We start from the raw sequence: 144,179 nt of genomic DNA, 5'->3' as shown, positions 1-144,179 counted from the left end.
AGGCACTAGTCTATATGGTTTTCTTTTTCTTTCTTCTTCTTTTTTATATATATTGAATTTTTAAATTCTCACAGCAACTCTATGAAGTAGGTACTACTTTTATTCGCATTTTGAAAATGAGGCAAGTAAGGCACAGAGGAGATCAGTGACTCGCCCAAGTTTTCACAGCGAGTAGGGGCAGAGTCAGGAGCTGAATTCAGGCGGTCTAGCTTCAGAGGCTTAAGATACTCCAAATATTTTCACCAGAAAAAAGGGAGAACTTAAAGGCAGGCAAAGTAGCATCAGTCCTTTCTTTCCTTTGATCTAGTTGGCCATGCTTCATATTCGAGTGACAAGAACTAATCCACAATGTTCCACCCAGCATGAATACTCTCTGCCTCTGGAATCCAGTTCTCTATCCCTTTATTCTTAGCACTCCCTCCCTGGCCTGCAGGCTACTCCATGGGCCAGCTGGTATCTGCAGGCTGATTATGTTTGAAATGATGCTGGGGAACGTGGCATACGTCCACTCGTAAGAAAAGTCACCGCAGAGTGGTGCCCTCAGTCGGGGTTTGTGGGTGGGTTGGATCAAGTCACATTCCTTTCAGATCTATTATACACACGTGGCGTCTGGTTAGACAGTATGTCATTTTCCAGAACTCAGCACGTGATTGCCAAATTTCTATTCAAAGGTGACATTCTATGAAATACCAGATGTTCTTTGGTGTGTGACTAAAGTTAAGCATAAAAACAGTCATGGATCCATAAGAATAAAAAGTAATCTCCCCAGGAAAGTTTTCTGTCTCTGAGATCACTGACTAATAACTGAGTTGACCAATTCAGCTAGATCACAGTGTTGCAAAGTGAAGATAACCGGCTATAGTGGAAAGAGATGCTAGTTAGCTGAGCTCATCCAGGTTACAAAATAAATCTTTGTCATTAGTTTGTTTTATTTTGTGTTTTACTTTATGACTCTGTTTTTCCTACTGACTATTTTAGTAGTTTCTATTTTATTCATTATTTAATATTTCACATCATAGATTCATGGTGATTGCTTCCAATTCTAAAATGTCTGAGTCTAAGAGCTTGGACAAACATTACGACCACCTGGGCCAGTCATCGTCTTTTGTGAAGGAAGAGGTGGAGACTCAGTCAGGTTAAGGGACTTCTTAAGGTCCCATAGTGAATGAGATGGTGGGAGATGATGCCTCACAACTCTCTTGGTGGTTAGAACTCAGCTTCTTCCAACCAAAATTGGTGATGGGGTGGAGACAGCAGAGGGCAGGAGCTATTCAACACCAGCTTTCTCCCTTCTCCAATCCTTGTGGTAGGTTACCCTGTTATGAACACCAGGAGCTCTAATGATGGTTTGGGAAGTAGAAGGGTGAGATAGGATGGTATACAGGGCTATTCATCATAGAGTGACTGCCTCCAGATGCTGTCTGTCTCCTTGTGGGTTTCAGTCCTTAACTTCAGGTCATTTTTCAAACTAATGCTTTTAGCCTTTGGGATGCCCGCATTATGTCCCCCTCAAGGAAAGAGACAGTTTTGGGGATTACAATTATAAAGCCTTCACAGGCTTGGTCACAGGCAAAATAGATTTTTACTTTTTTCTTCATCATTTTTGTTAGGAACAGCTTTATTTTTATGCAAAAGCAGTTAAGGGGTCTAAATGGCATCTGTAATTGCTTATACTCTGTAATTATCTAGTCCTACGTAGGATACAGCCACAATGTGGGTGTATTTATTTATTTGTGTGTGTATGTGTGTGTGTATATATATATATATCTATATTTCTGAATCTAGGGTATCGGTATTTGAATCTAGGAAAGAAGTTAGGGTGGGTTTTATTTTTATATCTCAGAATTTGAACTAGAGTCAGATTGAATTAAATGGTGATTCAACAGTTGAATTTAATGATAAACAGTCCATGTGTAAATGTAGAGATCTGTTTCTTTGAAATCCTGTTCCCCTTTATGTGACTCTTTCTTATGCATAGCTTGTTACTAGCTACTAGTTCCCCTAACTTGATATTTAATATGAAGTTAAGCTTTTAAGAAAACATTTAACTTACGTTTTTTTCATTGAGTCAGGGAAATACTATGGGTCAAACGTAATCATAAGTAAGGTGTCTTTCTTCACTTGGCAGTTGCTAAAGGAACACAACAAAATAAAAATGGAATATTTTTATTTGTAGCAAATATCACAAGATCCTTAGAAGCTGGGTTTAATTTTCCTGTTTCCAAGTGATAAAAACAGAACCTCTAAGAGTTTCTTTGACCTGCATGATCATGTGGCCTGCCAAAGGAGGGACATGCAGGCTATTCTAGGGACCAATGTGTTCTCTTTACCTAGTTCACTTCCCTTCTATTTGCAGGACTTAATTTGGTCTCAACTTCACTGGCTTACATATTTCCTCAGATAAATAACCCAAAGTAGGCTCTGAATCATACTTGCCTCAGAATGTTTGAGTGCACTATTCTATGAACTCCTGTACCTAAGGTCTTCACAGAATAAGGAAAAAACACCCTGAGACATCCTAGGAGTTGGCAGAGGTCAGGAAACATGGCCCTGTTATGAGGGGGAATTTCACTGAGACTTCTGAGGGAAGGGAACATTTTATTGTTCTAATTTCAATGCAGGCAGTGAAGGGGATGTTGGCTAGATGCCAGATAAGGAAATGAAACCTGTAATGAAAAAACCCCACCATCAGAAATTCAACCACATCTATCCTAACATTCGTTTGAATTTTGTAAAACAGCTCTTGCAAAGTAACCTGATAAGTTTAAGCATTACATTCACATCAACTTAGGGCACTAATATGCCTGGGACTTGGATGCCCTTCAGTTCCACCAACCAGAGAAATAAAGGAATTCCTAATATTATCCAAGCCAAATGATCTGTGGTCCTAGCTAGGAAGAAACTCAGATGGGAAAGCTGAGCCCGGCCCTCATGGTCTACATGCTGCCTGCAGAGGCTGACTTAGCTTCAAAAGAAATTCCAAACAGCCAAAAGTACAACTTGACAAAGGCCAGAAGGTTATCTCAGCAACCTTAACTTAGACCTGGCTTGGAGGGTGTATCTAGATCAATAAATTTAAAATGATTGAAATCATACAAAATATGGAATGACAATGGAATAAAATTAGAAATCAATAACAGTAGGAAATTCGGGAAATGCATAAATATGTGGAAAGTAAACAACACACTCCTAAATAACCAATGGGCCAAAAACTACCAAAACTGACTCAAGAAGAAACAGAAAATCTGAGCAGATCTATAACAAGTAAAGAGATTGAATCAGTAATTAAAACCTCCCAACAAAGGAAAGCTCAAGACCAGATGGCTTCATTGCTGAATTATACCAAATACATAAAGAAAAAGCAATAGCAATCCTTCTCAAACTCTCCCAAAAAATAGAAGAGGAGGGAATACTTCTCAACCATTCTGTGAGGCCAGCATTATCCTCATACCAAAACCAGACAATGACATTATAACAAAAGAAAACTGTAGAATAATATCCCTCATCAATATAGATGTAAAATTTCAAAACAAAATCTTAGCAGTACGAATCCAACGATGTATAATAGGGATAGTCTATCATGACCAAGTTGTGTTTATACTACGTGTGTAGCACTGGCTTAATATTCAAAAATCAATCAATGTAGTTAACCATTTTAACAAACTAAAAAAGAAAAACAAACTATGCTGGAACAATTGGATATCTTTATGCAAAACAAAATAAAACAAAAAAAGAACTTTGATCCATATCTTGTACAATATTTTTTAAAAAATGAACTCAAGATGGATCATGGATCTAAATGTAAAATAAAAACTATAGAACTTTCAGACAAAACATACAAGAAAATCTTTGGTAGCTTGGGTTAGGCAAACATTTAATTTATGCAACACCAAAACCACTATCCATAAAAGATCAACTGGACTTAATGAAAATTTAAAAATTCTGCTCTTTGAAAAACAGCATTAAGAGAAGGACAAGTCAAGCCACAGACTAGGATGAAATATTTACAAAGCATATATCTGAAAGAGAACTTGTATCCAGATTATATAAAGAATTCTCAAAAGTCAATAATATGAAAGCCAACTACCCTATTCTAAAAAATAAGCAAAATACTTGGACACTTCTTTTCATCAAAGAAGATAGATGACAAGTAAGCAAATGACAAGATACTCAACATGGTTAGTCATTAAGGCAATGCAAATTAAAATCATAAGATAACACCACACACCAATTAGAATGGCTAAAATTAAAGACTGACTATATCAAGCGTTGATGCAGATGTGGAGGAACTGCTGGTGGGAATGTAAAAGTGATACAACTACCTTGGAAAACAGTTTGGCAGTGTCTTAAAAATATATCTACTCTGTGATATAGCCATTTCTCTCTTAGGTATTTACATAAGAAAAACAAAAACCTACATCTACACAAAGGCTTGTATACAAATACTCATAGCAGCTGTATTTATAGTAGCCCAAACCTAGAAAGAACCCAAATATCTACCAACAGGTACATAAATAAATTGTGGTATATCCATCTAATGGAATACTACTTACTCAGCAATAAAAAAGAATGAACTATTGATACATACAACAACATGGATGGATATTAAAATAATCATTCTGAGTGAAAGAAGACAGACAAAAAAGAGCACGTATTGTATGATTGTATTTATATAAAATTCTAGAAAAGGCAAACTAATCTGTAGTGACAGAAAGTAGATCAGTAGTTTGCTGGTAACAGGGAGTGGAGGGGAGTGTGACGGACTAGGAAGGAGGGATTACTAAGGATCACAAGGAAGCTTTTTGTTCATTCTCTTGATTTTGATGATGGCTCTGCGTGTGTGTATGTATACATATTTTTTCCTTAAAATTTATCAAATTGCATACTTTAAATATGTGCAGTTTACTGTATGTCGATTATACCTTGAACACAAAATTTTTTTAAATAGAGAATTATGACTATAGAGTGAAATTTAAAAAAATAAATTCAGTGATCAAAAAAATGAAAGTTTTGTAGCTAAATGCTCTTATTTTCCCTCTTATTAAGTAATAATAAACAGGTATACTTAGTGAAAGCGTACCAGGTACTAGGCATAATTTTAAGTACTTGACTTGTATTAGCTTGTTTAAAACTCACAACATCCCTGTGAGACAGAGAACCCCATTACACCATTTTATAGTTGGGGAAACTGAGGCACAGACACAGATTTAACCAAGGACTCACCACTAAAACTAGCAGAGCCAGGATTTAAATTCAGACTGCTTGGCTCTTTAGTGTTCACTCTTGACCACTGTGCTACACTGCCTCTCAGATAAAGCTCTCAAACGGTTGCTGAATGAGCTTACTGCTCGAAGGCGAAATATTAGGACTAGGAGGGAGACCTTCAGGGAGCCAGGAAGGAGAGCTGAATGAGGTCCAGAAAGAGTCACCCAGACCTGAGCTCTAGGTGTTAAGTGGTCCAGATCGGACTGCACACCTGTCCTGCAAGGGCCACCTGGTTCTGTGCATGACCGTCACCGTCTGTGTCACCGTCTGAGTCAAATGGTGTAGCCTAGACCTCGACTCTCCCTCATTTGTGCGGGTCGACTGTTCCTGCCCCAGACCCACCTTGATGCTCGAGGCCCTTCATCAGCTTGCACGAGAAATTCAACCACACTAACCAAAATTCAAATCCAGAATTTTCTTTGTAGTTTTCATGAAGATCTGGGGATTTGTGGGAAAGGCTTACACCTCCCAATGCATGGCATTTACTCAATTTCTCCACCTCACACAATTATCTACTTCTCTAAGCCTCTCCTTCCTTCTCTTCCCCAGCCAGTCTCCTGTCACTCCTCATCTTTGTCCAGCAGTGCTTGGTCTCAGTCTTCCTTGTATGTTCCTTCTCCACTTACAACCTAGGCCATGGATTTTACCCTCCTCACAAGCCTCTCAAAGCCATTTCTTCCTTAGGAAATTCTCACGTCAGCTGCTAAGAAGATAAAGTTGTCTCCATATCCTGATAGAAGCTCTTGGCGGACTTCCCAAGGCTGCCCTGACTATGTGTTGCTGTTCTGAGCATATCTAAAAGAAACGCCTAGAGAAGGGGCAAGGACCTTCCTCCCAGACAGAACCTCAGCCCTTGAGTATTGAAGCAAAGGCCAATGCTCAATGTGTTCCTCAGGAATCCGGCCAAGGGTTTCTCAGACTGATACTGGATATCCCCTGGTGGCTGGTGGGCTTGCCTGCTTCAGAGTGTATGGCTCTGTCAGGGAGGAGATAAAATGGCTTGTGCACTTCTCCCCTCCCCACAAGCTTTGTACAGCTGCCTCACTTGGGCTTGCAAAACGTAGCTTCAAGTGTGAAGGTGGCTTTGACAGAGGGGCATTTACAACTCAGGGTCTCAGGTCTCCAAGGGCGGGAAAAACAGAATGAGGATGACCTCAGCCACCGATCTGGATTGCCCCAGCCACCGATCTGGATTGCCCCGGCCACCCCCTCTCTGTGATTGCGTGTGGGAGAGTAAGCAGTGGAAAGGCAGTGAGAGAAAGCAGAGGGGGCCTGTCTCCAACTGTGTGCAGTGTGAGGTGTGGGAGCAGAATAAACACTGCTCTAGGAAGTGAAATCCCCCCGAGGGCAGTCTTTGCTACTCCTCTTCTTTGCTGGGTCGCCCCCTCACTCTGGCGATGACTAAGCTGATTCATTCGGGGCACATCCATTTTCAAGTGAAGAGAAATAGTGAAGGCTTGAGAGAGAAAGGGGAAGGTACGGGCCACAGTGTCTCCTCCTACGAGAGCAGAGATGTGTGTATTAGTCAGAAGGACCTGTAGACAAGTTTTTGATTAGCAATCAGTGTTTTACAAAGGCCTGAATTCGTTGCCAATATAGTTTTTTTTAAACTGGATTATTTTACATAAAAAATCAGAATTCATGAATATCAGCTGATCTGGCAGCCTCACCTGTATTACTTTAATAGCTTCCCAGCAGGTGTCCCTGCTTACAGTCTGTTTCAAACCCAACAACCAGAGAGATACTTTTACAACCTAAATCAAATCATGCCAGTCCATTGATCAAAATCTTCCCATGACGTCTCATCTCACTGAGAGTAAAAACCAGAGTAGCAGAAATACTCCGCAAGACCCTGCATAGGGGGCCACCCTGTTACCTTCAAGGGCCTCCTTTGCCTCTTCCTCCTCCTCTTCATCCGGTAGATTACACAGATTGAAATCCGGGCCCTATTTTCTGCGTCTTTGGGTAAATAACAAACTGGTCAGTGTCTCACTTCCTCATCTGTAAAATGAAGCTAATAATCATATCTTGCTCATAGAGTCATTATGAGGACAAAACAAGTTAATATTTTAAAAAGGCATTAAAACAGCCCGACACATAGTAAGAAGAATCCTGTGGTTCCCTGCTCCTCTCACGCTGCTTCCTTGATGTCCCTCAGGTAAGGCAGGTCTGTAGCTGCCTGATGGCCTTTGCAAATGCCGCGCTCTGCCCCACCCTGACTTCCACAGACACCTGCGAGATCTGCCCTCTCACCTCCTTCAAGCTTTGCTTACCAGTATTTGGCATGAATCGAAAATTCAAAATTCAAAGCAAAATGGACCAGAAAAAAAAAAAAAAGAAGAAATGAAATGAGTATTGACTGAATTCAAGAAAGAAATGGAAGAAAAAGACAAAATTATCTCAAAATGAAGACTCAGTTACAAGGTGGCTAAAGGAAAAGAGACTCAAATAAAAATTTAACAAGGAAAGAGGCCGGCCTGATGGAGCAAGCGGTTAAGTGCGCACTCTCCGCTGCGGCGGCCCGGGGTTTGCCGGTTCGGATCCCGGGCGCGCACCGACGCACCGCTTGGCAAGCCATGCTGTGGCGGCGTCCTATATAAAGTGGAGGAGGATGGGCATGGATGTTAGCCCAAGGCCAGTCTTCCTCAGCAAAAAAAGAGGAGGATTGGCAGATGTTAGCACAGGGCTGATCTTCCTCACACACACAAAAAAATGTTAGCAGAGGGCTGATCATCCTCACAAATAAAAAAGAAAAAATTTAACAAGGAGCGTTGAATAGAGACTAGAAAATAACTAAGAAAATTAAAATGTGTGATAATGTTTTTCTAGAAAATGATGAAGACACTTAGAAGTTATCAACTAGATATAGATCAGTACCATCTAGTTTAGGATTTACCAAATTATTGTTCCAGATATTTCTGTCTGAGCATCCAAGACAAGCTTGTCACCATCCTTGGCTATCAGAAAACCTTTTTGCCAATAATTCCCTCTGCTTCTTCCCCTGGTCCAGGCTGAACTGTCTTGTCTGGTGCTGTTGGCCACCCAGGAAGCAGGGGCTCTCGCTCCCTGTCCTTGTGTCTAGGCCAGGCTGAGATGTACCCATCCCCCGGCTTCCCACTGTCCAAGCAGCAACTCATGCCACAAGCCCAGCTCCCCTACTTCATCTCCGTCCTTCTCCTTCCCCTCCAATCCCTGGGTCTCCTGAGAATCACGCTGCCTCTATTTCTATTCGGCATGCCAGCAGTTATTACTTTCATTCACTCATCAATAAGATTTACTTTAAGCAATAAGTACCTAGTATTTTTTTCCAGAGAATTCTGAAAAATTTTATGGATTTTTTCTTGTTTCCAGAGAACTCTAAACAATTATAAACGGAGAATTCAGTACGAGTACTTTAAATGATTACCACCTATTCAGAGACAAGAGAGGATGGAGAGGGCCACTCTCTACTTCCCGCTTTGCTCCTGGGGGAGATGAGGCTACTTGAAAGAGTCTCTTTTAGGCAGTTTGGAAGACTGTAACTGCTGACACCTCCTGCCCTTGGCCATGCCTGTTTTCGGCTCTATGGCACTGTGGGGCTATGTAGGGAAGCCTGGTCCAAACTGTAAGAGAAGAGGAGACATCTGCCCTTCTCACTTCATCCTGAAGAAGTGAGGCTTAAGTCTGGGAGACCCAAGCTCACTAAAGTGGACTCAGAAATATACAAGCTGTCAAAGGTGGTGCAAATGAAGGTTATGTGATTGAAAAGGTTCCAAAATACTAAAAACCTCAGGGTGGGAAAGGGGAACAAAAATATGAGGAAAACAAAATCTCAAAACGTATGCGAAGGTTCTGTTTGAAGTCCTTTGAATTAGAGCTGGAGGGAGCGTGGAGAGGAGAGAGTTGTTGACCTTTCCCCCGGAGCCTTTTTTCAGGGAAGGGAGGGGGACTTATGGGCCTCAGATGTTGACTAATTTTTCTTTTCTTTTCAGGAAGCTTGTCTGCTGGAATCTTCATCTCACCGCTCTCTGCCCTTCATATGAGATCATTGTTTTGCTAACAAGTTTTGGGGTGGAAAAGCGTTCTGTGAATTTGTTCCAGAATAGATAGGGTCAGTTTAGCTGCGGCTCAATGTTTGCTTGTGGAGTTTTCCCTCAACCTGAAACAAAACCAACTTCCCCATTCTACCACATCCCTCTTCTCACCTCTCCCTTAAGCAGAAGCAGGTTTCTGTGATCAGAGTTGGGGGGGAAGTGAGCTGGCTCAGTGTTCCCACCGAAATAGAACCCTAAATGAGCATGGAATGACCCTGATCAGGATGGTCATTGTCACCTCCCTGGTCTCTGACTTGTGGCAGAAGGAAAAAGGAACAAGAAACATGGTGCCAGGGAGAGGGATAAATAAAGATGCCAAACATCAAGAACATTCATGAATATTTTTTAATTAAAATTGGAGTTGACACACACATCGAGTCTGTAAATACAAATTCTAGGGGAATTCTAAATTTGTACAGTTGCACAACTGAAGGCCACATTAGTATTCATTTTTGTAGTTATGCAACATACCACTTCCCCCAGTTTCTGATCAACCCTGATACTACTACAGCCTGAGATTAAAAGATTTTACTACTTGAGTTTTGACTTTTGAAATTAGCTATGTTTGTAAATATAAAGTAGACTGACTTTTAAATTCCAGAAGTGAATGGCTTTCAGTCTGTCACTCACATTGACAATACCAGGGTTTCTGGGGCCATTCTGTATATGCTCCCACTCCCTTCAGATTTCACCCTCTGACCCATGGACACACTTGCCCACCTCTACTCTCGCCTGCTGCTCCTGGATGAAGCCTGGCTACTGTTGACACATTCTATGGTGTGTAGTGGAATAGTGGTTAAGAGCACATTCTGAAGGCTGACTGCCTGAGATCACATGGTGGCTTTGCCTCTTCTTGGCTGTGTGATTTTGGGAAAGTCATTTAATCTCTCTGTGCTGTATTTGCCTCATCTTTAATACTATAGGGGATAATTTAGTACCTATAAGGATATTGTAACGAATAAAATAAATTTTTATGTATGAAATGTCTAGAACAGCACCTGGCAATGTTATCTGAATGTTAAATATTGGTACTTTCCAATCCTAGAGATCACATTATTCCTCTATGAGCACCTCCTGGGTTGCTCCTCTCTCTGGTAACCTAAACCCTCCCTGTTCCTTTTAAGAGATACATCTCCTCTTTCCTATGGAACCATTGTCTGTACCATGTACTTAATACATAGCATTTCCTACTTTATGTGTTATTTATTTTTTCTTATGTACCTTTTATCTGCTTCAACTAGACCAAAGTCCTCAAGGACTGTAACGCTGTTTTATACATTTTTGTATTTCCTGTGTCCTGTGCAGTGTTTTGCACATGATAGGTCCTCAAGTAATTTTTGTTATTGGGACTAGTGGAAACAGTGACCATGCAGAATTTGGAAAGAAGAGCATGGCAGTAAAATAGAGAAACAATGTGGATATGTTGGCTCCTGTTCTAACACTGAAGAATTCAAACAATCTACGCAAGCAAGAAGGCAGAATTTTCATCCTTTCTGGGTCGGAGAGCTGGGCTGATCACAGTTTCCTTTGTTGATATTATGTGGGTTTTATTGAAACGATGCCTCTGCGAACCGCATGGAGATTTTCACTTATCCTCAAATTTGTCTGATAAGGGAAAGATGCTGAATGCTTTAGCCAATGCAATTCCAGCTTAGTATTTTGCCCACAATAGTCTGCAAATCCTTCTGCAGAAAAATCTGCAGGGCTTTGGCATGAGGGTTGCTCAGCACTTTGTTGCCACACATGATTGTCTGGAAGGCAGGGACTCTGCACAGACCAGTGTGACTGGTGTTCCTGTGGGGATTCTGGTAGTGAGACAGATGCACAAAGGTAAGCACAGAGGGAAGATGGAGAGAGATATGCATGAAGGTGGCCTCATACTCTCTCCCGCTCAGAAGGAAGAGCTTGTCTAGTCTGGCTTAGCTTAACGGATGTGGGTTTGTCCTGGGGTGAACTTGATGGGAAGAGTTTGCTCTAGTTCTGAGCTCAGTTCTTGGAAACTCATGCCAAATTAATGTCTGTTGAATGAAGAAATGAGTCAGTGAGTGAGTGAGTGGCCTTAAAAAATCCAGGTTTGGTTCTGGGCCCTCAACTCAAAAATGTGAAGAAGACTACGTCGGTCTGCGTGTCCCTCCAGGTAGCTCAGGCCACGCCTGCGGTGTCTCCTGAGTTGTAGAACAAAATGGCGTCAAAACTTATACAGTCTTTCTCTCCAGCACTCTAAACCTTATTACAATCCTCTAATCAATTTTTAGAGTTACCTAAGGCACAAAAATGATCATGTCACACTCACTCTTTCCATGGCTTTTTGCTGAACGCAGATAAAGTCCAGTCCCTTAGCATGTCATGCAAAGTGCTCCATGCTCTCCCCTCTGCTTTTCTTCCTATCTCGTTTCGTATTGCTCCTCCATTCTGTATTCAAAATTCCATTTTTTGTGCTTCAACTATGGAAAGCTATTTGCTGTCCTCCAGTGTGCCCTACTGTCTCAAACCTCTTCACCTATGCGTAAATGGTTCCTCTGCCAGGCATGTCTGTCAGCCTTTTCTCCCTGGCTAATACCTACTCCTTCTCCAAGGATTAGCTCCAGAGATTCCTGCTGTATGAAGGTTTCTCTGATCCCCTTCTAGGCAGAGTTAGGAGCTCTCTGCTCCACCTTCTCCCAGCAAACTTTGCCAATTTCTACTGTAACACACTTTCTGTCTCTCCAAACACACTGTGACCCTAATTGAGGAAAAATATTCCATCATACCACTGAGCACAATTCTGGTAGAGAGTTATTGTTGTCCATAACTATAATTATGCAATTGTAATATAGTATAATGCTTAGACTATGGATATTGAAGTTAGACTTGCCCGAGTTTGCATCATAGAACCTCCATTTTCTGAACTGTGCCAGGAACCTCTCTAAGACTCAATTTCTCCATCTGTAAAATGGAGATAATCATGTCTACCCCTTAGCCTTGTGTGAGTATTAAATGAAATGCAGACTGTGAATATCTTAGCACAGTGCCTTGAACACAGAGTGTGTTTAATATTGTAGTGCAGGTGAGATAGAATTTGTTTTTGTTTCCTCTGCTTCAACAAAGAAGAAGCTAGGAAAGCCGTTTGAAGTCACTGAGGCCAGTCTTTCTTAGAAGGAGATGAGGTTAGAAGGTTGACGGTTGAGATAAGAGATGTTCTTTAGAATCACTGTAGGTGGCTACTTTAGAAGGTGATTGCCTCGTGAACTGGGGAGAAGTGGATGGAATAAGACTCTCTGTTTTGAAGCACAAACCCGGGGCTAGAAGGGAGAAGAGGAGGAAGGGGTTCTGGGTCCCTGCATTGGCAGATTGCTGAGCCAAACCTAACTCTGTGCTGTAGGTCTGACTTGCAGCTAGAGTGCAATGTGCCGGTAAAAGGGAGAAACACTGATGTAGAAATGCTGGAATTGAAGATGGGCCCTGCAACTGAGTGCTGGGCTCCAGTCTCACAGCCAACTTCTCCTTAGCTCTCAGTGCCTTACCACCTGTAGGTAGCACAGCAAGGTGGAATAGTGCTGGGCTGGAAACCACTTCTCAGCCAAAGATACTCTTATACCGGAACAAAATAGAGTCCAGGGTCTTGGATTGGCTGGAAGGTAGAAGGATGGGCTTGTTCATCAGTTCTCTGGGTTGAGCTGGGTCATATTAGTTGCATAGGAAAACTTTTAAAATGGCTGAGGAACCCCCACATTATGATATTGCCATTAGCTGTTGAATGAGTGGATGCTGTAAGGTGGGGTTGATTTTGGCTTCCCTAGTAGTGTCCAAAATAGGAAGGATACACCACAGGGGTTCTCAAAACAGTCCACTGAAGTGTGGGAAGAAAATGTTAGAACTTCTATTTGTAGTTGTTTTTGTTTTGTTTTGTTTTGTTTTTGGTGCAGAAGATTAGCCCTGAGCTAACATCTGTTGTCAATCCTCCTCTTTTTGGTGAGGAAGATTGGCCCTGGGCTAATATCCATGCACATCTCCCTCCACTCTACATGTGGGACGCTGCCACAGCATGGCTTGACAAGTGATGCGTATATCCGCACCAGGGATCTGAAGCCATGAACCCCGGGCCGCCAAAGCAGAGTTCGCAAACTCAACCACTATGCCACCAGGCTGGCCCCTCTATTTGTAATTTTTAATATATATAAACAAGATAATAGCTCTTTCTCACTATTTAATGTACAGATTGACATGGTCTCCCTCACTGAGCCTGATTGTCAGATGGTCACATGTTGTAGACTTACATGAGATATTCAAGGGGAAGGGTGGAACCCCACACTATAGGGGAATTCACTGATTTGCTTGTTTTCAGAGAATTGTAATATTTTGTGGTTTATGTGTGCCTGGCTAAGTGTCTTTAAAATATGCAGTGTTTGGTTTAACCTAGACAAATCTTATAAGAGGGATAAGTGTCATAAAAAAGATTTCTGCAAAAAAACCCAAAATTCAAAAAACAAACACTCCACATCTTGAAGATAATACTCACATTACAAACACAAGGAAACATTAAAACATGTCAAATCTGATACCTTTCTTATTTTTAGTTGTTAAAAGATAAACTGAGGCATATTAAACATTTTGTGTTTGAGCAAAAACTGATTCAAATCAGGCAGCATCCAATCTAGCAGATAGAAAGGAGCTCTGAGCAGCTGCACAAAATGAAAGACTTTTATAGTCAGAAGGCAGTAGGAACAAGGAAGCTATACTAGGCAAAAAAGCAGGTTGGTTCTTGTAAGATTACTTTCCTGTAGGAAATGGCAGGGGTCTATAGGCAGATGACCTAATTAGTGTTGATCTGGTGATTCCTGATTGACTCTAAGATTCCATCTCTGGGAGAGCCAAAACTGTAATTAGGTTAGGTCTTGGTTTGGTGATGTGGGGCTTAGTGACTCCATTTTGGGCCTGTTATCTTGTTTTTAACATCGTATAAACTCTTTGTCAACCATGAAATGATGTAAAAATGATGATTTACGCAGATCTGACAGTATGCTACATGCAAATATTTTTTGTAGAAGTAAATTCAATATATTTTTTCAAGGTAAAGAAAGTACTTTAACAATGAGTGAGAAAATAATTGCTTTTCAAAAGAAACCCATACTCTGAAGAAGGCTTTCTGAAAATGATGCTTCCATTAATAAGTGGTTTTGTTGCTGAAAATGCTTTCACGTTATCAGGTATTATTCTTTCTCTAGTCACCTACAAAATTTGAAAATAGAATTTTCTGAACTATTTATGAAACCTTCGAAAAAGATTCAGTGTAGTTTTGACCCATTTGCTTAAAATATATTAAAGTGCAACACCTTGCAATTCATTTGTGAGAAGAATTGACCTCAGGACAGGTGGTAATTTTACTAGCTAGTTCCAATAAAAGCTCTTGCATAACTTGTGATGATTTGATTATTTACTCAAACTCTAGCAGCAAGGAAGAGTGAATGGAGGTGTCCTTCTATACCATTATCCTTTCATTGTTAAACAGCTTTCAACAAGGCAAAACAGAGTCCACCTCTCAATTAGAAAATAATTTTACTGCTACATGTAATATTTTTTTCCTTTCCTTTTCTCCAAAACCTGACATTTTTCTTCACTGTTCTCTGCCACCACAAGCTATAAGCCACATAGGAAGTATGACCACAACCGGTCATATTGTTTGCTCCCAAACAGGAAGTTTTGGCCACAACCGTATGAGCGCTTTTCTTTCTGGGACTCCAAGTTGCTGGGGAGTTTGCCTTCAGAAATAAAAAACTGGCCAGTGTTCAGTTAAAATTGAACACAGAAACAGGGACTCAGATTTTAGGAGTTTCTATGGGTTAATCGCCCAAATGAAAAATATTAAAACTGAAATTTCATTTAATCTTCATGAGAAAATCAGAGTTGTAACATACTCAAAATTACACACACATACACAGACACACCCTCTTGGAATTAGGAGAAGAAAGGAAAAATTACATTGCTATATTTTACTATGTCTTTTATTTAGTAGGGTGACAAAAGCCAGCCCAGCAGGTAATCCAGAAACTCCTTCAGTTTCTAGAAAAATTGCTCCTTGTCCACCTTTCTCTGGAGAATCATGCCTACAGGTTGCAGCTGCAATGAATGCCAAACCTTCTGACTTATGGGCTGTTCTGACTACTGCCTCACTTACCTCCAACTTTCCCCCAGGCCCAACACTACATCTAAGCAGAACACTGAAGAGGGGAGAATGAAATATCTCAGTTAGGATTAGGTTCATCTGAGAATAACATTGACCACTCCTTTCCCTCCCCCCTCCCCCCCACACAAAGTGCCTAAAAAAAATGTCATTCTCTCATATAAAATAATTTCAGAGACATTAAGTCCAGGAATGATGGCAACCTCACAGTCATCAAAGAACCAGCGTTTTTCCAAGGTTCTGCTCCAACATGCTTAGGGAGTGGTCCTTGTTCTCATGGCTTAAGGCGGTTGCTGGAGCTCCAACCATCACATCAGCAAGATGGAGGAAGGGCAAAGAAGAGCTTCTCAATCTTTAAGGAGAACTCCTGAAATGTCACACAATACTTCTACTTACAGCATATGGGCCAAAATTAATCACACACTTAGCTCTAACTGAAAGGCAGAATGAGCATATATATTTTTTGCTACATTCCAAGCTAAAATATGGGTTTCTTATTACTAAAGAAGAGGAGAATAAATATTGAAAGGCAACAATCATCTCTGTCGTACCTCTTATTCTTCTGTTTAATCCTTTCATATTTTATAAAAACAGAAAAACCCATCTCAAACATGTAAAGGGGACCCTTTTGTGCTATGGAATCTAATTCCTTTTGTTCCATTTCCTAAAGAATTTTGAGTTATTGGCCTGGAAACCAAACTGCAGAGGGCTAGACTTCCATGACAGTGGGTACTCAATGTAACTCACATCTTTACTCCAATCCAAAGGCCAATGATTCCTCCAACCATTTTGTTTACTAATGATTCCACTCCTCTATTTTGTTATTAATAGCCATAGAAACCGGATAATCTCAAATATATTCAGATTCACAACATGTACTCAGAAGGCTGGAATTCTAAGCAGTGCAACTCAAAGTTTGAATTACTATTTTTTTAAAAAAGGAATGAAATTGTAGGGCCTATTCCACCCAATATTTCCAAATTTCTAGATATTAAGGCATTGTGAAATTCCAGCTACTTGATAATTGACCAATTATCTCTTTATATAGATGTTTTAGCCTCATTTTTTAAAAAATAATACTTTCTTCTGGTCAAATTCCACATTTTGGAAAAATCATCTTCTTAGTATTCCAGGCTTTGTAAGGATTTTGAGAGCTATGTATAATGTCTATCATCTCTCATTTAATACTTATTAAATTTACTTCATTATTGTTGCTAACTTCCTAATTTATCTTCTTAGTATTTTTTAGCATTATCTTAAAATTGTGGGACTTCTTCTCAACATTTCTAGAAGAATTCCTGATAGTGGAGGGCATATATGCATGAATAAACATGTATCTCCTATTTTGATCCCTCCAAAAGATCTTTGTGCCAGGAAGAGATGGAGAGAGCGTGAAGATTTGTAGGAAATCTCAATACTAGGCTGTACTCAAGTGTTGCCCTTACTTGTAGTTTGTACACAATGTTTCTGATGTGGCCAACTGGTCAAAGAAATATGCAGTGTTCTGGGCATGGTCTTTGCAAGATGTTTTCTTAACCTACATTTTAGTTATTGAAATAGCTAGAGGAGTTAAAATTAATTTATTATATTTATATAAGATTTATTTATACCTTTCAACTGGTCCTCAGGCATTTTCTGGTTTATTCCTCATCAATTGAAGGTGTCAGTATTGTTCCAATGGTGTTGGCCTTCTGGTTTTGTTTTATCTCTTCTCTTTCACTTATTCTGATTAATACCCCCATTTCAGAAGAAGAATACAGCAAAAAAGAGAGCCAGAAGCACATAGAAAATAAGAGAGAATGACAGAGGTTATAGGGAGTAAAAGCTGTCATATGACATTAGTTAGGCAACTAATTCCTTCAAATCATTACGCACTCACTGGGTATATCTTGCCAAAACCTGAAAGGTAAACTTCCTCTGGGTAAACCAGCTAGGGTTATACGTGCTTAGAGCAGAAGGAGGCAGTACATAGCTATTATGGAGGGAAATTCCAGTGGCAGAAGGGGACTAAAGGAGTTTACAGACGGGCAGTAATGACTGGAAGTAGGCCAGAGCTCCACCAAGACCAGAACCAGACAACCAGTGGATGATGTTAAACCTGATGACCAAGAAATGATAGTTAACACCAAGGTGTGTGAAAGTTGTAAATCCTGAGAGGTCAGGACTAAGGACTATGGCAAATAAAGGAAACTGCTCATCGCAGGCAGGCAGACGTGGCAGGGAGATAGGCAGAGGTGGCAGGGAGATGGACAGAGCTTTAGAGGCATTTGCAAGGACCACTTCTCTGCTTTGTGGTTCTTGAAGGATATTAATGCGTGTGGACCTCAGAACTCTGCCAACCAACTGAAAGTGTGGATATAGGGTCCCATCAAAGAAAAGACTACTTACTTTCCTATCTTCAGAAAAGGAACTTCTGTTCTTATTTAAATTGATGCAATTATTCAGAAAACTCTATTTAGAAGGTGTGTTTTAAATTTTTTACAGTTGGCATTTCAATGTCCCAAACTCCTTTTGCAGGTGTCTCTTTTAAGGGGGCCTTTGCTGTAAAAGTGCTTGGCAACAAATTTGAAGTGAGACCTGAAGACAGTTGTAAGAAGACGTGAGATGATGTTCTTTCAATAATCAGGGTTTTTTGAAAAATTTGGATTCACATAAATATTTTGCATTGCAAGAGGAGCCACCGGAACAGAAATTTCTACAAAAGATTCTTTATGATGTCAGTTTTGGATCATATTTTGAGAGTAATGGTTCCGTCCAAGGATGATTAGATGTTGCCAATCTGCCATATTTTTAAAAGCTGTCTTTAAATCCATATCACAATGGTGGGAACATGCTATGGATACCAAGCAGGACTTGTGGGAATGGCATTAAAGCACAAAGCTTTGGCCTTAAGTTCTCTATTGATCCAATATGCTTTGTGAAAGACTGACTGCTTACCAGTAGTTTAGTAATTGATGTCTGCACAAAAAGAAAAACACATTGTGACTAAAGGCACAGTAAGCACTAAAGATGCAAATTAGATGATGGATAGTAAACGTAGATTGAGGTAGATTTGTAAAATAACGGAATAAACTGGACTCACTCTTAGAAATCATGTTGAAACACATTACCTTTCAAAGGAAGTATTTTCAGACTTTCCTTCCCAAATGGATGTTGAGAAGAATTAAAAGAAACATTTTGATCTTATGACAAAAAGAAAACAAATATATTAAATAATAATAATCAGAGACTATTCAATTCTCAGTTTTGCATGCTTGTGTTAACCAAACACAAAATTTCAAGCCCAATGCCTTGACCACCAACCATCATATGAAACACTATGAAAAAAGATTTATAAAAATCCAGAGTTAAAGTTTTCCCTTTTGACTCCAGATATGAAGAATGTGTGTTGTTAAATCAGAAGAAAATCTTTCCCCAAATTTCACAGAAAGAGAAAGAAGAAGACTTGGACAATTCAATGACAAATTTTTCGTTTGAATTTTAATAGATATAAAGTAACCTATGCTCAGAAATAAAAGCAATAATGTCTTCCTTTGTAAAATAGAGGTGACAATAATACCTACCTCATCAGGTGATTCACCTAAATAAAGTCCTGGCATGAGGAGATTGCTCGATATATGTTCATTTCTCTCTTGGAAGACAATGATCAAAATGTAACTATGAATATTCCTTTGGATGACTTAGGACAAAATAAATTGTGGTGAGAATTTAATTATTTTTCACCTTAGATCAAAAGCAGAGAACTACAGTAGAGGTAAAGAAATGTTTAGAAAATTATTTCCTCCCATCCAAGTGTGTACCCCCATCCACCCTCACACAATGATACTACTGGACTTGGCAATAGTGACTAATACACTATCCACTATTTTGTAACTCTGATGTCTGTAATTAACAGAAATAAATATTTAAGAGTTAAGATAACTCTGGAAAATTTCTTTCCTTTTATAGAATTATAAAGAAATTAAGGGTAAAAAAAACAACAAAAGGAAGACAACTTAAAGCACTTCATGGGAGGCTGATGGTGTGATGGAAAACACATGATATCTATAATCACAAGATTTGTCTTTCAAGTCCAGCTACTCATATAAGCACTGTGTGCCCTGGAGACTATATTTCCTTGCCTGTGAAATGGAGATGATACCTGCTGTGAAACTAACATAATACATTTTGAATATTCAGCCCATGGCTTGTCTCACAGTATTCACTCATTTATTCAAGGAAATATTTAAAGAGTTTTTACACTGTGTCTGGCAGTGTGTTAGGCACTGAAAATACAGTAGTGAAAAAATAGACATGGTTCCTGCTCTCCAGCTTAACAATATGGCAGAAGAGGCAGACATTAAGAATGACACAAATAATAGTTTGATAAATAAGTAAAAGTTAATTCCTACTAAAAATTAATTCCCTTTCTCTTCTCCTCATTTGTAATGAAGAGAACACCTGTTCTTTCTACTTTCACTTATGAGAATTAAATGAATTAATGAATGTGAATTCTTTTTGGAAATTCTAAAGCTCTCTACAAACGTAATGCTATATTTGTAACAAAAATGTATCAAGCACATGCTAGTTGCAAGGCCCAGGCCCTAGGGAAAGTACAAAGATTAACTGGACACAGGTCTGTCTGCCCTGCTGGGGAAAGGTCAGACAAGTGGCCGTTGTGAGCCATAATTCCAGGCACAATGTACCAAAAGGTGCTTTGAGACAGAGGGGGGAAAGCAATTGGCTATTTGGAGGAGGCAGAGATGGGCTCACCTGGGAGGGCTCAGGGAAGACTTTATGGACCAGATGCATTAGAACTGGTCTTGACAGTTAGGGGGCATATGGACTTGAGGAGATAAGGAAACAGACTAAGCAAAAACACAAAAGTGGAAGAATGGGCAACAAAGAAATAGTACGTGGTGCCTTTTGGCTAGATTGAAGGAGGCATTAATGCTAGTAGTTGGCAGTAAGAGCTTGGACAAGCAGTTTGAGATCAGATCATAAAGGACTTTGAGTGCCAGCCTAAAGAGTGTGACCTGTATTTTTAACAGCTGCAAGCTATTGAATTTGAGCAAGACAATAACACAACTGGAGTTGGGAGTCAGGAAGAGTAATCCTACAACAGTGTGTCAGATGGATCGTTATGATGCTGAAGGGCTTGGAGAGAGAGCTTTTCAAGTCTTATAGTTTGGTGCCCTTGAAATCCAGGGTCCTGAAGCCGTCTGGGTAGGAGTGGTCTAGGGAACTCGAAGTATTTTTGTATTTCATGGTACTGAGACATGTAGAAAATAAACTTCCTCCTCTGAATAATATGGAACTCATAATATAGATCCAAAGAGCATATATCTTTGGTGAAAATAAAGTACTCTTTGTAACCATCTCTCTCATTTGCCTTTGCATGGGCCACATTACCTAAAATCTCCTATCATAAACATAGGGTAGAGAGACACCAGGAGGTAAAAACAATTGTTCTAAAAACTAAGCTGCTCTGACTCACCATTCTCAAAGGTAAACACCAGACCCTCTGCCTGCTTCACACCCACTCAGGTCTGTGACTTGAGCATTCAGTAATGGCTGACCAGAGCAGCTTAGTGAAATATCCCTGCTTCTGGAACTCCCATGGGCTGTGTGCACAGAACAAGCTGACCCTGACTCCCTTCCTCCCCACCCATGAGCCACCCAGAGCCAAAACAGCTGTGGGAGATGAGTGGCAGCTGGTCAGCCAATCAACAGGCAGTTGACAGATGACAGGCTCCATTTGTGACCCTACAGAGGTGGTGGAGGAAGCCAGGTTGCCCTGTCCAGCTGGGTTCAGAAACTCTCCACTGAAAGAGAATAACAGATGTTCATTTAAAAAAAAAAACCAACTACAGACCCAAAACATAATTTTACTACACAAATACATGCCAGTGAATATTTGGAGAATAAGAACATTTTTTGCCAGCCCTCACAGGGCGTCTGGAAGACATAGACAGAGAAGGGTCTACATATTTCTGATCTCTGTCACATTTCCACAATGCACTCCAGGGAGTGTGAGACACTGTCTTGGTATGTCCCACGGAGGAGCTCTCAGCGCTTGTGCTGGGTTTGTTTAGAGCCAGGGGCAAACATGGGACTGGGCTTCCTACTCCTGAGGCAAGGAGAACTAATTAAGCAGGAGCAAGAGAGGGAGCTGAAGACTTTGTCCTATTACTTCATGTAAAATGTATCACATTAAATAAACACGTTTGGCATGAATTTGCCAACATAGAGGAAAACGACACTAAGCCATCAGATAAGCTTTTAAAGAATTCAAAGTCCAGGATTTAAAATTATCTTCATCCAAATAAGCAACCAGCAACTAGGGTTGGGCCCTCAGAGAGGAACGGATTATGTAATAAAGGGAGGCAGCCAGAGGTTAAGCCCTTTCTCCCAAGGATGAGCAAGGAAGTGAAAAACTGCCATAAAGGAGAATGTTCTACCTCAGGGCCTACTCTTCAAAAGCTTCACCTTGCTGCATTGGCCAAAAGGCCAGTGTGATTATGGCCAAGGTGGGAGGTCATGAGCTCTGTAAAGGGCAAGGAAGGTGCCAGAAAGGTCTTGAAAGGCTTTTTGGTCTGCTCTTTGGGCTCTAGTCTACATTGGTGGCTCTGTCTTATCTGAAACTGGCTCCAAAGTCTTCCTAGCTCAATTCTGAAAAGACCTAAACCTCCTCCCCAGTACCGGGATTTCCTGACCATCCAAATCTCTCCTGGGGCATTACTCTGTATTTAGGAAAGGACCAAATTGGCTTCCAGTAAACTGGACCTTGTGCCTGTCCAGGGCAGTCTTCCTTGGTAATTTACTGTTAAGGTGGAGCCTTCAGTAGAGTTAAGTTTACTTTAAGAACACTAAGTGATAACTGTAAGGATTATGGGAGTAGAAATGGACTCTAATAGGCATTCAGACTGATGTGCTGGACACTAGAGGTAGGTCAAGAGGCCACAGCAGGGTTCATAGAACAGAGGTCACAGGCAAAGCTGGGTCAGACCTAGTTCCGGAGTAAATACCTGAGTCTAGAGATCTTGAATCATTTAAAAATATGACCCATAGTCACCCATAATTGCATTCAGTGACTGACATCCCGGGGGATGCTTTCCACCTTGCATTAACTGTTTTCAATATAATTAATTAATGGAATTATTTTAGATTTCTAAAGAAGCTTCTGACACAAGAGTCTTAGACTTTTCTCTTTTAGGTTGACATACAGCTGCCACCCCTGCTGTGGATTTGTGTAGGGTGGGAAAGTTTAAATAACTTCTTAAAAATTATTAATGCAATGCATCTCGTTTTACATGTTTGTTTTCAGATTGTTTTAAGGAGCTCCCTTTGGAAGTACAAGAGGTCCTTGTTACTCAACAAAAATTTTATCCTGAGAGAAGGCCACCAAAATCAATCCTTCTTAACAGCTACCAAATGTCATAGCAAATAGTTTAAAGTTTGTTTGCAACCTTATCTTGAAATCTGAGAGAAAAATACGTACTTTATTTTATTTTAGATTTAACAAATTCAGTTGTAATTGCAAATGTGCACTAAATTCTTAGGATGATGAAACATAGATTCAGCTGTTGATTTGGGGGAAAGTAAAATTTTCCCAAGAAAATTGCATAACATGACCTAGTACCTGTCACTCACATTTGGGCTCTTACGGCACAGTCCCAATGAGGATCACATTTTTAAGCTTATTCAATGGCTTTTCAATGGCTTAATTGATTTTCTGAAAGAATTATTTTAATCTGTTGATATCCAAATAATTTTCATTTGAAGAACCAAGAATTTTTCCGTTCTTGTTGATTTTCTCTTCTGCTAGATCCATTTGTTAACATCTTTGCATGTGGTTTCAGCAGTTCTTCACCATTTCTTGTTAGATGAAAGTGCTAATTGATGGGCAAAGTTGTTACATGGAGAAGAATGTTTGGGAACTAACTTTCTAAGGGGACAGTCCATTTTTTTGTGTTATGATGACACTTGCTTCTCTGCCTTGTGCCTTTAGATGACAACTCTGATAACAGATATTTCATGCAAATTTTTTTTCCTCAAAAGGAGGCCAGGGCAATTATTACATCAATTCATACATAGTAATTATGGAAACCATAGACTCCCAGAATCTTCGAGGCTAGACACTCACCTGGGTTAGCCACTCACCTACTGTTCAAATTCTCTGCTAAGGAACCCCCATTTTAACACCTTCTTCAACAGGAAGCTTAGTGCTTCCCCAGGCATCTCTCTTCATCTTCAAACAGCTCTGATATTTATAACATTTTCCTTATAGTAACCTGAAATGTTATCTAATATTTGGGCATATGAAAGTACAGCTGTCAGGATGCTGGGAAAACACTGTGGGGAAAAGGGAGGAAAAAAATCAACTGTTTTTTTTTTTCCATTGAGGTAATTGAGTTTGAATAGTTGAGTAAACCTTTAACTGGCTCTATTGCAATTGAAAACACAGGAAAGAAATTGGTTCTTTTCGGCTTTAGTCCGATTGTCACGCTCTGAATATTTATGGAACGAATAGTTCCAAATCTCTAAGTACTTGTGTCATTTCAACAAACTGGGTGAATATTATTCATTTGACATAATAAAATATTTGTTTTCAAAAAAACTCTTAAAAATAACCTCTGTATTTAAAATATTGTTTTATGCTATATTTCTATCTATAAAAACTTACTCGTACAGAAATCTTGATTATTTAGACACACTAGCTCACCATCAGTAGGTATGCATGTGTCACGTTTTAATACCCATCTATTTGGGGACAACATTAAATGAAAAATAAAATTAAAGCCACAGTCTGTTAAAAATAAAATAAATTATTTTATTTCTAAAAATAAAATTAAAACTACAATCTTCGTCCTGCCTTTTTTCCTTTTTAAGTTTTAAGTATAGCCAGGTTAATTTAGGTCCAATATGGTAAAAACAAATTCTTTCCATCTTATTCCAAGTTTACACTCAGGCAAACTTTTTTATAACCAAGTTGTTAAAACCCTTAATTAATGGAATCACTGCTCCTCGATTTCCAAATCATGCAATTGTGCTGCTCTTTAATTGGAAGCAGAGGCTGTGGGGCTCTGCTTTCCCTTCATATGTGGGGATGTTCACTATTTGATGTACCTGTGAGATGTGTCTAGGGTGTTTCACAGTTCTGGTGCATTTTGTGTATCTCACACACACCATTAAGCGATTTTCTCCTGAAGACCATGGCCCTGAGGCCTTGCATTCCTCTTGCTCCTCCAAGGCATCCTCTACATCACACTCATCTGTTGGTTAGAGTTCAAAACCCTCTTGCAGGAGGAAATCTCAGGGTGTGAAGCTCCGCTCAGGTATTATATCGCAGGCATACAGTCTCATTACTCCTTTCAGCTTGATCCAACCTCACACCATTACCAGGTTTCCATGGTTATCACTAGGATCAGTGCCTATTTCCCAGTTGACTTCTAGGCCAGGGGAGCCTTGGGTTTTCTCTCTGAAGTTCTCTGTTCATTGTTGAGGAATTTGCAGCACAAATGAAGCGTTGATGTTTTATGAATACATAGTGATGGCCATTTGGGGGCTAGATTGGAGAGGATGAGTCTGGCGGTGAGAAGACCATTTGGAAGACTTTTGAAGACATAGAGGTGAAAGCCAACAGGAGACAAGAAGTGTAAACACTGCTGATTTCATGCCAGATTGTACAAAATACTTAATAAGTGAATCTCTTCCAATGTTTAATCATTTCTCTTTGTGTTTGGTGCTTAGCACCTCTGTCTGATCGTTTTCCTATGTTGTTTCACTAGCCTTTTGCCTTTGGCTGGAAGTCTGAGTTTATGATTACTCTTGTGCAGCCACCATTCCTCCACCATTCGCTGCATATAGCATTGTGTAGGCACATTCATACATTAAAAATAACCATTCACAGGTCAATTCATAGAGACAGAGAGTAGAAGAGTGGTTATCAGGGACTGAGGAAAGAGGTGAACAGGGAGTTGTTGTTTAATAGGTACAGAGTTTCAATTTGGAATAATGAAAGAGCTCTGGAGATTGATGGCTGCACAACATTGTGAATGCACTTAACGCCACTGAGCTATACACTTAACATTTGTTAAAATGTTAAGTGTTATGCATATTTTACCACAATAAACAAAAAAAAAAGATGGAGAACTTCTGGAGCAAACCAGTCCAGAATCTTACCCCACTTCGTAACATTTTATTTGTGTGAGCTGACAAATTCCCTATTGTTTACAGCAGTTAGCTGTGGATTTTCTGTTATTTGAACCATGAAACACTCTAATGAAAATCACTATTAGAAAAAAAATTAGCCCTATTATTTATACAAAAAAAATAATCATTCACATTTTTATAAATGAAGAAACTGAGGTTCAGGGAGGATGACAATTTTCCTAAGTTACACAATTAGTGAGCAGTAAATTAGTGAGCAAATTCGTGCTGCCTTCTCATAGGCAAAACGAATCTTATCCAATGAATGAATGAAATCTCCAAATATGGGAACAGTTCTCCAACCAGAAATTTTTTTTCAATCTAAGTTGTTTCCCTTGTTTTTCATGCAGTTACTTACTAACATTTATTTATATTGACTCTGAATTTTCCCAATAGTTAATGCTAAGGCTTCTGCCAAAATCCAGCATCACAAATTATTTGTAAAGGGACCACATGTCTTTATTTTCCATACTTAACTTTTAAATAAAAATAACATTTAAAACTTTAGAATGTTACCTGTTAACATACTCAGATGAATTCTGCTTTGAACTTTTTAACTCACTTTTGAAGACCACATTGTATTTGATCTTTATTCTGGAATTTTCGCAACAGGCTTCGGTTAAAAGCATTTAAGTTCTAACAATACAGTTTTTAAACAGCCTTTCTGAGATGTGATTACAAACTAATGTGACCATTTGTTTTTTTAAAATAGCAGAATTCAAATTAGTATTATTGACTTCAAAGCAGACATTTTGGGAAACTGTAGATAGTAATGTTTCAATTATTCATTCATTGAAACACATGTTAAGTACTTACTCTATGCAGACACTCAGAGAATTTTTGAAATTCCTTTTTCATATTTCCTCCAAAGCCAGTTAATGAACTGTACAGGAAACATTACTTTAGAGTCATCTATTATTTTGACCCCAACTAGAATTATACAATTTGATCATCTACCTCATTCAATAGACTTGGCTCCTAGAGACTTCAGACTATGACAAAAGTTCAACTCTGACTTCAAAGGTTGAAGAATCAACAAAGTTGATGATATGCCAAAGATTCCTTTACATGCAGCATATAACGAATTTGACAGGGGTAGCCCTTGGGAATGTCTGATCGCCCCATCTTAAATAGTACTTTTCTTCCTTCATTCCGGTTACCTTTCCCTGCAGTGTTTTTCTTGAGAGTGCTTATCTCTCACCAACAGAATGTGAGTTCCACGAGAGCAGACTTTTGTCTGTTGCTATATTCGCAACACAGGAATAATGTCCTACAGATAAAAGGTGCTCCATGAACGGTTTTTGAATGAATGAATAAAATAAAGATTTATATTACTTTATACAAAATATTTTGCCTCAATTTCAAAATTCCACAATTCAATGCAAGTATAAGGTTTAATTTTGATGATTTACAGTGCTACATCTTCTGCTTCTACTACTATTAGTTAACAAATAGAGATAAACAGACCCTCTGGTCCATTAGGAGTGTAGAATTTTTTCTTCCGTTCTTTTCCTTAAAATGATGTCATAGTTGGGTTACCTTCCGGAGTTTCCCCATCTCTCCTTTTAACTGTATTTGATTGGTAGAGATTTACAATTTTTGTACTTTAACTATATGCAGGGTGCTAAGAAGGATGCAAAATAAATGTAAGGCTAATCCATGTTCTCAGATTAAAGACCTGCTTGGAAGAACCAGACCCTCATTTGAAGTACAAAATGATCAGAACAGTGATGCTGTACAGAATACCTTCTCAGAGAAAGGAGCATGGTTCGTGTTGGAGCTTCTGGGAAAACCCTGTGGAAGGGACAGGACAGAGCATGGACACTGAAGAATAAGCTGAATGTGGACACATGTACTAAGGACCCGTGGAAAAAAGGTCAGAGGTAACGTGTGGTTCAAGCTGTGGGCGAATGAAAGCCACCACGTGCTCCTGCCTTTCTCCCCCTGCACCAGCTGCTCCTCCCCCATCCTGTACTCTTCTCATCTCCTAAATGTTGTACGCCAGGCCCAGGACTCTTCATCTCACCTATACTCACTTCTTAAGTGATTCCTTCCAGCCTCATGCTTTAAATAGCCTTCTAAATTTATAATTCCAGCCTCAGTCCTCCCTGAAGTCCAGACTCATGTACCAACAGCCTGTTCAACCTCTGTACCAGAGGGTTTAACAGGAATTTCAAACAAAACACTTGATTGTCTCTGGCCCAAAGTACTTCCATCAGCTCTATCTTCAAAATATATACCGCAGAGGATGGCTTCTCTGCACCTACACTGCCCCTGGCAGCCTAATCCAAGCTACCGCACCTTTCCCTTGCACTTGTACATTCCTACCTGGCTTTCCTGTTGCCATTCTTGCTCCATACTCTATTCTCCATGTAGCACCCACAGACATCCCTTTAAATCATATATCAGGTCTTGGGACATCCTTGCTTAAAATCTTTCAACATCACTCTTCTTGGACACATGTGTGAAACAATCCCCACTTCAATGCCTACGTATTTGCTGTTCCCTCTGCTTAGAATGTTCTTCCTGTCCCCCAATATTGAGTGACTTGCTCCCCTCGCTTCGCTTAGGACCAGTATCCTTGACCCCTATCTAAAATGGCCTCCTTCCCTTCATAATCTTTTACTCTCTTCCCTGTTAAAAAATCTCTTCCAAGCCCGTATCTAGGTACAGGTATATTCATTGGTTTATATTCTTATTGCCTGTTTCCTCCCACTGGAATACAAGCTCCATGAGGCCAGGGAGTGTTCATTGCCATATCCCCAGTGATTAGAACAATGCCTGGCATTGAAGAAATATTTTTTGAATGAGTGAATTGCCATCCTGTTGGTTAACCCCTCCTTACATAAGGTGATGCCCTGAGTGATGCGACGAAAACCTGGAGAAAAGGAATAATACAGAGAAACAGCAAGTGAAAGACTGGGCAATCCTAGCAGGGCAGGTGCAGGAGACAGAGCCAAGACACGGACTGGGACAATGAAGATGAAAGGACAGTCAGGCAATCCAGGACGTCCTGCCAGACAGAGGATCTTGGACTCATGCAGACACTAGTGGACTCCAGAGCCAAGAGAACATACCAAGCAAGATTTTCTAGGTGTCACACAGTGGCCGCCATGGGAAGCCTCTTTCTGGGTAGAGCCTGCTCTAGTAATCAAAGAAACAAAGTCCCCGACATACGTAGACTCTGTGCAAATTGGCTGCAGCCAAATCAGCGCTGAATTTTTACATGAAGAGAAAGTCGGCAGTATTGCTGTGGAGAGTATAATTGCCTAATATTTGTTTATCTTTTCCAGTGGACTATAAGCTTCTAAGGGGAAGAGATACTGGGTTCTCTATCGTTCTTGGTACAAAATCTGCACTCGTAGAGAACATTTGAGAAAAGAGCTGAAAGAAGGAAGAACTGGATGATCACTCTCTTCTTGGCTATACCTAAGGATGTGGAAAATCTGACTGATATAAATCTTTTGTATGCTTTAAATGGCCAATGGTTAAGACTTTGAACCCAGTACTGTCCACCTCTCCCCAGCCTAGGACTAACCTCTCAAGCAGCAAATTGATGACCACAAGTTTACAGCTCTCGCCTAGCATGGCAACAAATAAAGATCTGAACTTTAAATGCTAAAAATTTTAAATGAGCCATTAGGTCATCCACATAGCTCCTTAATCTCTGCTAGGGAAAGACCCTTAAATGTGCTCAAATTAGGATTTTGACATTTTCTTAATTAAGCAACTTTCCACCTGGAAAAAAGTAACTTCAAGGCCCCCCAATAAACTCTGATGTAATTAAAAATAAATGAAGAAAAAATAATATCAAAACTGTTCTCAATAGTTTTGGCCACTCTCTTATCAGGTAACTTTTATTTTTATTTATTTATTTTAAAAGTATACATATCTTTCAATTTTGGATTAAACATGTGACCTTGTTGACACTTGAGGGACAATTTCAGGTGTTTCTTTTGGGGATTACCCTTTCTCAGAGCCTCTCTGGGCTACAGCAGCATCCTGAGTTCACAGTCGTCCAGGGCTTTCCCCTTGACCTTGCTGTTTATTTCTTTAGTTTGACCCACACTGCAAATACTGAGAAAGAGGAGAATTCTTTTTCATTCTGAAGAACATAAATGTAGCTTAAGACTGAACATTGATTAAAGTCTGAAAATGGAAAGGAAAAGCACAGTGTAGCAGTGTCCTCAGTGTGAGTATTGTTTGTGTCTCTGCCACACAGGTGTGATAAAATGGCTCTGCTATTTTTCCTGCTGGGGGAACAGGTCATCGCAGAGCAGGAGAGGTGGTTTTCTTCTAAGACCACACTGAAGAGCTTTTATTTTTTTCCCCTTTTCTTTTTTTCTAGTTTCCTCTCAAGCAAATGATTTTTTCAGGCAATAGAACAATGTTTTGAATCCAGTTCAGTAACATCCACTAAGTGTTACTCTGTGCAAGGGAACCAACTACAGGTCACAGAAACCACGGTTTCTCTAGGGTGCCTGGGACAGCAGATTTCCCTGAGTCTTGGTCCCAGGTTGCTGAAGCCTTAGGTGAGTGTGGGTCTGGCCAGTTTGCACACCACCTTCTGGATGCCTCCTTACAGTCACTCTGATTTTCATCAAATGACTACCCCCATCCCAGCATCTCTAACGCAATTCTGATTTGCACGTTCTTTCCTTTCCTCCCTCCAAATTGCTATGTGGACCAGTGTCAGGCAGTTTCTCATTTAGAAATTAGCATTTCTAAAATCTACTTTTAAATTTTCTTCCTTTTACCTTTCTCTGACTCAACATCGATCTCTCTCTCTCTCTCAACTCTCTCTCTTCTCTGCTAATCAGTTAATGTTTCTTTCTTAGGTTACAGAAAAAATGGAAAGATCTAAGTGGGAGACTTTTTAACGCGGGGCTCTTAAATCATAGACTAGAAATTGGGAATCATTACAAACATGTATCACCATGGGCTTCTCCAGAAAGGGGTGGATGCTAACTTGCTTCCTAATTGCTCTCATCAGGCACGTGCTCCCTGAACTTCCCTGGGGGGCTTTTCTGAGGTCCTAGGGAAGGCTTCAGCCACTGAGGTTGAAATATCCTGAGCAGGCACGAGAAGACCCACTTTGCCGGTGTGTGTGTGTGTGTGTGTGTGAGCGGTGGGGGAGAGTTGGGGAGACACAGAGGTGGCAGAGTAGCATGTCCTCTCCCGCTTATGTGTTTAGCACTCCATCTAGTGGCTGAGGCTCACAGAAGGGAAGAAAGCTTGAGGCCCCCAGAAAGACACCCAGCTCAGGGTTGGGCTGGCTTCCCCTCTGGGTCAAATCTCAGTCACCAAAGTGTCTGTACTTCAACTTTCCCAGTGCACAGGTGACGAATGTTGTAGACATCGTTGGGAGGTTGGTGGAAGCCATAGATAGTCAAGAAAAAGGATAAAAGAGTCTAAGGACCTGTTAAGAAAGGCAAAAAGGTGGCCGGCCTGGTGGCGCAAGCGGTTAAGTGCATGCACTCCGCTGCGGTGGCCCGGGGTTGGCCGGTTCAGATCCCGGGCGCACACCAATGCACCTCTTGTTAAGCCATGCTGTGGCGGTGTCCCATATAAAGTAGAGGAAGATGGGCATGGATGTTAGCCCAGGGCCAGTCTTCCTCACAAAAAAAAAAAGAAGAAAAAGAAAAGCAAAAAGTATTGCTACACAATTTTTCCAGAAAGTAGGACTCTAAAAGTGGAAGGGCACTGGTTGAGCAAATAAGTCAGACTCTTCTACAAATATGGGAAACACAAAAAGGAGTTGAAGGAAGAGAAAAGAGAAAAGGCATGGGAAGCAATTGAAGGGGGGAAGCAGGATGACACAACGCTGTATAGACAGTTCTTAACTCAGGTTCAAATTGCATAGCTACCACTTACCATTCGTGTGACTGTAGGCAATTATTTAGACTCAGTAAGCCTCAGTTTGTTCATCTGTAAAATGGAGATCATCCTACCTATCTCCTAGGGATGCTGTGAGGGTTAGACAAAAGAATAGGTGAACGTGCCAAGCCTGGAGCCTCCCATGAAAATGCTCGATACATGGTAGTTGTGATTAATAGGGAGAAGACTAAAGAAAAAGAAAGAGAGGAGGAGGGCCAGTAAGAGATAGTGTGGGACACGTTATGATGTGAGAAAGGAAATGACATCAAGGACTGTCCAACTTAGCACAAGGCATTTGACCAACTTAACAGGTGAATCCCGTGAAAAGGGAAACCTTCTCTGACTCTGGTGGACCGAGTGTCTCTGTCTGAAGCCCACCTTTGTTCCTGTACCTAAAAGTGTCTGAGACGGCTCTGCAGGAGGGCCTTTCTTCTTGGCACCCCTTGGTCTGCAAACTGTGGGCTGACACCCCAACACTCAACCTCCTCAGGTCTTCAATTCAGTCCTGGGAGCTCATGTGAAGGAAAGGCAGATGACCAGTCAGAGACAGAGCTGATCAAAGGGCAGCAACTAGGGCCCAGGTTTTATCCACTGAGGGGAGCTATTAGTGTGGCCTAGCTTGCAAGGAGCTTTCTGGCAACCCTGGCTCACCACTGTCTACGGCGGTTAATACTGACTGAATTCTCTTGGAGAGGCTAGAAGAAATATCTATATAACCTGAGGCACCTTCCTTCCCCGCTAAAAGCTGAAGCCTCGTGGCAGATCCAGGAGGTGGAGGCACAGAGCTGCCTGGGTCTTTCCTTTGGAATCTGATATGGCTCCTTCTAAGGATTGCCTAAAACCCTCGACACCTGAAGCCTCTGGAGGGCAAACTATTGCAACACACACACACACACACACACTCATGCCCTCTGAGGAAGGTCTTAGCCTACAGTCTCTAGTCAGAGCCCAGAACTGGAGATTTTAATGCCCTTTCCCTGATGTAATGGCCAACCTCAATCTCAGGGGAACAGAGGACATTGCCTGCATTTCTAACCTTTTACCAGCTTCCTTTCATGCCAAAGAGAAACTAAGAACAAGAACGCAGTACTGTAATATGATCCCCAATTAGCATAAAATGAAAACAACCCACTCATGTTTTCCATGTGCTTTTCCAACCTCAAACTAAATGCATGAAGCAGGGAGAAAGAGATAAAAATATACACATGGAACTATAAATATATATGCTGTCTGTGTATGTACAGCCAAGCACCCTGATCCAAATGAGTGTCTGTCTCTAGGAAAACCAAGCAGCACAGAAATCTGAGAATTTTCCCTTTCCAAAGAACAGCATGAGTAGAGAAAGGAAGGAAAAGTATCCTGATTACTGGGTATGGAAGGGGTTAAGTCCTCAGCCATCCTATTCTAAAGTGATTTATGATGATGTGTAGTGTTTCAAAACTTTCCCCCACCCCAAAGAGCGGCCCTCCCCACCCCACCACCACCACCGAGTCCACTCTAAACGTGTTGAAATGGGAAGGAGGCGGTGTTTTGCTGATCTGTTAAATTCTTAGTGAAGTTTCCTTGATTTCCAGTGGCTGCTGTTGTTTGAGTTTGGTTTGGATCAAAACTGAGGTTGTCCTGGCATTTCTGGGACTGAATCCAGGCAAGAGGAAGAAGAAAAAGAAGGAGAAGGAAAAGAGGAGAAAAAAGGTGGGGAAAAATAAAGGGAGGAGAGAAGTGTAGGAAAAGAAAAAAAATCCTTTTTAACATCACATTCCTGTGTTTTCCCTCAGTCTGGAAAACATATTAATCCCAGTGCTTTTACGCTCGGAAACAAAGGGACTAAGCCAGACTGTGGGGGAAAGGGTGATAAGAAGGATCCTGGAACTCTAAAGAGAGAAAGAGCGAGATTCAGAACTAGCTGGGGCTCCACTTTAAGGGACGTCCTGTGTCTGTCGGCACAGGAGATTGGCACACACAGACACACGAGACCGCGCAGAGACGACAGACAAATGGAGATGCAAAGACTCAAAAGGACAGCTCCTTTCACTTCATCCTACTTGTCAAGAAGGTAAAAAGACACAGCCAAAAAGAAAAGAAGAAAGCAGCTCAGCCCTCAGGTCAGGACAGGCGGTGGGTCTGGGGTGCAACTTTGGGAGCTGGAGCGCGGCTCACCCCCTTTGTATCGCTCAGCCTCGCAAAGGAGAGAGAGGGTTGGGAGGAAAAGTGTTTCATCTGGGAAACTGTCCTGGGACCACACTTCAGATTGCTTTTTAAACCCTCCGCATTCCATCTCCATGAGCCACAATGTAAGTGTGTAATCCTTCTGTCTTTGGTGTGTTTGTTTGTTTCTTTGGGGCTTATTTGAAGAAATGAAATGGTAATGTAGTCATAATTAATATGCTCAGTGTACCTTTTCTCTGGACCATCAGACAGTCAGTTGAAACAGTGCAAGCATGCTGAATGGGGAACTGAGTCGGGTTTCCTGCTTAATGTAACTGTCTCTGCTAAGCACTGACAAATTACAGGGGTTTAAAAGCAACAAGATCTCATCCTATTTTCCATTCTCTGACCTCTTTCCTTCTGCTCTAATCACCCCATCCCCCTCCTCTTGGTCAAGAGAGAAAAAGAGAAAATGCCCAGCTCTGTTTGCAATTAAATGATTTTCTTTCTTTTTCTTTTCTCCCTCCCCCTTCTGTCTTTTGACCCTGCTGCTTCCCAAAGAGGATTGCACAATGACATGGAGAATGGGACCCAGTTTTACCATGCTGTTGGCAGTGTGGCTGGTGTGCGGATCAGAACCCCACCCCCATGCCATGAGTAGAAGGAGCCATGGAGGGCGGAAAGTGCCTCTGGTTGCCCCAGTCAACAGAAGGCCAGCTCGGTTTCTGAGGCACATGGGGAGGTCTCAGGGAATTGAGAGAACCACCCTGGAACAATCAAACCTTCAGCCTCTCCAAAGAAGGAGGAGTGTGCCGGTGTTGAGAGTAGCTCACGCAACCGCACCGCCAGCCCCCTTCGGCATCAATGGGCAGAGACCAACAGCCCGGAGTTCTCCCCGTGAGATGGTCCGAGATGAGGGGTCCTTAGCTCGGTCAAGAATGTTGCGATTCCCCTCGGGGTCCAGCTCTCCCAACATCCTTGCCAGCTTTGCAGGGAAGAATAGGGTGTGGGTCATCTCGGCCCCCCATGCCTCGGAAGGCTACTACCGCCTCATGATGAGCCTCCTGAAGGACGATGTGTATTGTGAGCTGGCGGAAAGGCACATCCAGCAGATTGTGCTGTTCCACCAGGCAGGCGAGGAAGGAGGCAAGGTGCGGAGGATCACCAGTGAGGGCCGGGTCTTGGAGCAACCCCTGGACCCCAGCCTCATCCCAAAGCTGATGAGCTTCTTGAAGCTGGAGAAGGGGAAGTTTGGCATGGTGCTGTTGAAGAAGACGCTGCAGGTAGAGGAGCGCTACCCTTATCCGGTCAGGCTGGAGGCCATATATGAGATCATCGACCAGAGCCCCATCCGCAGAATAGAGAAGATCAGGCAGAAGGGTTTTGTCCAAAAATGTAAGGCCTCTGGGGTAGAGGGCCAGGTGATGGAGGAGGGGAACAACGGTGGAGGAGCAGGGAGGCCAGGTCTGAGCAGTGAGAAGAGGAAAGAAGACCAGAGGAGAGCACACGTCCCGCCAACCAGAGAGAGTCGGATGAAGGTGATGCGAAGACCCGCCACCACTACGGGGGCTCCTCCCTCGCCTCCTCCAACCCCAAGGGCCACCACCCTGCCTCCTGCTCCAGTCACAACAGTGACTCGGGCCACCTCTCGAGTGGTAACTGTAGCTGCAAGACCTACAACCACTACGGCCTTTCCGACCACCCAGAGGCCCTGGACCCCTCGGGTGCATCCCTCATTAGACGCCCACAGGTCCCCAGCCACAGCGGAGGTGACCACTGTCAGGGGGCCGGTGGCCTCAGAGAATCTCTACCCTCCACCCAGGAAGGAGCAGCACAGGGAGAGGTCACAGACCACCAGGAGGCCCAGCAAGGCCACCAGCTTCGAGAGCTTCACGGCCGCCCCTCCCACCACCATCTCGGAGCACAGCACGAGGGCTGGCGCGGGGCGGCTCCGGGACAACCGCACGGACAGGCGGGAGCATGGCCCCCGGGACCCAAATGTAGTGCCAGGTCCTCACAAGCCAGCCAAGGGGAAGCTGCCCAAAAAGAAGGCCCAGGACAAAATTCTTAGCAATGAGTATGAGGACAAGTATGACCTCAGCAGGCCTACTGCCTCCCAGCTGGAGGAGGAGCTGCAGGTGGGGAAGATTCCCCCCAAAAAGGCAAAGGAGTCGAAAAAGCATGAAAAGCTGGAGAAACCCGAGAAGGAGAAGAAAAAAAAGATGAAGAATGAGAAAGCAGACAAGTTACTCAAGAGTGAAAAGCAAGTGAAGAAGGACAAGGCTGAGAAAAAGAGCAAGCAGGACCGGGAGAAGAGCAAGAAGAAAACAGCAGGGAGAACAGAGCAGGAAGGCTTCCCAAAACCCAGCAGCAAACACCTCACCTCCAGTCCCCGGAGGTCAGTGACTGACCTGCTGGGCTCCTTCGAAGGCAAACGAAGGCTCCTCGTAAGTAACCTTCTCCTTGGCATTGTTCTGTGGGCTGAGACAGGGTGTATTATCATTTGGTGTGTTGTTTTTCTAAAATCACGTTGCTGGATGGCAGACTGTGGCTGAACCTGTACCATGTCAAGAAGATCCGGAGGTTTGCCAAGGAAGGGCAGCCAGGCCAGCAGCTCCTTTTGGTTTAGATGCTTTGTGAACCTCTCTCCACACAGACTCACAGCCCCAAGGGACAGGCAGTGGTGGGGGGACCTTAGACATGAGCCCAGGGGAGCACCTGTAGTCAGTACCACCCCCCATCCTTCCTCCTCTCTTCTAAGGGATAGTTCTGGATACAGCTCCCTTTGACCAAGTTCAAAGAACACAAGAAGGAAGGAGTCCCTAAAATAGCGTGCATTGACTGCAGTCACAACTTAAGAAAAGGGTTTCTCTCTGCATGACCTTAGGAACTAGAAGCATATGTATGGGAAAATGGCAAGGTTTTTCTTACCCCTTAATTAGGTCCATACCAACAATCAGAAGGGGAAGGTAAGCCTGGGTGAGGCGTGGGTATGCCTGGGAAAGGAGAAGAGTCCTTGTTGGTGTGACCCTCACAAATACTTTTAAAACCAGCTGGCTAAAACCTTCTCCCCTCAAGGTTGCCCCCCCCATCATTGCCCAACTACTAGTAAGAGGCCAGAAGGATGGAGTGTGGACCACTGGGTTAATTGCTCCAATTTCCAATACCCTAGAGACACAGCTGAATTTGGAGTCAAGATGTCATGTCAGTTTGAGCCTCTATAAAATGAGCATGTGGTGTGTGTGTGTGTGTGTGCGCGTGTGTATGTATGAAAAAGGAGATGGGCAGTCTTTCCTTCTGCTTTGCCTGGTTCTGAGCGCCACGAGCGCTGAGCAAGTCACAGGTCCATCTCAGGAACTCTCTCTTTGGATTACTTGCCACCATCCAAAGTATGATAACAGAATCTGGTCAAACCCAAGGAAGGGTCTGGACAGGAATAAGCCCCATCCTAAACGTAAAGTTCTTCAGTGATGTGAGGATGCTCCTTCTCCTCTACATGTCTCCTTGCACCTTTTAGTGGCCCTCCAAGATTTTACCCCTAGCTTCTTAATGCTGTCATCTACTCCAGGCTATCTAGGAGGAAAGGGTATGATCCAGTTACTTCAGAGAAGAAGGTGAGAAATTAACATTGGGTAATGTGAGCCACGAATGATTCTCTCAGATACCCAGAGGGGAGGGAGCCATCTCATGCCACTGAGGACAACATCTATCCTACTGAAGGTACAGGGTGACTCCACGCCCTGCATGCCCCCTACCAGGAGAGACAGGCAGTCTTCTCTCAAGCCATCTCTCAGAGGGTTATTCACTTTTTCTAGTCTGGTCTAAATTTGGATTAACGATCTGAACAGAGCAACTCTGGTGTCCATTTATCCGTAGTGGTTTCAAAAAGTTTAAGTGTGCATTGGAGCAATTCTCTTAGCTCTTCCATCCATAGTGTGTCTAGGTATTAGAACAAAACCTAATGTTTTGGTTGATTCTACAGGTTTGTGTGTGTGTGCATGTCTTGTTATAGACTTTTTGTATGTTATTACTCGTTTTTAACCAGAGCCTTAAAGTAACTATATAAACTTAGGTTAGCAGAGGATAGGCTGGCTGTTAGAGTAGTTTAACAGCTGCTTGGTTATTCTCAGAGTACATAAATTTAAGTGGGAATGTTCCAGTCAGAACCAAAAGAATCACTGATTTCAAAGCAGAACTCTACCTGGTACTGGAATGTAGGGGCACACTGCCCTCTTTGGGGTGTGGGAAAGTGCTAGAGGTGTGCTCTGTTGCTCTCCTCCTGAGTACCTGGGACTTTGTCCAGCTTGCTAACACCCATCACCCAACCCTGGCCATTTAGTCAGCAGGGCAGGCAAAGTGCTCCTCATGGTTAGGTTTTAGCCAGGGGAAAAATAATCATGGGTAAAATGTCAGGATTGTAATTGTGCACCCATCTGGCAAATACTTCCATTGCCCCTAGTTTGTGAGTCAAAAGAAAGGGGTTTTCCTACTATATCCCTGATATTAGTCATGCCTTTCATTTCTCCCTCTGTCTTTCCACTCCCTTAGTCAGGGATTTGAAAGCCCAGCTGGGTCTTTTCTGCTTTTAACGGTATCCCTGATCATAAATTTCTAGCAAATGAAACTCCAACAACAGCTTCTGCTGATGTCACACGAGGCAAAACAGAAACAGCTGGGTTTGCTCATGGCAGTCTTGTTCTTTGGGGCTGGCAAGAGAACCAGGTTTGTTATTAGAGAGAAAGTACCAACAGGAGCATTTCAGTCTTGCAATCCCACTGATGATCATAGCAGAAATGTGTTTTCTGAAGAGCTAGTGATGTCCAAAATAAGCATAGATTAGAAAAGACACGATGAAATAAACATGATACAAATTCAAAAGACGGAGAGAAGCGAATCTGTTTCACTAGACAGAGAGGAGACTAGTGTTTCTGGGTGGGAGAGCTTGTTGGTGCCATTTATCTTTCTTCCACTCATTTTTGCTGTCCAGTATGGCTGCTGTTATTCAGCAAGTTCAGTGATTCCACTAGTGATCATTAAGGCTTAGGACTCTGCAAGGTGTTCAGTTACGGCTGACAACATACACCTCCAACTGGCCTCAACCTACCCAGTGCGCTCAAACTGAAATGAGATTTGCATTCCAAGAGACTGTGCAGGTGTTTTAGCTCATCTTCCCAGTTTTTCAGTAACCTAGTGCCCAACTACAATTTATCTTAAACCCCTAGCGCTTTGCATTTATTTATATCATTCCTTAGATGTGAAAACATCACATAACTGCTACTTAATCCATTCCTTAGAGAAACATGGCAGCAATAGCAGAGGTTGTGGTTGGGTGAACAGCATCCTAGAGCCTTCGCCAGAGCTGCAGGTGGAGCAAGGTGTCCTATTCTTAGGTCAGAGGTCAATCCTCCAAACCCCCTGCCTCAGCCTGACAACAGAAAGGGGCACATCCTGCGGGGTGCTTTGCCTAGACTTTGTGGTTTAATTTTCACAACAATGCTATGAAGAAGGACTTACTAACTCCTTTTACAGAGGATGAAACGGAAGCTCAGAGACATTGAGAAGTTTCCCAAGGTGTAGAGCTAGAATTAGAACTCAGATCTATTTGATTTTAAATCTCATGTTCAAGCCACTCCCCATTCTGCCTTCTGTGGGTGTGAGCTTCCCGTGGGCACATGCCATAAGGTGAAGGGGAAACTGAGAAATTATCCTAGTAGTTACTCAACACAAACATTTTAAAATTCATTTCTGGGACTGTCCTGGTGGTGCAGCAGTTAAGTTCTCGCGCTCCGCTTCGGCGGCCGGGGATTCGCTGGTTCAGATCCTGGGCGTGGACGTTCGCACCACTCATCCAGCCATGCTGAGGTGGTCTCCCACATAGAACAACTAGAAGGATGTACAACTATGACCTACAACTGTCTATTGGGGCTTTGGGGAGAAAAATAAAAGGAAAAAAGAAGGAAGATTGGCAACAGATGTTAGCTCAGGACCAATCTTCCTCAAAAAAAAAAAAAACAGCAAAAAAAAATCATTTTCATCCTTGAATTACCTAGATAAATGGTAAGACATAGCAGTTGTCAACGTTTTGTGCTAAGCACAAATGTAGAGTTTCTGCCTTTAATACCCAGCTAGCTCTCTACACCTCAACTCTCTGGCTTTCCTGGCAGTCAGTTGAGAGCAATAGATTGTATCCCAGTTAACCTAATCCCTCAGACTGGTTGGTGTCAATTTAGGGCGACAACAGTGAGAATATAGATAAGCCGTTTATCACTAAAACATTGGGCTATGTGGAGTATAGATGACAAGCCATCATTTTGTGCCCTGAGATCCACTTGTCAATTAACAGAAAGCCTCAGAGTGTTGAATTGCAGATTCAAGTTCAAGTGAAAGCATCCTTTGGAGACTGAATCTCCTGTAATTCAAGTGGGTTAGTACTTTCAACCTTAGCTCAGAAATCTGGATACTGGGACAACAATGTACCTATTTGGTTTAATTTTAGAAAAGGATATAAAGCGCTGCTTTACTGAGGCAGACAGCTAGCTTGAATGTTATTTTTTCAGAATCCTGTAAAAATCTAGTGTTTTGAGCCTAACACAGTATTTAGAATAATCTGAGACTTAAAATACCCTCCCCTAGCGTCTTCCCATTCCTGTCTGCTCCCTTTACTTATGCAAACTGGCTTCATTACACTCTCAGGCTCCTTGTGCCAACACACAGTTGGAACAAAAACATGAAAAGGAATCACAGCACGATTCTAAATTCATGATACACTCCCTGATTTATCACCACCCAACTGGAAAGAGGCCAAGTGCCAGACAATAGTGTTTACTGAGAATTTCTAGGATGCTGTTTTTAGAAGAGCGGATTGGAAATGGTTACCATTTTAAATACTGTTTGAAATACTGCCAAACTAGAAAATGAATGGGATGGAGACGTCAATACACAAGGAAAGAGTCTCTGAAATGTGTTCAGATGATCAGTTTCCTCTTCCTTCCCTGATTCAAACTTGAGGGGCAGATTCAATGTGAGGGAGAGTGTCTTTACCAACTGCATCTAGACATTCATAACCAGGGGACCATGTTTCTGAGTCCCTCCCCTCTCCTCTGGCTGGATGATCTCTGTACCCCGAGGAATGTGGGCCAACATCTGTGCTCCTCCCACCTGCAGTGGTGGGGCAGGGCTTCAGAGGCTTGAAGAACTTACATTCTAGTTGGCAAGGTGTGACATAAACATAAAATGTAATAGTAAATAAAGGAAATCCATGAATTCCAAGTGAGAAGTGCAGACAGTAAGAAGAATAGTAATTAAAAGGAGAAAGTGATCATTGTGGGCTAGAAAGACTTTAAGGAGGGTGCTATACTTGAAGAATAGCTCAAATTCAGATATGGTAGAGGGGAGGGGAGACGATCTAGGTGGGAGGAGTAATAGGGGCCAAGGCCACGAAGGAATGTGGGTGAACTATTCAGAGGCATCATACATGTATGGTGCTAGGGTGCACACAGCCTGTACATATATACATATGCTTTCTTTTCGCTTGATTCTCACTACTTTATGAGGTTGGCAAGGAAGTTGTTCCGTTGTAAAGATGAGAAAGCTAAGGTTCATAAGATTAAGTGGCTTTATTAAGGCTACAAGGTAGCCAGGGGTTGAACTAGGACTAAAATGCAGGCTCTCCAACTTTGGCTACAGTCACCCTTTCTCTGTGCCACTTTGCCAAGAGTCCTTTCATTTCATAATTTAGACCAGTCTAGCTGCGGGGTGAAGAGGTGACATAAGGGAGGAACAGGAGGAAAGGTTAGTAAGAGAGAGCCCGGGCCCAGGTTGTGGAGGGCCCGAAGCTAGGAAATGAGTCATGCAAAATGAATGTCACCTCAAGGGTGGGTTCAGGGATCCTTGGGCAAAGGTCCTGAGGTGAAAATAAACATCAGAGTTCTTTATTTATTTAAGTGCAATTCCCACTGGGTATCCATGGCCTAAGGTTACTGTGTTCAGAGAAATGTGGGAGAAGCTGACAGGCAGGAGAGGAGGAAGTTCTGTATGATTATATATTGTCTGAAATCCTCAATTATGCACAAGGGGGAGAAAAAGACCAGAGGGAGCTTTGAGGACTCTCGAAATCCTGCCATATCAAGGTCTGTGCATAGACTTTGAGGGTCCATGGCAAAGGATGAGATGAACGAAACGGAAATCTCTGTATGGATTTGAAGTTACAGAGGCAGGTAATTATCAGTCATCTACCATCCGGGCAGCTGTGCCCTAGAAAATCCTCTAAATATATTCTAAATATGGGCTTATCCTTCAGTTAGAATAAGGAGTCTCAAATCATTACCAGTAAATCTCTCTCTCACCTTTGTTTTTGACTATTTTGTGTGGTCACTTAATCATCTATTTTATTTATTTCAAAATAGTGTGTTTGGGAGCAAATAACAGCCAGAAAGAAAAACCTAAAACATACCAACTAAAAATAAAACTCCAAGATTTGGGCTACCATCAAAACCTGAAGAAATATTTTCAAATGTCATGTAGCCAATTAAAAAGTGACAAACCAAAAATACCATCACTGTATCTTTTTATAGCAACCTTAAAATTTTTTTTAAGGCTCAGTATGAAGCAATGAATAAATTTGGGGAAATTTTACTATGTTTCCTCTTGGGAAATTACATTTCTAAAACAAGCATTTCCTACCCACTCTGTCCATCTGAACACGCATATAAACACAAAATCAAAAACAAACTAAATCATGCCTACTTAAATAATGATCTGAGCAAAAAAATAACTTCATCTGAGAAAACCTTTGTTAACGTTCCACTTAAAGGCTATTGAACACGTTTTCATTTTCATGAGTGATAGTAGTTTGTCAAGCATAGAGAATTCTTAGAAGGGAAAGAAAGCTTCAGGCAGCAATAAACACGGCTCTGACAGAGAAAAATAAATAGCAGAGTCGAGCTGGGACCAGGTTTATTAACCATTTTGATAAAGTATTTGGAAGAGGTTGACAACATGGTGACTTCCCTTCTGAAAAATGCCGAGCTAATAGCCACAAACTTCAGAAATATTTTATAAGGTTAGAGGAGAAAGTAAAGAAGTGGCTGATAAATTTGAATGTGGTCAAATGCAAGAAAGTGTACAGAGACTGGCCTCTGAGCTCAATGATAGGTCAACAAAGCGTGAAAAGACAGTGTTCATTGCAGACATCGGCTTAGTGAGCTTTTTGGGGTCAAAGAGATCAACAAAGACCTGGTCATCATCAGAATAAAATTTCACATCCTCTCACCTCTCAACAGCACTGTGCCCACCCACTCGTGGAGTGTGGTACAGAGATCTGGTTTCTGCTCAGGAAAAGCCTGATAAAATTTGAGAAGTCTCAGGAAGAGGCAACAAAAATAATCAAGGGAGTAGACAGCCTTTTTTATCTGGCTAGATGAAAACATTGAGACATTCACAGAGAGACGGTTCAAGAGGAGCTTTAAAATATAGGGATATCCTCATTTGATCCAAAATAATGCGATATATGTTTTTCCAGATGGCTAGTGACTAAAGCATCTCTTTCTATTGCTCTGACTTTCCTCTTTTTCCCCCAGAAGGAAGTCAGGGGTTCAAAATGAGTGTGAAAGACATGGGCCAGGTGAAAAATACCAGGTCTGAATTGAAGAGAAGGCAGAACTGACAGTAAAATCCATCTCGTTGGAGGTCTCCAGCATCAAAGACGTCCACCACAGGCTCTGCACAGGCCCCACATGACAAGGAATATATTCTATGTGACAAAACATAGACCAAAAAGCCATGGTAAAAACTTTCTGCCAGGCTGCCTAATCAATTTTAAACCATAGAATGTTCCATAGTGCCCAAGGCCTGGCTATGAAACTCTCTCAACCCTGTGGGACTTGAAATAATTGTAGTAACCACTGAATTTGTGAATATCTGAGCAGCCAATTAGGATAATGAAGGTCAAATGAGGGAAGGAAGATAAAATTTATTTAACAATTGTTACACGCCAAATATTCATGTAATGCTCACGACAGCCTTGCAAAATAAGTATTCCTGTGCAGAGTTCGCAAATGAGAAAACCAAGATACATGGAGGTGAGTTATGAAGGTAAATAGTGGCAGTGTGGAGAAAACTCTAAGCTGTGTGGAGCCATTAAAAAAAGCCTTCCAAACGGCCTTTTTTGGCCATAATTATGCTAACTGTGCAACAGAATAGTTTAGTTTCATTTAGGTCTTGGTCACTACCAGCCCTCTATTACAAATCATCCTTTTGGGTTTTTCCTCAGTGTGAAACTATCACTATGAATTAATACTTGCTTGCCTTCGCCCCCCTCCAGCTGATCACCACTCCTAAGGCTGAGAACAACATGTATGTGCAACAGCGAGATGAATATCTGGAAAGTTTCTGCAAGATGGCCACCAGGAAAATCTCCGTGATCACCATCTTTGGGCCTGTCAGCAACAGCACCATGAAAATCGACCACTTCCAGCTAGGTTCTCTGAAACATTTTTATTATGTAATTGTTTTTCTCACGGCTAAGGTGGGACAAACTTTATGGGAGAGGTCGGTGGGGAGTCAAAAGGAAGGGCTCTTTCCATGTGGTAACAAAGGTCAATTTGCCTAACTATTTACATAACCATTCTAGATGGTTCTACTTTAAGTTTTTGGCACTTTACAATGAAAAATATGCAAGTACTCTATCGTTTGAAAGTCAGCAAGGTGGAGGAAAATGAGAGAAGTGATACAGTAGGGGGAGAACCAGAGAGGTATTCAGACACTTTCTTCTAGATCCTGAGTCTTCTTGCCTGTGAGCAATACCGTCTGATCTTCCTGCCGCCTTTATGCTGCAGGCAACTCACTCACAGATGGGGACCTGCCAAACCCTTGGAAGTACTTGATTCTGGCAAGGCTGGGGAGGGAATTAACTAGGGCTGAGAGAAGCTGTTAAGCTAAATGAAAAGTCACTGAAAATATGGACTGAACTGCGCCCAAGTCCTTTTGGAGAGCAGAAGAATTTGGCTGAATGTAGAGTTTTCACAATTTTTCATATTAATGATGTGTGTGAGACTTGTGAGGCGCACAGCTCAGCATTGGGCAGCTGAGATCCAACTCACTGCCGTTCTCATGGGGATGTTGCAAGACTTACTGTGAGTAGTTAAGCCTCATAGTCAGAAGCCCCAAATCTGCCCCACCCAGTTTCTTTTATAATTATCATATTTATAGGGCTTTATTTTTCTAAAAATCGTTTTTCTCACATGTATTCTCTACTTTTTAAAATTCTTGTTTTAACTGTAACGAAACTCCTTCATATTCCACCATTTGTATATTCTGCATATTTTTCATAAAATATATTTCGTCTGAAAGAATATAAAACATATTTTCCCTATTAGTTAACATTTAGCTTCAATACATATAACACATTATCTCACAGATTTTTCTGTCATGTGCTCTTGGTATAATTGAACACATCGCTGGTAATTGTGTCATGATAATGTCAATTTGATTTTAATATGGTCTTGCTTTCTAAATCATATATTTTTTATTGTGGTGTAAAGACTTAACATGAGATCTACCCTCTTAACTAATTTTTAAGAGCGTAGGCACAGTGTTGTACAGCAGGTCTCTAGAACGTATTCAGGTAGAAGTTTCAGTTATGCATTCTCTTTGTTAGCTCACCTTTCCCTGAGATAGCTCCAAAGGAAAATAAATAGCATTCTTTGCAGTAGCAGCCTATCATAAACCATTGTGGCTCAGTGATTGGTTCGTGGACATTTATCCCCTTGCTGTGTGTATGTTTGGGAGGGAGAACAACAGCAACAAGAAGAGTGTCCTTACTGTAACCAAAATAACAATAATCATACAAATAAAAGATACAAAAGAAGTTCTGGAGTCAAACCAACCAGTTCAAATCCACAGTCACACTTATTTGTTTGTGTGACCTTGGGCAAGTTACTTCCTAAGTCTCAGCTTAGAACATAGTTATATCTATTTCCTAGGCTATGCTGAGGATTTAGTAAGATAATATATGTAAATACATGTCACACAGTAAGTACAATTATTTTGGTCCTCATCAGCACCATTTGTTCTGGCAGTCATATGGAGATCAGTGAGCTGTCAGGGACTAGAGCAGCTATAATTGAAAAATACTTGTAATTGCTTCCTAGTAATTACAGAATGTTGACAGTGAACCGTCACAACTGCTCTTCAAGGTCAGGCTGCATTGCTACTCCTGGAGATAAAACTGAAGCCCAAGGGACTAATACTACAAAGCCACATATTCAGTGGTTAACTGGGATTCAACCATTTACTTCCTGGACTTTCAAATAGTAGCATGAGCCAGTGAGCTTAATTATAATCCAGATGTCTAGAGAGGAAGTAGGTATTCGGTCCAGTACAGAAACTGGTGCTGGCTGGTGATGAAAGCCTTCCTCCACCAGGTGTTCCCAGTGTCAAATGTGTTATCCACTAACTCTTTCACAAAGAATTCTCATCTCTTATTTCAGAGAAGTTTGGAAAAATCATTATATCTTCCACCTCACCTTCTATATGGTCCTAACTGTTATAAGAATCTGGTGCTGCCTTGGCAAATTTTTTTGCATTAATCTTGCTGTTTTGCAGACATCTGGATTGAATATGAACTGTAGAGGGACTGAGGTTTTCTTTTCTGGCTTATTGGAAATCAGGTATTGTGATTTGGGCGTTTGCCTTTCACTGAATGGCAGCTTGGACATGATTTGGGGGGCATTTTATTTTGTGCCTCATCTTATTCCTGGAAGGCCTTTCTCTCCTTGTGTCATGTCCCAGGTTACCCTTATGGAAAGGCTGTAGTATTTTCGGCCAAGACTGGGAGTCATCCATGGGAAAATATGGATTGCCAAGCACCATGGTCTCAGCGAACCAAACTCCAGCCTTGACCGATTTTCAGCTGGAAAGCTATCAGATGGCCTTACTTTTCTTAAAAATAAATCAAGCACTCTCTACTCTCCCAGACTTTTACTGGGCCTTAAAGCAGAGGCTCACATCCAACTACAGTGTGGGCTGTGCTCACCAGCTGGTCCATCTTGCTAAATGTATTTGAACTATAGATGATGGACCTACAAATGCCAGGAAACTTGCCTTAAGATTTCAATTATTAGCCTAACGGAAGTTATTTATGCTTTGGCAAATTCCATTGCAAAATAAGCCCATCTAGTTTTGCCAGCCCAGAGTATATTACGTGTGAGGGTTTAGAATTAACTAACATATAAAGGCATTCTTAATTGTTAGTGGTATTTAAAATATCAATCTAGGATAGCAATATTGGTGTATACGTTAAGAGGATGGATTACAGACAAAGTCTGTCAGATAGGAAGAATTTGCTGGCACAGGCACTTTATTGAAGAATGAAGAGAGAGAGGGAAAAATGCAACAAACGTATTTCTTTCTTAGCAAAATAAAGGGATGAAAAATATTTTGACACTGGTATTTGATTACCAAATTTTAAGGGTTAGAACACACAGGACACTTTTATGGGGCAAAAGAAGTTCTTTGATAGCTTCTTTTAAAGGAAGAAGAGTTTGAGGGTATTGACCTTAGACAAATAGCTAGTTATTTATCCAGCAAAAATGGGTTTATTTGGGATCAGCAAAGAATTGCCATTTTGGGTCTGCAACTATGGTGAGCCCCCTGCAAGTCCCCCAGCAGCAAAGGGAGGAGAAACCCTTTTATAGAAGGGAAGAGGAAGTTGGGAGGGCTATTGTAAACCAAGAGTCCATTGGAGAAATTGAGAATTCAATAGTGTAGTGGCTTTTCATTGGCTGAGTTGTGACAGTCTTTCATTGGCTGAGCTTCTTGCCAATCAAGAAGAGGCAGTCTTTATTCTTGCTGTTGGGCTCAGTTATGGACATAGGGCATGAGAGCTACCCGTTTTTTGGCCTCTTGACTCCAGTTTAGTGAGGTTTCTGTTTATTAATTTCCACAAGGGTAATGGATAAAAAGGGAGGTGGAAAAGTTGATGGAGGTGGAATGTGGCAACAAGGAGAGAAAGTGTTGATTCGTTATTCATATGAGGAAGGAATTCATAGCCAAATTTCTAAAATAACTTTTATCAGTGAGAATGATAGAACACTTTTCAACCTAAAATACTCGTTCTGTCTTTGATCCTATTGAAGAGAATTGTTCTTTATGGACAAGGCTCACAACCCTCAGTATCCACAACAATGCAAAAATGCTGCTTTTCCTAAGGATCACCTGAAAAATTCACCCTTTTCCCCAATTCTTCCTTTCATCAGTGGTGACAACTCCTGGCAGCGGCCTTCTCTAGACTGTGCGACCCTGTGCTGGGAGGCAAGGCTGGGTGACTGATCAGATTTCCAGACACTGGCTGTCCCTCTCTGTTTATTCAGACTTTGATTATCAATCACTCTGTGCCCCAGAGGCTAGAGAGTCTGTCCCCTAACTTGTTCAGTCATCGTATTCCACTGCCTTTGCTGCCTCTAACATCAAGTGTATCATGTCAAGATCAACCCCTGACAACCAAGGGGTGAAAAGCACCTGCTAAAACAAGTGTTTGAAGAATATGTTGGAGGGATAAGCTCTCTCAATTGCAGTCATCAGAGGAGATATTGTAAATATTAGAGAATTTTGAAAAGTGGGTTGATTTAATGGAGGGGCCTTGAAACTGAGTAGATTGTTCAATAGATGATGACTCTATCAAGGTACTTTTTGTTTTATCTAATTTTTTAAAGAAATGATACATTTTTTTGGATTCCAAAGTCAAAGCTACATGAAAAGGTATAGACAGACAAGTCTCCCACCCATTCCTGACCCCTTTACTCTGTTACCCCCAATAGGTATTTTTATGATTCCTTGTTTATTCATTTAGTTCTTCTTTATGCAAATACAAAAAAATATAAATACCTATATTCCCCTTCTTTTTATACAAAATGTATTATATATACTGTTCTGCACTTTGCTTTTTTCACTTAAATATATTTCATGGAGATCTTTCCTTATGAATATATAGAGATCTGCCTCATTCTTTATTAATCCATTATGAACTTCTACCATGGTTTATTTAACCAGTCCCCTAGTTGATGGACACTTGGATTGTTTTCAGCATTCTGTTATTATGAACAACTTCACCATTAATAACCTTGTACATATGTCACTCTATGTATGTGGGTATATCTTTACAATAGATTCTGAGAAGTAAGATTGTTGGGCCAAATGGAAAATGTGTCTAGTTTTGGTAGATATCACCAGATTTCTATCTATACAAGTTGTATCATATTGTATCATATTGCAATCCCATTAGCAATGTGTAAGGGTGTCTATTTCCCCAAACTTCCCCATTAAAGTGTGTGATCAAACTTGTGGATGTTTTTAGACAATGTGGCTGTGAAAAGTGGTATCTTAGTGTAGTGTAGTGCTGGGTTGCATTTCTCTTTTTATTACTATGATTTGACATCTTTTCATATGTTTAGGGAGAATTTGTATTTCGTTTGTAGTGCCCTTTGCCCATTTTTCTATCAGGTTGTTGGTCTTTTAAATCTCAATTTATAGGTACTCTTTATAAATTAGAATGAAAATTCAGACTCCCAGGTCCCCTTCCCACTCCAAGATACTGACCCAGTTTGGAGATGGAGTCCAGGAATCTTTTCTAAAAATGTTGCTCAAGTGATTCTGATTTGCAGCTAGGTTTGGTCTAGAGCAGAAGGTTGGATATAGGGTAGAAGGGAACAGAGGGCTAGAAGTGTAGATTGGCACCTGATTTTATAGGATTTCAAATACCAGGACAAAGAATTCAAACTTTATTTGGTAAACCACATGAAATCACTAAAGATTTCTGAATATATTTTTCAAATAAACTTTAAATAACTTTTTAAGTTTTGGTAGAGTAGTCTGTAGGACAGAGAAGCACCTGGCAAGACACAGTCTTCTTAGACAGGACAAGTTGCTCTTTCTAGGGACCAAATGAGAGCAGCAGCTTTGTGATCGGGAATGGCCAGGCTAGTCTTACCTATCAATTTAATCCAGCCGCTCATCCCACCATGGCGTGGTAGGTAGGCAAACAACTCACTCATAGAGTAAAATAGGAGAAAGTGGATCAACTATAAAGTCATTTAAACTTATCTGTTTCCCATCAAAAGGAAGTAAATGTCATAGCTGAAGGCCAAGATTATCCTAACTGAAATAATCTACTACAGACTGCCCAGCAATCCTGGGAATATTCTTGAGATGAAAGCAATTCAGCCTCTGCCGGAGTCTTTGCCTCCAAATTTATCCAAAGCATAACCGAGAGATTTTCGGTCTGTACTGACTTCTTGAATAGGATGGTTATATTTTAAGTGCCTTATAAATATGTTTTATTTATGTTGTACATTACTCCAGGACAGGGTTTATTAAGGTACAGGGTGAATGGTGCAGCACAGTGAATGATGCTCAAGAGACCAGAATGCCAAAGAAAATAGAATTTATTACTCATGGGTCCCAGAGAGGAAACTGCAGCGTGCCTCACAAGGCCATAGGAGGAACACCACGTTCTGGTCAGGAGGCAGAAGCAAGAGTGAGGGGAGAGCATAGACTACTGCCTTTATTGGGGTTTCAATGGGAAAGGCAAGGCAGGGCAGGGTGAACAGCTTCAGATTGGCTAGTTTGAATAATTTCAGCTGGTTTAGGGCTATAGAGGTGGTCCCTAGTTACCTGGTACCTGGCCCTGGGACTATTAAGGCAGAGGAATATTGTCCCCTGGGTGCATGGGCCAGATAGAGGAGGTAGGGCTCTGGGTTGTTTAGTTTGCGTTTCAAAGACATGCTCCTGGCTGGGCCCTTTGCTCTCCAAGAACTGGCTAGTCCAGGGAGGGGCAGTCTCTCCCCAGCCAGAAGGGTTTTTTAAGATGTCAAAACATCATAATACACAGAAAATAAAAAACCTGATTAATAAAAATTGAAAGACCTTATATATGGAAACCCAAATTTAGAAAGGAAATATATATGGTGGGTTTTCTCAAATTACTCTTAGACTGGCTGTGTTTCAGGCTCACAAGATCGAAGGAAAATGTAAGGGTTTGATGGTGGGTTTTCTACACAGACCCAAAAGTGCTTATGTTCTTTTTTTTTTTTTTTTTTTTTAAAGATTTTATTTATTTATTTTTTCCCCCCAGAGCCCCAGTAGATAGTTGTATGTCATAGCTGCACATCCTTCTAGTTGCTGTATGTGGGACTCGGCCTCAGGATGGACGGAGAAGTGGTGCCTCGGTGCGCGCCCGGGATCCGAACCCGGGCCACCAGCATCGGAGCGCATGCACTTAACCACCAAGCCACGGGGCCGGCCAGTGCTTATGTTCTTTACTCCACCCCTCCCTACTCTCTTTCTTCATTTGATATATTTCTTATGGGAGAGTTTTCATATTACCAAATCTGTACTGAGTGCCAATTGTGTGCCAGGCTATAAGAATATAGAAGATGACCAATACTCAGTCCCTACTGAGGCATGGTTCCTATTTAGTATGAAGTTAGGCATGTAAAAATTGGTTGAGATAGACATGTAAACAATTGGTTGCAATGCAAAGTGATAATTACTGTTACAGAAGAATGTAAAAATGTCATGAGTGTACAGGTGAGGTAAAGACAGGTTGCACAGGTAATTAGGAGTTCCCATGTGGACAAGGGCGAGGATAGCATTCCAGAAAGAGAAGGGGTGTTTCTAGAAACTGAAAATAGAGGGCTGGAGCATAATGTAAGGAAGAAGAGTTAAGGGAGAGTTAAGCCTAGTTAAGGTAGGTTGAGTCCAGGACGTAAATGGATTTGTACACTATGCCAAGGATTTGGATTATCCTGTGGGACAGTAGTTCTGTGCTTAGAGAGCATAACCACCACCCAGGAAACTTGTTAAAATGCAGATTCCTGGGCCTCAACACTAGTGATTCTGATCCAATTGGTCTGGATCCAAGGACTGTAATTTTAACATGTGCTCCAGTGGATCATACGTAGAAAAACTGCTAGAGGAGACAGGGAACTTCTGAAGCCATGGGAGAGGCTGAAGTGGTCCAGGGACACTGGTGGAATAGCCTCAACTTAGGGACGAGAGGGCGGGAGGAGGAGAAACCTTGGATATCACAGAGAGGAAGCAGTCACAGGTGGAAGCTTCAAACGTAATGCCTGGCACACGGTATTTAATAAGTTGTAACTGAAGCTCCATTTTTCTGCAGTGTCGTTGCTGTCTATAGTCAGACATGGAAAAGCAAGTACATGAAGAAATTTGCTACTACCTGGATTTGACCATTGACTTGTGGAGGTGGAGTTCTTAAAGGGCGGGAAACTAGGGAACTGTCCCACTTGCAGGGCCAGTCCTTATCAGTGAACAACAGAGTTCACCCTCCCTCCCGGCCCTCCTCAAAAATCTTAGGTCTAGGGGCAGGCTGTGTGGAATGACCAAATCCCACCAAATGGACTTGGATCTGTGAATCATTCTAGCTGGATCAGGACCATGTGGACAGTTTATAGGATGTGCCCTAAAGAATGTTTTCTTCTAAGCCTTGCAACCCTTGATGAGGGCTAGAGAGCTTTGGCAGAACTTGAATACACTTAACAAGAAAGTGCTGAATTTATGTTGCTTTTCCAGGCTAAAGAGAGCCTCTTGTTTCCCCAGCCCCGATTTAGACAAAATGCAGAGTGTAACAGAGACCTGTGGCCGGAGCAGGCAGCTGGAGATGGGAGCTGGCCTCACATGTGCCTTCCTCAGAATTTGGCCAGAGGTGGACTCTGTCTTGCTGTAGAATTGCCCTCATCCTAGTTGGATCCAGTGTTGATCAGTCTTTTCATTATTTTTCTTTGGCAGATTCTCCCTGAACAAACATTTGTTTGGGATGTTGATATTTCTGAAGGCTGGGAGTGCAAAATGTTTTATTTCTAATGTTCAGTCAAAACATTTCAGAAAATATTTCAGTTGAAAGGAGAAATCAGACCGTGAAATTGGTTTCTTGCCATATCCTAGTAGAACAAAGTTTGGCTTAAATCTTGGTCCTAGGTCCTCTCTATCCTTGAATGTGACGTATTTCAGTAAAGTAGAGAGTACTGGATAGGAGTGAGGTCATACTGCCTGAGTCCTAACCCTCACTCTGTTATTAACTAGCAATGTGAACTTGAGCAAGTTGCTCCCTTCCTGGGGTCTCTGATAGGTTGGTTCCCTGGGAAACAGACTCTGAGACACTGAGATTTGCATGCAGGTGGTTAATGGGGAATATTCTCAAGAATAATGCCCACGAGGGGTGAGGAATACAAGATGACAGAGGGAGAATTTGAATTGTAATGCAATTGACCCTTCGGAGTTGTTCACTTTGAGGCAAGGGGGACAGCTTTTATATCTACGCCCTCCCCCGCTGCATCAATCATTGAATGTGGGCTGTCCCCTAGTTAGGGTGTGACTTGGGGGAAAGGCAGCTCTTTTCTAAGGAGAGCAATTTTCAGAGAGGGATTCAGCTACTAACATTCACAGAAGCCTTAGTTCTGAAGGTAGGATCTGGACAGCACACTACAGTGTCCACTACAGTTCCTTAGTTTCGTCCTCAAAAAAGTGACTGGGGGGTCAGATATCAGTTATCTATTGCCACAACAAGGCCATGTAATAAAGACCCACACACCTCAGTGCCATATAACAGTAAACATTCGTTTAGTCACCGGTAGGTAGGGTTCAGCTGATCCGGGCTGGGCTGCGCTTGGCTAGGCCTGGTCATGTATTTGCAGTCAGCTGCCTGCTGTCTAGATGATTCTGCTGATCTCAACGGAGCTTGTGCACATGTTAGGGGTCAACTGGCTGTTGGTTGATCTGGGATAGTCCTGACTGGGAAGAGTCAGGGTAACTTGGCTTGGCTTATCCTCTAGAAGACTAATGTAAACATGTTCTCATGGCGATGGCAGACGCAAGAGCAATCTCAAATGTGCAGGCCGATTTCTAGCCTCTGTTTGTGTCACTTGTGCTAACATTGGCTAACCCTGGCCAAAGTGAGTTGTACACAGGAGCTCAGAATCCAGAGGCAGTACAGCTCAACCCATTCACTATAATGGGGAGCTGCAGTTACTGGCAGAGTGTAGGTATAGGGAGGGTGGAGAACTGGGACCATTTTTAAATCTACTACAATCTCCAGCTTTCTTCCATCTCAGCCATTCATTCATTTTTGTGACTTTATCTGATAGGTAGATGTTAACAGTCTAATTTTGATTCTAATTAGGAACTTGAACTCTGTCTAAGTTATTTATGTCTGAATCCAGCACCCAGCACAGAATCAATTCAGGACATTGGTGACAAATATTTTATTGAGTGAACAAAAGCAAAAATGAATGTATGTTGAGAATTAAAAATGGAAATTCCTAGGTTCAAGATAAAATCTGGTTTGTAAACCTTAGAATCAGAACATTAGTTGTTAAGGACACTTAAAAATCAATTTTTAATGATTTCTTTTATTATTATTATTAATCATAAAGTAAAATATGGCTCTTTGTTAAAATTTAAATAATATAAACAGGCATAGAGCAAACAGTGAAAATCTCCACTTCACTTCTCCCCATTCCCCAGAGGCAACCGTTGTTATCAGCTGTATGTCCTTCTGGACCTTTTCCCGTGTATATTCCCATATGGATGTATTTTCTTTTGCTTTATTTCCTTTTAATCAAGAATAAAGTCATACTATGCATTTTATTCTGCAACTTGCTATTTTTATTCAGTGAGATATACTAAACAAAAACCAACAGCATGAATCCAGCAATTCTTCTAAACTAATTTATATTCTATTAATGACGGCAAAAATGTACATTAAAAATAGTTTATATGTATGAGGCATATCATTTTTCATTTTTCGGACAGTGCTTGGTCCTCATATAGGCTGTCAGCTCTCGTGCCTTTGGCCCACCTCTATGAAGAACTGTTATGATTTGGGGGAGGAAAACAGATTCTTTCTCCCCTCACTTTGATCTGCTTGGGAGAATCAAGCTCCTTGTTTACATACTTTCAATGATCCTAATCAAATAAACCAAAGTAATAGTTAAGTTGTAACTGTCCCCTTTTTTTATCAATTAAAGAGTAGTAGTCTATGGTACTCAAGCTATATAACCTCTGTATCAGCAAAGTTGTGGTTGTTTCTACTGTAATACTATTCATTGGGTAGCAATGTTGGTAATAACTGGTAGACTCTCTTCCCTAATATATCTATTATCACATATTTGCTAACTTTAATTTTTTCGCATTTTTCTTAAATACAGGGAATAATTTTGCAGATAAAAATTTTAGTAGGGTTCAGGGAAACACTGTGACCTGAATGGGAGGAAAGAAGTAAATACAGCTGTCCTATCATTTCCAAAATGCTTTCCAGACACAGTCGTTGCCATGTTCATGCCATTAACCAAGTAAGACCTTCAGGAACCATTCTGAATTATAATAATCTATTTTTAGGGCTTGATGTTTGAAAAAAATATATAACCATTAAAACTTTCATAAATTCAGTAACACTTTGCCTGAAATTGTATTCACTTACAAAATTTGTATTATGAATAGCTTGACTTTTTTTGAAGCCAAAATGACCAGGTCTGACCATAAACTTATTTTTCTCCTTAGCAATGATGTGGTTCACTGAGTCCCAAAGTGATTCTAGAATAAAAGGGAGGATCAGACACAGATTTTAGACCTGACTAAATAAATAACTAAAACTGAAATAAATTTTAAAATGAGATAAAACTTCAGAGTCTCTGGGTCCAGTTCCCTGGTGAGTTAGGGTGATGACTCATCCCGGGTGGGTGGCAGTCTTCGCCCAGGGATGACTCGGCAGCCTTCACTCTCACTTTGCTCCTTCTGATTCACTGTGACCAGGGTGGGCAGAGATGGACTTGATCATCTTTAGAAGAGTGACTTTCAAAATGAGTTTATTTATTCATTTGTTTCTATATTTATTCACTTTGGAAACTTTTGTTCAAACAAAATGTTAGTTGAATATGTGCAACTAATAAAAGCTGTTCTAATTAACTTGGATGGAGGCCCAGAGCCTCTACCTATTCATTTTCCTCTGATTTCTGTCTCGTCACACCATATTTATTCACATTTTATTTGTCTTAAGATAATGAGAAACCCATGCGTGTGGTGGATGATGAGGACTTGGTAGACCAGCATCTCATCAGTGAGCTGAGGAAAGAGTACGGAATGACCTACAATGACTTCTTCATGGTGCTCACAGACGTGGACCTGAGAGTCAAGGTACAGGGTTCAGTTTTGGATGATGTGGTGTCATTCCTTAGAATAGTGACTGAATTTTTTGGTCAATAAGTCTATTATATGTATGAATAAGCACAAATTAATCCATAAATGGGAAGGTTTTGAAATGGTCCAAATATTCTATGTTGTCCTATAGAATTTGTGTCTAGAAATGACTGGGTTGGATGACCTCCTATGGCCCAGATACTTGAGTCTGACTAAATTCTTCTGTAACATCGATGTCATGGGTTCATCAGACACCTGTTGAATAGCTATGATGTTCCAGGACTGGAGGATAAAAGGTGAAGAACATTTGGCCTCTGCCTTCAGGAAACCCAGATTTAACAGAGATTTACTTTGGAAGGGCCTGGAAGTTTACCACCTCATCCAACATTGACAACACAGTAGGGTTTTACACCTACTTTCTTCCTAGAGAGAGATCCCTTCATTAATTCATTCCATGCTTGTGTTGCTCACCTCTAACATGAGAAGTTGGACTAGATGGTCCCTAAGTCTCTGACAGCTTTCACATTCTGTGATTCACTGAATTCCCATTGAGGGCATAGCTCCAAGCCATGTCCAGACTTCTTCTACCTTATGCTAGTTATGCTCAGCCCAAATCCATCTCAGGATGTTGTTGTAAGTCCAGACAGCTATGATCCAAGAAACTGAATTTCATTATCCTTAAGTCGGACCTCAACTTTTTTCTGAGAACACATAAGCAAACATGACCTAATTTTAAGTAATGCTAACTCACTGAAATAGTCTCTGGGAATCACAAAGAGTTTATGTAGATTCCTGATGACAGCAGAACAGTCCCTGTGGTTTCCTGTGTTCGTTACAGTGTTTCTCACTTTCTCTCCAGTTGTGGAGTGAACAGGAACCAGTTTAGACGCAAAGATAGGGAAGTTAACCTAGGATGTGTGTGGTGAGGAAGGCATGGACCCTTTCCAATAAAAAGAGTGTAGTTAAGAAGAAATCCTCATAAAAGGCAAAGGGCAGTTGTTTCATGGATTCTGAACCTCAAAACATCAGCAGAGGTACTATTGCAGGAGGGAGTTTATAAACCAATGATCCCTCCAGACTCTGATTTCTCCAGAGCTCCCCTGAATTCTCTCAGGCTCTCTATCCTCTGAAGAGAGGGAAGCAACACCCTTATACATCATATACTTTCCATTCTCTCTTAAACAGCAATACTATGAGGTGCCTATAGCAATGAAGTCTGTGTTCGATGTGATCGATACTTTCCAGTCCAGAATCAAAGACATGGAAAAGCAGAAGAAGGAGGGCATCACTTGCAAGGAAGACAAGAAGCAGTCACTGGAGAACTTCCTGTCCAGGTACCTCACCTTTCGAGTCCCTGGAGGCACACAGGAATGTGTTCTGGGTGAGCTAATGAAAACACCAAAGAAACACAGAGCAGCACGAGTGTGTGCAGAGCGGCCTTCCCCGGTGAGAGTCTGTCTGCTTCACACCACTCCGGCCACTGGGCTTAGCCTCGTCCTGTTGGAAGTGGCTCTGGTCACAAGGCTGACTGGGGTCAGCTCCAAGCTTGAATGTTGATTTGGTGGCTTTAGATAGGTCTTTTCTCTCTTTTCTATTCTTTTTTTGGCACAGAATATACAGAATTCTGACCTGTGAGGCTTAATTTATTCAATCAGTGAATTTGGAAGGCTTTGTATGCAGCATTTTTATTTTACATATTTATTTCTCAGGTCCCTTCCAGTTCCAAACAGGAAGACTGCGCTTGATTTTCTGCTTCTTTCCAACTTTGCAGAGAACAACAAAAGCCCCACTAGGACCTCAAAGGCAGAAATCCTCTTGACCTAGCTCCCTGATTCCTTGGGGAGTGTGGTTTGTTGAAAACCATCGTATGGAAACTCCAGTACTTACCAGACAAGACTGTAAAAAAAAAATCACTCCACTTCCTCTCTTCTCCATCCCTTCCCCCACGTTGGATCAAAATTCTACAGGTCCTTTGGGGCCCAAAGAAGTGCAAAGCTACAGAAATTCTGCCCACAACAAATAAACTCACAGAGACCTCAGTGTAAACCCACCGAACTGTGGCTGTAATACCCGCCAAACTGTGTGGCTGAGGGGCTCCAGAAATGGAGCGAGCATTTGCTTGGAGGCCCAGTGTTAACGGTGTATCACCAGGGGCAGAACTTCCTTCCTAAGGAGATAATCTGAATTCTTCTAGATTCAAGAGGCTTGGGCTTCTTAGGAGACAACATCATGATGTATGAAAAGCATAGAATTTGTCATTCATCCAAGTTGTGGGCCTGCAACTTATTAGTTGAGTTGACCCCACTCTTCTCAATTAACCTGCCTGAAAAATCTCTCCCCCATAAATGAGAATGATAGCAAGTAGCCCTACCTCCATCCCAGGAGTGCTGTGGTCACTTTTTGTGGGCTCACCTCTGTACCGAGCACTTCATCTTCTTCCGGAGTTTAATCTTCACAGCAGTCCCATGATCTAAATACTGTAACCATTGTCGTGCTGCAGACGAGACAACTGAGGCTAATGGAGATTCAGTAACATTCTCTCATCCCTGAACTAGTGTCAGTTCTAGGATTGAGTGGCCCCAGGATAATCTGGCTCTCAGAGTCCACATTCTTATCTAATCCTCCTTTTGAAAATATAACATGAATTATTTTTAGTCTTGGACCTAGACGCCCAGAGTTTGAAGCGAAGGAAGATACTCCTAAAACCACGGGATTTCAGAGCTGAAAGGAACCTGAGGTTCTTCCTTCATCCAAAGTTTCATTGCAGTGCAAGTATCTGGAATGGCGATGGAAGGTGCATGCCTCCGTAGGGACTTAAAGCTCAATTCGGTCTTCAGGCTTCTCTCTGGGCTGAGAAAGTGCTCTAGGACTCCACTGGGCAGATGGCTCTTTGTTTGGTCCTGGGGCACTGAAACACCACCTTCTGATCCAATGTCATCCCTCTAGATGGCAGTGACTTAGAAGATGATGATAAGAGCTTGTTGTTGCCCTTAAGGTGTTTTCCTTCCTCCCTCCCTCCCTCCCTCTCTCCCTCCCACCCTTCCTTCCTTCCTTCCTTCCTTCCTTCCTTCCTTCCTTCCTTTCTTCCTCTCTTGGAAGAAAAGATTCTTTAGAAGTTTACTTTTGATTTTAACAATTAGTATTAAATATATCCAAGTTATAAATTCAAGACCTTAGTTCTATCTCAAACTTTTTTTTTTTTTTGCTGTAGAAGATTCACCCTGAGCTAACATCTGTTGCCAATCTTTCTCTTTTTTTTTGTTTGAGGAAGATTCACCCTGAGCTAACATCAGTGCCAATCTTCCTCCACTTTATATGTGAGCCACCGCCACAGCATGCCACCAGTGAGTGGTGTAGGTTTGTGCCCGGGAACCGAACCTGGGCCACAGAAGCAGAGCACACCGAACTTAACCACTAGGTCACAGGGATGGCCCCTCTCTTAAACTTTTAAGTTAGGCTTTCAAATCTTATTATTCTATTCATAACCTAGCAAATTTTAGCTGTCACTTTTAAAGGGCTTTGAATAATGTTAGATCTTGCCTACAAACTCAGTAATTAAACAACTTCATTATTTCAAACGGCCATTTTATATTTAATATATTTCTTTCAGTTGCTTGGAATAAGCAAAACCTTTCTGAGTATTTAAATGATCCATAAGTTTAATAAATTAATCTTGTAAATACAGTGACTCTATAGTTCTCTCAGATGTTCTATTAACTGCATAGAATTACTAGGATTTCAGTTTAAAACCATACATCTAAACAAATTACTCAATTATATATTCTAATTTGGAATTTCAAGGTTGTCATTTTATTAAGCCAAATTCTCTTAAGTTTCACAAGAATATAAATTATAGAAAGAAAACCAGGATCCTTCTTAGAAATAGATATTATTACTATGATTTTGCTTCTTTGAAAACTTTCTCTTCTTAATTCTGAGACTTCCAGGACTAAAAGATGCATGCCTGCTGACCCAACTCAGGAAACTCAGTTTGCCCAACATCTAAAGCAGACAGTTATCATCCAGTTCATTGCTGTTATTTATAACCAAGGGTCTGGGCCAGCCGTGAGACCTGCAGACACAGACGTCCTGAGGGATTCTTCTCACCATCCCTCACCGGAATGTCCTTTTATAATCACTCTGGCATCAGTTTCAAAAATTGAAAAGGAAAGCTGATGTAATCTCAGTTTTGTTCACTCACAAAGCTTGAAATGCTCATCATTTTGATCACTGATTTCAATTAGTCATTTCTTTGATTCTTAAGACATGGAGACACAGGTTGCATCTAAAGTCTTCTGAACTGGATAGGGTCCTATGATACATAAATGTATTTTTCTTCTAATGTAAGAGACTTATGGGCTCTTATATTCATTACTATTTCAGGAACATACATCTCTTATGGATATTCAGAATGGTATATGATCATAATTTGGATGTCCTATGGCTGTGCATGACTTGTGGTCACAACTCATAAAATCACTGTGCTGATTATTATAATTGATCCTAAAAATTAATGTGGAATAGTGTATTACTTAAAGGCATGAGTATGACAGCCTTGAGTTTGATTCTTGGTTTCTCCACTTACTAGCTGTGTGACCTTGGGCTGATTACTTAACCTCTCTGTGCTTTAGTTTTCTCATTTGCAGAATGGGGATAATAAGTGTATCTATTCTTAATACTGTTGTGAACAGTAAATTCAATACTAAAGGTAATGATGGCCGAGAACATAGCATAAAGTAAGTAATCAATAAATGCTGGCTATTAGCAGTTTTAGGGCCAGTTATCCAGGTCCTAGTTAAAGAGCTTTGTCATCAAGGGAGAGGTAAGAGATTTAGTCAACACCTCGAAATTGAAACCCAGGCAAAGAAAACTGAAATCAAGTGTTTTTTAAGTAACAGTTCTATAAATAAACCGGTATCCAAATGGGAATTTTCCTTCGAATTTGCTGAGTTGTTGGTGGGTCTGTACAGCCTGGTTTCAGCTGACCAGGCTCTGAAGCCAGTCTGGTCTTTAGTGACACTCATCTGGTTCAGGCTATAATTACCTTTCTCTGAGACAGAAGCCCCAAATAGTGGGCAAATGCGAACTAATTTGGGAACGCCAGTTAAGAGAAGCAAACACATACATAGTTGTAGGATTTTTATTTACTGAGAAGCTAAAGTGACAGAAAAAACAATTTGTCCAAAATAAGGCTCTGGGCCACATTCACATCTCCGTGACATCCTAGGGAAAAGAGTTCCTTCAGTGTCATGAGCTGGGGCTTTGTCCCTTAATGTGCAAGTCTGTAGGAGAAAGAATCATTACTTAGGGGAAATGACCTTCTCTTGGATGTGTCTGCGACAGAGAGTCTTAGATCCCATCCCTCCCCAATCAGGACAACATTCAGTGGTGCACACAGGTAAACAAGCCAAAATATACCTCACCCAAAATAGCTCCCTCTAGGACACCCTATGGCTCTGTGTGAGGCCAGGAGGGCTGGCCTGGTCAGGATGCTGGCTCGGGGGCCCAGGGCTGGTCTGGCATGCCTCCTAAGGAAGCAGGGAAAGTGCAGGAGACCGTGTGAGATCCGACAGCAGTCACTGTTCCCTTTCCCAGGAAACCTCGGACAGCCTTAGACACTCCTCTCCCCTGTTCCGTGCCAAGCACATTCATCTCCCTATCCTCAGTGGAGATTTTAGTTTTTCTTTCCCTTTAAAGAAAAACAAGCAGAGGAAGCGAATGTAATGTCCCAGCAAGCAATTCTTGGCGAGCCTTGCTACAGGCGTCCATTCAGAGGTTGTATTTCATCAGACTATCATTTTCTCTCATTCACCCAAAGCACTATCCCCCAAGAGGCCATTTTCTTAGGGGTTGAAAATGCTCATTTTCACTCTGAGGCTAGAGGGGGCACAGGGAGAGAAGCCGTGAATAAAATCAACTGGTTTCCAGCGCAAGGAGTGCACTGACACCCTGCAGTTGCCTGCAGGAACGGCAGAAAGGAAAACCCCTTCTCCAGGGAAGGTGGAATTTGAGACGAGTCCATACAGTTGCCCTTGGATGCATACCTTCTCTCCTTCATACCCTCCTAGGGACCCTGACAGCACCAGCCAAGCATCAGTATCTCTGAGGGTGGTAAATCCACTGGCCTGAAGTCTGAGAAACCTGTATTTTGGTACCACTTCTTAGACTCGCTAGTTAGGCAAGTTACTTCACTTCTCTAAGCCTCATTTTGTCATCTATAAAATGGGGACGATAAGCCTCACTGAGCTCTAGTGAGGAACACATATTGTACAGGTGAAAGTGAGCTATAAAATGATACACAAACATAAGGATTAAATCATTTATCATATAGCATTGTGATAGTTAATGTCCAAGGTCTGTTAATGGACAAAGTTCTACATCTGGAAGCCTGCAGATTAAGACACGACAATTCATTGCTGAGTTTCAGTTTAATTCTTATAACACGTCTTTGAAGTAGATGCTATTTTTGATTCTAGAGATAGGGAAAAACTGAGACTTGGATGAATTGAGCGACATGCTCAAGGAACCCAGCAAGTAGCAGTGACAAAACGTGAACTCGAGTGTCCCAGCTTCAAGACAAGAGCTCTTTCCGCTACCCTACTGTGTTGGAACTGTAAGAGCAGAAACAAGTTTACCATATATTCTAAAGTCTAGGGTGAGCCTAATTCCACTTCATAGGGGTACTCTCTAAGTGCTGGTTCTTACTAATGATAATAGGGTACATTTTAGAACTTGCATTTGCCTCTGGAAGAACCACTGGCTGATGAGGAAGGTCCATAAGTGACCCTTGGAGCCACTTTCCCATTTTCCTTCTTCCTGTCCCTGTCATCTATTTAAATTCAGTTCTGTTTTTCTACTCTATTGCCTGTCCATATATTCATTTCTTAACCCTCTCCATACTCTAGAGGGAACTGAACTAGAACTTGAGTTTTCTTCAGTTCTCTTATTTTTGTTGCTATAGTTTAAGGTACAATTTTGGCCAGTCCTCACTGCATCTGAGAGCTTCTTCTCTTCCTAAGTGACCTCATCAGGCATGGTGACCAGACTCATGCCTGACACATCACGCAAATGCCACAGTAAGCAGACTGTGAAGTTACAACAGAAAAAGTGCAAGAAATGTGGTATCGCAGTTAACAGCTTTGAGGAGCTATGAGACATTTCTAAGGGTCAGTGTTTTTTATTCTGGGTACAGGAAAAACCCGACAGCCAAAGTTACTCTGCTTTCTTACACTAGCCTCCATTGTTTGCAGCAGTAATTGTGGCCTTCTGCTTCTTGTCCAGGTTCCGATGGAGGAGGCGGTTGCTGGTGATCTCTGCTCCTAATGATGAAGACTGGGCCTATTCACAGCAGCTCGCTGCCCTCAGTGGTCAGGCATGCAATTTTGGTGAGTGGGAAGCCGAGTCATCATGGCTTTCTCATACCACTCTCTTCCTGGTCAATTCCAAAATGGAACATAGAAACTTAGATCATCCAAATATTCCCCAGTCCAGACTGTGGATTCCCAGACAGTTACTCAATTATATTGAGTATAAAGTTGCTTTCAGACTGGAACCTTAGTCAAACTGGGGTCTATTTTTTTCCTCAATATTCTCCCCTCAGGATCTTCATTGCAGTGTTTGAAAATACCTGCTGCTTTATTTTCAGTGATCTGAATTATGTGTCTTCTTGTTTGTTTTTTTTTAAAACTTGTCTCAAGATCATGAAACTCTGGTATCACCATTTCCTTAGGTAATACTTAGGCACCAACATTGGGTACATCTTCATAAATTAAAGGTCTTTTGTGAAACAGGAATGGCTTTGGGAATTAACATCTTAAGTGAAACACACATACTATATTGCCTTTCCTTTAAAAAGGATTTGATCTATAACTGGGCACCAAGAAGACAGCCAGATGTGTTAAACAGAACCTTATTTTTCAGACAAGCAGGTCAAAGAGAAACATAGTTTATTATTTATTATTTTTTTTGTAGCAAATTGCCCAGTGTTTTGAAAACCAAGGTATGCTTTTCTTGCCAAACATTATTATCCCAGTGGCCTGAAAGAGCTAATATCATTTTGAATATGGATATATAGAAGGGAAAATGCATAGTACAAAGAATGTATTACTAAGTTCAGTGGCGAACCAGGGAGATAATGGCGATTTCAAAAGTGAAAATCACAACTGAAATCTCATTTAAGAGGTGCCTTTGCAGAGGAAGAATTTTGAGAGAGGCATTAGAGGGGAGAAAACAGTAGCAAGGGACCACAGATTTAAAAGTTCATAATTGGAACATAGATGAATCAGCATTATTTGGATACTTCTATTAGGAAGAAGAATCATTTGTTAGTTATAAAACTGTACTTGATTTATAAAAGGGAGTGAGTTTTGTAGAGAATTAACAGAGCTGCTATGACCCAGTACCTGTAAATTTTAAATACATTTCAGTTTTAAGATGTGAAATAATAACTCAAAAGAAAGCAGAAAACAAGCCTGTAACAGTAAGAACAATTAGAAAATTCATGAATTTTTATTTATACTTCTATTACCAAGGCTAACAATTTAAGACTTTATATCAACATACATAAGATTTGATTGTGCCAGTATTCTTAAGCATATTTTAAATTATTTATAGCCACCAGTGGTGCTAGGTAATACAGAAGTTCTTAGATCAATTAATGACCCTTCACAATAAGAATATAAGTAAAATCATGGCTTGTTAATTTTCTAAAGACATCTTTGCAGCAGCTGTTAGGTGGTGTTGCATTTCTAATCTCTGCACACGGAGCCACAGTAGTGTAAGCAAACCCTTCTGTAATATACAGGAAATGTGAACAAGTCATGTTTTCCAGGAATAATTAAATGCATGATCTTCCCTTTTGAAAACATGACTCAACAACGTGCAAAACAGAATGCTTCACTTCTCTGGGGGAAGAGTAAAGGCCACAAAAAATTTTTTTGGAACAGCATTTTGCCTGGATTTTAGCTCCTCCTTAAAAGAGCCCTCCCGTGGCAGCTTTCGGTTTTCTGTCCTGGACAATAAACACCATCAATATTCATATTATTAGTTCCAAGCTATTACCCAGAGTAGGCTGGGATTTTGTCTAAAACCATGAAATCTTGATAGGATGAATCGACAGCCCCCTTGTACTCCTACGCTCTTTCTCCAGAATCCCTTCACGTGCCCTTCATCTTCAAAAGAATTCCAACAAGCTACCAAGGCGTGACCTTCTCTCTTTCCTGAAACTTTAGCTTCAGGAGTCTGGGAAGCAAGCATCTTGCCGACTGCTTCTCCTTTGAATCCTCTAAATGAGTGATAAGAACCTGCCCTTTAAGCTACAAACTTTTGTGAGAAGAAGCCAGAACTATTTCTTGAGCAAGCACAATGGATGGAGTCTGCAGTCTTTTCTCGCAGAGAAAGTCGTTATCCATGTCAGCTGTGATAGCTTCAGGCGTGACTTTTTTCAGAACACTAATCAGCTTAGATCATCTCAGATATTTTAATGTTCCCATGGCTTCATTTTTGTTTTGTCATTTAACAGAGTGAGAATCATAGTTTACGAGCAAATTATTCTATTTCAATCTACAAACAAAACAAAATGAAACCACATCTGATCCTGTTGTTAATCCTAAAATCTGCAACTAGTCTTTTTCAAGGTTTTAAAAGTATTTAATTACCTTTCTATGGAAAAAATTTAAAAATGGATTACTTTACCTAATCAGGTTATGTTCTACATACTTTTTAAACTTAGAGATTTCTAATTGTTAGACATTCAGTCTTCGGAAGTAAAAGATGATTTACTAATTTTATGGCTTTTGTTTTTCTCTCAGGTCTGCGCCACATAACCATTCTGAAACTTTTAGGTGTCGGAGAGGAAGTTGGGGGTGTTTTAGAACTGTTCCCAATTAATGGTAAAGTGTTGTTATTTTAAAACAGTATGAACTGTTAAGTTCAGTTAAATTATATTAAGCTATATGCAAGCAGCGGGTGTGCCTCTAAGGTCAACAAAGTTCACTGAATCCTCCCCACCTCGTGTGTGTGAGTGGGCATGTGTGTGTGTGTACGTGTATGGGTGTGTGTGCACAGTATGTGTGTAGAGGAAGGGGAAGTAGAGCACAAGCACTAATATTGTTTTTAATATAAAAATCATTCATAAGTGACAGTGAAAATATCCAATTTCTTAACTAAAGTACTGCTTTTTGTCTGCAAAGGGCTTTATGGTTTACAAAGCATTTTCCTCTACGTTACTCATCTGTTCTCACAATAGTTTTATGAGGCACATAGGTTGTATCTCATTGATTCCCTTTCAACAGATGAAGACATATAATAAAAGGCTCAGAGATGCTGAAAGAAAATGACAAGTGACTAAAGGTGTCAGAAAGCAAACCCTTTCTTCTGAGATCAAGCTCTTAATGAGTATAAACCCTGGCACAACACTGGGCAGAGCAGACGCCCAGAAAGTGTCAGCACCGTTCCCCCGCCCCTTTCTTCTCACTAATCGTAATCATTTAAATACATTTATCCAGCTCTTCCATAATTGGTATTTTTCACCTTTGACAATGAAATAAGCTTTTTGTTATGAAGACAGCAGTATCAAAAGGAAAGCTATAATTGCAAAGAAGTAACTAAGCTAATTGGAAATAAACTTAGAAATATAAATCTTTGTGACACATTTTAAAGAAGTTGATCTTGCCAGGATTTAATTAAGGGACTGGTTTTATATTTTGTAACATTTCTATAAAGAAACATCACATACCCCAAAGTTTGACACTAATAATGTTGTAGAACAGCAGGGACATTTAATTTCTAGTAGAAAAAACTCAGCAAACTTCTTTAACTGGACTTGGAGCTGAAGAGAACAGACCCGTGGGTCCTCTCTCTCTTCTCACGGTGATTTCTTCTCTTTGATGTTTTCTTGAGCGCTGACTCTTTAATCCACTAACAACTTTTCTAATCCTATTCTAGGGAGCTCTGTGGTGGAGCGAGAAGACATACCAGCCCATTTGGTGAAAGACATCCGTAACTATTTTCAAGTGAGCCCGGAGTACTTCTCCATGCTTCTAGTTGGAAAAGACGGAAATGTAAAATCCTGGTATCCTTCCCCAATGTGGTCCATGGTGATTGTGTATGACTTAATTGATTCCATGCAACTCCGGAGACAGGAAATGGCCATTCAGCAGTCACTGGGGATGCGCTGCCCGGAAGATGAGTACGCAGGCTACGGTTACCATAGTTACCACCAAGGATACCAGGATGGTTACCAGGATGACTACCGTCATCATGAGAGTTACCACCATGGATACCCTTACTGAACAGAAATATGTAACCTTAGCCCCAGTCCGTTTCCCCTGCAGCTGTTAAAGCCACATGTGGCCAGCTACGTAAAGGAGTCCTTTCACACTGTCTACATTCCCTGCCTTTTTCTTTCAGTGTTCTTCCAAGATTAAATAAATAGCAAACTTTTGCCTACTCATGAGTTGTTATTGAAGCCTTAAATCATAAAGACATTTAAAAGAACTGTTTGTTTCTCTAACTGGAGGGGATATGGTGCTGAATAATGGTACTGAAAATGGATATTTTCCTTTTCTTACATGATGGACATGATCTGGAACACAAAATTCTATAGAATACGTATTTATACCTCTCTTCTTTTTTTAGTGTTAATTGGTAAGTAAAAACTTCGACTGTTAAAGAAAATTAAAGATCACATCACAGATGTTTTCAGGAAACATCTGAACAGACAGAATGGACAGTTCTTAACACTTTTTGAAATGTCAGTCTAAAAATGATGAAGATGCCTCTGCTTTATATTGTGAATTTCTTTCACGAAGCTTGATACCACAGGAGTCCAGTGATAATAGCTACCAAAGCCAGGGAGACATCAAACCCAGCTTTGCTCTCACAGCCACTTCCTGCCCTGTTTCTGTTATCTTGAGTGTCTTTTCAGAGACAGATCAGCGAAAATGAATCCTTACATCATCACCAGAATCTGGCACTGCAGCCAGAGGTGATGCTTCCAGAGTTCTAGCAGGCGCCATGGAATTCCTGGCATGGAAAACCTGGACCCTCACTCTTGACCCCCTGTACTAACTTGCTAATGGACCTACTACATACCATACTGGCACCTTGTAAAAGACAGTTCCAAAGAAGGAGGTTATATCCAGGGGTTCTTTTTGTTTTAAAGGCAAATGTTACTAAAAGTTACAGCAGATAACCTTGTAGCTGTAGTGCAAAATAAAATCTTTATCTTTGAAAAAGAACGTTTATTTTTTATATATGGCATATCAAACTAAATATCCTCCCTTCCTCCCTCCCTCTTCCCCTTCCTTCATTCTTTCCTACTTTTGTTTTTTTCAACAAATAATATTACCAAGTAATATTACCAACTAATATCCACGTGCTTGCCCCAAGCAGGCATTTGGCATCCTGACAGTGCCAGCATCTATCAACAATGAGGATGCTTGTTTTTTGCCACTGTTATTAATAACCAATTCTCCAAATCATCTTGGTATTGATTATTAACTCTAATGAGCACAGATACTAATAACTGCATTCAAGCCACATGTGAATATTAGCTATAGATTATCTGTGCCTATTTGTACAAATTTGTCTTTCCATCATCTGAACTTTGTTACAAATAATTATAGTAAAAGTGGAATTTGTAGCTCAATGAATTTGAGAAATCATTGTTTTGCCCCTCATTCTCCACGAAGACCATTCATTCTTACCTGTTTTATAGGCAACTGAGGTCCAGAAAGTTCAAGGTACTTGAGAACACAGTTCTCTTATTGTGTAAGCTATGCTCCCACCCCACTCCGCTCCCATGGTGGAGAGCTTTCCTCCTCTCTCCTTCTAGAACAGTCTGTACCAGCTGCTTGAGGTGTGCAGATGGGAGGCACACGTTGATGTGTATTGCTTTTGAATTTTTGCCAAGGTGAAGCACAGCTTAAATTGGCAATAAAAATGGATTTCTTTACCATTGCTTCTTAAATTACGAAGGGACGATTTCTAAGTAAGGGGCCCAAATAGTCTCAATTTCAGGAAATATAACAATGAGGGAGTTCCATCTCCCAAGGAAAGTAATTAAATAGGAATAATAGAAAATCTACTTATAGAATAACATTAACAAGGCCCTGTAACCGAAGACAGCAGACAACACTTTTTCATAACCTGACTGAGATTACCTTTTCAAGCATTCTTCTGGTTTCGCTGCCACTGAGGTAATAATTGGCACTGCGTCTGAACTTTCCTTCCTCTAATGAATGGACTGAGAAGTCACGGACCATCATTTGGAGTACTACAGAACAAGCCATAGTTCAGCAAAGGGACTGAAACTCATTCAGAGAAAGATGCTATTAATAAATGTCCTCAAATGCTATAACCTTGAAAAAGACAAAGTATACATCTCAGTAAATGGGAAGATTGGAGACTTAGGTAACCTGAATCTCTGTCTTCTGGGGCTATAGATCAGGTGGTTTGAAATCTAGGTATTGTTTTTCCATAAAAGCATTTCCTTCCAAAGGACAGCGACAAAAAAAGGTAAGAAATAAGGAAAAGATTTTTTGAGAAAGATTATGGAATTACGGTATTTAGAAAGAGAAGCACCCAGTTGAGTTAGGGAAATCTGGAAGATTCTGAGAAGGGCACAGCCTTGCCAAACTTGCTGGTTGTCACAATTCCCTTCCACGAATTAAGAAGAATTGCTTTTCACCAGAGAAAGCTCAGGGCTCTAAGGTGAATACTAATCCAGCAGAGAGACCCTTCTCCTGCTGCAAAGGCAGGTGGTCTAGACCGCAGCAGAGTCGGTAGAGCCCTGCTGTTCTCACTGTCTGGATCAGTTAATAATGAAGCTCACACCTTCTCAACTTCTAAATCCTTGAGGATAAAAACAGCTCAAGACCAGGGTGAACAATGGCCTCAGTGGGCCCTGATTGATGATCTCAGTACTCAGTAATGTATGGAGAGTCCAGAGAAAGAGAAGCATCTTGAAAAACACCTCTGTCCACTTCTCTGCCACCACTAGATCCCCTTTCCCTGCCAGAGAGTTTTCCTTCTTTCGTCCTTTCTTCCTTGGCTGCTCTGTACTTAATGGTTTGGGGTGTGCAGATAGTGGGGTGTGGTTGGTGAGCACTCTTGACTCCATGACAAAGTGAGGCACAGTTAAAATTCCAACTACTTCTCCTCAGTTCTCTCAGAGTTGGCACAAAGCCTCCAATGCCAGACTTGCTCTTAGTTTTGTAAAAAGGGGCTCTAGACTTGGAAGAATGGCTGGTCCTTGCTTTGCCATGTACTTACCTGTGTTACCCAAGGTGAGTTACTTTAACTCAGTTTCTCATGTACAAAATGAGAGAGCAGGACTAGATATCTCAGTTCCTGTCTAACTCCGCGACACTTAACGAATCTTTCTTGGCCTTTAGGGAATAGAATGCTAAGCTCAGGGGTTTCGTATGACTGAATTGATGTTCATTTTCAGAGAACCCACACTTCATAGTTCAGAATCCAATTCCAGATTTTTATGGGAATGGGGAAAGGTATTGAATAACTTCCTTGAATTCTTTCCAGCATATTGCACTGCTGTGGCTGAGACCTAGTGAGGCCATCACCTCTAACACACAGAAACCCTCATCATCTCCTTATAGCCAGACCAGAGCTTCCAAAGACATTCAGGTTGGCAAGGAGTTTGCATCCCGAACATTTAAAGAGTCCCTCCTTAAATAACAAGGCATATGCTTGTTCTTCAACACAATTTCTTAATTTGGTGACCACATGTGTCACCTCTCTGATATCCTAAGCTTGGACAAACTGGGTAGTCCCTTGGCAGACCTCAGTGACATTAAACATTAATACTGTCCTTCTAGAAAGCAAAAGAATGGTCCTCCATCCTCCAATCTATGTCATGATTACATGTGCCAAGGGGGCTGGGTGAGGGGTGGGGTGATTTCAAATAACTAAAACTGACCCTGGGTAAAATTTTCTTTGGCTTTCCTCCTCCTCTGTAAGCACCCTTTTCCTCTCTAATGGCCATTTCCCCTTTCCCAGCCCCTCTCCCATGATCCATTCTGGCTCACAGATGGCTACAAGTGATTAGGTGTAACTGATAGGCTGAAGGTGCCACCCTTTCCAAGGATATCCACAATGCAAAAGGAGATCCTTTAAGAAGGGTGGTAGGGAATAGCTTGGCAGACCATTTCTGTAAGATCAGCAATCCTTGGAAGCAAGCCTCACTTTCCTTTCCAAAAATGTCAGAGAAAGAGTAAATTCCTCCTGCAGACTTCACCATCATTCCATTTGGCTTCTTTAGTCCTCTTTTCTATCTTTGGCTTGCTTCTTGTCATGAACACTCTCTAGGGAGCCAAATTAGAACAGGGTAGGCAGAGGCAGGAATATGCCCAAATTTGGCAAGACCTGATCAGGAACAGCTGAAAGCCTTGATGTGTGCAAAGAACCATCTTGTCATTCCAGTTTTTAATCCAAGATACTAACTTGCAGGTTAGAGTCAAGTTACATGATGATTCAAACATTTATTGTATTTATGCTATCCTCTACGTAGTCTGCTAGAAAACAAGAATACAAAACTGAAAAATACATTTCCTTGTACAGAAGCTCACAGACTAGTAGAGAAGAGTCATGTACACAGTTAATTATAAGATAGTAAGTATTATCAATAATGAGTCCTTATGGGGGTGGGGGTAAGGTGGGAGGAAGGGACCAGGGAGAGATGAATGATGACAGCTTTTTAGCCTTTTGGAGAGAAGAATCATTACATTGCTCTTCCCGTCAGGCTCCACATGATTTGAGCAAGTGCCTCATACTGACTCCATTAGCACCACGGTCAATGGCTTTTGGATGCTCACAGTGTAGGCACTGCTTCTCCTGAGAACTTCTTACCTCTCCCAGATTTAGGAAGTTGTCTGGATGCCCATGAAAGATGGTGGCACTAGTATTAATTCATTCATCAACACCAGCCCCTCCTTGAAATAAACCAAAATGAACAAAAAGTAATGAATTCATAGAAGAAAACGTTATCAAGATTGAAACCAGGAAATAGCTTTAATCTTAAAGCATAAACTTTGAGACGTGTGCCTATTCACCATCCCCAACTTGGGCAAACTGGGCACCAGGAAACATAAGCAATACACTTAAGTCTATTGCCCACGCAAGGATCAGCTGTGGCTGAGAGGCCAAAGATAGGTGACACGGCCATGCCCTGTCTTTTTTTTTCCCCCTTCTGACCCCCCCTGCTTCCTAACTGGAGAAAGGAGGTTCAGAGGTGAGGGTATATGGAGGACGAGTTGGTTTACAGCTAGACTGGAAAAGCTCTATCTTTATCTCCGGGGACATGAAGATGTCTGGTGTTTGACTCTCAGCCAAGATAAGGGCAGTGGGATTTATGGTGTGCTGTGTAAAGTCTGAAACTACCCCGGCGATCCCCGGGGTCAGTTTCTTTAAAGATAGTTTCCAACTGGCCTAATAGATTAAGTAAACCTGGCTGATTACATGGCCAGAGAGACATAAATATCCTGGGAAATGCTACTTTGAGCTCTCCCAAAGTCAAGATTCCTCACACAGATCTTGGTGTTTTAAGCTGGAGACAGTGGTCTGTGAGTAAAATAAGGACCCTGGGAGCCCAGGCATGGGATCCCTCTTGGACCCCCAAGGTCTGCAGTCTTCTTTCCTTGCTGTACTGTGTCCGTCCGCGAGCGTGCCCTGCAGCGGCTGGTGAGTCCTTTCAAATATATGAACTTGGGAAATCTTTGCAGGGTGGTGTATGTGTGTGTGTATATATATACACGTAATTTTACACATAAAAATTGACAAAATATGAAATATTATTTTATATAGCATATTATATGTATATAGCATATTAAATATAAAAATATATAAAATATCATCTAAGTATATGTAAGTATACAATATAAGAATTCTAGTAGCAAGTTTCACAGCTGTAGAGAAAGCTTGGGCGCTGCTTTCAAGGCGCTTCACTGAACCTGACTTCTTACCAGAGTAGGGGCTCAACCTAAAACAGAGGAACAAACTAAAACTCAAGGGATACCCCTCCTCACAAACAGGAGACAGTATTACCCCCATCTTTAGGGAACTGGCCCTCAGGCAGGAGTTTCAACCAATATAGAGGAAAAGGACACACCCGGGAAGTTCCCTGACTGCAGTTTTCTATGGTCCCTGCTTCCCTTCAACCTCCTTGAAGCAGCTTCCAGCCTTTTAGCAGAACTTCAAAGACGGCATTCAGGGTGCAGGAAAAGAGTGATTAGGTAAGGGGGAGTCTACTTACAACTTTGCCATTTTGTGGCAAGCATTGGGCCTGATTAAAATGTTAAACTTTGTTTAAAGATCTGTACACAAAAATCTTAAAGAAAGGACCTATACAAAAGCACTCATGCACCTAGGCTTCAAATAAGCTCACCTGCAAAGGGGGAAAAATGTATATATATATATATATATATATATATATATATGCACACACATACATACATACATAATATAGCAGGGAAACATTTAACTTCTTGGCAACACTAAATGATAAAAAAGAGATTTCTGATGGAAGAAAAGGGTGATGAGAATCATTTCCCATACAAACTGTCATTAAGCACCTATGGAAAGTAATCAAAACCTCTTTGAGCAATAATATGACTAGAAATAACTTGCAGTTAGTACTTATTAAATGCTAAAGAGAAATACAAAAACTCAGGAAGTGTATCAGCCAAAAACCCTTTCAGAAGAGAAAAAATCTATTTTAAGACAGCTCCCAGCTGAGAGATGAATTAGCATTAAAAAGTTAGGAATGAGGAAGTTATGTCATGAACAAATTAAGTTTAATTAGCTGTGATAATTGGGATTACAAAGACAAACCATTAACTCTTGAAAGAAAAGGTGCATAATAAAAATTTAAAAATAAACTTCCAAATTTCCTATTTATGATAGCATCAATTCTAAGGGGCACCACTATTTTATGTCCCGCTAAGAAAGCACACTGTCAATTAAACATATTACTTTTTTATCACTTAGAATTTTTATTTTATATTTGTTTAAAGAGCTTTTAAAGATTTTTTATTTATCATGTAGCATTCTGTGATTACATAAAATGGAAACTATAAGTTAAATTAATCAAGCTATGTCTAAAACTCTTCCCATTTTGAGCCAAATCTTTTAAACCATTTTTTTTTTTTTTTTTTTTTGGTGAGGAAGAGTGGCTATGAGCTAACATCTGTGCCTAGCTTCCTCTATTTTGTATGTGGGATGCTGCCACAGCATGGCTTGATGAATAGTGTAAATCTGCACCCGGGATCCAAACCCGTGAACCCCAGGCCGCCAAAGCGGAGTGTGCCAAACTTAACTACTGTAGCACCAGGCTGGCCCCTCTTTTTGAGGCAGAGCCATAATGTCTGAGGTTTTCCTGCACAGAACAGTTCTCTGTGCCACTGAGAGAACTGACGATGCTGCAGCTTTTCTCTCTTTCTTTTTTTCTTTCCTCCCCAAAGCCCCAGTGCATGGTTGTATATCCTAGCTGTAAGTCCTTCTGGTTCTTCTATGTGAGCCACCACCACAGCATGGCAACTGGGAGATCAAGATTTGGCCATCCTGAAATACATCTTTTTACTTTGATTGTTTTCTCTGATGGACATTTGACCTCCCCCACTAACTGCCTAAAGAATTGGACATAGAAGACCTGTTCCAGGAAGGAGTTACTATCTGATGGCTGTAATATAATGTAAAATAGATGTTACAATAGGAAAGGCACCAAGCAGCCCATCTTGTCAAAAACTCTGTCTCTCTGGCCACAGTCTCTAGATGGCCCTGCAAGGAGTTGCCAGACAAACATTTACATTTAAAAGGGAAATCTCCATTTGTAAAGGTATCTCCCTCTCTGTATTGGGAAGAGGGGGGATGACCTCATTTCTAGAAACTTATCAATGTGGAAGGTGAGGCCTTAAATCTGCATAATAACCTTACTATTGTTTACTGTGCTTTAGTGGTAATCTCCTGTAACTGACTCCCCCCACCCCCAACATCCTCCTTTGCCTTTAGCTGAAGATGGTATTTAAGACGAGAATCTCTGCTCTTGTGTTGAGAAACGCAGTGTCCCTGGTTTCTCCCATGTATGTATGTTATTAAACTTGGTATTATTTTCTCCTGCTAACCTGTCTTGTTAATTATTTGGCCAGCTGTAAGAACCTTAAGGGAAAGGGCAAAGGGGTATTCTCCCTCTTCCCCCACACAATTGACAGATGGGTGGTATGGTTCCTCGACCAGAAAATGAACTCAGGCCACTGAGGTGGTGCGAGTGCCGAACTTGAACCACTAGGCCACCAGGGTTGGCTCTGCAGCTTTTCCTGACAGTTTCTCTGCTGTTTCCAGGGTTTTCTTCCAAGCTATTGACACTCATTCTGTAAAATTGATGCTGCATGTTCTTGATCTTATCAGGAGGTATCAATGAAAGATTTTCAGACACCAACCAGGACTCTTATCTTCTCCTCAAATGGTCCATAAGTGGTTTCCTTACTGAAATGTCAAGAAGTTGTAGTTATCCAGTCACGCCAAATGCCTGCCTGCGCAAAGACAAATTCATCGTTCCTGCCACAAGGCAGCCACTATCTTAACATGCCATTGCTTACAACATTCCAATTTCAGAGACGGTAATACGAAAACATATAAGTCTTAGAATAGATGAAATACAGAACAGCAGACCTGGATGAAATTCTCAGAGCTTATTAAGTAAAACTGATAGTCGGAAGGAAACATAATATCCTGAGTTCCCCATCTTTCAGTGAAAGGAGTCACTGACTACTATTTTAATTTTTGACCTTGACACATTTATAAAAAAGTTTCTAAGTTTGTTTGTTTTTTTTTTTTGTGAGGAGATCAGCCCTGTGCTAACATCCGCCAATCCTCCTCTTTTTTTTGCCGAGGAAGACGGCCCTGGGCTAACATCCGTGCCCATCCTCCTCCAATTTATATGGGACGCCGCTACAGCATGGCTTGCCAAAGCAGTGCGTCGGTGCGCGCCCGGGATCCGAACCAGCGAACCCCGCGCCGCCGCAGCGGAGCGTGCGCACCCAACCGCTTGCGCCACCGGGCCGGCCCCTCTAAGTTTGTTTTTAAAAATGTAAAAGTAATTACTAGTAAGGAAACAGACTAGAAATATAAGCAGAATAAATCTCAAATATTACAAGAAACTTGTTAGACTGGTTCAAAATATCAAATACCAATTTCCTCAAAAGTTATTGCATACGAAAGGATGAGACTTTCGTTTATTAGGTTTATTAGGTTATTATTACACCTAATAATTCAATAAAAATATGAAAATAACAATAGAAAGAGTGCAGATCTCATTTTCTAACCAAGTGTATGAAAACGAGAAACTAACAAAAGTAAGAATAAAAACCTCAATCACATTACCCTTGACTCAAAATGGCATAATTAGAAAGTAATGATATGATACAGCTATATTTTAAAGTCTTTGGGGAATGGCCTAAGGTGTACTTACTCCAAGGAATTTTTCTACCACTTATAAACATGTTCATTAACAAACAAGAAAGAAAATAAATGCATTAGAAGTAGGTAAGATGGAAAAAGAACAAAACAAACTTTACAAAAACAGAACATAATAAACTTTAATGAAGTAAACAGTAATTAGAAACTACTCATTAACCTATTTAAAAAACCAGTAGGGAAATAACTCATACACAAAATCAAAAATGAGAAAAACAGAACTATAGTAGAAAAGGAAATTAAAAATTATGAAAATGATTCATAAATTTCTATGCAAATAATATGAAAATCTGGATGGTTAAATTTTTTAGCAAAATAGAAATGATCAAGAGGGAACCAAGAAGAGGATGAGGGAGAAACAGAGAATGTTGTGGGTGAGAAAAGTACTCCTCAAAAAAGTGTCAAGCACAGGCAATTTTATTGGCGAGTTCTTTCAAACCTTCAGAGAACACGTAAAGCTGACGTTTTAAAAACCCTTCCAGGGCACCGAGGCTGATGGGAGTTGGCAGCTTGACCCACACCACATCCGTATGGGATTGTTAGGGGCAGGGGCTGATAAATCCCAGCAGGATTAAATGCGTTACTAGCAATGTCAGCAGGTTTCACTTATCTTGGCAGAGACAGGATGGAGGCTGGAGCAAGTAAATTAGCAAGTGAGGACAGAGGTTCTGCAGGTCTGTTGGGGGATTTATCGTGACTCTATTTGAGCAAAACATCACCTGCTCACTGAATTCATATTTGAATTGAAAACTTATTGGTTTTCTAGCTTTGTTTGTGTTTTATTTGTAAATTTGTTTTGGTTTTCAAAAACTATAAGAAAAACGTTTACACTTCATATTATGTTTGTATGTATTTACATAACAGTAAAGTAGAAAAAAGGTCAACACTGCGATCTACGAGAAATTTTTCTTTTCCTTTAAAGGAGGATACACATTACTCAATTTCAGAAAGTCTGCTCCAGGCTTTAAAGAAGGAGAACAACTTCCTTTCCTGTGAGTTTGACTTTCTCTGCCTCTTCTCCACCCTAGGACAGTAAGAGTTCACGGGAAAAATCAGGACATAAGTCACAGGGTAAGTTCCCAAGGAGGCCCTGGGCTGTTTGGTCCAGCCTGTTGGGCCTGCACAAGAGTGGACGGACTCCCTGCAGCTCCACAGAGTCCAGTCCAGCTCACAAGCTTCCTCGCGGTGATTCAGAGGCAAAAAGCCTTCGAGTTACAAAGTAATTTTGAGCATCTCCTCTGCACATGGACCTTGAAAATCTATGGCAGCAGGATGCAGCTGGCCCAAGGATTACGGATCCTGGGTCAAAGCCATCTCTCCCTCTATAACCAACAGCCACAACCTGCTGCCTCTCAGGATCAGGCACACTGCTGGATAGAAGTTTGGTTCTCGGACCAATGACAGAGCTGGAACCAGGTCACTGCAGGTCATACTTGTGGTCCAACCAAAGGCTTTTCCGAAAGTATGAAGGGAGCAGATTCAGTGCACTAGTTGTAGGTCATAACCGCTTAGAAGAGAATCTAAAAACAGGAAGGGACTTTATAAATCATTTAGTTCAACTTCTATACCAATGAAGGAATCTATTCTAAAACATCCTGATGATACAATCTCTCTGAAAACTTCCATGATAGAGAACTTACCACTATTCTCTATTAGTCTTCACGAAGGCCTTTTCTACCGTTGAAAAGTATCACACTAGGCAAGTCTTCCTTATAAAGAAAGAATAACCATCACCCTACAACATTCACTGTAGTTTGGTTCTCTAGAATAGGAAAGAAGTCTACTTTCCACTCATAACTGTTCTTCTCCCCAGGTTACACACTTGACACCAAGAGCACCTAAGATGATAGGATACGGTTTCTAGACTTCTAATCTTCCAGGTATTCTCCTTTTAAAACAGAAGTGCCCACAAAGTACTCCAGAGGATCCATATCAGAACTTCACGTTTTAGTTCCAGCTCTTTCTCTCTCATTAATTGGTAAGTTAACACAAGGAATCCCTACTTTGGGCAACAAATGCTTTCCAAAAAGGAAGATGAAAAAAAGTAATCATAAATAAGAAAATCAATCTCCATGAACTAGCAGAATCTGCTGTTTCATATATTCTGTAGGCACTATCTTTACAAATAATATTGTTGTAATTTTATCTGTTCTGTAAGATAAATGTTTTGTATGCTGTATTTCCTAAAAGTGAGGTCCTCCTATACATGATCTTCCTTACTTTTGAAATGAACTGCCATAATAATATAGTCCTCCTGTTTCACAGAACTCTGATGGAAAAGCCTACGATAAGGTGAACAGTTCTGCTATTCTCAGAAGTCAAAATCTACTGAAAGTTTTAAAAGTTGTTTGGGTTTTTGCTTCGTTCTATTTTTTGAAATTAAAAGTACTCTGCATTCCACCACACACGACAGAGTGGTGACACAAGATATAGGTTTAATAATTATTTTATTCATAAATTTCCACCAACTCTTACCAGTCACATTATTCTGGATATCACAGATGGATTATATAATAGTATTATGTTCATCTGTATGAAAATTAGGGGAAAGAAGAGAAGAAATGAATAGATGGCATGAGAACGACACCTTAAAGTGTAGCATACACGCTGACAGTGTGGTGCTCTGTAAACATACACGCCGATTAGCGAAAGCTGACTCTTTTGTCCAATCACCATCCAGCTGTGTGACCTTGGGCAAGTCGATTCTGTTTTCTCCTTTTAAAATTATCTATCATCTGGGGCCGGCCCGGTGGCGCAAGCGGTTGGGTGTGCGCGCTCCGCTGCGGCGGCCCGGGGTTTGCTGGTTCGGATCCCGGGCGCGCACCGACGCACTGCTTGGCAAGCCATGCTGTGGCGGCGTCCCATATAAAGTGGAGGAAGATGGGCACAGATGTTAGCCCAGGGCCGTCTTCCTCAGCAAAAAAAGAGGAGGATTGGCGGATGTTAGCTCAGGGCTGATCTCCTCACAAAAAAAAAAAAAAAAATTATCTATCATCTGACTTCTCTACGTCATAGAGTCAATTGGCTGCATGCAAAAATATCTGGAAAAATACCGTGCACTTGAAGTGTGAAATATCATCACAGTAAGGGGCTTTATTTATTATTGGTCTTCCTCTTTGTAGAGTAATACTATTTGTATCTCAGTAAAAGTCACTTATTTGCAAAGTGATCCTTGTAAAAGGAACTCTTAGGAATCAATCTTACTGACAATCTGGCATGATTCTGAAGCCAGTGTCTCAACTCCTAGGAACAGAAGATGATATAAAGACATATAACAGTCCTAAGTTCTAATTAATAACTAATAAAATGAAATGGCTTCTTATTAGTTCTTTAAAATATAATAATCCAAGAGTAATGAGGTCAAACTGAGAAGAAAAAACCCCGCCACGGCTTGTTTAAGTCATTTAAAATACAAGTGATAACCGCGGTGACTGGGAACCAGCCTTCACCTATACTGAAGCTTACTTGTGTAGAAAAACATCAAAAGAGATCACTAAAAATCAAATTTCTTACAATTTCCTAGAAATTAAAATTCTGAGATTTTGTTTCTGAAAAATTGCTTCTTCAGCAAAACATTTAGCACAAGACTAGGTTACCCTCAAATCAGTGTTTTGGCTAGACAGTAAGGTCCTTCAACCAAATTTTTTAGAAAGAGTCATGTCATTTTTTAATTGCAAAATGTCTCTCTCCAATGCCTCAAAATTCACAGACAACCTAGGTAATATTTATAATAATAAAAAAGGGAAGACTTAGGCATGCAGAGTAGAACTACAGGATTATGATGATCTGGCAAACTGACCTCTATTGGTATGTTTATAGGGTACACTTGACGTGATTATTACAAGTTTTTTGGAACCTTGGAGGACAAGGAAAATAATCTGTGAATATATCTTCCTGACTTATCAAGTACAGGGCCATTAATGCAGTCTCCATACTATCACTCCTCTGTCAGTTCCTTAGAACTTTTTAGCCTTTGGGTCCTCTAAGTCTTGGATGGAACCGTTTAGGGAGTGGTTAGATATATGCAAACAGTATTATGCTTTAGAAATGTTCTTGGTTTATCAAAGTGAAAAGACAAGTATTACACATGCTGAAAATGTGAAAATAAGGTTTGTGAGAGATGCCAAGTATTTGGGTACTGATTAGAAAGTATCTTCATCTGACTCAATATCACTCTTGGGTTTGGTAAGTCTTTCCAGTTCCTCTCCATCCTAAAAGGAAACATGGAATCAGTAATTAAAACAAAACTAGAAATGTAGCATTTTTAATGATTACTAAGGAGAAATCTTACTAACAAATTATGGATTTTATTTCATTACACTATAAATACAACCTGGTCACATGAAATTAAATAAATACTTAAGTCCTTGGAAAGTGAATTTCAGGTATAACGAGATCAAGAAAACTGAAACGCATCTCAGCACTTCAATTTCAAAGTTAACAACATGAGCCCAGTAAGCAGCACCCTCTGCTGGTCTTGAGAGGAAACGACTAAAGAGTGGAGAAATAGGTATGAACCGGGCCTTGTCACCGAAATTAATTTTGTTTTACCTAAAAAGTAGGGCACGCAGTGTTATCAGATCATTGAAACAGAACACAAGACTCTTGGGTCTATACTCCAGCTGAGATCAGGGCATTTGGGACTCAAGCCTCTAATTTTTTCATCTGAAGAGTCTGTTGCATCACCACTTCAGTGGCATTACTGAGGGAAGCTCTGCCATGAACTCAAATAAGCAAGAGATTAACTTTCCCAAAGCGTGAAACATTCATTGTGTGAAATATTCCCTATTTTGTATGTTCATGAAAATTGTAAATTTAAAGCTAGATAGAGGAGTCTATTTCATCTTTTATTTATAACATATATCTTACTCCTTGCTTGAATCTCCAAAAGATCATTATTAATTTGCTAATAACATGACTGATGGACCCTCCTGAAACAATTATAAGCAACTGGCATAATAATACTTATTCACAATAACTACATAAGTATTTTTCTAGAAAACATTTTTCTCTTACACGTAGAGATCCTTTTGAAAACCACCTTCTCACTGGGACAAACAAAGCCTGCCCTTCTGGCACACTGTGCTTTATGAATAACTACGGGAAAATTAAGGAGCCAGGCCTTCCACTTATGTTTAACAAGACTTCCTAATGTTGAAGATCAACTTTTCTTCCCAATGAGGTTTATCTCCCCAACTGTGGTAGGCTGGAACGAGTAAAGGACTAGGAGGCAGACCTCATGGGTTTAGTACCAGTTCTTTCACTTACTATCTGTAAACCATTTAGCCTCTCTGCATCTGTGCCTTCACTTGTAAAACTCAGAAGACTGGACCAGATAACCTGAGGCATCCTCCAGCTCTGTGACTCTATACTACTCTATGATACAACTAATGCATAAGGTCCTTGAGACTGTGATTTATACCTTTTCTCGACCCCTGGCAGCATTATCATGAGCCCTTGCACACATAAGGAGTCCAATGAATGTTTGTTGAATGATTTTTAAAAGTCACAGAGATCCAATACATTCTTTGATAAATCAGCACTAATCTATTTCTTTTCCTGTATAACCAGGCTCTGAATTTGGGAAGAACAGGCAAAAAGTAGCATCCTCACAAACTTACCCCACAGGAGCGCTCCCAAAGACTGCCACTTAGATCTCGGATCCTTTCTTGCCTAGGTGCATATTCCAGATCTTGTGACTTACTGGCTTTATAAATAAATATGGAGAGGAGAACTGATGGGGCTTCTAAGAAAAACTCCAGGGAGGGCCTGAAGTCAAAGACCAGGACGGACACTGTTGTGATGATGACAGTGGTGACCTGGGCCATCAAGACATGGAACATGTTATCCAAGAACTTCAGAATAAAAGCCACCGAGAGGCCCTGGAATGCAGTTACAAAAATAAGGGCTACTGAAAACGCATTGTGGCCATAAAAAAACCCACAGCTCTTAATCTGATCACGGTTACTGCTCTGAAGGCCCAGGGTCAGTCCATTAAAAAGAACGCCAAAGAAATAGAGTTTGCTGTTCTGTATGAAGATGCTTTCAGTGAGCTGGTTCCCTTCCTTCAATATCTTTTCATTATAGATATTGGCCATTGAAGAAATAAAACACTGGACTATAATAAGCACATGGCCCAAGCCGAGACGGACGTGACTGAAAATCCTGGCTGTGGTGTTCCACTTGGCTTCAGAGAAAGTCCACTTCTTTGCTGTGCAATTGTCTTTTCTGGGACACTCACTTCTGAAAAGAAGGCAGGAATTGGAAGGGCTGAAGAAGGCATCGTGATGAAATCCATGTCCTGCCAGGTTATGCTGTGAAGTTTTAGTCCCAGCGGTCAGGGCCACGATAGACAAAAATAGAATCAGGAGGGAAGCCCACTGTATCCAGTTTAGATGCCTCCTGTCCAAAGATGAAGAACAAGATTTTACTACTGTTTCCTTTCCCTCCTCCATGTCAACTGTTTCTACTGAAAACTCAGACAGACACTTGAGTACTTGGCTGAATAACCCATACCCAGTATTTGCTAGCATTTCCAATTCAAGCTCAAAGGAAATCTGTTGGTTTTTCTCCTTCTTAAACTTGATATTTTTATTTAATTTTATAATAACTATCCCTTAAGGCCATTCAGTCATTTCTCCTCAGAGTTAAGTTTCCTTCTAACCTGTAGGTTTAACCAAGCATCTTTTCTACCTCCAGAGCTAATCCTGGACATTGGGAAGAGTACTTTTTATCTCGCTATAAAGTAAGTTACAGCAGGGATTCTCAACCCGGTCTCCATGAGCCAGAACGTGACGAGCTTCAGAAATCTGTGAATCCTTGCAGCGTGTGCCAAATCTTCTATAGAGGTGAATTCCTGGCCCTCCCCCCACCTCCAGGAGTCCCTTCAAAGCTCTGTCAAATTTTGAAGGTATTCATGACGCAAAAATGATTTAAGGAGGAAGCTAGCTCCCAGATCCATGGCCTAATCATAAAGCATTTTACAGCAAACTACTGTTTTATAAGGCAAGGAAAAAAGTATTTTTAGTGTTTCAGTTTACAAAGTCCTAACAATGCTTTATTTACTTATTTTGTCAAACAACGCACTTGTGAGATACAGAAGACATGTTATTATTATTCCATTTTGTGGATTCATTCAGTTCAACAGATATTTAATAAGCAGCTAGTATGTGCCAGGCACTCTGGGGAGATAAAGAAGACCCGATCTCCATCCTCAAGGAATTTACACTTAACAGGGAGAGCGCCATGACACTAAACGACGACAATGTCATGTGTGACAAGTGACACATGGAACAACTGGGGACACTGAGGAAGAAGCACTGGAGTCTGTAAACAGTCAGGTGTTGCTTCAAAGAAGAAACGACTCTTGGGCTGAAAGATGAAAAATAACCAGAAGTTGGCCATGTGAAAAGGGAGCTGATGACAAACAGGCAGAAGGGAGAGTCTCTGCAAGGGCAATGAGAATGTATACTGTTAGCCAAGGAAAAAGGAGCTGCTGATTCAGGCTGAGGTGGACAGAGAGGCCTCTGAGGGGAAAAGGAGCTTCAAGTCTGAAGACCAATTAGTCAGGTGAAGAAGAGGGACACCAAGAGTAGGATAACATAATGAAAGGCAGAAGTGTAAAGCAACAGGCGAGAACTCAAAGTTATGAGAATTTCAGAGCATTTATTGAGCACCTGCTATGGGTCAGGCAATTCCTGTTCTAATAGAGACAGTGTTCTGAAAGGTGAACTGACTTCCCTAAGGTCACGTATTTATGAAAGAGCAAGGAAGGGATCTGAGCCATGATTTTATATGTCTTCCTTCTGGACCAACGCACCTCAAGTTTAATTCTGAGCTCCCATGATGCATATATAGAAAGACGTGTCTGATTTCACCAATGTTTCCAGAGAGCTCCAAGCTATGAAACTGCTACATGCAAAGACCAGCCTAGATAGCAGCACACCTGTGTACATCATATGTCTTCTCGTGTAGACACTTTCAAATAACCAGATCTAGCACTGAGTGACGGGGCTAGCATAGCCCTGTGCCATGCGGTCAGGAACTGTGAACTAGTCCATAAATTTCTGAAGGTGCAGCTGGTACAGAGTGGTAGAGAGCAAATCAAATGGAAATAGAAAAAAGACAGGGATGAAGAATGGGTGCCCAACTTATAAAGATCATTATATAGCCAATTACTGCATAACAACACAAATGAAGCAATGACATAATCTATAGTCCCTTAGAAGTTTTCAATTCTCATAGCTTTAGATTTTCCACTAATAGTGACATTGAGAAAAAAAGATCTAAGGAGACAAAGCCTTAAACAAGCTAAATAGTACCTACTGTAAATAATTACTTTCAAGGTGATGTTCTAGGGAAGGTAAAAATTATTAAGGATTAGGCTGAAAATAGTAGATTTTCAGCAAAAAAAAAAATAAAGCTTAATAAATTGTCCTGTAAAGTCAGCTGTGCTCTTACAAATGATGACTGCTTGTACCTAGAAGAGTTTGCTCCTCAGTTTAGTGGATTCAACAGTAGAAATTCACTTAACTCATCTCCACTTACCCAGGACAACACTCATATTGATGCTGACAGCTGAACACTTGCGGCTAGAAGGCTGTGCTACCCGAGGGCCTCCGCTCTCAAGTGAATTGCTCACAAAGAGTCTATGTTTCTAAACGTGTTTTTGCCAGGTAACCTTATTACTGTAGTTATATATTTTAAAAATTACATAAATGATAAATTATGAGTGAAAGAAAAGGATTGCTATTTTTATGAAAACTAAGTTGAATGCTTTAGGAAGACTAGTTAAAGGCAACTCACTCACAAGATAAAAAACTGCCTCTGAATTATGTATAGGTGAGCTAATTTTAAGATTAGGGAATGAATAACAAAAATCTAGAAGAATCTACTCCAAAAGTATTTTTTAAGGACTTACTCTACTTTAAAGAAACTGAACCCAGAAATCACAGATGATGTATAACAAATGCAGCTTCAAGCATGAAAGAAGCCAAAGAACTCCAATCAGCAAACCCTACACCTACTCAAAGGAAAGGCCTTAGCTCTTCATCAAAAGAACGACGAACAGAGGTGACGTCAGCATCATGGCGGAGAGAGTCATTCCCTGTGTCTCTCCCCTTTAAGTTACAACCAATCGGACATCCATTGACCAACAAAGGACTCTGCACAGCACACCAGAGCACCTGAGAGATCCATGCATCTACACATCTGAAGGCGGGTAGGCTGGACCTCCTGGAGGCAGTGGAACTAGAGAGCAGGGGCAGCAGCTCCCAAGAGCAGACGTTCCAGGACCTGTGGTCGCACCTATGACCAGATGCCCCAGGAACTGAGCTAACACCCACAAAGGAGGCCCCAGGAACCCAGGCAGCCCATGCTCCCAGAGATGCCAGGAATCACTGTGGCCCATGACCAGAGATTCCAGAACTGTGAGATGCCTGTGACCCAGGGTCCCGGTCCCCTGGTGGCGGAGCCTCCAACACCAGTCTTCCTAGTAGTGGTGCTGCATCCAAGAGGCAGATACCACTGGCAGTGGTAGTGGTGCCTGCGCCCTGAGGTTTCAAAAAGGGCACCAGTACCAGAGACCAGAGGCTACAGGAGCAGCAATAGCACTCACGGCTCAGCCCCCACTCTGTCCCAAGCAGTGGTGGATGGCACCCACAACCTGAGGCTTTAGGAGCCACAGCACTACCTGTGACCTGCCCCCAGTGACAGCACCCCCGACACAGGCCCTACCAGCAGTGGGGGCTGCATACAAGACCCAGGGCCCCAGGCAGTGGCAGTGACACCTGTGAACCCAGTGCCCCTGGCAGCGGTGCTGCCAACACCCTCAGATAACCCAGGAGCAGCAGTGCAGGTGGTGCATGCAGCAGCACTGCGCCCCTGAAGGGGCTGCAGAGAGCCAGTGGGGAAACATGAGACCAAGTGACCCTGGAAGCAGCAGAGGTGCCTACAGCCTGGTGATCCTGGCTGTGACACTCGTGAATGCAGTGACATCGAAAGCAGCAAGGCACAGGCAAACTTTGAGGATAAAGAAGGCACTGACGATGCCTCTGGCAGAGGTGTGGAAGGTGGAAAGTGCAGGCTCTCAAATATAACCAAATGCAGTTCAGAATCAAAGTAACCAAAGCCGTTTTCAAATATGGAAGGTGTTTGCTACCACAAATGCACCAGCAGAGGATCAACTCCTCAAGCAACATGAAGAACTACAGTAACACTACAGAACAGAAAGAGAATGACAACTCTCCATAAACCAAACATGAAGTCACAAAGGATTGCGATCCAACTGAAATAGAATTCAAAATAGCTGTCATGAAGAAACTCAACAAGTTACAAGAAACCTCAGAAAGACAGTTCAATGAGCTCAGGAATAAAATAAATAATCAGAAAGAGTATTTCACCAAAGAGACTGAAACTCTAAAAAAAACCAAACAGAAATTCTGGCACTGAAGAATACAATTACAAGATGATAAAAAAAGTAGAAAGCATTGGAAATAGAGCAGATCATATAGAAGAGAGAATTAGCAAGCTTGAAGATAGAAATCTAGAAATGATTCAGGCAGAAGAGGAGAGAGAACTAAGATTTTTAAAAAATGGAGAAATTCTACAAGAAATATCCGACTCAACTAGGAAAAGCAACTTAAGGATAATGGGTATCCCAGGAGGAGAAGAGAAGGAGAAAGGAGCAGAGAGTTTATTTAAAGAAGTAATAGCTGAGAAATTCCCAAACCTGAGGAAGGAACTGGATATACAAGTATATGAAGCTAATAGAACATCTAATTATCTCAGCACAAAAAGATCTTCTCCAAGACACATTATATTAAAACTGCCAAAAGTAAATGACAAAGAAAGAATATTAAAGGCAGCCAGAGAGAAGAAAATAACTTACGAAGGAACCTCCATTAGGCTATCAGGGAATTTCTAAGCAGACACTCTATAGGCTAGGAGAGAGTAGAATGATATATTCAAAATATTGAAATATAAAAACTATCAGCCAAGAATATTCTATCCAGAACACTTATCCTTCAGATATGAAAGAGAAATAAAGGCTTTCCTGGACAAATAAAAGCTGAGGGAGTTCATTGCCACTAGACCTGCCTTACAAGAAATGTTGAAAGTAGCCCCCTCCCACCTGAAACAAAAAGGCAATGGCATACAAATCTTTGAGCAGGGTGATAGACAGAATCAGAAAATTGCAACTCTATATCAGAATAGGTTAATAAACACTTAATTGTAACATAAAGGCTAAAGGGAAAGAAAACATCAAAAATAACTATAATTGGGGCCGGCCCTGTGGCTTAGCGGTTAAGTGTGTGCGCTCCACTAGTGGCGGCCTGGGTTTGGATCCGAGTGCGCACCGATGCACCGCTTGTCTGGCCATGCTGAGGCAGCGTCCCACATACAGCAACTAGAAGGATGTGCAACTGTGATGTACAACTATCTACTGGGGATTTGGGGAGAAAAGGGGGAAAAAAATAACTATAACCACTTCAATTTGCTAACAAACTCATAATACAAAAAGGGATAATTTGTGACAACAAAAACATAGACAGGGAGCAGGAAAAGGATGGAACATGCATAGGCTAACAGATAAGATGCTATCAGCAGAAAAAGGACCATCTCATCTATGAGATCTTTTACACAACCTCATGGTAACCACAAACAAAAAATCAGAGCAGAGTCACAAAACAAAAAAAGAGGAAACTGAGAAACACATCACAGAAAACCACCAAACTGAAATGGTAGAGAGAAACACAAGGGAAAAGAAACTATGGAAATATAGAACAACCAGAACACAAAAGATAAAATGGCAGTATTAAGCCCTCAAATTCAATAATCACTCTAAATGTAAATAGACTGAATTCACCAATCAAAAGACAGAGAGTGGCTGGATGGATTAAAAAACAAGACCCAACAACATGCTGCCTCCAGGAAACCCATCTCAGCTCCAAAGACAAACAAAGGCTCAGAATGAAGGGATGAAAGATGACACTGCAAGCAAATGGCAACAAAAAGAAAGTGAATGCAGCTATACATATTTCAGATAAAAAAGACTTCAAGCCAAAAAAGATAACAAGAGACAAAGATGGATATTATATAATGATAAAAGGGACATTCTAACAAGAAGACATAACATTTATTAATATATATGCACCTAACACAGGAGTACTAAAGTATATAAAGCAACGATTAATAAACCTAAACGGAGAAATTGACAGCAACACAATAATAGTAGGAGACTTTAATACGCCACTAACATCAATGGATAGATCATCCAGACACAGAGTAAACAAGGAAACACTGGCCTTAAACGAAACACAAGACCAGATGGACTTAATAGATATATATAAAGAACATTTCATCCAAAAGCAGCAGAATACACATTCTTCTCAAGTGCACATGGAACATTCTTAAAGATAGAACATATGTTGGGAAATAAGACAAGTCTCAATACGTTTAAGAAGACTGAAATTGTATCAAGCATCTTTTCTAACCAAAAGGGTATGAAACTAGAAATCAACTACAAGAAGAAAGCTAGGAAAGTAACAAATATGTGGAGACTAAACAACATGCTAGTGAACAACTACTGGATCAATGAAGAAATCAAAGGAGAAATAAAAAAATACCTGGAGACAAATGAAAATGAAAACACAATCTACCAAAACCTATGGGATGTAACAAAAGTGGTACTAAGTGGGGGAAGTATATATCAATAAAGGCCTAACTCAAGAAACAAGAAAAATCTCAAACAAACAATCTAATATTACACCTAAAAGAACTAGAAAAAGAAGAAAAATGAAGCCCAAAGTCAGTAGAAGGAAGGAAACAATAAAAACCAAAAAGGAAATAAATGAAATAGAGACTAAAAAGACAATAGAAAGGATCAATGAAACTAAGTATTGGTTCTTTGAAAAGATAAACAAAATTGACAAACCCTTAGCTACACTCACTCAGAAAAAAAAAGGGAAGGCTCAAATAAATAAAATTGGAAACAAAAGAGGAGAAATTACAACAGATACTACAAAAATATAAGGGAATATTATGAAAAACTATACACCAACAAATTGGATAACCTAGAAGAAATGGCTAAATTCTTAGAATCATATAACCTCCCAAAACTGAATCAAAAAAAAAAAAAAATAGAGAATCTGCATAGATGAATCACAAGTAAAGAGACTGAAACAGTAATCAAAAACCTCCCAGAAAACAAAAGCCCAGGACGAGATGGCTTCTCTGGTGACTTCTACCAAACACTCAAAGAAGATTTAACACTTATCCTTCTCAAACTCTTCCGAAAAACTGAAGAGGAGGGGATGCTGCCTAACCCTTTTTATGAGGTCAAAAGTACCCTGATACCAAAACCAGACAAGGACAATACAAAAAAGGAACATTACAGGCCAATATCACTGATGAATATAGGTGTAAAAATCATTAAGAAAATACTAGCAAATAGAATCCAACAACACATTAAAAAGATCATACACCACGATCAAGTGGGATTTATTCCAGGGATGCAGGGATGATTCAACATCTGCAAATCAATGTGATATACCACATGAACAAAATGAAGAATAAAAATCACATAATAATCTCAATAGATGCAGAGAAAGCATTTGACATGATTCAATATCCATTTATGATAAAAACTCTCAATAAAATGGGTATAGAAGGAAAGTACCTAAACATAATAAAGGCCATATATGGCAAACTCACAGCCAACATCATACTTCACGGTGAAAAACTGAAAGACATCCCTCTGAGAACAGGAACAAGACAAGGGTGCCCACTCTCACTACTGCTATTCAACATAGTACTGGAGGTGTTGGCCATAGAAATTAGGCAAGAAAAAGAATTAAAAGGTACCCAAATTGGAAAGGAAGAAGTAAAACTATCACTGTTTGCGGAGGACATGATTCTATATATAGAAAATCCTAAAATATCCACCAGAAAATTATTAGAAATAATCAACAACTACAGCAAAGTTGCAGGATACAAAATCAACTGACAAAAATCAGTTGCATTTCTATACACTAATAACAAACTAGCAGAAAGAGAAGTCAAGAATAAAATCCCATTTACAAGTGCAACAAACAGAATAAAATATCTAGGAATAAACTTAACCAAGGAGGTGAAAGACCTATATATTGAAAACTATAAGACATTATTGAAAGAAACTGAACAAGACATAAAGAAATGGAAAGATATTCCACGTTCATGGATTGGAAGAATAAACATAGTTAAAATGTCCATATTACCTAACAGTATCTACAGATTCAATGCAATACCAATCAGAATCTTAATGACATTTTTCATGGAAACAGAACAAAGAATCCTAAAATTTATATGGAACAACAAAAGACCCCAAATAGCCAAAGCAATTCTGAGAAAAGAACAACAACGCTGAAGGTATCACACTCTCTGATTTCAAAATACACTACAAAGCTATAGTAATCAAAACAGCATGGTACTGGCAGAAAAACAGACACACAGATCAATGAAACAGAATTGAGAGCCCAGAAATACACCCACACATTTATGCATAGCTAATTTTTGACAAAGGGGCCAAGAACATACAATGGTGAAAAGAAAGTCTCTTCAATAAATGGTGTTGGGAAAACTGGACAGCCACATGCAAAAGAATGAGAGTAGACCATTATCTTATACACAAAAATTAACTCAAAATGGATTAAAGACTTGAATCTAAGACCTGAAACCATAAAACTCCTAGAAGAAAACGTAAGTACTATGCTCTTTGACATCAGTCTTAGCAGTATGTTTTGGAATATCATGTCTCCTCAAGTAAGGGAACAAAAGAAAAAATAAACAAATGAGACTACATCAGACTAAAAAGCTTCTGCATGGCAAAGGAAACCATCAACAAAAGGAAAAGACAACCCACCAACTGGGAGAAAATATTGGCGAACCATATACCCATTAAGAGGTTAATATTCAAAATATATAAAGAAGTCATTCAACTCAACAACTACAAAAAAAAAAAAAACCCAATAAAAAATGGGCAGAGGATATGAAAAGACATTTTTCCAAAGAAGATATACAGATGGCAAACAGGGACATGAAAAGATGTTCAGCATCACTAATTATTAGGGAAATCCAAATCAAAACTACAATGAGATATCACCTCACAACTGTCAGAATTGCTATTAATTAAAAAGACAAGAAATAACAAGTATTGGGGAGGATGTGGAAAAAAGGAACCCTTGTACACTGCTGCTGGGAATATAAATTGCTGCAGCCACTACGGAAAACAATATGGAGATTTCTCAGAAAATTAAAAATAGAAATACCATATGATCCAGCTATTCCACTTCTGGGTTTTAGCCAAAGAACACAGAAACACTAATTTGAAAAGATATATGCACCCCTATCTTCACTGCAGCATTATCCACAATAGCCAAGACTTGGAAGTAACCTAAGCGTCTATCAATGCATGAATGGATAAAGAAGATGTGGTATGTGTGTATATATATATATATACATGTATATATACACACACACAATGGAATACTAGTCAGCCATAAAAAAGATGAAATCCTGCCATTTGCAACAACATGGATGGACTTGCAGGATAGTATGCTAAGTGGAATAAATCATATGGAGAAAGACAATTTACCATATAACTTCATTTGTGGAAGATAAACAAACACATAGATAAGGAGAACAGATTGGTGTTTACTAGAGGGGAAGGGGCTGGGGGGGGAAGGGAGAAAGGGCTAAAGAAGCATGCATATGACACATGCATATGATGATGGATGGCGACTTGACTTCTGGTGGTGAACTTCTGCAGTCTATTCAGAAGTCGAAACATAATGATGTACACCTGAAATTTACATAATGTTATAAACCAATGTGAGCTCAATAAAAAAAAACTTTTTTTAAATGAGGAGGGGGCTGGCCCCGTGGCATAGCGGTTAAGTCCAGCCTTTCTGCTTTGGCGGCCCAGGGTTTGCAGGTTCAGATGCCGGGCATGAACCTACACCACTCATCAGCCATGCTGTGGCAGCAACCCACATACAAAACATAAGACTGGCAAAGATGTTAGCTCAGGGCTAATCTTCCTCAAGCAAAATAAAGAGGAAGATGGGCAACAGATGTTAGCTTAGGGCTCATCTTCCTCAGGCAAAAAAAGAGGGAAATGGGCAACAGATGTTAGCTCAGGGCTAATCTTCCTCGAGAAAAAAACAAGAGGAAGATTGGTGGCAGATGTTAGCTCAGGGCAAATCCTTCTCAGCACAAAAAAAAAAAGATGAATGAACATTTACATATCTTAAGCTAAATTGTTTAAAGTACGTATTTTTTTAAATGATTCCCCACTTTGAGTCTTCCTAGTAACTCAACAATTAGGCCTAAATTGTGTCAGGTAAGAGTTTCTCTACCATATTTGGTGGTAGCAAACCAAGGCAGAGCAGGAAAATAATTAAGCAGAAAGACTCACACGACTGTTTTTTTAAAGAAGTGTACATAACACGTCTTAGTAGCTCGGAGAGAGTGACCAGGGGCATATTTATAACGAGAAGGTATAAAAAAGAATCATCAAGTGAATGAACGACTTTGGAGGAACGCTTTTACTACTGAGAGATACTTTTCTTTTTCTGCTGGTTTGGAGAGTAACTAAATTTTACCATAACTTCTAAGACACCCATCATGTTTCCAAATGTTTTTTTTTTGTTTGTTTGTTTTTTGTGAGGAAGATCAGCGCTGAGCTAACATCCGTGCTAACGCTCCTCTTTTTGCTGAGGAAGACTGGCTCTGAGCTAATATCTATTGCCAATCCTCCTCCTTTTTTTTTTTTCCCCCCAAAGCCCCAGTAGATAGTTGTATGTCATAGTTGCACATCCTTCTAGTTGCTGCATGTGGGACGCAGCCTCAGCATGGCCGGAGAAGCGGTGCATCAGTGAGTGCCTGGGATCCGAACCTGGGCCGCCAGTAGCGGAGCGCACGCACTTAACCGCTAAGCCACAGGGGCTGGCCCTCCAAATGTGTTTTTTAATAATTTTTTTCCCCATAGCTTCTCTTTGAAGATATCAGAGAAACTTACATACATTTTTTAGGTAAAAGTAAGTGCTGGTTTAATTATCTCTTGCCCCCAAATCTCAACGTTGAGGTTGATACCGTTATTTCCTAAAGCCTAAGCAAACAAGATTACACGATGGTGTCAAGACTTAGGAGCAGACCAGTAAGGCTCTGAGGCACAATGTCTGCCACCAGTTTCCACTTTGAACCAATGGCTATCCTTCAAAGGACAAATCTATACATTCGCAAGTGGTTTCTCTAGAAAAGACAAGACGACATCTGGATGGTGATACTTTCCTTTTTCCCACTTTCAAATTCCTGCATTAGTCACTGGACCTTTTTTCCTAACTCTATAGCCTTATATTTTTCATCTGTAAGGGAAAGGTATTTGATAGCTCTGCTAGAGTCAAATATAAGACAAGAGCTTTAATATTCTAAATGAAAAATAAGTTATTTATGGCAAACAAATTAAATATATGTGATAGAACTCAAGCTGCGACTCCTAGGTCAACATTTTATTGCCAAGGGCAAAAGATCATCAAACGATTCACAAACAGTAGATTATTTAAGCAGGGAAAAGCAAATAGAGAAACAACATACACTACCAACAACAAAACGATCAAAGTGGAACAAAATTAAGTTGACTTTAAAATATAATCGATAACTCTTAAAAGATTCTCATAAAAGACAGCATTAGATTTACTATCATATTATCTTAGCTCTATTAAGAGAAGCTTCAGTGCTGATTTGTGAATCAAATTAAGACTCGCTTTGGGAGCTAAGTTAGTGCTTGTGGAAACAACAGAAATAAAGTGATTTTATTATCTCTTTAATATCAATAACTTCCAAGGATTCAAAACAGGGAGATATTAACAAAGCAAACATATGTGTAAGAATCAATATTACTGCTCTGAATATTAAGAGGTAAAATATGTGAAAAGTTTTGAACTTTAGCTCATAACAATGTTAATTATTATTAAAACTAGCAATAATACAATTAATATTATTGTAATTAATAGTATTAAAAGTAAATAAAGTTATCAATATAAATAGGTTTGGATTTGGTTACACTAAGAATTAACTTTCTTAATACAAACAGTTAAATGCTTAAAAATTTAACAGGGCCACCTTTGCCCGTGGTGTTGGGATGCTCAGCCGGACAGCGGCAGCTCATTTTGAGTTGGTCGCTCTGCCCCTGGCGCTGCCCACCCCAGACATCCCTGCTCTACAGTCAACGGAGCCGCACCTCCTGGGGTCACTGGGGGGTTAAGTCCAAAGAGGGGGAAAGGCCCTCAGCTCAGCGCTTGGCCCTGAGGAGGCCTTAGTGTTTTCCTGTCACTGTCCAGTGAAGACCCTCCCCACCCTGTTGCCTAGAAGCAGTGGGCCCAGCTCTGGGTAGGGCCTTCCTGAGTGCCCCTCACATCGGCCTCACAGGCATGGCTCGGCTCTGAAGTTAAAAACCAAAATAAAAAAACAACTGTGGGCACAACTAAAGCTACTGGCCAATTTTAAGTCAGGCAATACATACTTTACATCTTCCCTTTGGTAAACTCAGTTTTAAATTGATGTAATTTGACATAATAATTATGTATTATATAATAACTTAAGTATAATACCACATGTACTCAAAACTGTCATTTCACAGGGAAAAAAACTTACTTTAAAAAAACATGTTTTTGAAACCCCTTTCTGAAACTCTCTTATTAAAGAGCCTTTCATTACGTGTCAGAGAAAATTTTTTTCCTTCATGGGAGTACATATCTACTTTTATTACAAAAATCAATATAAAGATATTATTGCTTACATGTATTTTCTCAGAGGCCAACTTTTTATCCTACAAAGTGACTTTCATGTTGATTCTAAAGACTAAAATGTTTGTGGAATAGCATTCTTTAACTTGCTAGTTGAATTACTTTCACAATTCATAAATAAAATGAAGAATATGATGCAAAAGCAAATTTCAGTGTACTCTAACATTTAAACTGGATGAGATATAATGTTTATTTTTTCGCATCTCTCACATCAGCCATTAAATTAATGCTTCCTCACGGTAAAAGAAAATCTTTCAAGAATTCCATATAATTTATGGACTGAAAGCATCATGGATTCAACAAATATTTTCTGAGTACCTATGTACCAAGCCACTCACCCTTCTGTACACAGAACCTACCAAAGTACAACTATGACAAAGCACATTGAGAAATAAGAAACTAAAAAGAGAAAATGAATGTAAAATTAAAAAAAAAAACAATCACAACAAATATAACAAGAAGTCAATTTTATTTTGTCATCATCATCATCATCGTCATCATCAAGTAACAAATTAATCTGCGGTTAAGTACCCACATCACCTTAGGACATTCTGGCCTTTGCTTTCCAGCAGAGCCTACTTACTTAAAAATGTTTATTTTATTCAAAGGTCGTCCTGGAGACAGGAAAGACTGGTGATAGCTTTTGAAAAGTTTAAAAATCTATCATTCTTATTAATCGTAATTTAACTAGATTCCTCATACAAATCCTCTGCCAGTTAGAGCTTAAATTATGTACTCATGTCAAGTAGTTTAATAAAGAATTTGCCACTCTACCATCTCCAAACTCCAAATAACAAATATATTAATCTTAGAAACTTCTTGGTTCCCTGTTAGTGTACAGAGATTATGCAAAAAAAAACTCATGAATTCTTTGCTGAAAATCTGGCACTAAAAATTAAAATAATAATAACCCAAATTATCTTTTTCTGAGATGCTAAGAAAAAACATTTCTAACATTGAATTGCAGAGGATTTAGACAGGCTAGCACTGGAGCTGCTTTCCAGATGGGTTAGAAAATTTGCCCAACACACAAAGCCAATTAGGAATAAAATCCTGGCCTTGGGATTCGGAGACTGCAGTGCTCTGGGTATATCATCTGAAACAAGGCTGTGCCGTTCTAAAGTACGATATACACTTTCACAACAAGTTACTTACTTCAGCACTATCCTGAATAGAAGGGCTGTTGTTATAATGCTAAAATTTGAGAAGATAACAGCCATGGCCTAGAAAGACAAAGAAGATAGAGTTACAATCCAAACAAAGCACCGACCTCAGAAATCTCCCAGCTTGGCGGTTTATCTGACAAAAAAGGCTTTTTGGTCAAAAACCAGAGGGGTTATTAGGGCAGGTATTTCACTAGAGGATTAAATTCCATTTTTATTGCTTGTCAAATTTATGCAGATATGATCAAATCATTGTACAGGCTTTGAAAATGTGTTGAAATTCAGCAAATGCCTGTGTAAATAATCTATATGTGCAGATCTGCAAATATTTATAAACTCTAAAGGTTTAGGCTTAGAAATAATGGTTATTATGCTCATAAGACATACCTTTTGAAGCTCTCAAAGTGCTTTATAACCTTTTAATACTGCTTCTACGGGGAGAGAGAGAAGGCAGGTACTGCTAGGCCCACTTATATATGTAAGAAAATTGAGGTGTAGGCTTTTAAGCATCTTTACTGTTCTAGGAATCGAATTAACTTGCCTGGTTGAACTGTAGTGATTCAATAATGGTGATGCACTACTAAACTCTTATCTGACAGTTCTTTGGACTTAGTCACATTGTTCTAAACACTTAGAAATGTGTTAGCCAGATTTTATAAAGATTTGTTTTTGTGAATTCAGTCATATTTCACATGAGAGTATTAATACGAACATGTATATGTATGTTTTGGCCCAGAAAGTATGAAATTTTATCATCGTTCCTCATAATTGGATATGACATTAATAATTTTTAAAAACAAATCCTACTGATTTAGTTCCCCTGCCTTCCTCCTTGCTGTCACTTTAGGATGATTAAACCCTAAAGATCATCACCAGTCTTATATAACCAGCTAACATGGCTAATATGCAGCTGCACTAAAGAAATAAAGAGTAAATCCAATAAAAACTAGCAAAAATTCCAAGAACACAACATTGTTGTTTTTCTACTGCATTTTTATGGGAACCACTATTTTAAGGTTTTCTCAGTGTCTTCTCTGTAGACAAATGGTTGCGAACTCCTCGTCAGGAGAAGAGTAAGAGATGAGGAAAGTAAGTGGCCAGTAAGAGCGGGGAAGTGGTGGGTCTGATCAATCACAATAAGGGCAGTGCAAATACACCTAGCCAAGCGGCCTGGCTGGCCTGATGGAGTCTGAAAACTCTTTCCATGAAGAGTATAGAGTAAACAAAACATCAGAGCTCTCTGCCCCAAAACCTCCATGCATCTCTATTTAATTCTTTCCAACTAGACTTGGGCACAGCAATACACAGAAAACGCCATGTGATTTATTTTTTAATATCTGTGGTTGTACACAATCAGGAAAGAAGCGCAGAGCAATAAGCTGGAAGAAGAACAGGCAATTGCAGTCTTGCTTTGGTAGTGGGGAGGTAGAAAAGGGATACAAATTTAGAGATAATCTGTTGGATACAAACAAAATACAACAAATATATACTTAATGAATGTGAACAATTATGTCATTGGGTACAAGAATTCTCAGATCTGAAAAACAAAGTGGAAGCAAGAATTTAGGAGAGAACATATTTTCTTTTTTAATTGTTATTTTTTCTGGTGAGGAAGACTTGCCATGAGCTAACACCCATTGCCAATCTTCCTCTTTTTGCTGAGGAAGACTGGCCCTGAGCTAACATCTGTGCCCATCTTCCTCTATTTTGTTTATGGGATGCCACCACAGCATGGCTTGATGAGCGGTGTGTAGGTCCGTACCCGGGATCAAACCTGCAAACCCCCGGCTGCTGAAGCAGACAGAGCGAACTTAACCACTACACCACCGGGCTGGCCCCAAGAGAGAACACATTTTAGATGGAATGAACACTTACTAATAACACGGATCATACAGCTGAAAGGAACTTCAGGTGATCACCTGGCTCAGGTCTCCACTTCCAGGATGGTATGGTAACACTATTCTATCTTACAGATGGGCAATTGACACCTCAAGCAGTTGGGGCTTGCCTAGTTACACAGCTTCTAAACTATACAAAAGATCAAACTCCTGTTTTCTACCATACTACTTTCCTGATCCTTCCTTTTCGTTCCATTCTCAAACTGATTTGGCTATATTTAAGCAGCTTCACATAGACTAGTACCAATAAAATACTATTTATAATCAAATGCCTGAATTTACTCTTTAAAGAAACTTAAAACACATTTTGGCAACAATGGCAATAGAAATCTTCATTTTATAAAATAATAGGGTGAAACATACACATGATCCAAACTAAGTAATAGGTAAAAGCAGAAGACCAAATTTTAATTCTGATTATTAATGGCTCTCTAAATTGGTAAGGAGGATGCCAAGAGAGATGAGAAATATTCTTAGTATTATCAGTTACAGATAATATTTATAGAGTTGAGAGGATATAATCTCTATCATTAAATAACTTGCTGGTTAAATGACAGGACTAACATAAAAAAAAGTCATACAAATAGAATACATATAAACTACACTAAAGTGGGTGTAAGAAAGAGTGGTGCACTGAGCTGTATAATTTTCTGAGTTAATCAGGGCAGTCTGCTTGGAGGTCCTGGATGTTGAGATTAATATTAGAGGTTGGTGACCATAGGATGGCTTAGAAAACAGGCAGACTGATCAAGGTTACACAAAGAGAGATGGCTCCAAATGCAGTGGCCAGGGAGTAACTCCTGCCAAACAGTCAGCATGGTTTAATAGAGTCATCTTTAAGTGAGAGAATCTGGCAAGCAGACTGGTAAGTCAGTATGCAGATGATCTGGTCAAACATCAGGAAGGCATGGGAGGGCAATGAGAAACTAATGATGCCAAGGAAAATGATTAAAAAAAAAAGAAAAGTTAGTTCTGAGATTCATTTCTCTGTGTTTTTCCAATGCTATTTTCTTTGTCATATTTACTTACAGGCTGAAGATAGGAAAGAACATAGAAGACAATCAAATTATCCAGGAAATAAAGAAAGGCAGGAACGGACCACTTCATGAAATTAGAGAACTCCTTCCAGGAAGCACATCTCAAGTTTCTACTTTGATGATCCTCTAAGGAAAGAAATATACCAATAAACAAATGATCTTGATGAGAATGGCCACATTTTTAGAGAAAGTAAATTGTATTTGATTTCTGACACAATTCTTTAAACAAGGCTTTATGAACTTGCTTCCATAAGTGATTATTAGCCTTAAGAAATCAAAGACGATACAGGATTTCATTACTGTCTTTCTTCAACCCACCACCATGCCTCATCCCTGACAATCAGCAAACACCTTAGGAATAGTGATTCTCCTAGTTCCCGTCAACTTGAGATAGAAGTGTCACTTAATTAAGGCAACTTAGGATACATTTAGTGTTTTTCTTACTACTTTGAGAACATAAAGCCAAGAGAGAGATCAACAAGCTAAAATAAGCAGGAAAAAAATCAAGCGTTCATGCTGGGATTTTTTTCCCCCACGAAAGGGAGATACTAGGTGAAAATTTATATATATGCTAGAGTAGAGAAAATGAACTTTTACTAATCCTAGTAAGAGTTAATACCCCATCTCTAGACTTCCAAAAACTTGGGAGGTACCATAACAGAGAGAATATAAAATAAAAGTGAAAAGATAGAAAACAATTTAAGTTTAAGCCCTATAAATAATGCATGAATCTCATGAGATTAAGAAATATATTCCACTTAACTAGAAACTTTGCATGGATTGAAACTCTTGAGTATGAAAAGACATCTTCTCGGGCAAACCCTTTAATACTCTAAATTCTATGTTTACCGCATGTGGGGAGGCAAGTCAAAGGAGTAGAGAAAGCTAAGGCTCAATAAACAGGAAACCAAGGTGGAGAATTAATACATACGAAGAGCCATGAAAGGCTAGATACCCCAGATGTGAGGAAGGATTAGTATCCCTATTTGATACCTGATGAAACTGGAGCTCAGAAAAGTTAAAATAATCTGCCCCAGAATTCAGTCTCTCCGTATTACAGTCTCCAATGTGTTATGCTGCCTCCCCTGAAGGAAATGGGGACTGTTCTGCAATATGCTACATATCAAGTCAGACAATAGTGGTTTAGAAAATCCCTGAATGTGAATAAAAACTAACTTGCTGTGTGACCCATCGCAGGAACAAGTCATGGGGTAGAGCAATGGACGAGATGCTAACAAACATGGGCTGGAGTCCCGGCTCTGTCCCCTCCCACCCAGCTCTGCAGAGCACTTTTTCTCTGAGCCTGTTTCTCCACCTACAGAACATGGGTAAACACTTTTGTTTGCATCTTAGCATCCTCACCTATAAAATTAATGGGCTAGACTAAATGATATAAAATGTTCCTTCCAGTTCTAACATTTTTTGATTCTGTGACTTTTAACAAGCACCATTCAACTTTTACATAGTACCATTTCAAGACTCACCTTTCTTTATAACCCAGAATGACACAAGCGCACAGAAAACTAGCTTCACCAGCTCTGAACACACATTGACGGTAGTTGGAAGATAATCATATTTGTTCTCTGAAATGTAACAGAAATGTTTACTATAAATTTTGTTCCATATAATGCTTATATACAGCCAGCCCTGGTGGTCTAGTGGTTAAGATCTGTTGCTCTCATCAACGTGGCCGAGGTTCATTTCCCGGTCAGGGAACCACACCACCCGTCTGTTGGCTGTCATACTATGGCGGCTGCGTGTTGCTGTGATACTGAAAGCTATGCCACCGCTATTTCAAAGACCAACAGGGTCACCCATGGTGGAAAGGTTTCAGTGGAACTTTCAGACTCAGACAGACCAGGAAGAAGGACCTGGCCACTCACTTCCAAAAAAATTGGCCAGAAAACCCTACGAATAGCAGCAAAGCATTGTCTGATATGGCACCAGAAGGTGAGAGGATGACACAAAAAGGCTGGGCAGGATTCCGCTCTGCTGTACACGGGGTAAAATCAACGTATACTCTGTCTGTGATATTCCTTTAACTCAGAGCTTTCCTATGTGTTTCATATCATGGGACACAGAAAATAATATGTTTGGCACTCTGGGCTAAATGGTACATCTGGGTAAAAGAAGGAAGCTACTTGAGGCAAGAGGCAACTGGCCCAGGGCTCTGGCTACCTCTAGGGCTGAGAGGAAATACTCTGACACATGCAAACCCACGGACGAGTTGGGAAGCTACATTCTAACTCACAAGTCAATCTAATCAGGAAGCGAGGTTTGGTGAGTACACCTTGGTCTTAGCTATTACCTGTCTTTCCTAAATGCTTACAAACAACTTACTCTATAATTTTGCAAGGACAAACATAAACTTTATTAGGTTCTATTCTGAGGAATGCATTTTTTCCTTCTTTTGAAAATATTTGCTTGTTTCCCTTGTCATCATATTAAAAACAAAAACTGGCCAAGTACATAGGAAAAACGCCAACTCAACATTCCTTCTACCCAAAATGCCCTTTCTTCCTCTTTTTTGTGGTTTCCCCTGACCTTCTCAACCTAAGCACAATCAATTCTTTATTCATCTCTGATCCTGTAGCACTACCTATAAGCCTCTCTAACAGTACTTGCGATATTGTATTAGTTATTTTTTACATGCTCAGAATGTAAGCTCCTTATGAGAAAGAGATCACATTAGTCATCTTCATATACCCAGCAGGTAACAGTGTTCTGCACTTAGTAGGCACTTAATAAACGTCCACCTGAATTTAATTATTTGCCTGTTAAACTTTCTCCACCACTTGAAGCCTAGTTAAAACCTCTCCTCCCTTTTCTGAGCTCAAACCTAGACTGAAATCACACTCTGTTAGCCTCCAATAATATTTTGCATTGATCTCTACCATGATACACACATGAGTCAACATGCACACACAAGAACAGGGTGGGGGACTTTGGACTACAACTCTGAAACTCTTGTCACTGCTCTTGAACTCATTCTTGCTTGTACTGTTTTTTTTCTTGTATTTCTCTCATGGTTGATCCCACACTGTGTCTCAAGACCACGTGGGACCTCCCTCCACTCGCCTTCTGCCCACATTCACATACCTTATCTACATTATATCCATCCTTACTGGCTCCCCTTTAGTCCCAAAGAAAGGGGCCATAGCCCCACTGTTCACCCATTCTCCCCTTTAAAGCCCTCCCTTCTCTTCAGGGACTTTGTTCCAATAAGCATGTCCTCTGGCTTCAGTATATCACCTTTATCTTTCGCTATATTACCTGGCTTCCTCTCCTTGGCCTATAAATATGCTCGAAACTCTCCCATCTGAAAAATCAAAGATAAGATCCTACCCCTCCAACTACCATACCTTCTCTTTCTCTCCTTAAAACAGTGTCAACATTCATTATCTCCATTTTACCCACTTTCCTTTCAGGTCTTGTCACCACGCAACCTGGTTTCTGCAACCAACACTGTACTCAAACCACCCACTCTCTAAGATTAACAAATATAGTCTAATTACTAATTCCAAAGAGCACGTTTTAATCCTTATCTTATAATGTTGCAATTCCCTCTCAGTCTTCAAACTCATTCCTTCCCTTCTACAAGTCACGTACATTTAGTTCCTTCATCTAACGATTCCTTCTTAAAGGCCTTCTGAGCGTCAGCTGCCTGTTAAATGTTGGCATTCCTCAGACTTCTGATCTTGGCTCATTTTCTCATTCTGCGTGCCTACCCTGAATTAGCCCTCTGTTCCTAGGGTTTTAAATGTCAATTTAACATTAACGTCTCCAAATCTGCATTCTGGAACATTTAATGCTCACTAAGCACACCCTTATGAATAACTACCTCCTATTTATTCATTTAAGTGGCATTTCCTTCTCATATGTGATGTGCTAGACACTGCAGGATACTGCAGTGAACAAGGACATTGCTCCTGGCCTCAAGGAAGGTACGTAGCTAAAACTGTGTAATCTCTCTGAACTCTAGCCAACCTGCTCTTCCTCCTAAGTCTCCATCTCACCTGAGAACATCATCAATCCACTTATCACTCCAAACTAGAAACCTTTGAACTATCCAGAATTTCACCTCCTTTTTAATCTCTACATTCAATATATTCTCCAAATCCTGTCTTTTCTATGTTTAGAATATTTCTTGAACCTATCCTTTCTTCTCTATTCCTACTTCCAGAGCCTTGGTTAGTCCTCATTCTCGGTGGCTTGAATTTGCAATAAGCCCCTAATTGGCTACCCTGCTTCCAGTCTCTTCCCCTTTATTCCATCATCCATCCAGCTACCATAACTGTCTTTCTCATTTTACCCTCCTGTTTATAATCCTTCAAGTATTCCTTATCCCCAGACTCTAGGGCCTAGAGAATAAAGTCCCAGGTCCTCAGCATGGCATATGATGTCCTTAACTCTCTGTATTACTTCCCTCTCTGGCCAAGCACTCCTTCCCCTCTCCTCCAAGCCCTTAAACTTTTTGCTCAGTAATTCTGAACTACATGGTCTCATAATCCACCCTGCTTTTTTACGCATCTGTTCATTTTTACAGGCTGTTGCCTCTGTTTTGAACAGCCTGCCCACCTTGTCTTCTAGTGGATCAACCGTCACCTTACCAGAGAAGTATTCCCTGATCCCTTTGCACTCCACATCATCCTCTCCCAGACGGAATATATCACTTTCTACACTAAACAATCTCTGCATCTTTGGTGTAGAACTGCATTTACTATACTGTTATTTTCATGATGTAGTTACATGTATGTCTCTCCTAATAAACTGTGAGTTCTTGAGAACAAAGTCTATGTCTTTTGCATTCTGAACCCTGCTACAAACACTCAGCCTAGTGCCTGGCAGAAAAATGTTAACTGAGGTAGAGATTTATGTATACATCTGACTCCCCAAGCCGACCATTAAGGGTCATGATGTTATCATTTTATGTGTCATCAATAACTAGTGAGAGGCTCTCAATACAGTTTTGTTGAATTAAACTGTTTGTTTAAATATAAATTCCTATATTACAAAAACAAGATTTCTTGAACATGTATTTATCAAAGCTAATAATCTATACTGTCTCATTGATACAGTAATTAAGACAGCACTTCACAAATGTCAGGTGATCAAACGAATATATCCTCCCGCTTATTTCAAAATAAATTATAATTATACATATTGTTATGGGCCCAGAAACACTGTTGTGTTGTTGTACTGTTGATTGAGGCAACAGTCAGATGTTACGATCTGTTCTGTAAAGGGTTTGATCCTATACTTGCCTGACCCAAATTTCACTCAGCATCAAAAATTTTTCTTGCTAAGGAATGAAAGCTTAAAGAATCAAATTTAAACATACTTGATCACTCACAATGAAGCAGGGTACTTAAAGGGTATTATCCCCATTATATACGCAAGGAAACCAAAAACAGGAAAAATAATGTGATTAGATGGAAATGCTCCATACATATTCCAAGTCTTAACTTACCTTCATTGGCTGAATATTTTACCAGGAGAATGCGACTTGAGCTTAAAGCAACAAATATGGTCCCTAGAAGGAACGTATACATTGTCGACAAGGAGCTTAACATGGGATGACCACAGCACTTGCTTTCCATTCCACTGTTGTTTAATTGCCTTTAAGAGAAGAACACGTTCATGAGCAACCCTGCTGGCAGACTGAGCATAACGCAAGTACCATTGATTTGTGAAGAACAGAAAAAGGAATTTTTTAGATGCCTGGCTATGGCTGTATCAGAACCAAGAAAGTTGAGAAGTACAAGAGAAACTACAGGGAAAGGAAATGAACAAGAGTCAAAATTTGATAGGAGCGGGAACTCCAGAGGCAGAAAAGGCAAAGGCCAGATTAGAAGTGCTGCGAAAGGCAGCAAGGGAGCCACTGACACTTTCAGACTGCACAATTCTGCAGAAAAGTGATTCTTGAACTTTCATTATTATTAGCAACTTTGCTCTAGAAGGAGAGAATTTCAGATCTGTATTTTTCTACTCAGTAGCAGCTTCTTTCCTAGGAGCAGGAAAAACAGCTTATTGGGAAAGATTTCCTTACAATAATGACCAAAATAGAAATATCTGCAACACTGCTGTTAATTTATACTGAACTAGCGTTAGAAGTATATGAGAACTTAGAAATCAATGACCGATCAAATCTAAGGCCCTCTTTTGATATGTTGAAGACACTACACAGTCCTCATACGAATATTTTACCAGTAAGATGCGACTTGAGCTTAACGCAATGAACATGGCCCCCAGCAGAAATGTAAATTATTCATAGTCTGGGCCGGGTAAGTAACCTGCCCAAAGCCTCCAGGCGTAGCAACAGCGCACAGAGCCTGGAGGATTGATGGGAGACGGGCTTCAAACGCCAACAACGACAGCCGAATTGGTCGCAAGCCTACGGAGGCCAAAGCCACACCTCCCTACAAGAAGTGGGAAGGTTTCCCTCCACCGGCAGGGAAAGCCTTGTCACACATGCGCAGTGGGGATCCCGACCGGCGCGCCCTCCCCTCGGACGCACGCGCACTTCTTTGCCCGCGGGGCACGGTTACCTCACTCCCGCCGTAGAGCTCCTAATGGAAGAGCGCGCATCTTAGAGCTGAGCTAGTAACCGTCTCGCTCCGCAGCAGCAGCAGCAGTAGCTTTTAGGGTCCATAGGCGGAGAAGCTATGGGAAAGAAAAAAAGCCTCTGTCCCTGACGCTCCTGTTCCGGAACAAAAACCACAATACAACCCGACTGGTAGAGAGCGGACCTGCTGCCCATTGCGCAGGCGCACTCAGTATTACGCTTCCGGAGGGAGGGGAGAAGCGGCGCGATCCCGCCCCTTCGCGGCCTTTCTCGCGTCACGTGTCGGGAGAGTCCTGTGTCACGTGAGGCCCAGGTGGCGGCCGAGCTACGGCGAGAGAGTGAGAGAAGGAAGGGGAAGCCGGAAGGGGCGCAAGTGAAGCGAGGGGTGAAGACAGCTCCCTAGAGGGCGAGGGGTGCGCGTGCGCCCGCGTCTCCCTCCAGCTCTGCCCTCGGCCTCGCCGCCCTCCCCAGCGGCCAGGTGACAGCGGGGCCCGGCCGCCGCGCGCTGCCGGGGGCGTGAGGAGCGCGCGCGGCGCCGGCCGCCCCTCCCCCTCGTCCCATCCGTCCCGTCGCGTCCCGTCCCCTCGAGTCCGCCGGCCGGGGGCCGGTAAGAGTCGGCGGCAGCGGGGGCATTTTCTGACTCCCGGTCCCTGTCCCGGCTGTCGTTCCCGCCCCCTCGCGGGGCCGGCCGCTGCTCCGGCCCCAGGATGCAGAATGTGATTAACACGGTGAAGGGAAAGGCACTGGAAGTGGCCGAGTACCTGACGCCGGTCCTCAAGGTAAGCCGGGCCGGGCTGGCCAGGGCTGTCAGGCGCACGCTCCCTCGGCGGGGACGAGGACCGGGCGCCGCGGGAGGCGCCGCTTCCTCCGGCGGGGGAAGGTGTAGGAAGGTGGTGAGGGTGGGGCGCAGCAAAGGTGCAGCCCCACCTGGGGTCTCACCCAGCTGTTGTCCGGGGCTTTCCGGCTCTTGGGGTAAACTTGGAGCGCCCTTACGCGAACTGCCGTCTCCATGCCTCGGAACTCAGCGCATCTGGGTGCGTCGGGTTGGAAGGGGGTCCGCAGCTAAGTGGATTTGAGAACGGTACCTCCTAATATCAGAAGTTTTTTGAACTTTTTAAACAAGGATTTTATCTTTAAAAAACAGTGAGATCAGTGTGCGGTACTAAAATGACATGTCACTTCTTTTTTTTCAAATTTCATAGTAAGTCTTTTGTAATTAGGAGTTTGAAATCGTAAGTTGTGACCGTGGTCCCAACTTGTCAGATTTCCGAGGAACGAGGGGAAACTTGAATCATCATCTATTTAGTACCATTGAACCCAGCTAACGGGCAAAACCTCCCTTTCCCAAGTCTTTAAAATAGCCCAAACTAGTTGTTAATGTTGGGCTCCCGTGACAATAAGGAGAAGCTTGACCCGCCTAGATGTGTTTTTTTTTTACATTGGCAATAATACAGCATTTTTAAAGTAAAAATTGTGACACATTAGCTGTTACAGCGATGACTGTTTTCTTATTTTCAAAGATGAATTTGTAGAAGTGCGTTCAAATGTTAATTTTATAACTCGTTTAGAGTAAATTGTTTGTGATTGTAACTTTATTTTTCCTTTCTGAAAAGTGAGCAATGATAGTAAGTGAATAGTGAGTTCTTGCTTAGTGTTTTTTTTAAAACAAACACTTTTTTTTAATTAAAATTTTTTTTAAAGCTTTCAATTAAAACTTTTAAAATCTTAGTGTGGGGATGAAATATCCTTGGAAATGGTCTGTCCTCTGTGTTCAAGAAGTTATTCTGGTATGCTAAGAAGAATAGCGGACAGGTTTGCTTTGCTCCCTTTCCATGACAAAGGGAAATGTTAATCCTGTACTTTTTAAATATTTATTTCTAAGACTGATTTTAAAATGATACCTTGTTGGGCCAAGTTAAAAAAGTCGGGAAAGTTTATAAATGAGAATTCCAACTCTAGCTATGCTTAAATTTGTTTACTGTGAAACCCATCTTAATTAAGATTATTCAGTCAACTTTGAAATTGAAAATAATTTTGACATTTGAATCAAATGATTCTTTTGCATATTATCTCATTTTTTCAGAAACACGTCTACCTAAATATACAGCGTTTAAATAATATACGATTGTTAGAACTTTCTTAGTTTCAGGGAGGGAGGAGCAAGAGAAAAAGACCTCCCAAGTTAAATATAAAACTATTTTATTGACCAGTTGTATTTTATTGAACTTATAAAATTATGTTTTGAGGGACCATTTTACTTGTTCACCAATTGAAAAGAAAGTGTTAGTTGTCTGTATTTGTCAGTATGTATTTTTAGTAATAGGGAAAGCAGAATTAATGACACTCTACTTGCCCCTTTCTGTGCAGACTGTTGGTTTACAGAGAGAATCCTTGTGGTTTTTTACCAGACATGGGCAAGGAAGGAGGAAAAACTAAGTACCTGGGAAAGAAAGAATGACTTCTCCCAACAAGTGAAAATTAAGAAAAATCATCGTTTGGAAGACATATGTACAGTAAAGCCCAAATCCTTACGATGATCTTCAAGCCTCTACTTGATTGGCAGAGGCCCCTTTCTCATCTACTACTCTACGTCTGGCTCACTTTTGCTTAAGACAGTCTGACCTCCTTGTTACTCCATCAAGCGCTCTCTTGCCTTGGGTTTTTGTATTTGCCCTTCTCTGCCTGAAATGCTATTCCCCCAGGCAGCCTTGTGGCTGGTTCCTTTCCTTAAGGTCTCTGCTCTAGTCACCTATTAAAGTCTTCATTCTCTTACTATCCTATTTTAAATACCCATCTCTCTCCCTCCATCCCTGACCAGTCTGCTCTCTGCCTCACTTTTCTTCATGGTGTTCATTACCATTTGGCTTTTCTCCTCCACCAGAGTTTTAAACTCTTCATGAGGAGAAGGATGAGTTTGGTCTATTTTATTCACTCCTGTCCCCATTACCTCAAATAATGCCTGGCACATACTAGTGATTTAGTAAATATTTGTTGAATGAATAATGTTCATAAATGAATCTACCACAAAATCTTACATATAACTTAAAATTTAGAAAAATTTGGTAAATAACATCCTTGCTTTAGAGAAGAGAATATTGTATCAATATCTTGTTGGAGATGAGAATAATGGGAAAATATTAAATGATTTATGACTTATAGATTTGGTTTCTAGTATTACTCGATTTAAATGAGATGTAGGCTGCATTGTAAGATGTCTAAACATCTTTAAGACAGTTTTACTGTTCTGTAAAATAAAGATATTTGGTTATTCCACAAAATTATTGTAAAGCTTAATGTTTGTATAAACTTTTGAGTGTTTTTCCAAAGAGCTTTACTACTAACCAAATTGTATTGGAATTATTTTCATGTCAGTTTCCTCCATTAGACTTGGATATTTCTTGAGGTCAGGTACAAGTGATAAAATCTTTTTTTGTATGTGGTCCATTGCCTAGAAGAGTGACAGGCAAATAGTTGCCCACAAACATTTTAAAATTGAAAGTTATTCTTTTTGCTCTCTTTAGGAATCAAAGTTTAAGGAAACAGGTGTTATCACCCCAGAAGAGGTGAGTGTTAAAGATACTCTGAAGCTATCATATTTTACAATTATAGTAAACAGAGTGGCTTTTTTGCTTTATAAGAAAACATCTTGAATTTTAATCTTGATTTCAGTAAAATTAGATTCTGTTGACTATGTTAGCAATTTTATAGGGATTTCTGCTTCCCATAGAAGAAGATGTAACTTCCTCTCAATCTGCCACTTCTCATATTTCTCTGTAGTTCCTCTTTATTTAGAAATGAGGGTGGGAGAGGGAGTGGAAAAGATGTCTATGGTCGTAAGATTTCACTCATTTGTGTTATATTGAGCTGCACAGTGGGCTCTATAGTGTTTGCTGTGTCTTGACTCTGTCTACACCCAACTTGAGTTTTCATGGCTTTCCGTTTGGAAACTTCAGCTCACTGCTTGGTTATTTCGTTTTCTCTCAGTATTCAGCTTAAATATTCTATTGCTGCATACTACTTAACACTGATGTTTTTCTCACCATTCTTTTACTTTTTCTGTTAACCAAGTAATGTTGAATCTGCTTAATGCTGAAAATAATGGCTATTTTGTAGGCCGGTGTGTTTTATTGAACTTTTAACATAGAGTTATGTTTTGAGAAATCATTTTACTTGTTCACCAAATCTGTATAGTGAAAGTGTTCTCCTTCTTTTAGGTAATTTATTGTGTTATCCTTAGAGAAATAAATACTAGTCTAAACATCCTTTTAGACTGCAGTTTTATGAATAGTTATGGTTGCATCAGACTTAATTTTTTAGTTTTAGTAAATGGCAAAGAATTTATTTAAGCTTCACTTTTAACTTGCATTAAAAACACCACTCACTGACAGTAGAACTTTACTCATTGTTTTGAAAGAAACGTTTTGAAATGAGCCATGTTGCATGATCTGGCTGTTGCTGTAAATTCTAAGACCTGAAGCCAGAGAATTAATTGATCTTTCTCTTTTCAATTGTGATGGATTCTCTTCAGTCCCAAATCCTTGTGAGCTTTAAGAATGGTGTACTGATCTTTTATCTAAAATTGTTTTTATTTTTAGTGAAGACACATGGTGGTGTCGATGCAGATAATCCATAATCAATCTATAAATCAAAATTTAGGTGAGTTTATTGTGAGTCAGATCTGAGGACTAGCCCAAGGCCTTGCTTCCCCAAGGAAGGAAGGGCACCAAAGAGGTGGGGTATACAGAGTGGTTATATACCGTCTCAGAACAAAGTGCGTGCATCACATGTGATAGCAGTGTCCCTTCTACAGTTGTCACGAGATGCTTAGTTGGCCCAGCAGGTTGGTGGTCAGCAGGTCAGTGGTTACAAGGTGAGCACAGCAGGTCAGTAATTAATCCTTAGTTTCTAGGAAGAGATGCTTATTCTTAAAGAAATACTGATATAGGGGGAAGCTACATCCCTATCTTTAGAGGCATCATTCCTGTCTTTGGGACAGAGTAAATGTTTAAAGCAGATGTACAGTGCATGCCCAACAGGCCACGTCAGGCCCTTTTGGAAAAACAAGGTCAGGCCTAACTTAGTTTTAAACCAAATGGCTTCCTCATATCCTCCAATATATCCTATTGCTTTTCATTTATTTATCAGTAGTATAGAAAGAACCTAAGAGACCTGCCTTCTAGACCCATTTCTTTAATTTCTTTTATTCTGACTTGGGCAAATCAATTAAGCTCTGTAGGCACAGGCCTTATGTTGCCTCATCTGTAAAATGAAGGGTTTTGGCTTGACATTCTCTAAAGGACCCATTCTACCTTAGGCATCATGAGTTTAATACCTTAAATGCCAAATAAAACTAAGTTTTGATCTTAAGGATATCATTAACATTCTTGCCAAACAAAGGTATAATGTAGACATGGCTCTTGAAACTAAGTATCTGAAATCAAGAGCCTAGATGAAAGTGTGCTGTTCTTCCTGCACTCTTTGGCTTTATCTCTATGTGAAGATGACTAATTGGTAAATAGATAGTTCGAGTTAGAGATGCAAGTCTGTGGTAGTTGGATAGAATTAAGCTAACTGTTTTAAAACAGCTGCTAATCCTAGAATGAATAACTGTTAGACTTAATTGTATCATGAAGTGGTGTATGAATTTTTCCCCTTTTTAAACAATGCAAGGCAGAACTGGCTCAGCTGGATACTAACCACATAATGCTGGATTGGGATAGAGCACAATTACGGGATTGAGTTAGATTAGAATGAGTCTAGAGGAGGAAAATAAGACATAATTTGCTTTGGATAAATACTATACTGAGTTCATCTGTTCATTTGTTTTATCTTATTTTTTCTGGGCTTCTGGCTGTCAGCCTCCAGCTATCTTTTTGTTTTCCTTAAGAGATGTGGAAGTCTTGTGTTTAAAAAGAGGGGCAGGCGTTATCTAATATAGTATTGTCTCACTAAAAATACTCTAATGTACAACGTGTGTGTGACTTAATTAAGTAGAGTACTAGGAATAGAGGGTAGCTTGAGGAATAAATTTGCTCACCAAAATATTAATATTGATTTTATCTTGGAGTTATTCAGTATTATATAATATTTAATGACTAAGAAAACTATTGCAAGCAATATTGAGAATTTAGAAATTTGAATCTGTCTTATTTTATTTCATTTGAACATATGAAGTGTGTCATAATGGCCATTGCTAATGAGGGCAAATCTATACTTGTGCTAATTATCAGTGCAATTCTATGTCCTTTTATAGTTTTCTTTCTAGTGTTTTTGTTATTTTTTTAATAGATGCCATCAGAGATGCCATGGAATAAAATATTAGAGTCTTGTGACCTTAACGCAATATGATTAAAGAATTTTTTTGTTTTTAATTCTTTGTTTTGCTTGCTTTTGTTAAATTAATACTCCTTTGGTGGTGATGAATTAGTTCCTGATACCCACAGAGTTCAGTGTAGCATCTGGTTGCAGTGACCCAAAATGCTTAAACCTTGGGAGAGAGACTGTTGTTTTCATTTGGGTTTTTGTCTTTACCTAACCGGTTTAAATAATAACAAGATTCTTTGAAGTAAAAGAACAGAAACATTTGTAAAGTTGCTCTTGGGAATATGCTGCTAAATCTTATGTTATTAATGTATCTTCTTAAAAGAAGTTACTCTCAGAATTCTTATTTTATAGAGTTTTACTCTCTCAAATTAGAGTGTTATATATAGACATACTTTTCTCAGAAAGACAGAAGATTAAAGATGTTGTGGTTTTTTGCTGTTGATAAACCCATGTTGGTGATTTGAAGTTGGTGCTGTTGTGAAATAGAAGTAATTGGGAAATAGAAGAGTGTGCGGACGTTGCTCGAGTTGGGACACTGCAGTTATGCTTACCAGACTTTCATTTTCTGCTCTCAAGAATAAGCAAGATTTCTGTCCTGCAGTAAGATCAGTTCATGTTCATGTATGATGGAAATTCTCAAAAGGTTAAACTATTTCGTCCTGAGTCTGTTTTTTATTTCTGAAGAAAAACAAAAACTTGTACAATGTTCAACCTGCCTAGAAAGTCCAAGGTTTGTTAGAGGATACGATTTCTTAGTTGTCTTTGTGTTTTCCGAATCAATCCAAAAGCTTCTTTCTCCCCATTCATTGTTTGGCACTACCTTTCTCACTTTCGTTAATAATTCCTGTAAGAGTGTGAAAAAGCTTTCACAATTGACTGTTACCTAAATTGAAAAGAAAAAAAAAAAAGAGGAAGAAAAAGTGTGCACTGTGATGTAATAAGCTATTCTTGCATCATAGACCTCTATCTATTTAGTAATTTTTTCAAAGATTTTCATTGTGTTTTCAGCCACTAGCAAGAATCTCACTACGTTTTATTTATCCATAAAATGTTTTTTGATAAATCCTGTAGTGTTACCTTTATTCATTTCATGATACTGTATACTTTTGGCATTACTTAATCCAATGATTAAAATTGAATTAAAAAATAAATAGCACTCAATATTTTTTCTTCCAAAATTAAATTGAATTTTTATGGATGTTAAGAATTTTGCAGTTTCAATGGTATTCAAAAATAAATCTTCCGGCTGGTAGAGCAAGTTTGGTGCTGTTTGCATTTTAATTGATTATTGGGTAAAAAGGTTACAGAGGATGATCACTTCGGTATTTTGCCACCTTACATTCAGTAATGTTCAGTGTTTCTTTTTCTTCTTTTTCATATTCTTTCTAAATCCTGAATAGTTTGTGGCAGCTGGAGATCACTTAGTCCACCACTGTCCAACATGGCAATGGTAAGTAATCTTGAGTGAAGAATAGAAAATTTGTAAAAGGGATGACTTCATAGTTATGGCATTTTGCAAAATAGGTTAGTGCATGAAAATTAGAATGACCAGTTTCACCCTCTTCTAGTAGATTTTTCTGTTAAACATTGCTCCAGTTGTACTCAAAGTAAAATAAAGGAAGAAAAATTGGGCAGTATACTTTTGTTTTGCTCTGTTAGCACAAAAGATGGACATTTTTGGGATAACTGCCTTTACTTCCTTTACTTGTATTCCCTTTCTTTATAGTGTCTAGGTCTGAGCTTGCGGTGGATCTTTAAAAAATAATGTGCAAGAGTTTAATAAGTTTGATCAGCTGATTTCTTCAAATTAAAAAGTATTTATTGAATATTTTTTATGACTAATAAATGCAGAGATTTTGCAGAGACTTAAGTTCTTTAACCATAATACCTTCTATTAAGGTTTAAAAATATGCTCCTTTTTTGAGAATTAGCTCAAAAGTTAAGGTTCATGATGCCAAATAAGGTCTTATTTGGAAATCTGCCCGTAACAGACTTGTTAATCTTTTATTTTCTTCATTAACTTTTCTTCTAATTATAAAAGTAATTTTAACAACTTAACAGTTCTCATATATTTTAAATAATCTGAATAATAACAATGTTTTAAAACAATTTTAGTTTCATTACCTTCAGGTACTTATGGTAAAACCACCTGGCAGTAGCTAAAAAAATGATCCCAGTACTGGCAAAACTATTTTAAGTAGGCTAGAATCATTTCAAATTATCATCTTGTTTGGATATAAGTGGTTCAGCTTGTTATAGCCTTTCTTTTTTTCCTCAGTGACACTTTTTCAATTGTAGTTGGAAAGGGCAGTTTTGATTTGGGAGCAGGTGTTCTGGAATTAACAAAGTTCTAATTGATGTTTTTTTAAATATCTAAAGAGCTTAAATAATTAAACTATTTTAAACCAGAGTTGGAACTCACTTTCACCTGTGGCCTATTCTATTCCCCTTAATTTTTATATTTAACACATATCCAAAATAGTTCTCACTGCTTTTTATCAATTGCTCTTTATCTTTTAGAGCGTTGTTTTTTATATACCAAGAAAGGCCATAATGTCAGGTTCATTTATTTTTATGTCATTGTCTATCCTACATGTATTTCTGTTCCATATTTAAAATTGAATTCATATCATAGAAGCTCTCTGATTTTTTTTCTCTATCTTAGATTGTTAAAATTATATTTACTAGGTTCTGGTCTATTATTTATATATATTTCAAGTAAAATCGGTATATAAAGTTTAAAATATTTATTTTGAAAAAGAGCTAATTTAGGATTTTCTTCACTATGATAGAATACACATTTTGGTTATTCAGATTTTTGTGTCATAGTCCTTAACTGTCTACTTAGTTTAGACATGATTTATAGTATTGTTATAGGGGTTTATATATATGGACAGGATCTTTTTTTAGCAGGTGGTAGTTTATAGTTCCACTTTATGAATTGTGATGGTTGAAATAATTTTTTTTTTTGAGGAAGATTGGCCCTGCACTAACAACTGTTGCCAATCTTCCTCTTTTTCTTTTTTCTCCCCAAAGCCCTAGTACATAGTTGTGTATCATATTTGTAGAGTTGTAGCTCTTCTGTGTGGGACACCACCTCAGCATGGCCTGATGAGCAGTGAGTAGGTCCACGCCCGGGATCCGAACCAGTGAACCCTGGGCCACCGAAGCTGAACGTTCAAATTTAACTACTATGCCACCAGGCTGGTCCCATGAAATAATTCTTTATTGTAACTTAGAACTCAATTATACCCCATTCCAGTGTCCACACTTCTGGCTGAACTGCTAGGGGAAGGAACAATTCATTTTAAATTATGGCTTGAAACAGATTATTTCCATGCTGTACTTTAATGTCTACTAGTGCTATCATGACCTTATTGTATCATCTGCCCTCAGAAGATGCCATGACGTTGTTGAATTTGACACTTGGAAATGGTCTAAACAAGCCTAGAAGGCTACCAAATGATATTAGGGTATTTCCTGGGTTTATCTTCTGCTCACGTCTATGGTTTGAGCTTTAGACTGAAGCTTGACAAGGCAGCAGAACTCCAAATGTATGCTCATATGTGTGTGACAGACACCATATGCCACCACAGCTCTGACCAATTCCAGTAGGTGACCCACAGAAGAATCTTTGAACAATTTCTTAGAGAGATATTTCAGAGTAGCTCCGAAAAATCGGAGATGTCATGGCTGCTTCTGACCCGCAGAGGGAGTAGTGTTTAAGAGCAGGAGCTCTGGAGACGCTGGGCTTGATCCTGGCTCTTCCACCTTCTGGCTTTGTGATCATGGGCAACCCGACTCCTTAAACTTTTGTTTACTTACCCATAAAGTGAGGATATTAATCTTACTCACTTCTTAGGTTTCTGAGGATTATATGAAAATAATGCATGTTCAAGTTCTAAGTCCTATACTTGATAAGTACTCAAAAGTTTTTTTTGTTTTCAGTCGTTATTATTCTCAACATTATCATCTTGTGATTAAAAGCATCTTTTACCTCTTAGTTCCAATTTTAATACAGTAGTCGGAACAGGGACCTTGTCAACCACTTCTTGTTATATACTGTCGTGCGGCTATTTTTCTGCCTCTTAGTCTCAAGATGAGCTGTACTTTAGGATTAAAGGTCTGAATGAGGTGGTACTCACTAAGGAACAGCATTTTCTTTTTGTTTAGAGGCAAACATAATAGTTGCTTAGTAGTTCTGCATTATTCTACCTTTTTGGTCTAATATTTAATCCGAATTCTGTTCGATCTGTTTGCATTTCTTAGTACATTTCACTTAAAATATGGCTGTGCTCTGCCATGCCCTGACATATATCGCTTAATGGTACTCTTCCCAAACCAGTCCTAAAACAGTTTTCTCAGGGGTGTGGATTGTGTGGTTTTGAGATTTACATGTGATATCTTCTGTTCTGTCTTTGCCTTTTAAAATATTTTTTGCATTTTGGTGCTTTTCACTCTTTTTAAAGGGCTACAGGGGAAGAATTGAAAGTGAAGGCATACCTACCAACAGGCAAACAATTTTTGGTTACCAAAAATGGTAAGAATTATGTTGCATATATTAGTAAATTTTGCACAAACATTTATATTTTTTAAAAAAATCTTAGCACTTAGCAATCACACTTTGTGCTTAAAGCTGTACTCACAGCTTCTCTCAGACAGAAATTTGGAAATTAAGTGAAGCTCTGGGTTTTCTATTGCTAGAGTATTTTTTTCCTTATTTGGTTTTTATCTCCTTCCTTTTTTTTATTTCTTTTTGCCAAAAGTCTAGTTTTAAGATGTGGAGGAAAAGGGCCCTAAGCAAAGTTGGACCTCTTCTGATTAGATATTTTTAAGTTGACATCATAATCATAATCTTCTTAGCTATTTGATTTTAATCTTTAGACTTAAATTTTTCTTGGAAAGTGAAATTGATACTACCTTTGACATCTAAAAGCTCAAAGCTTAAAGATTTTATTATTCATTGTGTCATTGAAAGATTGCCTGTAGGCACAAAAAATGTTTTTGAAACAGGTAGTATCTTATTTAGGAAGTTAATTTGAAAACAACGTCAAAAGGTTGTTATAGTCCCTATCTAATCACATAACAATACATTGATTTCTGCTCACATTTACCCATTATAGGAAACGGAAAATTCGTACAAAACAGCGGGGTTTTTTTTCCTACAGCATGTGTTCCATTAGGATTGATCATTTATATCTTGCTTGTTTTAAAGAAATAGAGAGACTAATAGTAATTTGTTGACCCTGCATCATAATGTTTTTACCTTATAATTGTTTGATTTTAGGCTTATATGAATAATAATACCTGTTAATTGGTACCTTTGCTGTATGAAAAACTTGGCACCAATGTTGTATGAGAGAGTAAAATTTAGTCTAGTGAATTTTACACTAGTTTATCCATTATGAATAGCTGGAACTTAAATATGAGTTATGAAATTCATATTGAAAGTTACTTTAGTATTGCCAACCAGAGGTCACCTCTACCACCTCTGAGTATGACAGGTGGTGCCTCCATGTTCTGAGAGTAAAGCCGTTAAAATAAGGTATTATTATTCATTAGCCTGAAGTTGAAGAGTGTCATCTCTGGCTTCAGACGGCTGTTCTTCACAGACCATCACTGTAAAGAATACATAGAACACTCCTAGTAGAGCCTTTGTATTTGTCTTCCGACAAAGCTATTTGGGGAAAGATAAATGTGGTCAAATAATTATATGTCTGTGGGCTGAATGTAAGTCTTAAATTAATCACTTTCATTAGAAGTGAAGTACATACAGTTCCTATTTTGGTGGTGGAAGTATATTTTATGGAATAAACCTTCTCTTTTTCTAATGGATTTACAGGAAGCAGATTATGTGCTAGTAACTGAACTTCGCATTTTTTTATAGTGCCATGCTATAAGCGGTGCAAACAGATGGAATATTCCGATGAATTGGAAGCTATCATTGAAGAAGATGATGGTGATGGGGGATGGGTAGATACTTATCATAATGCAGGTAAGAGGAGAATAGAATGGCATATATTTGGTTTAAATTGTTTTAAACTCTTTTACAATCTTTTAAAACCGCCTTGATTTATTTATTTATTTATTTTTTTTTTTTTAAGATTTTATTTATTCATTTTTTCCCCCCAAAGCCCCAGTAGATAGTTGTATGTCATAGGTTCACATCCTTCTAGTTGCTGCACGTGGGACTCGGCCTCGCGTTGGACGGAGAAGTGGCGCCTTGGGGCTTGCCCGGGATCCGAACCCGGGCCGCCAGCATCAGAGCGCGCTCACTTAACCGCTAAGCCACGGAGCCGGCCCTAAAACCGCCTTGATTTAAAAAAAAAAAAAAAAAAAGGATACATAAGGCAGTTTTGTCCTAGTAGACTTTAAACTGAAAAGAGGCAGGAGGACAAATGGGAAACAAAGAGAAAAATGCCCTTGGAGTACACCACATTTCTATAGTACTGCTTCTTCAGTAGCAATTTGAAAATATCCCTGTTATTTTCTTTATTTCTAAAGAAAGAAAGAAAGCCAATTAGAAATACTGAGTATGCGTACTGCTTTGCTTTATAATCTGTTATTTACATGTCATTCTATTGCTGGATAATGAGCTTTAGGACAGGAACCATGTTGTACTCATATTTTACTTAGACCTGGCGTTTAAAAATATTTAATAATTATTTGTTGAATGACTACTAAAAGGATTGTAAAGACTGTAGGCTCCATGAAGGTAGAGATTCATTGTTGAATCCTCAGTATCTATCAAAGTGTCTGATATAGAGGTTGTTCAATAAATTTTTGTTAAAGGAATTGACTAAATTTAAGCCTTTCATAAGTGTATGTTTGCATAAGTTGTTTGGAACTCTGAATAAGATTTTTTATTCCAAGTCCTAAAAACCTGTTTTGCCACTATATTTATGTAACTATGTAAATGCCTGGTATTATATGCTGCTATAGCTAACTACCATTTATGACTTAGTTTTAATGAAGAAAATATGTTCGGGCTTTAAGTCTAGGATACTAAAAAACAAGTTTTCTCCCTCTAAGTCCTAGAGAGTAGGAGGTATATCAAAAGTAGAAGTAGAGCAGGGTTTCTCAGCCTTAGCACTATTAACATTTTGGGCTGGATGATTCTTTATCATAGCATTTCCTCTGCATTGCAGAATGTTTAGCTGTATCTCTGGGCTCCACCCACTAGATGCCAGTAGCATTCCCCCGGTTTGACAACCAAAAATGCCTCCAGACGTTGCCAGATATTCTACAAGGGGCAAAAGTGCTGCCCTCAGTTGAGACCCACTGCAACAGAGGGCTGAGTAATCTGCACAGGAAAAAGCATGTTGTTCATCTGTTTCTGCTCTACTCTGAGTAAGGGACACTGCCATCTGTTTTCTTCTGGTGATGTAGGCATAGATTCAGGACTTGGGCTCCTTGATTTGAAACTCATTTGTTTCTTAATGAATTGAGTGTTGTTTTGTCAAGGCCTAGAGAAAATAGCAGACTGAACAATTTTTAAAATAATTTCAAAAAGCATCGTTTTTTCCCTCCACTGGGTAGTGCTGTTAGACTTCTTTTTTTCCTGATTTTTCCAGAATCTTTCAGCTGCTCTGCTTTAGTTTTCCTGTGATTGGAAGGTGTGGGTAGCACATCTGTTGGAAGTTGTCTTTTGACTGACCAGTGCCATTGGTTATTGCAGTGTGTTTCTGATGTCACGTTAATGAGTTACTCTGTTGTCTAGTTGTGTTCTGTTCCAGTAATCACTATCCCAAAATCCAGCTGCTTATTTATAAGTAGGTGTCAGTATGATGAGATTGACAAAAATCTGTTACAGAAATGCGACAACTAAAAAAAATGTTTGCCCTACTGACAGAGCACAAGTAATATCATCTTCATATATGGAAAACCACACAGTATTATACTGCGGTTAATTTGATGTACATAATATATTCTAACTAATGTTTGAGAGATACCCTTAGAATTTTAGGTTTAAACTATATCCCAATGGGATTAAGGGTTAAAGCAGTGCTTCCAACTGACTCACAAGGCCTGGTGCCTGGTTCTTCTTCACCTCAGTTCCCCTTGTTTCATCCCTGCTTCTCTTCTCTTGGGTTTCTTTTATTTCTGTTAGCCCTTGTATTAGTCATGGTTCTCTAGAGAAACAATAGAATGTGGGTATAGATATAGGTACAGCTATAGATAGGTTTATTTTGAGGAATTGGCTTACGTGATTGTGGGAGCTAGCAAGTCTCAAATTGATAGGGCTGGCTGGCAGCAAGCCAGAGACTCAGGGAAGGGTTGATGCTGCAGCTCAAGTCTGGGGCAGAATTCCTTCTCCTTCCAGAGGACCTCAGTCTTTTCCTTTTCAGGCCTTCCATCTCGTTGAATGAGGCCCCCCCACATCATGGAGGGTAATCTGCTTTACTCAGAGTCTGCTAATTTAAATTTTAATCACATCTGAAAAATATCTTCACAGCAGCATCTAGACTGGTATTTCACCAATATCTAGACACAATAACCTAGCCAAGTTGACACAGAATTAACCATTATAGCCCTTGTGAGTATTACCCTCATTAGAGTCGTTTGAGCTTTCTTTTTCTTTGCCAGTAAGTCCTAGTTTTAGAAGAGTAGGTTAATGGGATACTGCTACTTTATTATATTTAGACCGAAAAGGTTTATTTTGTTTCTATGTACTGGATTCAGTGAATTGTTTTGTAATACCAATTCAATATGTTAATATTTGAGTTTTACTATTATGAAATAATAATACCTATTATATAGTAATTTCTAGAAAAACTACTGTGAGGTAAAAGCTTTATGCTAGAGCTGTGGATTGTTGACATTTTCCATTTGTGAAAGTGAGTCATTCTTTGATTTGAACTTGTTGAACAGATATATCGAAGTTTAGAAGATTAACAAAGGAGCCAAGCACATTTTGTGTTTAGAGTTTTTTTTATATTATTATTTCCCATCCTTGTTGACCTAATTGAGAACATTGACAAGTATTTTGAATTGGAATGTTATTTAGCTGACTTGTGGTGCTGCCATCTGCTTAGTGCCACCTTCAGAGACACGTAGGTTCCGAGGTAGTTGCTTAAAGAGGTGCAGTGGAAGAGCGTTGAAGCCAAAGTCAGCACGTGTGGATTTGAATCCCCGTCTCTTCACTTAACAGGCTGTGAGACTCAAGCAAGTTAATTTACCTCTTGGAGACTTTATTTCTCCAGCAGGAGAAATTGTTACCTAACGACCTCACAGGATAGTGTTTGTAAAGATTCAATAAGATGTGGAAACAGAAGAATAGAAAGTCTCACATACTAAACGTGATATGGTGTTACTACCTCTGGATGTCCTAGTTTTCTGAAGCAAATAGCATATTTAATATAACCAGTACCTTGTTGAGAAAATTGTGATGCAGATTTAAATAAAATGTAAATACGACTCCTGTAGTCTCTTAATCTATTCACTTTCTGGGAGTGAATATGTATTTTGATAGACTCATACAAAGAAAAATAGATAAAGGAAAAATAAATAAAGGAAAGTACATGAGGAATGATAGAGTATGATAGTTCATGGTGAAAATTAAATTGGTATTTTTAAATTTTATTTTTGAGAGGTGCCTTTGAGATTATTCCTATTCGAGTTCATTTGTAAAAATGCTGCTAACATTGCCTCCTCATTTCAGAGAACTTTTGAGAATTTAGGTAATTTTGAGTGTTTTTATATTACTTGACTCAGGTAAATGAGAGATATTTACAACTTAATTTTAGTTATTCTTTTCTGTTGAATTTTACACAGGTATTGCAGGAGTAACTGAAGCAGTTAAGGAGATTACCCTGGAAAGCAAGGTACTGGTTAATTATATTTCTAAATTCAGTGACCTAGTTATTTGCCCATATATATATATCTATATTTTAAAATTATTCCTATTATTCCTATGCAAACTCTGATTATTTCTTATCAAGCTCTTTTAAATTCCAGTTATTTTTTTCCCTTTCATTTTCTTACATCAATATACCAAAACACTCCTGTTTCCCAGTGCTTCTCTTATTTTCCTTAATATGTCAAATGGTTAAGAAAAACATTTTTTTGGCTTGTAACTGGTTAAAAACTACTGATTTTCACTAATTGGGAAGACTTCTAAGCTAGTTTAAAAGGAATGGCTTTTTAGTTTTAAGTACCAAATGTTCTGTAAGTGGAGGTTTTTGAAGGGGTTTATTTACTTGCTCATTAGTAGATGCTAATGATATATTGTTTAAATTTTGTAGTTTAAACATTGTCTGAAGGAGTTTTACTGCTAATTTGAGTGGGTTTTTTGCTTTTGAAAATTTAAAGGTAAATTTTAGTTTAATTTTTTTTTTTTTTTTTTTTTGGTGAGGGAGATCAGCCCTGAGCTAACATCCATGCCAGTCCTCCTCTTTTTTTTTTTTTTTTTTTGTTGCTGAGGAAGACTGGCCCTGAGCTAACATCTGTGCCTATCTTCCTCCACTTTATGTGGGACGCCGCCACAGCATGGCCTGACAAACAGAGCATCAGTGCGCGCCCGGGATCCGAACCCGGGCCGCTAGCAGTGGAGCGCACGCACTTAACCTCTACGCCATGGGGCCGGCCCCTAAACTTTAGTTTATATCATCCAAAATCATGACATTTTGAATGAGTGGAAGCTAAATCAGTTAGGTTTTGTATGATTTATTTTAGGGGGAGGGTAAAAATACATAATTGGGTAGAATTTTTCTGCTTGTAAGTTTTCAGTTAATTCAGGCTATCTATATTATATTAGTTTTTCATTTCTAAAGAGAATGATTGGAATTGTCTTCATATTTTTTATAGTTTGAAATGGTATGAAAAAATAATACAAAATGCTTTTACCCTTCTCTTTTCTTAATTCTTTTGTTAACAGTCAAGTCTCCTAGAGGGTAGAATCTTTGGACAGGGTAATTGTGTTCCTCTTGTCCTTATGCAGCATTCAACTACAACATTACTAGTTTAAGATATTCTCTGTTTTTGTCATTTGGATCTTTTGGGATTTGCAACTGAGGTTTAACAGAAGGTGTTAGAAACTAAAACAAGTTGCGTTTTTTTTGGTGCACGATTTTATGCTTGCTAGGGATTAAGGTGCACTTCATTGGCCTGAGAATTTATCTTTTTGAAATTCTACTTTTTGGAGAGTTTGAATGACTAAGGAGAAATTGTAAAATGGCTTTGCTGCTTCAGAAGATCTTGTTTAGTCCAGCCGTTAGTGTACATGCTTCAGACTTTAAATGGCAGTGTAGTGTGGGTAGCATTGTTTTGATAAGTTTATGGTAATTCTTGCAAGAATTTTTAATAAATGTAATAATGGTTAATATAGTACTTAGTATCCCACTTAAATCCTTATATACTACTAAGGGATGGATACTTAGAATAATTTACAACTAGAATATATCTTTTTCCTGTCATTTCCTATTTAATGTACAATTTACGTTATTTTTTATAATTTACTGCTTAGAATATTTGCCATCCAGACCCAAGTATTAGTCTGTTGTTGATTTCTACTGTACTCTACTGTATTAAATATGAACATCACCAGTGTGATTATAATTTCCCTTAATGATCAGTTTGTCAGATATTGGCTTGTCTAATAATTACTTAGAGACTTACAATCTTTCTTCTATGGTTTCACATTTTTGGTGTAATAGTGATACATATGATTTATTTATAGTGATAAATAAAATCATCCCTAAGTAAAATTATAAATTAGGTGAAACTAGATGTCTAATTCTTTTACTTACTTCATTGACTTCAGATTTTTAGAATATTAATTTTGTGAAAATGCTAATAGTATATTAGTCTTATCTTTGGTTAGCATTATTCTTCCATTCTAGTGCTAATGTAGTTAAGAAACTGAACTGAAATCTTGTGTTGTAATAACTGTAATTGCTTAATTCAGCCAGGATATTACTAACAAATTAGGATATAATAGTTTGATTAATAATAATAAATTTAACTTATGTGAGTATTGTGATTTATAAATATAACCTTTTTTCTCCTTTAAATTATATATGCAAGTTAACTTTGAATTGATTTTCTAATACTAATGAATTGGTTAACTAAAAATAGTGTTTTATTGGAAATGCAACTGGCAACTTTTTAAATGATTAGCTTAGATTGCTCTTGGTGCTTCAGTGATACCTTTTGTATTTCTCAGTCACAGCACTTAGCACATCGCTTTTAATGATTGGTTTAAGGGTTTGTCATCTCCACTGGAGGAGGAGTTTCTTTAGGATAAGAAGAATCTCATCACTCTTATTTTCACAGTGGTTGGCACTGTGCTGGCATGTGGGTACTCAGTACTTGAACTAATAAACATATTTACTTGACTTTAAATATAATTAACTTCAAAGGACAGTATGAAACTCCAAGATTGCTCAGCATTATGTGAGGAGGAAGAAGAGGAAGATGAAGGAGAAGCTGCAGATATGGAAGGTATTTGTGTCCTAGATTTGTTTTAATCACACTAGAATATTGATTTTGGAATATTTGTGATTTATGTAGATTAAGACTTCTACTCCATTGAGTTCTAAATTTTAACATTTAACAGCCTAGAGAGGATTTTGTTTAATTTAAATTTGATCAGTGTAGAACTTACCTTGAATTTTGGACTCTTTTACTTTACCTAGAGCATAACCTTGACAGCATTATTTCTACTGGGATAAATATTAGTCATAGTCTTTAATGCTGGGTACAGCTGTAAGATAGAGACTCTTAAGCTAATTCTTAAACTCTTTCAGAGCAGAACAAAGTTTTCTCATGCATTTTGTATTTTCTTTTTCCTTTCTGATAACATCTTACTATGAAAACTTTACAATAGTGATTCTTAATGGGGCCTTTTGAACTACACAGATTCCCTTCACTGTTCCCTGAGATTCTGACATGCCTTCCTAGAGTTGCCAGCTGAGAATCACTGCATTAGTGGATCACTGTTAGAAGAGATTGAAACCCACTGTACTAACAGAACAGAGTCATACAGGTCTAAAAGTATATGGCTCTTCAAAGCTTCATATTTCATTAGCATGATAATCTTTAATGCACACGAAACCTCAGATTTTTAAAAATAGATGAAGAAATTGCTGTCACCAGGGCAACCTCTCTGTTAAATCCAATCTGTTGGATTTTAAGAGAGAGTTTAAGTATGAATATATGTATGTAAATAGAGTTAGCAGATGGAAAAAGGAATAGAATATGAAAAAAAGAGGGCAGGCATTTTGGAGGCTGAATCCCCAAAATATGTAGAATTTATGTTGAGATAGAGATGTTTTGTAGCATGCAGAGGTAGAAGATGGTGCCAAGTAGAGTTGGAGCACCATAATGGCCAGTGGTGTTTGCTGATGAGGAAGTGACAGCATAGCCTGATTGCCAGAGTAGTCTTGACTTAAAAGTACCTTTCGGTTTTGTTTTCTGAATTACTTTTTAGTCCCCATGAAACCTAGCTATATATCTGTTTTCGAATTCTAGTCAGTCTTACCCTTATTTCCATGGTAAACTCTCATTCTTTGAGGAAATCTAAGTGAGTTACTTGTAACCACAGTTGCTCACGGCAATCTCACATACCATCTCTATGCTCAAGGCTTCCATGTCTAAACCTCCAGCCCACATCTCTTTCAGATCAACTTGTTTAATTTCATGTCCACTTGGATGTCTCATAGTTGTCAGAACCACCTTCTGAGTTACAGAGAGAATTGCTGTATATGGGATTTTGCTTAGAAAACACTGGTGATGGTATCTAATATCACAGTTAATTTTCATTCATTATTCAACAAATATTTACTGAGCAATAAGTATCTATGTATCAGATAGTTATTTTTGGTGCTAGAGATAAAGCAGTAGACATGATCTCATGGAGCTTATATTCTGTTTAGGGGAGACAGAAAAAAAAGAGTAGGCTTGGGCTCAAGTGGTCACATTGGAAGTGATGAGAAACAGTAGAATTCTGGACATATTTTGAGGATGGGGGTGCAAAGGATTTGCTGCTGGATTGGATGTGGCATGAGAAAGACAGAGTAGTCAAATGTGACTCCAAGGTTTTTGACTTGAGCATATGGAAAGATGTCATTAACTTGGGGAAAATTGTAGGACGGAATGGCTTTGGAGGGGGAGTCAAGAGCTCAGTTTTGAGCTATCATAAATAGCTCAGTGATATTTATGATGCCCCTTTGTCATTCATGGGAGCCATAAATAAACAGTTAGGTATCCAGGTCTGCAGTCAGGGAGTAAATTTGAGAGTTCTCAGCATTTAAAGCCATTGAGACTAGATGAAATCAGCAAGGGACTAAGTGTGAATAGAGAAGAGACAAGGTCTAAAAACTGAGCCCTTGGTTACTGCAGGGTTTTGTTTTTTTTTTTTTTTTTTAAAAAAAAAAGGTCCAGATGATGAAGAGGAACCAGCATAGGAGAAGCTAGTGAGATGGGAGGAAAGCCAGGAAAATATAGTGTCTTAAAAGCCAAGGAAAGACAGTGTTTGAAGGAGGAGAGAATAAATCATGCCAGGTGTTCCTGAGAGGTCAATTAAGATGAAAACTGGAATTCGCCACTGGATTCAGCAAAGCGGAAGTGACTGATGACTTTAATGAGCACGTTTTATGTGATTATATAAACGGCCTTGTGTACGCTATGAAGTCACTCACTCTACAGTATTATTATGCCATTAAGTATTATTAATAGACTGTAGCACAGACCAAGCGTTAAGCATGCTGGCTTTCTCTGGCTCTGTCAGGTAAAGTGTCTGCTGCTGGAGGTATAGAATTAGCTCACTCGTATTTATTCAATATCAGTTAGAAACAAAAGCAAAAACCCAGTGTTTGAATGATACTCTGAAGTACTATACATTTGGTTTAGGAAATTGTTTCGAACTTGATTAATCTTTGTTGCTTTTTATAACAGAATATGAAGAGAGTGGATTGTTGGAAACAGATGAGGTTTGTAAATCGAGTTTCTTTAGTTGATTTTTAATGAGTAAACTTTGGGATGAGTGTTCTTATTAATAATATCTTGATCTTTCAAATAAGTTTTTATTTATATATGTACATTTTAGCTTTGAGTTTTAAGTTATATCCGCTTGTGAAAAAAATATATAGGGTGGGAAAAATAGATTTTCTAAAATGTCACATTTATACTGATTTTAATGGTTATAAATTTATCTCCATTATTGCCAGGCTACCCTAGACACAAGGAAAATAGTAGAATCTTGTAAAGCTAATAAAACTGATGCTGGAGGTGAAGATGCTATTTTGCAAACCAGAACTTACGACCTTTACATCACTTATGATAAATATTACCAGACGCCACGACTATGGTTATTTGGCTATGATGAGGTAAAAATAAAGAAAAACTTATTTTAATGTAAATTTTTTTAAATTGTTGGGTTTAATTCCTTTGTCATTAGGTCCATGAGTATATATTGTGGCCTTGTAAATTTTAGAAATCGTTTGTTTTACAATTTTATGATTAATATTGAACTTGATTCTTGTTTTGAAGAAACTATGAATTTATTCACTGTGACAACAACACTACTAAGAATTAAACAGAAATAGTCTGTTACATATTTATTGCTTTGTCCCTGAGCTTACCCCTTCAAAATGTGTGGGAAATTGAGCTTGGTGTGTTGTGTTAAATTGTGTTTGGGATTACATCTATTGCATATATAGGCATTTATAGAATGATCGTGTCACATGTGTTGTTTTCCTTAAGGCAGAAAACTTTATTTTACTCATCCAGTTAGTTCAATTAAAGGATAACTGAAATAAGACTAACTTGTGTAACCTGTCTTTCCAAAAGCTATAAATGGGAAAAAGGAAAATAAAACAAAATAGGCCTAAAAGATGAGTTATAAAGTTGTAAAATGTTTTGATAGCCATGAGCCTGACTTTTTGTGGGATCTTTATTGCATGAGGTGGTGGCTGATGTCACAAAGCCTTGTTGGACAGATTCCTTCCTTCCTTCCTTGGTATAAATTTTCCCCCAAATAATATGATAATTAATAGTCTAGAATTCTAAATTGCAAGTGATGTGGGAGATGGGGATAAATACATTATAAACATTTGAAATCTAGGCCTTAAAGTTTTTAAACAGTAATTTCAAAGTCTTTTTCATTGTTTCAGCAACGGCAGCCTTTAACAGTTGAGCACATGTATGAAGACATCAGTCAAGATCATGTGAAGAAAACAGTGACCATTGAAAATCACCCTCACCTCCCACCACCTCCTATGTGTTCCGTTCACCCATGCAGGTAGGTGTGTGTGTGCATGTGGATGTGGATGTGTGTATACTTCATGAATTTATTGCTTGGGAATCTATAAACCTAGTGCCCTAACAGAAAAAATTTACTTAATAAGCAAATAAAATTCTCTTTTATCTTCCTTAGAAATCTTCTTGTGCTTAGTTAAATATGTAAGAAAAAGGAAAAAACTTCACCAATTTGTTTCATTCATTAAGAATATTTTTTGTTCTCTGTATATGTTTGGTTATAGTATAGATCTTTGTGATTTTATTCCTGTTTTTAGCTCTAAGAATAGTTTGGAAGATCTATTTTAGATTAAAAAATACTCATCATTTACACATGGTTTGCTCCATTGTGATGTATCTTTCTGTGAATTTGGAGTATGAGGTTAACTTGGTGCTTTTTCTAGGTGACGTATTTCTCACCTTTTATTGGTTAGTAAAGGGAAACATATGCAGAGTTTCTATTCTCCTTTACTCTTCGGTTAAGAGGTTTTCAGCCCTATCAAACCAAGTGCATTTCATAATTTGAGATTTTGTTTGTATCAGTGTGTTTTCACAGGGCCAAATAAGTGGAGCTGAGTCTGTATATATGATATGTTAAGAATTTTCCTGAAAAAAAAAAGCTGTTCATGCTGATTTCTTTCATTTAGTTATTTCTAATGGGTAACTTTCACAAATCATTGAGAAATTCTGGTAATGGCATTTTTCAGATGAAAACTCTGGTATTCCATTGACTAATTAGATGCAACATTGTAGTTTAAAAAAAAATCCTTTAATATTTTCTTCTCATTTTTTACAGTCTCTTTATTCCCACACTTTATCCCGTAAAAAGCCTATTCATTTTTCCAGTTTATTTACATCAAGAACTGTTAATATTGTGAACTGTGAAAAGTAATTCATTAGTTTCAGTTTTGAATTAGCTAATCTAAAAGGTTTTCATTTTCGAGAGTTATTTTCTTGGTTCCTCTTATGGTGTAAGGTTTTAGGACATACTTATCAAACTGAGGCATGTCTCTTTAAGGTGTCAGTTTTACTCAGGAAAAGAGATAAGTGATTTAACTGGTAATTAATGTTAAACATTTTAATAAATGATTGTATTATGTAATATAATGTAAATATGGCAAAAAAGCTAGGGGCCTATAAAATGAGACTTCAGGACTTGCTGTGGGCCACCTCAGCTTATGCCTCATATCCTTAGGGCCAGTGCATTTACTGTCATCCTCTAAGTTGACTGCCTCTGTCGTGAAGGTTATAGTCATAAAAATTGAGGCGGCATTATTTATTTAAGCCAAGGTTTGTATAAAAGATCATTCATTTCTGAATCAATGAATGATCAACAGATCATTCATTTCTTTTTGTACGTTGCCGTTTTCTCAGTTTATGTGCCCAGACAATTACTTTGATGTCACTCTTTTCTGTAGCACAGGAGAGACACCAGTTGGCCATGAAGAGATCTGTGGATAGGACAAAAACTTCAGATAAATATCTTTCTTTATATAAAGCCAAAAAAATATTTCTGAATAGAATCAGATAAATTTTACAAAAGGCGTTAGGACAAAGAAAAAATATATAAACTGGGGCCCACTCGGTGGCATACTGGTTAAGTTCACACGCTCAGCTTTGGCGGCCCGGGATTTGCAGGTTCAAATCCTGGGCACGGACTGATGCACCACTCATCAAGCCATGCTGTGGTGGCATCCCATTTACAAAATAGAGGAAGATGGGCACAGATGTTAGCTCAGAGCCAATCTTCCTCAGCAAAAAGAGGAGGATTAGCAACAGATTTTAGCTCAGGGCCAATCTTCCTCACCAAAAAAAAAAAAAAAAAAAAGAAAAAAAATATATAAACTTATTGACTGACCACTTAGCTTTTCTTTAGCTCAGTTTTGGCTTATTCTCAGCTAAATATTTAAACAGTCAAAATCACAACATTATCTATCTCTTTGTTTTCTTGACCAACCATTACCATGTAGCTTTTTTGAATTTGCCTGGTCTGATTCATTTTTGTTTCTCAGAGCAGACAGCCCTTGCTCTGTAATTGTACCCTGGCATGATTTCCCTTTCTCTTTTGTTCTGCCCTCTGCCTCCATTGTAGGAAAGCTAACTAGTGCCATTGTGTTCATTTGTGACTACCATAGCTTTTTAAAATTACCCTGTCCTCCAATAAAACTGTCTATGTGACTCAACAGTCTGTCCCGTTGGGGAGTAAGGAGGAGAATGTTTACAGTGTAACTATTGTATGTTAAAATTAATTCACTGACAGTAATAAGGTAGATTTCTTCACAAACAAAAACTTGCTTTTCCTGTTTTGATCTAATTGATCTATACTAATAAGATCTGTTCTTTTGCCTTTAGGCATGCTGAGGTGATGAAGAAAATCATTGAGACCGTTGCAGAAGGAGGGGGAGAACTTGGTGTTCATATGTATCCTTACCCATACATGTGATTAGTGGCAAATTGGCTCCTAGGATTTTTTTTTCTTTCCTTTTTGGGAAATTTAGTGTAACCTTGATGGCACAGTACCTATAACTTGTTTTAGCCCCTCATATCTGGAAATCTGAGTGGAAGCCTTTAGGAAATGTTATATTATGATAGCTCTGCCTTGTTCAGTTGACTGGCGCATGTTCCTTTTTGCGCCAGTTGGCTCTGCCTTGTTGCATAGCCTCAGATCAAGATGTACTTCTAGGCAGCAGCTTGCCAAATGCTTGTGTTTGTCGAAGAGGAAATGGCTAAGAGAATGTGAGTTCAAAACCATGGCTCTTGATGGAAAAGAAACTCAGTCGGTTTAATTTATTGGTGAAAGATGAGTAACATACTAGTTTAGAGGATAAAACATGAGTATCTTTTCCTTAAGTATATTTCCAATTTAACATGTTACCAAAAATGTGCTTTCCCATCAGGTAAAAGTAAAGTTAGGTTGTCTCAGTCTGAGGTCTCTCTGAAGTAAAGAATTCAACTTAAATGAATAGGTTAATTAAAAAATAAAGCACATGAAGTATATTTCAGATATTCTTAAAATCCCACTCATTTAAACATGGACAACCTTGTCCTTATTTTTATATCAGAATATTGAGCTTATATGAACTTGTACTGATTAATAAGTTTCCTCTTCAAATATTAAATGGAAATGGATCAGGCAGTCTTAAAGTTACAGAGAGCCTCATGTTGAATAGACACAAACTTGCATGAGTGAACTTTTCAATATACTTGATTTAAGGTTTTGTCTTATATATTTTTTCTGAGAAATTATTTCTTAGTAAAATGGATAATTACAATGTTAGCTTAAATCATGAACTATTTACCAATTTATTTTCCTTAGCTAAAGACCTTTAGGTATCTTCTAATTTTCTTGAAATTTGTACAAGCTGTCATTCCAACAATAGAATATGACTACACAAGACACTTCACAATGTAACAAAGGGAGCATAGAATCTATCCTAATAATTGGTTCTGGTTTTTAAAGAATTAACCCATAGATGTGACCATTGACCATATTCACCAATATGTACAATTTCTCTAATAAAAGGACTTACATGTTTATGCATTAAATAAAAAAAGTTCCACTACCAGCCTTATTTGTTTAATAAAAATGAGTGTAAAGAGACTCTTTTTCTTGCTTCTTGTCAAAAGGTGATAAGAGTATTTTCCTTAAATAACTGTTTAAGTGAACAAGTCTCTCATAGAGTGATGATGGGTGGTTTGGGTTCACGTTTATGAGGAAGGTACTTAAATGTGTAATAGTGTGAGAACCAAGACTAGACAATCCTATGTGCCAGACTGCCTTCCATCTTTCTCTTCCTCTTTGTTCCTTTTATTTTCCCTCTTACCCGTCCCCAAGTCTCCTTTCTGTGAATAGGAGTATTTATGAAGCACTTACTGTGTGCCAGGAAATATGCTAAGTGCTATTACTTATCTTGTTTCCTGATTGTTTTGTTAAGGTGATACCACCAAAATTATTTTATTAAGGACTCAGGAATATTTCTCCTATTGTGATAGCCTGGTAGAATTTAAAGGGATCCTTTTGTTGTATCACATCACTTTAAAGATCTGCGTATAGGAGTGCAGAAAGGCTAAGTCTCTTCTATTCTGGGACACACACTGAGAGCCAAGGAGTAGAACCTAGGCCCTTTGAAGACTCCTTTTACCTTCTCCTTGTGCTCCTCATCTGTGTTCTTCCCATTCTGCACGTAATGGAGTGGCTAACCCCGCCTCTAAGGAACCTTAGTTTTTTGTTTCTTTTTTCCTCATCATTCAACAATATTCTTTCTACCTTCAATGCCCCTTTATTTTTCTCCTTTTTCCAATTGTAGTCCAATTCTTGTATTGCAAGGAGATCTCCATAATGAAGGTAATGACAAGATAGAGTTAAGGGTGTTTGATATGGTATAATATGGAGATATAAACATGGGCATCATCTTCTAATATACTTCAGATATCCTGCTTGCTCATGTAGCCGGCAAGCTACTCTCCTTTCTTAATCTTCCAAACTGACTTTACTGAAATATTGTATTTTTGAATACCTTTAATCTAAATCATATCCAATATTAGAAATTATCACATTGTCAACATTTTTCTCCCAGTTAAGTCTTATTTATCGAAAGTACAGATTAGCCTCAAAACGTTGTTTCGTCAGCAGTCATATTTATCTCAGTCACTGCTAGGTGGCATAAATAATTTTGTTGGTCAAACCTTTTTAGTTTCAGATCTTTTTTCCAATTGAAATCTTTATATGGATCCCTAATAACATAAAACAAAAGTGGATGTGTTAATAGTATATATGTTTTTGTGAGTTCAGATTCATAGCGCTCATAGAGAAAAATGGATTGTTTTGGTGAACAGTGAAGTTTTGATGAACTTGAAATTCAGATTATGGGTGACAACGTTTCAAGCCTTTGCATCCAGTTTGTTATATTAGCCTCATGGTATTTGTAAATGTCTGATTTGCGTAAGTAGTAGCAAATGGTAATAGTTTTTTATTTTTTTAACTTTTTATTTCAAAATAGTTTTAGATTTACAGAAGAATTACAAGTCCTGTATACCCTTCACCCTGCTTCCTCTAGTGTTAATATCTTACATAACTGTTACGGAACCCAAACACAGCATCCTTTACCTGCTGCAAAAGAGGGGCAATAACTGAAATGCCAGGCTTGGGGCAAGGAAAGAGGTTTATTATCAAAAGACAGCCAGATGAGGAGCAAGGAGATAAAACACATCCACGTCTCGAAGGGAAAAAGGTAGGGGTTTTTATCTGGGGTTTTAGGTAAGGGATGGGGGAGCACGTGGCTGTGCTGGTTGGTGCCTTTCCACCAGCCTGTGTTTGGCCTTGAAGACTGAGTTTTTTTTCCCTTGACTGTCTGGACTTCTCTGGTTAGTTTTCATCTTCAGCCTATGTTCGGCCTTGTGAGGCTGAATCTTGATGTCTGGAGCTTGACTTCCTGGGAAAGACAGCTCACTCGTATACTAAGGAGGGACAGAAAGACCTGGTTAGTTTTAAACAACAGTTGATTATGCTGAGTCTGTGCAACTGCAGTTAGCAAAGTTTATCTCAAGGTTTTTCCTCTTCTAGCTCAGGAAAGCCTTTTAACTTCTTCATTTCATGTATCGTAATCATGATACATTTATGAAAACTAACAAATCAACCTTGATAGAATACTATTAACTACAGGTTTTCTTCACATTGCGACAGTTTTTCCACTTAATGTCTTTTTTCTGTTCCAGAATCCAGTTCAGGATACTACGTTGCGTTTAGTTGTCATGTCTTAGTCTCTTCCCATCTGTGACAGTTTCTTTATCTTTCATGACCTGGATACTTCTGAAGAGTAATTGATCAGGAATTTTGTGCAGTGTCTCTCAGTTTGCGTTTGTCTGATGTTTTCTCATTATTAGATTGAGGTTGTGAATTTGGGGAAGAATACCACAGAGGTGATGTGCTCTTCTGTTTGCATTATGTCAGGAAGCAGTTGGTTAAGGTGGTGTCTGCTAGGTTTCTCTGAAGTTGTTCCTTTCCATTGTTGGAAGTGTCGCTAAATATATAGCCTCAAGGGGAGAGGAATTAAGCTTTGCTTCCTAGAGATAGGAGTATCACAGAATATGTAGTCATGTAAAACCACTATAGTGATTAGTAAATTTGGGGGGACATACTTTGAGGTTAAGTGAATATCCACTTTCTCTTTAAAGTTTCATCCAGTAATTTTGGTATTCATCAATGGATCTTGCCTGCAACACTTACTCTGGTGTTCTAATGCTGTGTCTATTCTTTTGCTTCTTCCACACTGCCATGATTACTGTAGTAAGCCTTGATGATTCCTCCAACTTTGTTCCTTTGCAGAATTGTTTTGGCTATTCCAGTTTCTTTGCCTTTCCATGTGAATTTTAGAATCCATCTTGTCTATATCTATAAAAAGGGGTGCTGGGATTTTGATTGGAAGTGCTTTGAGTATATAAATAAGGGAGAATTCGCATCTTAAAAATATTGAGGCTTCAGGCCGGCCCCATGGCTTAGCGGTTAAGTGCGTGTGCTCTGCTACTGGCGGCCTGGGTTCGGATCCTGGGCGCGCACCAACGCACTGCTTCTCTGGCCATGCTGAGGCCGTGTCCCACATACGGCAACTAGAAGGATGTGCAACTATGACATGCAACTATCTACTGGGGCTTTGGGAGAAAAAAAAACGAGGAGGATTGGCAATAGATGTTAGCTCAGAGCCGGTCTTCCTCAGCAAAAAGAGGAGGATTAGCACGGATGTTAGCTCAGGGCTGATCTTCCTCTCACACACACAAAAAAATATAGAGGCTTCACATCTATGAATATAGTATCTCTCTCCATTTATTTAGATTTTCTTTGACTTCTTTCTTTCATCCTGCACACACTGTATTGTTAGATTTATACCTAAGTACTCTCTTTTTTTGGTGCTATTATAAGTATGTTCTCTTAATTTCAGATTCCAATTGTTTATTGCCTGTAATAGGAATATAGTTGACTTTCATATACTGATCTTGTATTCTGCAACCTTGATGAATTCATTTTTAATTCTGGTAGTTTACTGTAGATCCTTTTAGATATTCTATACAGACAATTGTATCATCTGCAAATATAGACAGTTTTACTTCATTCTTTCCAACCTATGTGTCGTGTTTTTCCTGCATCATTGAAGTGGATAGGATTTCCAGTACAGTGTTGAGTAGCAGTGATGAGTGGACCTCCCTGCCTGTTCCTGGTCTTTGGGAGAAAGCACTCAGCTTCTCACCATTAAGTTGTTTGTTAGCTGTAGCTTTCTGTACGTGCCCTTTATTAGGTTAAGGAAGCTCCTTTCTATTCCTAGTTTGCTGAAAGTTTTTATCATAAACGTTGGATTTTGTCAGATTCATTTTCTGTATCTGTTGAAACAATCGTAGTTTTAAAAAAATTCTGTTAATATGAATTGCATTGATTATTGAGACAGCCTTGCATTCCTCAGATGAACTCCATGTTATTTTCATATATTGCTGGATTCAATTTGCTAAAATTTTATTGATGAATTTTACATCTATGTTCGTGAGGGATATTGGCAGTGGTTTTCTTCCAATGTCTTTGTGTGACTTTGGTTTTAGGGTAATGTTAGGCTTATGAGTATGGAAGTGTTTCCTTCTCTTCTATTTTCTTGAAGATATTATATAGAATTAAAATTTGCCTGTGAAACTATCTGGGCCTTGAGATTTTTTGGAAAGTTTTAAATACGGATTCAATTTCTTTATTACGTATAGGACTATTTCTCCCTGTGTTTGTGTTTTTGAAAAAACTTTGTGTGTGTTTTGAAGGAATTTTGTTGTGTAGTAGAGGTAGGGGGGAAAGATCGTGGTGGAGTTTCCGTCCCTTCCACATGGCTGCTGTTCCTCTACCCCAGGTCTGTACCACAGCAGACACTTCCTAGGGCTCTTTATGGTCTTTTCTGTGAGTGTCAGGTAGAGTTCATGGAGCAAGAGCCTTTAAGAGGATGTGGACTCCCCCCAAGACCTTCGACCCCAAGGTTTCAAACTCCTCTGCCATTCTGCAGTCTGCCTTCACCTGTTTGCCAGCCATTCCCGCTGCACTACCTCAGGAGGGCTTGTGTCCCCTCTCCTCTTCTGATAGAGATTTTGGACCACTTTTTTCCTCTGCAACCTCAGGTCTCCTGTGGTTTTACATAGTCTTAAATTTGAAGCTAGTTTTGCTCTTTTTTGTTGCAAGGGTGGAAGCAACACTTTCCAACTCTCTACATCCTGACGCAGAAGTCTGTATGTTTTTTAAAACTCACTAGCTCAATTTCAAGATATACTCCTTGGTTAAGCCAAGTCGTGGAAGAATGTTTATTCTGACCTCTGCACATAAATGATTTTAACTGAAAGCACATGATAATGTGGTGGTATACAGTGTACCAAGCATCTGCTATATAACATGATGGTGTTTACATTTTTAACAGTTTAAAAGTGTATTTTTTAAATAATTCAAATAAATCAATGATTTGAGAGCTCCCAAAGCACTCTGCAAAACTCACTTGTCTAAAGAATGCATAGTTCATTTTGTAGAGTTTGGGCTTCTATTTCAAGAAAGGAGAGACAACCAAGGAACTTAAGTCTAGATTCTCGTAAAAATATTGGGTAAGAATAGCAGACTTGTAGAAGAAATTCTGTTATAAGCACATGAGCTCTAGTAAGTAGATTTATCAGTAAAGCTTATTATTTGCTAAGCTACAGAATGGAGAATGCTTTGTGTTTATAATTTATACTCTTTCTACTTCCAAACAAAGATTTAAAGGAGCATGTTCTTACAGTGGAGAATTACATATGCCTGAATTGAGGTAAAGATGCCCTGATTAAAGTGTAGAAGTGAGCCAAAAACTCCTGTGAAGGGTAAAATTATAAACTTGCTGGAAGAAAATGTCAGAAAATATCTTGTCATCTAAGATGTAAAAGGGCTTCTTAAATACGAGTTTCCCCCCCAGCATGGACCATAATATAGAAAAAAGGTAAACTTTATTATATCAAAATTATGAATTTATTTTCAAAAAAAGACTATAGACAATAGACAAATGGTAGTTTGGAAGAAGATATTTATGAAGTCTAAAACTGGCAGAGGACTCATCTTTTTAGACTATACCGGGAAGTCCTACAAATCAACAGCAAAGAACATCAGAATGTTAATCTGTTGCTGCGTGACAAATTACCCCACAATGCAGTGGCTTGAAACGATAGTAAGCACGTATCTCTCACATTTTTCTGTGGGTCAGGCACTTGGGGGTGGCTTAGCCCTGTGTGTCTGGGTCAGGGTATTGGGATGTGGCAGGCAGCATGTTGGCCATGGTTGCAGATAGCTGAAGCCCTAACAGGAGCTGGAGGATCCACTCCGAAGATGACTCACTTGCCAGATGACTGGCAAGTTGCTGCTGGCTGGTGGCTGTTTCTCACCTTGAGGACTTCTCCATAAGGCTCCTTGAGTGTCCTCAGGACATGACAGTGGGCTTCTCCCAGAGTAAGTCATCAGAGTGAGGCAGGAGCTGCAATATCCTTTATGACCTAGTCTCTGAATTCACACGCTGTCATTTCCTCAGCATCCTATTGGTTACACAGGTTAGCCCTATCCAGTGTGGGAGGAACCTACAAAGATCATTGTGACCATCTTGTAGGTTCACAACCACAGCCAGGAATCCTAATTTTTTAATAAAGATGAAATATGAATAGTTTATAGAAGAAGAAACCCAAAATGCTAACAAGTGTGTTAAGATTCTCAGACTTATCAGAGAGATGTTAATTGAGACAATGAGATGCTTTTTTATGCCTATTCAGTTGGCAAACGTTGTTGGATAATGGTAAGCATTCAGAGAGATGTGAAGATAGAGGAACCCTCATGTACTGCAGGTGGAGTGTAGACTGGTGCAGCCATTTTAGAGAGTAGTCTGGTAGTACCTGGTCAGATGAAATACGTCTCACTCCTGAGTATATACTCCAAAGGAGTGGATGCAGAGGACTTTGAAGGGACGTATTAGAAAAACTCAGTTTTCCACCTGCGTTTCTCTCCTTTACTACTCACATGGAACACTCCACTTCTGGTCACCAAATATGTGGAGGTTTTTCCTTGTTAATTGTCTGTGACACCAGCTGGATGCCCTACAATTTAACTAATTTGTGACACTATCTACCTGGAGATAGTGTCAGATCCCACAGGTTAAGCGCTCAGTCCCACAAAACTGCTCCCACCTCGCTTCAGATGCCAATCACAAGTACTAGGGCCCCTGGTTTTACCCACAACTTCTGTTTGATTGGGCTACAAATCAAATGTTCCCACAACCTTCTCCTCGGATGCAGTGAATTTGCTAGAGTGGCTCACAGAACTTAGGGAAACCCTTATGTTTACCAATGTATCAAAGGACATGATAAAGGATACAAATGAACGGCCAGTGGAGAGATGCATAGGGCAAGGTCTGGGAGGGAACGGAGTGCAGGAGCTTCTGTCCTTGTAGAGTTGGATTGTGTCAGTCTCCCAGTTTGGATGTGTTCGCGACCTGGAAGATCTCTGAACACCGTACTATTGGGATTTTACGAAGGCTTCCTCATGTAGGCATGATCAATGATTGACTCCATTTCTAGCCCCTCTCCCCTCTCTGGAGGATGTGAGGTGGGGCTGAAAATTCTAAGCTTCTAATCACGGCCTGGTCTTTCTGGTTACCAGCCCCCCTTCAAGAGCCATCCAGAAGCCCAGCCAGAGTCATCGCAATACAACAAAAGATGCTCTTACTACTATTATTATTTGGGAATTTACAAGGGATTTAGGAGCCCTGTGTCAGGCACCAGGGGCAGAGACCAATACATATATTTATTATTATTTCACACGGGACATATAGAAGGATGTTCACTTCTGTATTGTTTGTGGTGACGGGAATTGGAAGCAATCTAGGCATTTATCATTGGTAGGGAATCAAGGTACTGTACAGCAATTAGAAACAGAATTTTCTGTTTCTAATTGAAACAACATGGATAGATCTTAAACATAGTTCTGAATCAAAAAAGTCTCAGTTATTTCCTTTGCAGTTTCCTCTATTTTCCATTTTATTTATTTGATATCACAAACATAGCATGTCTAAACCAAAACACCCAATTTCATATCCACTGCCAAATAGCAACTACCACAACTGAACTGCTAACAATAAAAACCCATTCTTGTCTTCCAATCTTCCCCATCTCTGTTACTGTCACTGCTACCCACCCAGTGGCTGAGCCAAAAATCCTAGAAGCCACCTTTTTTTTTTTTTTTTTTGTAAGATTAGCCCTGAGCTAATATCTGTTGCCAATCCTCCTCTTTTTGCTCAGAAGGATCGGCGCTGAGCTAACATCTGTGCCCATCATCCTCTATTTTATGTAGGACGCTTGCCACAGCATGGCTTGACAAGCAGTGCGTAGATCCACGCCCAGGATCCAGGTCTGTGAACCCCCCCGGCCAAAGCGGAGTGTGCAAACAACCACTATGCCACCGGGCCGCCGCATAGGAGCCATCTTTGATTCCTCCTTCTTCCTGTCCATGCCTACCCCACTAACACATATCACATCTGTCAGCAACAAATCCTGTCCTCTCACCTCCACGGTACATCCCAGTGCCTGGGATTCTGTGTATCGCACCACAACTCACATGATTCTAAGGCAGAGACTCATGGACTATGCTTTGAGAAACCCTAAGAAACACTTTCTCCTGTTTAGTTGAGGAGTAAACTTTTCCTTTTTGATAAATTTCGGGGCTTCTCGAGAGGGAAAAATTAGAGAAAGATGTTTATTTTGGGCTTTTTAGAATAAAAGTCATTTTCGTGATTCCATTGTTAATTCAGTAAATCAACAGGTCTTAAATTGTAATACCTTTCCAGATTTATCTCTAATACAGCTGATAGCATGAACGTTTATATTTAGTGAACAGGAAGCAGCTAAGAGCTGGGCTCTAGAGCCAATATTTAATTCCCAGGTCTCCTCTTTAGTTGTCAGAGCTTGATTGGTTTACATGCTACTGAATCGCCAGGTTTCTCACCTGGAAAGTGAGGATGGGGTTTTCTAGCCATCGAGTTGATGGGAGGATTGAATGAGATGACACATGTAAAGCACTGAGCACAGTGCTTGACCTTCATGCTGCTGCCGGTATGACGATGACAATGATTACTCTTGCTACCACTCTAGAACTTCCAGTTTTGAGATCACAGTAATCACAAACATCCAGCAGAGGGCAGTGGAATAGCACAAGATTTAAGTACTTAAGCCTGCTGGAGATGTCAGGGTTACCAAAAATTACTTCCTTTTTTTTTTTTTTTAATTTTTTGTTTATTGCAGTAACATTGGTTTGTAACATTGTATAAATTTCAGATGTACATCATTATACTTCTATTTATGCATGGATTACATCATGTTCACCACCCAAATACTAATTACAATCCATCACCACGTGTGCCTAATTATCCCTTTTGCCCTCCCCCCTCCCCCCTTCCCCTCTGGTAACCACCAATCCCATCTCTGTCTCTATGTGTTGCTTTGTTGTTGTTATTATCTAATACTTAATGAGCGAGACCATATGGTATTTGACCTTCTCCCTCTGACTTATTTCACTTTGCATAATACCTTCAACGTCCGTCCACGTTGTCACAAATGGCTGGATTTCATCGTTTCTTATGGCAGAGTAGTATTCCATTGTATATATATGCCACACCTTCTTCATCTATTTGTCCCTTGATTGGCACTTAGGTTGCTTGTAAGTCTTGGCTATTGTGAATAACGCTGCAATGAACACAAGGGTGCATGTATCTTTATGCATTGGTGTTTTCACGTTCTTTGGATAAATACCCAGCAGTGGAATAGCTGGGTCGTATGGTAGTTCTATCCTTAATTTTTGGAGGAATCTCCATACTGTTTTCCATAGTGGCTGCACCAGTTTGCACTCCCACCAGCAGTGTATGAGAGTTCCCTTTTCTTCACATCCTCTCCAACACTTGTTGTTTCCTGTCTTGTTAATTATAGCCATTCTGATGGGTGTGAGGTGATACCTCATTGTAGTTTTCATTTGCATTTCCCTGATAGTTAATGATGTTGAACATCTTTTCATGTGCCTGTTGGCCATCTGTATATCTTCTTTGGCGAAATGTCTGTTCAGGTCTTTTGCCCATTTTTTAATTGGGTTGTTAGTTTTTTTGTTGTTGAGATGCATGAGTTCTTTATATATTTTGGAGATTAACTCCTTATCAGATGTATGGTTTGCAAATATATTCATCCAATTGTTAGGTTGTCCTTTCATTTTGTTGATGGTTTCCTTTGCTATGCAGAAGCTTTTTAGTTTGATGTAGTCCCATTTGTTTATTTTTACTGTAGTTTCTCTTGCCCGGTCAGACATGGTGCTTGAAAATATGTTGCTAAGACCCATGTTGAAGAGCGTACTGCCTATGTTTTCTTCTAGAAGTTTCATAGTTTCAGGTGTTACATTCAAGTCTTTAATCCATTTTGAGTTAATTTTTGTGTACACTGTAAGGTAATGGTCTACTTTCATTTTTTTGCGTGCGGCTGTCCAGTTTTCCCAACACATTTGTTGAAGAGACTTTCTTTTCTCCATTGTATATTCTTGGCTCCTTTGTCGAAGAGTAGCTGTCCATAGATGTGTGGGTTTATTTCTGGGCTTTCGATTCTATTCCATTGATCTGTGTGTCTGTTTTTGTGCCAGTACCATGCTGTTTTGGTTACTATAGCTTTGTAGTATATTTTGAAGTCAGGAAGTGTGATATCTCCAGCTTTGTTCTTTTTTCTCAGGATTCCTTTAGCTATTCAGGGTCTTTTGTTTTTCTATATAAATTTTAGGATTCTTTGTTCTATTTCTGTGAAAAATGTTGTTGGAACTTTGATAGGGATTGCATTGAATCTATAGATTGCTTTAGGAAGTATGGATATCTTAACTATGTTAATTCTTCCAATCCAAGAGCATGGAATATCTTTCCATTTCTTTGTGTCTTCTTCAATTTCTTTCAGAAATGTTTTATAGTTTTCGGTGTACAGATCTTTCACCTCTTTGGTTAAGTTTATTGCTAGGTATTTTATTCTTTTTGTTGCAATTGTAAATGGGATTTTATTCTTAATTTCTCTTTCTGCTACTTCCTTGTTAGTGTATAGAAATGCAACTGATTTTTGTATGTTGAAGTTTTATCCTGCAACTTTACTGTATTCATTTATTACTTTAAAAGTTTTTTGGTGGATTCTTTAGGGTTTTCTGTATATAAAATCATGTCATCTGAAAATAGTGACAGTTTCACTCCTTCCTTTCCAATTGGGATCCCTTTTATTTCTTGTTCTTGCCTGATTGCTCTGGCTAGGACTTCCAATACTATGTTAAACAGGAGTGTTGAGAGTGGGCATCCTTGTTTGGCTCCTGTTCTTAGAGGGATAGCTTTCAGTTTTTCACCATTGAGGATGATATTAGCTGTGGGTTTGTCATATATAGCCTTTATTATGTTGAGGTATTTTCCTTCTATAATCATTTTATTCAGAGTTTGTATCATAAATGGATGCTGTATCTTGTCAAATGCTTTCTCTGCATCTATTGAGATGATCACGTGATTTTTATTAATGTGGTATATTACATCGTTTGATTTGCAAATGTTGAACCATCCCTGCATCCCTGGAATAAATCCCACTTGATCATGGTGTATAATCTTTTTAATGTATTGTTGTACGCAATTTGCTAGTATTTTGTTGAGGATTTTTGCATCGATGTTTGTCAGTGATATTGGCCTGTAATTTTATTTTTTTGTGTTGTCCTTGTCTGGTTTTGGTATCAGGGTAATGTTGGCTTCGTAGAATGAGTTAGGGAGCTTCCCCACCTCCTCAAATTTTTGGAAGAGTTTGAGAAGGATAGGTATTAAGTCTTCTTTGAATGTTTGGTAGAATTCTCCAGGGAAGCCCTCTGGTCCTGGACTTTTATTATTGGGGAGGTTTTTGATTACTGTTTTGATCTCCTTACTGGTGATTGGTCTATTCAAATTCTCTATTTCTTCTTGATCCAGTTTTGGAAGGTTGTATGATTCTAAGAATTTATCCATTTCTTCCAGATTGTCCAATTTGTTGGCATATAGTTTTTTGTAGTATTATCTCATAATCTTTTGTATTTCTCAGGTGTCTGTTCTAATTTCTCTTTCTTTCATTTCTGATTTTATTTATTTGAGCCTTCCCTCTTTTTTCTTGGTGAGTCTAGCTCAAGGTTTGTCAATTTTGTTTATCTTTACAAGGAACCAGCTCTTGGTTTTATTAATTTTTTCTATTTTTTTTTTTTTAGTCTCTATTTCATTTATTTCTGCTCTGATTTTTATTATTTCCCTTCTTCTACTGATTTTGGGCTTTGTTTGTTCTTCTTTTTCCAGTTCCTTTAGGTGCATTGTTGGATTGTTTATTTGAGATTTTTCTTGTTTGTTGAGATAGGCCTGTATTGCTATAAACTTCCCTCTTAGAACAACTTTTGCTGTATCCCATAAGTTCTGGCATGTCATATTTTCATTTTCATTTGTCTCCAGGTATTTTTTGATTTCTCTTTTGATTTCTTCATTGACCCAGTCGTTGTTCAGTAGCATTTTGTTTAATCTCCACGTATTTGTGGCTTTTCTGATTTTCTTCCTATAGTTGATTTCTAGTTTCATACCATTGTGGTCGGAAAAAATGCTTGGTATTATTTCAATCTTCTTAAATTTATGTAG

General features: G+C 39.5%; 3 protein-coding genes across 6 annotated transcripts; 2 read left to right on the top strand and 1 right to left on the bottom strand.

Annotated features, from left to right (window-relative positions):
* Positions 1–32,923: 32,923 nt before the first annotated feature.
* Positions 32,924–68,094, top strand: CCDC80 (coiled-coil domain containing 80). 2 transcript variants are annotated; one of them, XM_014792248.2, is made up of 8 exons: positions 32,924–33,668; positions 34,273–36,158; positions 44,033–44,189; positions 55,781–55,917; positions 57,106–57,254; positions 63,202–63,305; positions 65,730–65,810; positions 66,865–68,094. In XM_014792248.2, the coding sequence occupies exons 2-8, from the start codon at positions 34,284–34,286 to the stop codon at positions 67,209–67,211; spliced, it is 2,850 nt and encodes a 949-aa protein (XP_014647734.1). In that variant the 5' UTR covers positions 32,924–33,668; positions 34,273–34,283; the 3' UTR covers positions 67,212–68,094. The 2 variants fall into 2 exon arrangements, with proteins under 2 accessions (XP_014647734.1, XP_004436637.1); XM_004436580.3 differs by having other exon boundaries at positions 32,924–33,857.
* Positions 68,095–78,835: 10,741 nt separating this feature from the next.
* SLC35A5 (solute carrier family 35 member A5) lies at positions 78,836–106,075 on the bottom strand. Of its 2 annotated transcripts, XM_004436582.3 has the most exons (7): positions 105,896–106,075; positions 104,818–104,966; positions 100,832–100,930; positions 99,340–99,473; positions 96,405–96,472; positions 82,029–82,809; positions 78,836–80,618 (listed from the first exon to the last, which is right to left on the bottom strand). In XM_004436582.3, the coding sequence occupies exons 2-7, from the start codon at positions 104,945–104,947 to the stop codon at positions 80,550–80,552; spliced, it is 1,281 nt and encodes a 426-aa protein (XP_004436639.2). In that variant the 5' UTR covers positions 104,948–104,966; positions 105,896–106,075; the 3' UTR covers positions 78,836–80,549. The 2 variants fall into 2 exon arrangements, with proteins under 2 accessions (XP_004436639.2, XP_087295714.1); XM_087439588.1 differs by lacking the exons at positions 99,340–99,473; positions 100,832–100,930; positions 104,818–104,966; positions 105,896–106,075 and adding an exon at positions 96,800–96,843.
* Positions 106,076–106,105: 30 nt separating this feature from the next.
* On the top strand, positions 106,106–132,073 carry ATG3 (autophagy related 3). 2 transcript variants are annotated; one of them, XM_087439589.1, is made up of 13 exons: positions 106,106–106,691; positions 108,321–108,425; positions 109,434–109,475; positions 113,637–113,686; positions 116,706–116,776; positions 118,124–118,231; positions 122,011–122,060; positions 124,596–124,677; positions 127,132–127,166; positions 127,404–127,562; positions 128,349–128,476; positions 130,825–130,893; positions 131,803–132,073. In XM_087439589.1, exons 1-13 carry the CDS (start codon positions 106,620–106,622, stop codon positions 131,882–131,884), a joined length of 1,053 nt encoding a protein of 350 aa, XP_087295715.1. In that variant the 5' UTR covers positions 106,106–106,619; the 3' UTR covers positions 131,885–132,073. The 2 variants fall into 2 exon arrangements, with proteins under 2 accessions (XP_087295715.1, XP_004436640.1); XM_004436583.3 differs by lacking the exon at positions 108,321–108,425.
* Positions 132,074–144,179: the final 12,106 nt, after the last annotated feature.

Source organism: Ceratotherium simum, chromosome 15 (assembly GCF_057802395.1).
Source record: "Ceratotherium simum simum isolate JZ-2026a chromosome 15, ASM5780239v1, whole genome shotgun sequence".
NCBI lineage: Eukaryota > Metazoa > Chordata > Mammalia > Perissodactyla > Rhinocerotidae > Ceratotherium > Ceratotherium simum.
Note: the sequence above shows the minus strand (reverse complement) of the source record. Positions and strands in the feature narration are given on the sequence as shown.

Bases quoted from the DNA above. Each gene is read 5' to 3' on its own strand.
- CCDC80 (XM_014792248.2), top strand. From the start codon at position 34,284: ATGACATGGAGAATGGGACCCAGTTTTACCATGCTGTTGGCAGTGTGG. The intron at 36,159-44,032 runs GTAAGTAACCTT...GCCCCCCTCCAG, and splicing joins AAGGCAAACGAAGGCTCCTC to CTGATCACCACTCCTAAGGC. The intron at 55,918-57,105 runs GTACAGGGTTCA...TCTCTTAAACAG, and splicing joins ACGTGGACCTGAGAGTCAAG to CAATACTATGAGGTGCCTAT.
- ATG3 (XM_087439589.1), top strand. From the start codon at position 106,620: ATGCAGAATGTGATTAACACGGTGAAGGGAAAGGCACTGGAAGTGGCC. The intron at 122,061-124,595 runs GTACTGGTTAAT...TTAACTTCAAAG, and splicing joins AGATTACCCTGGAAAGCAAG to GACAGTATGAAACTCCAAGA. The intron at 127,563-128,348 runs GTAAAAATAAAG...TCATTGTTTCAG, and splicing joins GGTTATTTGGCTATGATGAG to CAACGGCAGCCTTTAACAGT.
- SLC35A5 (XM_004436582.3), bottom strand. From the start codon at position 104,947: ATGGAAAGCAAGTGCTGTGGTCATCCCATGTTAAGCTCCTTGTCGACA. The intron at 100,931-104,817 runs GTAAGTTAAGAC...GTTACATTTCAG, and splicing joins AAAATATTCAGCCAATGAAG to AGAACAAATATGATTATCTT. The intron at 82,810-96,404 runs GTAAGTAACTTG...ATCTTTGGACAG, and splicing joins CTATTCAGGATAGTGCTGAA to GAGGCATCTAAACTGGATAC.